The 144179-nt window shown below is 39.4% G+C and overlaps 1 protein-coding gene across 2 annotated transcripts; it reads left to right on the forward strand.

The window, feature by feature from the left end:
• The first annotated feature begins 31741 nt into the window (after positions 1-31741).
• PRRX1 (paired related homeobox 1) lies at positions 31742-104029 on the forward strand. Of its 2 annotated transcripts, XM_068541229.1 has the most exons (5): positions 31742-33021; positions 86327-86502; positions 90925-91106; positions 94899-94970; positions 100693-104029. In XM_068541229.1, exons 1-4 carry the CDS (start codon positions 32781-32783, stop codon positions 94951-94953), a joined length of 654 nt encoding a protein of 217 aa, XP_068397330.1. In that variant the 5' UTR covers positions 31742-32780; the 3' UTR covers positions 94954-94970; positions 100693-104029. The 2 variants fall into 2 exon arrangements, with proteins under 2 accessions (XP_068397330.1, XP_068397329.1); XM_068541228.1 differs by lacking the exon at positions 94899-94970.
• Positions 104030-144179: the final 40150 nt, after the last annotated feature.

Consider the following 144179-nt stretch of genomic DNA (forward strand, 5'->3'; position numbering starts at 1 on the left):
CTGAGATGAGAACTCAAACATGATTTTAAAATTGGAGGGAGAAAGGCCCAAAATCCAAGTTTTGAATTGCAAATCTACTTAATCTTTGATTGGGCTCTGATGGTCCATTCACCATAGTGCTGCTTCTATTAACCTGAGACCTATTCCTAATTACAACCTGCTTTTGGTGTTCCTGGATGACATCAAGATATGTGGGATTAACAGACAATAACAGGCACACTGCAGAACAATTGTAGCAAAACACTGCATTCCCTCAAAAGCATGGAGGGTGATTTCCTGGGTCAAAATATTAATGTCTAGACTTTCAAGGCTGTTGTTATTATTCTGGGGAAAAAAAAAAAAGCATCATTCTACTGAGTCAATAGACCATCCTGGATTTATCATTGAACTCATCTCATTTTACTCTCTAATTTAAAATTTCTTTGTTTCTCTCTGACAGTTTGAAAACATACTACTATTAACCTCAAAGAGTATTGGATCCACTTATACATGATAGAAATATAATGTGTATAATAATATTACACAGGGCTTCCCTGGTGGTGCAGTGGTTAAGAATCCATCTACCAATGCAGGGGACACAGGTTCGAGCCCTGGTCTGGGATGATCCCACATGCCGCGGAGCAACTAAGCCCATGCGCCACAACTACTGAGCCTGAGCTCTAGACCCTGCGAGCCCCAACTACTGAAGCCTGTGTGCCACAACTACTGAAGCCCGCGCGCCTAGAGCCTGTGCTCTGCAACAAGAGAAGCCACCGCAATGAGAAGCCTGCGCACTGCAACAAAGAGTAGCCCCCGCTCTCAGCAACTAGAGAAAACCTGGGTGCAAGCAAAGACACAATGCAGCCAAAAAAAAAAAATTAAATAAAATGAATAAATAAATTAAAATAATAATAATAATAATATTACACATTTATTTATAATCTATCTACTTTCAAAGAAAGGATTTGAGGTGGGCTATTCAGAGTAAATGAAAGAGATTCAATCAGCCCTTTCCATCTGGGAATTTAAGAATCTAAGTGTACCCCCAAAATGCCAAATATGGCAATTTTCTCCAGGACTGTCACATTGCCCTACTTCCAAAGATGACACCCAAAGAGTTCACAGCTGTGCTGTCATCGCAAGTTAAAATTTGACACTGGTGATATCAAAACCATGGAAAATAATTTTTTAAAAGTATCACAGCTGAGTTTATGGATTACTTGTCATTAAGAAATAAGCCCCAGAAAAAAATAAAGAAAAAAAAAAAAAAGAAATAAGCTCCACGGAGTTTGATAGAGACTACTGACATTAAAGGATGCTCAGTGAAGGAAATTTATTAAAGAATCAGCTGTGTCAAATGCTGTGCTAGGCTTTCCACATCCATTATCTCATTTAACTTCATAATAACCCCATTAACTAAGTATTATTATTTTTCTTACTCTGTATATCAGCAACAAATTTCAAAGAGGTTAAATACCTTCCCCAACAGCTGGTAAGTGACAGAATGAGGAAGCTTACTCATGTCTACCTGATTCCAAAGCTTCATGTGCTCTTTCCATTACAACTGGAATGTTTGGAATTCAGATTAAATTCCATTTTTGGCCTGGATTAAAGATCTGCTCTGTGGCATCTCTCAGGAGTCAAATAAAATAGAGGCTAATGAAAACAGCTGATTCACCTCCTAACAAAGTATAACACACCACGGAAGCAAGGGACAGGGTCTTACTCTTGGAACAAAATCATGGCAAGACTGAAAGCCTTCTCAGCCATTCCCTCTCAGAGAAGCCACGATAGCTAAAAGTCTACTATGAGTGTTTCTTCCTTATGCCCTCTTTTTTTTTTAAAAAAAAGAAACGATTTCTCTGGAATACAGGAAAGGTTTATACATGAAATAAATTCACATCCAGGTATTTTGTGACTAATCGGATATGCCTTCTTATGAGAGGAGAGAAAAGGCAGTCAACACATTTTTGGTGTGTGGAAGGCAGCAGGGCTGAAAAAAAGAATGGAAATCTGGAAATGAGAGAATGCTCCCTATTTTATCTCCTGCTTAGGTCAAATGCTAGACATAGTACTTGGGAAAAAAGGAGAAAATAAGATTCTGGTGTATCTTTCTTGCATAATCTAGAAGCTTGCAATGGGCCTGAAATTTGTAGCCATGTTCTTAATGTGAAGGAAGTCTGCCTGAAGCTATTCATAAATTTTTATTCTATTCTAGTGATCACGGATGATTTGTATCATTTTACAGGTCAAGAATTGGCATCAAGGTCTTTTCTGAACTATTTGCTTCTATAATTTTCATAATCCTATACATGAAAGGTACACTTTGAAAAAGTTAGGAAGAGATTTATTTACCTTATCTTTGTGAATTTGACCTTTGATTATCATTAAGTTTGAACCACAAATTATGGATTTGGCTAAGACCGGTCCTAGTTAGCAAATTGTGCAAAACCATAGAGAAAAAAAAAGAAAAACTTAGTGATTTATTCTGTCTCATTAACTTTCCTGCTTGACTGAATATTAGAAAGTATAATGTAACTAAATATAGAATGTACCTCAGAACATAAGGGTTGAAAGACAAGAGCCAAACTCCAAGCACCGCCTATAGTTGGCAACACACAGAGTTCCGTTTTTAAACAACTTTTTTCAAAGCTTCTAAAAAATTATTATGCTCTTTAGAAAACACTGCCTAGCCCTGTCACATTGAGACAAGCCTGTGGAGTTGGCAGCCATCTTGTGCAGTGAAAGACAAAGTGTCTGGCTCTGAGCCAAGGAAAGCCAAAGTGATCAATATTGCATTCTGAAAGCACCAATGGACCCTTTGTCCCAGGACTAACTCTTCTGGGAGATGTGCCAGAAGATTCACGTGTGCACATATGTGCACACATGCAGTAACATGATGATTCAGGAAATCTAGTCATATGGGAAGATCAAAAGCACAGCAGGATATTCCTGTGACTCTGGCATTGGTCAGCAATACTTCAATGTCCACATCCAAATATGAAGGCAGCTTAAAGAGTCCACAGATGGAAGATGAACAGAAACTTGAAAAAATGTACTAAGGCAGCTTATTTTTTTCCCGTTGTCCTTCCACCTACCATGAGCAGCCCTGGTACATTGTCAATCACTCCCTCACACCACTTTGAAGTATGACTCTGTCCCTGAATCCTACAGAGTGGATGCCAGCCTGGCCTCATCTCACCTCTTTAAGCCTCTGTCCTTCAGCACACTCACAAGTGTTTGGAACATATATTGGGGATGGAAGGGAATATGATCCCAGCCCCAAGTCCAGACGGCTACTAGAACACGTCATGTGTCTGGCACTGAAAAAGATCACATTGCCAGTTTAAAACTAGAGAAATGATCTCAGTTTTGAGGGGAAAGAAAAAAGAAAGTCCATGCGGCTGATGAGAGAACAATGAAAAGATACCTCACACACACAAAGATCATTTATCTAAAAATCAAGGTCATATTTGGGATCAGAGAAAAATAGACTTAGTGGATAACATTAATAGAAGGGCCTAATGAGGCACTCTTGCTACTGTTGTCCTTACAAATAAATTTTAAGAACACATTGAGCCAGGGAGGAAATTGGTATTCAATTTAGAACTTTTTCATACGTTTAATATCTGCGTCTCTCATCATGTTTGCAATTTTTACAGTCTTTGTTATGAATAGCTTCTCATCACATTTCTATGAGGGAGATCATCATAATTACAACCTTATGTTACGGGAGAGCAGAAAGAAGTGACTTGGCAAAGGTCATGTGGCAACGCAGTGTCCTAGACAGGAAGGGAACTGATATATCTGGAAACCATTGTGAGTTGTGCATTCCAGTGTGCCTGGCAGAAAACAAGGCTCAGGTTGCCCTAGCCAAAGCCCTGAGCTTATTCAGAAACATGCGTGCTTGATGTGGATGTGATGTCTCTAAGAAGAAGAAATCAAGCTTTACTAGTAATAAATTGAGCAAAATCATGTTGGAAGCAATTTCCAAAATTACTGTTACTGCTAGGAGCGTTGGGAGTAAGATAGGGAAAGAATGAACTGCCTTTTAATACTGGAGCATTTGATTTGGCATTTAAATTGCTACAAAATCTGCTCTTAGCTAACAACCTATCATTTGCAAAAGCATATTAATTCATTTAAGGATGCTATCTCTTTCATGAGATGCTCCAGGAGGCTACGTCCTTGTGTTCTTGGATAGCCTTGTATAGTCCACGTGGCGATGGGACAAACCAACACTTCTATCCTAGGATGCTGCTTTGCAGTAGAAACTAGGTGTTTAAATAATTTTAGAAATAAAATATCATGAAGTTCATAATTTCTGAACAATGAATGAGCCTTCTTTCAGAACTTATCCAAACTGATAACTGTTGTTTTTCCACCAGAGTTAAAAAAAAACCTCCATCTCCCATTACAACATAGAAGAGAGTAAGACTGAAAACCCAAAGGAGAGAAATTACAGAGTGTTGTAATCAGTATTTTTCAGAAACTGCCTGTTACCAGGTAAGTAAATATCCTTCTGTAGTTGTTTTTAAAACACTGCACTTACTATGGGCACTTTGAAATAAAGTGGAGAAATTGAGAATTTTCTGTAATTAATATTGAAATTCTGATGTATAGAAGTAAACATTTAAATCATAAGGTAAAGGACTAAAACTTCATTGGATACAGAAAAAGTCTACTAAATGAGAATATGACCCAAACTGGACAAGGGCAGACACATATCCCACAGCTATATCTGAACAAGTGGCTTTCCCCAATTATTCCACAGAGAAATTAAATGTTAATATGCCATATAGTTTATGCTTCAAATGTTTTAAAGTGATTATTAAATATTTCAAACAGCACATAGGAAATGATATATTATCACCAGCTACATTTTTCAAACCTTACTCTCTTGTCATATTTGTTCCAGATCTAATTTTTTTACAAGGAGGCATAGCAGGTACATTTGAAGCTCACAACGGAACGCCACCCTCCACCCTCACCCCTGCATTTAATTTCCTCTCCTCTGTCTGCACCAGTAATTGGAAACTGGTGTGTATTTGTGGTTGTTGTTGTTGTTTTCATACTGCATTATATGTGGTTATATCAAAACCCATTATGCAGCATAATTTTGCACATTTAAAATTTTTACCCAAATGATATAATGTTCACATTCTTTTCTACTTGTTTTCACCTTCCACATTGTTTTCAACATTTATTCAAGTTGATGTATATATATATATATGTGTGTGTGTGTGTGTGTATATATATATATATATATAGTTTAATCATTATAATCACTAAAATTGGTCTACTTGTGTGTGTAAGTTGGGGGAGAATACTATTTAATAACAGTTCACTTCATTGATTTTCATTTTTATTGTACATTTTATTTTGTTGTTTTATTTTACATTTCATTGGTTATAGTGAGATTGATCTCATTTTCTGTGGTATTCCTATTCATAGCCTTTGCTCATTTTCCCAGTGGGTTCTTTGACTTTTTAAATTAATTTGTAAGAGTTCTTAATATGTTCTAGATACTAATTCTTTGACAATTATATGCCTTGCAAATAACTTATGCCTCTTTCTACAACTATTTATGTATTGCTGTATTTAATGTCATGCCCCATCTCTATTCTTTGACAGCTCCATTCACCATACACAGTTAATGACCCAAAAGAAATTTTACAGTAACTTCACTTTGCTTTCCTATCAACCCCATTCTTGTTCAATTCCAGATACTACTTGCTTCTGACGCTTGACTCCATTTCCTTTCATTGGCCCCAAATCTGATCTTTTGTATGACATTTAAACTTAGAGGTTTTGATATTCTCTGCTCCCTTAAACTCTTGTCAAGCACTCAACCTTGGTCATCTCAGCTCTTTTCCTCCTGATGCAGATTTTCTGGATTTGTATAACTCATGTACCATGTTCTCATGATGGTAGATCCTTTGGTCTAGCATTAAACTTCTTAACAAATGCTACATCTTTATCAACCTGATTTGTTTTCTTCAGGCATATATCACTGTCCTAAATCATCTTGTCCATGTCCAGAATCAAAGCAATACCACTGCTTCTTTATTATCTGTTTCGTGCTCTCTACCCTCCTACCACTATGTAAGCTCCATGAGATCAAGGATTTCATCTTTTCACCATAGTATTCTCAATACTTTTAGAATGAATGAATGAATCCAGGTGTTCTTTGCACAACCTCTGAACTTTGGAAAGCTAATTCTAGCACGAGTCTTTCTAATTAAAGTTCTATACCATTCTCACACCATAATATACAACTGAAGAGATGAATAAATGAATAGAAGAATGAATGAAGTAATTTCAAAACTGCTTTCCTCCCAATATTCCCTATTTTCAGAATGGAGTCGTCATCTCCTTTTATTTTTCTAGTCCAAGAACCTCAGAGTCATCCTAAATCTTTCTCTTCTCCTTGCTCTAGCATACCCAATTTTGTCAGTTCTACTTTCTGAATATTTGCCCTTCCTCCCCATCTCCATGACCATTGCCCTAGTTTATCTCCATCCTCTTCATCTTCTACATGTCTATCAGAGGGATAATTCTAAACACAAGTGCTATTATGTTATACTCCTGCCCAGCTCTGCCACTGAGCTGCACGACCTTGGGCAAGTAACTTAACCATGCTGTACCTTACAGAGGATTGTTGTGGGGCTTAAATGAATTAATATAATGAATAATAATAACATTTAGAACAGAGCCTGGGATATGGTGACAGTCAATATATGTTACTTAGTATTTTTTTATTAGAACTCAGTATTCTTCAATGAACTTGCATTGCTTATAGGAAAACAAAAGTATGTCACAGCACAAAACAACATTTTTTCCAGGCATGTAAGACCTTTACTATTTGACCCTGCCCACTGCTCTATACTCACTTCCCACTCTTCTCACTCTAAATTCTAGTAATACCAAATCACTTTGCATTCTCTATACATAACATGCTTCTTTATAACATTGCACACACTGGTGTCATCCTTTTCAAACTTCTCTTACCATTTAAGTCTCAGCTTTAATGCTGTGTCCTCTGATGAACCTTGCCAGACATATCTTGATAAAGTCAGGTGCTTCCCTGGAAGTACCACTTAACTTTGTGTATATGCCACTTACAGCTGTTATCTTACTGTATTATTAAATTTTAAGTAGTATTTCTCAATCTTCAGTAAACTGTATACTTCTTTGGGGCAGAAATAGTTCATTTTATCTTTTTTTTTCTTTTTCCTAGTACCAGGGTCTGGCATTTAGTACATATCCAACAATTATTTATTGAACAGATATATGAATTACCTGGGATGGCCTATATTATTGATAGGGGAATAGCATTTTGAATAAAGGAAAACCCCGCCATTATTATTCATGACTCTCTGCTGAGAAAAACTCCAATTCTGCATATTTAGTGATTTAAGTATGTAAGCTCATCCTTTGAAGAATCTCATAGTTTCTGATCTATTTTACCTTCATATATTCCTTCTCTAACACTCTTCCTTTCTTTATGTAGATACAAGTTTCTGACCTGCATCATTTTCCTTCTTTCTGAAGAATTTCTTTAATATTTCTTGCAGTGCAGGTGTCCTGACAACAAATTCCCTGAATTTTTGTTTGTCTGAGAAAATCTTTATTTGTCTTTCACTTTTGAAGGATAATTTCACTGAATAAAGAATTCTATTTTGGTGGATTTTTCTTTCAACACATTAAGTATTTCACTCTACTCTTTTGCTTACATGGCTTCTGAAAATAAGTCTGATGCAATTTCTATCCTTGCTGTTCTGTAGGTAAGGTGTTTAAACTCTGGTTTCTTTCAAGATTTTTCTCTTTGTCTTTGATTGTCTGCCATTTCAATATTATGTACCTGTGTGTAGATTTTTAATTTTATCCTGCTTGGTATTTTGTGAGCTTTCTGGATCTGTGTTTGGTGTCTATCACTAATTTTAGACAATTCTCAGTCATTATTGCTTCAAATATTTCATCTGTTCCTTTCTTTTTATTTTCTTTCTGATAGTCTCATTGTATGTGTATTACACCTTTTGTAACTGTCCCAAAGTTCTTTAGTATTCTGTTCGGTATCATTCCATTCTTTTCATTCCTTTTTCTCTTTGCATTTCAGTTTAGAAGTTTCTATTAATGTTTCTTCAAGCTCTCTGATTCTTTCTTCAGTTGTGTCCAGTCTATTGAGGAGCCCATCAGAGGCATCTTTCATTCCTGCTACAGTGTTTTTGATTTCTGGTATGTCCTTTTGAGTCTTTCCTAGAATTTCCACCTCCCTGATTACATCACCCATCTGTTCTTGCAGTCACCCACCTTTTTCTTTAGGGCTCTTAGCACATTAATCATAGATGTTATAAAGTTTCAGCCTAATAATTCCAACATTCATGTCATACATGAGTCTGGTTCTGATGCTTGCTCTGTCTCTTCAAACTGTACTTTTTGTCTTTTAGTATGCCTTATAACTTTTTATTGAAAGCTAGAAATGGTGTACTGGGTAAAAGAAACTGAAGAAAGCAGGCCTTTTTGTGAGGTTTTATGTTTATAATTCTAGGAGTTAGGCTGTGTTTACTGTTTGCTGTAGCTGTAGATGTCAGAGGCTAAAATTTCCTATGGTGGACTTACAGTTGGAGAAAAAGAAAAAAAAGGAATCCAAATTGGAAAAGAAGAAGTAAAACTGTCACTGTTTGCAGATGAAATAATACTATACATAGAAAATCCTAAAGATGGTACCAGAAAACAACTAGACTTCATCAGTGAATTCAGTAAAGTTGCAGGATACAAAATTAATACACAGAAATATGTTGCATTTCTATACACTAACCAAGAAAGATCAGAGAGAGAAATTAAGGAAACAATCCCATTTACCATTGCATCAGGAAGAATACAATACCTAGGAATAAACCTGGGAGGCAAAAGACCTGTACTCCAAAAACTATAAGATGCTGATGAAAGAAATAGAAGATGACACAAACAGAAGGAAGGATATACCATGTTCATGGACTGGAAGAATCAATATTGTCAAAGTGACCCAAGGTAATCTACAGATTCAATGCAATCCCTATCAAATTACTAATGGCATTTTTTGCAGATGTAGAACAAAAAAAATCTTAAAATTTGTATGGAAATACAAAAGACCTTGAATAGCCAAAGCAATCTTGAGGAAAAAAAAAAAAAAAGGAGCTGGGGGAATAAGGCTCCCTGACTTCAGATTATACTATAAAACTATAGTAATCAAAGCAGTATGGTACTGGCACAAAGACAGACTTATAGATCAATGAAACAGGATAGAAAGCCCAGAAATAAACTCATACACGTATGGCCAATTAATCTATGACAAAGGAGGCAAGAATATACAGTGGAGAAAAGACAGTCTCTTCAATAAATGGTGCTGGGAAAAATGGACAGCCACATGTAAAAGAATGAAATTAGAACATTCTCTAACACCATACACAAAAATAAACTCAAAATGGATTAAAGACCTCAATGTAAGACCAGATACTATAAAATTCTTAGAGAAAAACATAGGCAGAACACTCTTTGACATAAATTGCAGCAATACTTTTTTGGATCCACCTCCTAGAGTAACGAAAACAAAGATAAACAAATGGGACCTAATTAAACTTAAAAGCTTTTGCATAGCAAAGGAAACTATAAACAACAAAAAGACAACCCACAGAATGGGGGAAAATATTTGTGAACGATGCGACCAACAAGGGATTAATCTCCAAAATATACAAACAGCTCATGCAGCTCAATATCAAAAAACAAACAACCCAATGAAACAATGGGCAGAAGATCTAAATAGACATTTCTCCAAAGAAGACATACAGATGACCAAGAGGCATATGAAAAGACACTCAACATCACTAATTATTAGAGAAATGCAAATCAAAACTACAATGAGGTATTACCTCACACCACTCAGAATGGCTATCATTAAAAAGTCTACAAACAATAAATGCTGGAGAGGGTGTGGAGAAAAGAGAACCCTCCTACATTGTTGGTAGGAATGTAAATTGGCATAGCTACTATGGAGAACAGTATGGAGTTTCCTTAAAAAAACTAAATATAGAGCTACCATATAATCCAGCAATCCCACTCCTGGGCACATATGTGGAGAAAGCCATAATTCAAAAAGATACGTGCACCCCAATGTTCATTGCAGCGCTATTTACAATAGCCAAGACATGGAAGCAACTTAAATGTTCATCGACAAAGGAATGGATAAAGAAGATGCGGTACATATATACAATGGAATATTACTCAGCCATTAAAAAGAATAAAATAATGCCAGTTGCAGCAAAATGGATGGATCTAGAGATTATCATACTACGTGACGTAAATCAGACAAAGACAAGTATCATATGATATCACTTAGATGTGGAATCTAAAAAATGATACAAATGAACTTATTTACAAAAAAGAAATAGACTCACAGGCTTAGAAAACAAACTTATGGTTACCAAAGCAGAAAGATGGGGGGGAGGGATAAATTAGGAGGTTGGAATTAACATATACATACTACTGTATATAAAATAGATAATCGATAAGGATCTACTGTATAGCACAGGGAACTCTACTCAATACTCTATAATAATCTATATGGGAAAAGAATCTGAAAAAGAATAGATATGTATATGTAAAATTGAATCACTTTGCTGTACACCTGAAACTAACACAACATTGTAAATCAACTATACTCCAATATGAAATAAAAATTAACTTAAAAATTTTTTTTTTAATTTAAAATGGGGAAAACATTTCTTTCCAACCTGAATTTGTAGACGTATTCACATTTTTATTAGATCCCTGTGCTCTTCTTTAAAACAGAGGGTACATACCTACATTCAAATGATTTCAGAAAGTTTCTCCAATTCTCTTTTAATAGGATTCATCTTCCAGAAAATTAATAAATATGGAACACAGAAGACTTAGGCAAACTAGACTTTATTGCTGTAAAAACCACTTTGGATTAAACCCAATCTAAATAACTCAGTATAAAACTACAGGAACTCAAAAGGAGCAAGATAAAACAACAAAATTATAACAAATAAGAAACTCAGAAGGGTCGAAAATGCTAATATTTAGCAGTATTATGAGCTCCTAATTATTAATTGTGTCACAACTTAGCCTTGTGACACCTCATTACTACTGTAGTCCTCTTACTGTCCAGTGTTCCTGCCCCTTCAAATTCTCTTGTCCCAAACATTACAGCTGCTATGGGCATCACATAGAAATTTGCTTCAATCATTGGCACTTCAGCTTAGTAATTATTCTAAGTTTTTTCTATCATCCTGGACTCTTTGAACTCCCTCACAAATTGGTTCTCTTAAATCTCCAGTCTCCCTTGCCTTTGGATCTTGGATTGCTCATCTGTTGATAACCCAACCTCAGACCATCCTGATTGTTATGGGTTAATTGTGTTTCTCTGCTTCCCCTCCCCACCAAAGATATGTTGGAGTCCTATCCCCCAGTACCTCAGACTATGACCTTATTTGGAGATAGAGTCTTCACAGAGGTAATCAAGTCAAAATGACTGGTGTTCAATATGACTGGTGTCCCTATAAAAAAGGGAGATCTGGATGCAGAGACAGAAACATACAGAAAGATGATGTGAAGAGACACAGGGAGAAGATGGCCATCTCTAAGCCAAAGAGAAAGCCCTGGAACAGATCCTTCCTCACAGCCCTTAAAAGGAATCAATCATGATGACACCTTGAGTTCAGACTTCTAAACTCTAGAACCGTGAGATGACAACTTTCTGTTGTTTAAGCCACCCAATTTGTGGTACTTTATTATGGCAGCCCTAGCAAACTAATACACTGGTCCTCATCTGACATCACCTTGGAATGCTGCTTCTGATCATTTTTCTTTGGCTCCAGGCACAGAAACCAAATGCAGGCTGTCCTACCACATAAAACACAGCAGCAAAACAATATTCCTTATGCTCCCTGTCAGGAGAAGTAAACATAGCCACACCTTGGGCTTCAAGAACATTTTTCTTTATGCCTATATATGAGTAATAATTATCAGTCTCTTTCAAAACACATAATTCACTGTTGTATTTACTAGCCAATGTTGTTAAAGATATTGTTCACCACATCACCCATATCCTTACATGGAATCCTGTGTGAGAAACTTGTTTTGAAATTCAGTGTTTCACAATTTGGCAATATCTATGAAAATTAGAAATGTAATGATAATCTATGACTAAGCAATTCCACATGGCCCTTAAGGTGGATACAAGCTTGGATTGTCTAAAGATCAGGAAAAAGGCCGGTCTTAGTCTTTAGGTGCTTCAAGATATGGATCTTTCTGAGACAGTTTGTTCTTCAACTTAGTGAACAATCAAGAGTAGAATAGAGTGAGAAACATCCCTAAAACATCAAATATTTTCTGTTTGACCCTCTTGGATCCTTGGAATTTGGGGCATTTAGAATGAGGGTTTCAGTTCATCATAGATCTCGCCCATACCATGTAGCTGTGACTGTTCACTTTGTGGATCCTCAGACACAGATCCTCAGAATAAGAATAATGATATTGATACGAATCAGGTTACAGGGCCACAATACCCATCAGGTGCGTCTTTTAAAGTAGCTCTATAGCGTAGCTAAGACAGCACTCAAACTGTACATAAAACAGTAATGATAGACTGCTTATAAATTATTAATACAAAAGCTTAGAAACCTTATATGCTCAGAAGAAACAAACACTTTGCACCTGCTCCTGTAATCCTTACATAAGTGAAGGAAGAGCTGTAATTTAGACTGTTTTGTGGTTTCTTTGTCTTCTATCTGCCCCAAAGAAAACAAATACACACACAGCTGTTATAGCACTTGCTTTCTGCTCCAGAAGAGCATAAGTATGGAGTAGAAATCTTGACTGCTTGCAGACATTGCCTAATAACTAAAAAGTCACAAACACAGCAGGTCTCTCGTGGTTCCAGTAAGGAGGCAGTAATTCATAATAAAAGCAACTCTGCACCTGCAGTGATGGCTGTTTTATGCTCATTTGTGCACCAGAGTTGGTCCATGCATAACTGTGTAAGTTTAAAGCTGAGGAAGTAACATCACTACTGTGGGCCTGGAGGTAGAAAGCACTATGATGATCCCAAATCAAAAGAGGAAAGTGACCAGTCCTACTGAGATAAAACCAGTTTCCCAAGCTTGGTCCCATCAAGGCCAAGAGTGACTCCAGTTGAGAGGTAGTGACCTGAGATTAAGTCAGTGCAGTTTTTTAAAATATATATTTTATTTTTTACATTTCACAAACCAAAAATTTGTGAATTCCAGACCATGCCCAATTTAAACCTTTTCAAAGGGCCATGAAGTTGCAGTACAGTAAGGTGCTTGGCTGAGGTTGGTGATGTCAGTGAATTTAACCCTTATTTTTGACTATTATTTCCTGTAGTAGTTATCGGTGGTATTGGTCAAAGATGTTGTTTTTTAAAATCCCATTGATTATAGAGAGATGGAATGTCCTTCAAAGTTCCCTTTGGAAAGCTCTTACTTTTTCTTCCTACTATAAAGTAAATAATCTTGTGATAATTTTTAAGAAGAATCATTTGGCATAATATGAAGATATCAATCACAAGTGCTATGAAGCATTTCAGAAAAGCTCACTCATTCATTCATTCATCCAACCAGCTCTGATTAATTGCTGAGGTGACTTTGAAACTGACACCTGAAGGAAGAGCAAAAGCTAATCTTAAGCACAGTTGGTGTGATGACCATTATAGACAAGGAAATGGCATAGGTCCTGATATGTAAAGAGAGGGGTAGGAGGTAAAGTTAATCCAGTTAATGAAAGGAAGTGTGCTAAACCCTGGGAGAATAGAGATGAATAAGGACAAATCCCAGTGGGAGCTTACATTCCAGTAGAGAGAAATAGATATGTGAACTAATAAAAGTAATAGAATGTGATCAATTTTATGATAAGGTGAACGATGGTTCAGCAGGGTCCAAAGATAAGAGTGGTCAACTCTACCAGGCTTTCTATAATGCTTGAGCTGAGTCATGAAATATGGCGACATACTCCCCAGACTTTTCAGAGAATGACAAATGCTCTAGACAGAGGAAACTGAAAATGTGAAGGCAGAGGTTGAAATAGCTTGATACATTCAGGTTGCTGAAGCTCGCTCCATTTGGAATAAGGGTTCATTCATATACTCATTCGTTGAACAAATTCCTTAGAATAGTGAATGAGATGTGTTCAGTCTATGCCTGCATGAAGACTACTTTATAGTGATGGAGGCAGATTTTTAAAGTACGATGTAAATAAATATATAATCACAAATTTTAAGTGTTTATAAAGAAAAAAAGTGAGAGCTAAGATAGATATAGAGAAAGGGACATGAGGAGGAATAGAAATATTCTTTAAAGTCTAGGAAGTGCTCTTGTGAGAGGTGACTTTTAAAGTGACATCGAAGAATGAACAAAAGCTAATCTTAAGCAAAGTAAGTGTGATGACCATTAGAGACAAGTAAATGGCATAGGTCCTGATATGTGAAGAGAAGGGTGGGAGGTAAGGTTAATCTAGTTAATGGAAGGAAGTGCATGCCATCACTATACTAAGGTGTTTAATCTCGCTCTTGTAGGCAATACAGAACCACTGGATAATGTTGAAAGAGACAAATACGATCATATTTGCATTTTAAGAAATCTACTTTCTTGGCAGGGTAGACAGGTATTGGCCGTAAAGTAACCAGTTAGGAAATTGCTACAGTGGTCCAGTCAATGGAAGAAGGATTGCTGGAAGTGAAGTTAAGGAAGGAAAATAGAAGGTGCATATAAAACAAGCCCACATTTACTCAAATAGTAGTGAAATTCAGGAAATTTAAGGCAAAGGGAAGATCAAAAAACCAGAGGAAAACTCAGTGGATGTTACTTTTCATGAGACTTCTTTAGGGCCTCCTTTCTGACTCCAAGTATTCTTTTTCCTTGGTATCGAGTTTGCCTACTCAGCCTGCCTTGTTTACCAGAAGTCTATATAATTTTCTAAATATTTTGAAGTTATAGTTTTAATTATGCCTAGGTTATATATTTTTACAAATTTAAAATTTTAATTTTCTGTTAGTTGTAGTTTATTTTCATACTTTTCAAAAGGTAATTTCTAACTTTATTATCTTATTGTCATAAAAGACCTGTTTTATTTCTGCTTTTCTGTGGCATTCTTTTTGTCATAAACTACAGTAATAATCGGCACTAGAGTGTGATAACCACAATCAGTTCAACTCTTCTTTGTTTAATCAATCACAGAAGCCAATCTTTGAATGTCTAAGATTTATGTCTTCTGTTAACAGAATCCTGTACACTCATTAACCAGTTAGTTCACTCCTGCCTGAGATACAGAGGCAACTAAATTCAAAAGATATAATATCAGGCAACATTGTGTCTGCCTTCAGTGTCTGTAAGTTTCAGCAAGTATATTTTGGGTACTCAAAGTTTTATCACTAGCATCAAAGAGAATTAAGAATTGTAACCTGCCTCTATTCATTCAACAATGTTATACCGTTAAACTTTATTAGTCAAACTTCTTTCAGCATACTATAGTTGAGTTTCTGCCCACTTGGGAAAAGGGAGAACAGTGTCAGCTGGGCATAGGGTGAAATGTACAGGGTATCAATGACTGAATGGATCACCAAGCACTACCTGAAATATGCTTCTCTAGGCCTGTGTATGTGTGCATGTATTTGTGTGCACTTCCAAATATATTCCAAAGTATTCAATGTTAGTAATACTATTTAATTTGTATTTATTTTAAGGATGATAAAGAAACATTGTCCTACAGCCTCTAAAGGTTCTTCTTTAATTAATAAATTGTATTATAGTTCCCCATCTGGTTTTCCTTCAGTCTGAATGGCTTATTGGAATAGACTCTACATTTTAGACATGTCCTTGGAAAACCTATGTTCTATCAGTGAAAATCCTGAAAAGTAATAATAACAAGAAACTTGATTGTATCTCTTGCTTCAGTTTTCCAAAAGAAAGCCAATTATAGCAATTTAATTAACTATCTTTCTCATTCTTTTACCCTAACATGTCTACAGTTGTGTGTTCCTTCTTGGTGTTTCCATTGTAGCTTATGCATCTAAAATAGGGATAATGTATTTTAAAATATTATGTAATACTATATAATATGTTATAAAACTACAAATATATAATCTATTTTAAATGTCATAAGAAAATAAATACACATAATATATAATAAACATTAAAATATAAACCTTTTCCCCCCTATTTCCATTAACTTTCTATTTATTTGGAAATATCCATCTGCTGGAATTGGCAAATAGAAATGGAAAAAAAAGTGTAGTGGATATTCAACTACTGACTACCAAAATGGGATTTTTGAGTCATTTTTTATGACAGTATTCTTAGAAGCCAAGCATTGTGGAAAGAGAAAATAAATCTCTAATTTTTTTCTACTCTTTTTAAAACATCAAGAAGCAGGACAGGATGACCTGAACATCAAATTCCCAGGGGTAGAGAGAATTCAGAAGACATACATCCTTTCCATACAGGAAAGTGAGCAAATTCTACTTCTTCTAGCCTAAAAGGTTGTGGGAAGAAAATTTTAAAAGACATGGGAGGAGGTTCAGTTCCTCAGTCATTCTCCCCCACAAAGTACCCCCCCTCCATTTCCCACCAACTCCAAGAGATTTTCCCCCTTCTTCCTATTTGCAACTCTTGAAAGAGATGATCTCACAGGGTGCTGTCTTGTACCAAAACAAAAACAAAAATAAAGAACAAACAAACCACACACACAAAAACAAAAAACAATGGAAAGGCTTGGTTTGCTTATAAGACTTGAGCTAGCCCTCCAAATACTCCATCATCTCCTTTAGTGTATGAAAAAGATCCAGAAATTTGCATGCAAGGGGAGGGGAGGTAAGGAAAGAAGTTGAGCCATTGGGCTTATATGGTATTGCTGTGACAAGGAATGAGAGGACTTAACCAAAAGGATCTTAATCCTAGGAAGCTGAATACAGTGAGCTAAAACCGAGAGGGTTGTGCAATGCTAGAGTCAAACTGGAGCTTAATGAGCCAGGGTGGACCACTGGGGCCTAACCAGCTATGAGAAACAAAAGCACACCTTCATCAATAATACCTGTGAAAGGGAGGCCAGGAATAATTTCCAACCAGAAGCTTTGTCATACAGGACCTAGAAATCAACACAGGGCCAGAGATCTTATTTGTGGATCTTAGACTCTCTCTTTCCAGCCTCTTTGAGACTTGAAACCCCTTCCTAACATTCTCAGATGCTAACCTAGAAGAAAGCCAGGGGGATGGAATGCAAGCTGAAAGATTGAGTATTAACATCCTCAAGGATAACGAATTTTCTTTGAGAAACTATTGAATCCCCAAGAGTCTGAGATACCATTACTTATTGAATTTAAGTTTTTCTTTTGGTTCTACTGGATGAAGGACTAGGGGAATAGATCAATTTTAGAAATTACAGAAATTACTTTTTTCAGTTTGAAAAATATAGTGTTCAATCATCAACTCTGCCACACAAAACATTTTCTTAATATCTGTTTATCTCCCCTCTTAGTTAGTGAGCGTATTGTGGGAAGACCTGTTTTGTTGTTTGGTTTTTTTAAATCTTCAGGGTTAGTAGGCACTCAGCACATGTTAAGTGAGTGAATTAGTGAAAGAATGAGTATCTAGTGTAGAAAGCCCTGGGGGATTGTTTTACAGGTACCCATTTTCCTGGTTAGGATTTGAGGTAAATAGGCATGAAAAGTGCAATGAAGACAGACATCTTGTTGAGAAGTGAAGTTCTGGATGAAGAGATGAATCTTCAAATATAGAAAATCAAGGCTTACAAGGGTTACTGTGTTGAATTCTATTTGACCTTTAATCCCAAATGCCATTAAAAGCAACATAAGCAAAAAAAGAATGTTAGAATCTTCACTTCATGTGCTGTCTGACTCACTATTTATACTTTTTATTTGATCTTCAATAAAGCTCCCTTTACCTCATACATGAGTAATGGGTTCAAGGTTTTTATTAGTCTTCTTGCTGCAGCAGGATGCAGTAGCTGAAATTCTTCTTCAACCTGTACAAGTACAGATTCATTTTTCAATTGAAGCTGTTATCTCCAGAAAGAACATATTTCACCAACACAATCCAAGGACAGAGTCATAATAACAAGTCTTCCCTATGGTCTAAGAATAGGAATCTGGCTCCTGGCAGCTGAAGAACATGCTGATGACAATATGCATCCTGATGTGACATGGCAAAGGAATCTTTCATTGCAAACAAAAACATGGCATCTTTCAAAAATGGGGTGGGTGTGAATGTAGAGAAAAAATAATCTAAGTACGAGTGTCCTTTGATTTATAGGATATCTAAGCATACACTTCATAATTCTTTCTTTTCCATTGTTCTACCAAGAAAAATAGTAAGCCTGAATGCTACAATACAACTTCTCTCTTAACTCCATCCCCAGAAAAAAAAAGCAAAGACAGGGCTCCAAACATTCAGTGGTATCTTATTTGGGAATATGGACCCTTTGGTGAGACAGGCAAAGGGACAGTCAAAGACATTCTCTTCTTCCTCATGATATTTCTAGTTTTTCAGTTGCCACTGTAGTGTAGGGTGACTCAAGAGGGTAAATTGAAGGCTAAAGGTAGGGAAACAGAGGGAGTCTTGGAACTAAATTTATACTAAATCTTACATTTACAGTTTCAGACCATTGAACTGGCATTTCTTTATGTCACTGATGCACACCAGCACAACACACCAATTAGCAAGGTAGTTAAGAGCACATGCCTGACTGTCAGAGAGAACCAGATACTAATCATGTCTGGGTGACTCTCCTGAGAAAATTACTTAATTTTGGTTTCCTTATCTGTAAAAGGAGATAGTAAAACCTCCCTTCCAGGGTTATTGTAAAGATTAAATGAGATAATGGGTTCAAAACACTTTGCACAGTGTTTGGCACATAGTAAGTACTCATGAAATAGTAGCAATTATTACTATTATTACAGTTCTGAGGTGATAAAGTTGAGATCATCATGAACACCTGTAGAGCTAGGAGAAAATTGTAATGTCCTTATATACTTCAGACATCTGTTTTCAGTGCTATATACTTGGTATATCATTTAATTGAACACATAAAAGCATAGTTAAGATTTTGCTAAATATCAGAAGGCAATTTGTGAAAATATTTGATGCTTCTTAAACCAAGTGATATTTTAAGCATTTTTTTCTCATGCTGCTACTTATTCTTACAGAAATTCTCTGTGGAAGACAAATGGTAAATGAGTGGCAAGAAATGGGCCTCCAATTCCCTGCTTGAATTATAGTTTCTGTAAGAAACATAATATGATATGTCTTCAGCTTGTGACATGGAAATGGAGGGAACCAACTTTTTAAAAAATGTATGGAACAAACGAAATGTGCTCTTTGTGTCTGGCATTTTTCCATCAACATTATATTTGTGAGAGCCATCCATATTGTTGCATGAAGTATTTAATTCTATAAATATAACAATTCATTTATCCATGATATTATTGTTGAGTATTTGGGTTATTTGCTCTTTCAGTCTGTCATAAATAGTACTGTTATACTTTTTAAAAATATTTCTTTGGGTAGTACCGTTCATATGTTGAACCATCCTTGCATTCCAGGAATAAATCCCACTTGGTCCTCATGTACAATCCTTTTGATATGCGCCTGAATTTGATTTGCTAGTATTTTACTGCGAATTGTTTATTCATGTTCATAAGATATATTTGTCTGTAGTTTTCTCTTCTCATAGTATCTTTGTCTGGCTTTTGGTATGCTGTGTTTTCACTTTCATTCATCTCTATTTTCTAATTTCCCTTGTGGTTTTGTCTTTGATCCACTGTTTGTGATTCAAAGAGTGTGTTGTTTAATTTCCACAAATTTGTGAATTTTCAAGTCTTAATTCTGCTGTTGATTTCATCCTGTAGTAGTGAGAGAATATAATTTAAATAATATTTGTCTTTTTAAATTGATTGAAACTAACCTGGAAAATGCCCCAGGTGCACTTGAGGAGAATGCATATGCTGTTATAGTTAAGTAGAGTGTTCTGTATGTCTGTCAGATCTTGTTGGTTTATTGTGGTAAGTCCTCTATTTCCTTTCTTATCTTCTCTCTGGTTGTTCTATCTATTATTGAGAGTGGAGTATTGAACTCCTCCTATTACTGTAGAACTGTCTGTTTCTCCCTTCAATTCCATCAGTTTTTGCTTCATATATTTTGCACGTCTGTAATTAGGTATGCAAATGTTTATAATATTTACATATTCTTGGTGTACTGAAACTTTCATTAATATATAGTGTTCTTCTTTGTCTCTTTTAACTTATTTTGATTTAAAGTCTATTTTTTCTGATATTAGTACAGCTACCCTTGCTGTCTTTTGGTTACAATTTGCATGGAATATCTTTTTCCTTCCTTTCACTTTCAACCTATTTGTGTCTTTGGAAAGTGAGTCTCTTATAGATGGCATATAGTTGGATCATGTGGTTTTATCCTTTCTGTCAATCTCTGTCTTTTTATTAGAGTGTTTAGTACATTTACATTTAAAGTAGTTGCTGATAAGGAGGGGCTTACTTCTGTCACTTTGCTATTTGTTTTCTATATTCCTTACAGCTTTTTTGTTCCTCATTTCCTGCATTACTGTTTTCTTTTGTGTTTAGTTGATATTTTGTAGTGAAACATTTAAATTTCTTTCTCATTTCCTTTTGTATATATTCTATAGTTATTTTCTCTGTGGTGACCATGGGGATTGTATTTAATATCCTAAAGTTATAACACCTTAATTTGAATTTATACCAGCTTAAATTTGATAACATACAAAAATTCTACTGTTTACAGCTCTGTCACTACCTGTTCCAGTTGCTGATGTCACAAAACTATATCTTTCATATTGTGTGCTCCAAAACCTAAACTAATAATTCTTTCAAATGCATTCATCTCTTAAATTATGGATAAGGCAGCATGTAGATTTACAAACCAAAGTTACAATAATACTAACTATTAGACAATAATTAAAAATATATTAGGGCTTCCCTGGTGGCGCAGTGGTTGAGAATCTGCCTGCCAATGCGGGGGACACGGGTTTGAGCCCTGGTCTGGGAAGATCCCACATGCCGCGGCGCGACTAGGCCCGTGAGCCACAATTGCTGAGCCTGCGCGTCTGGAGCCTGTGCTCCGCAACAAGAGAGGCCGCGATAGTGAGAGGCCTGCGCACCGCGATGAAGAGTGGCCCCCACTTGCCACAACTAGAGAAAGCCCTCGCACAGAAACGAGGACCCAACACAGCCGTAAATAAATAAAATTTAAAAAAATGTATATATATATATTAGTCTCTTAAATCAAGTGGAATAGAGAGTGGAGTTACAAACCATTGTTATAATACTACCTTTTATAATCACCATGTATTTAATTTTATCAAGATATTTATTTCTTCACATGGCTTCAATTTATTGTCTAATTTCCTTTCATTTCACTTTTCCTTTGAGCATTTCTCACAGGGAAGTTCCAGTGGTAAAGACATTTCTCAATTTTTATTTATCTGGGAATGTCTTAATGTATCCCTCACTATGAAGGACAGTTTTGCTGGATATAGGATTCTTGGTCGATAGTTCATTTTTCCTTTGAGTGCTTTGAATATATTGTCTTCTGGCCCCCAAAGTTTCTTATGAGAAAATCTTCTGATCATCTTATTGAGTATCCCTTGTATGTGATGAATCTCTTCTTGTTGTTTTCAATATTCTCTGTTTATCTTTGGCTTTCAAAAGTTTGATTATAATGTGCCTCAGTGTGGATCTCTTTGAGTTCATCTTACTTGGAGTTTGTTGAATTTCTTGGATGTTTATATTCATGTCTTTCATCAGATTTGGGAAGCTCTTTGCCATTATTTCTTCAAATATCCTCTCTGCCCATTTTCTTTCTCTTCTCTTTCTGGAACTCCAACACTGAATAAATGGTCTGCTTGGTAGTGTCACTTAGGCTCTGTTCCGTTTTCCTCAATCTTTTTTCTTTCTGTTCCTCACATTTGGTAATTTCCATTGTCCTATCTTCAAGTTTGCTGATTCTTTCTTCTGCCTGCTCAAATATGCCTTTGAATCCTTCTAGTGAACTTTTCATTTCAGTTATACTTTTCAGCTCCAGGATTTCTTTTTGGTTTCTTTTTATGTTTTCTATCTCTTTATTGGTATTTTCATTTTGTTTATACATCACTTTCTTGAGCATATTTAAGACAGTTATTTAAATTTCTTTACCCAGGTAATCTTCCATCAGGTATTTTAAAGGAACACTTTCTGATTATTTATCTTTTACTTTGAATAGGCCATACTTTCTTGTTTCTTTGTTTGCCTTATGACTTTTTGTTGAAAACTTGATGTTTGAATCTAATAAGGTGAAAACTCTGGAAATCAGATTCTCCCTTTTCCCTAGGGTTTGGTGGTTTTCATTATTGTATGTATGTATGTGTTTGTTTGTTTGTTTGTTTGTTTATTTGGGGCAATCTCTGTTCCAAGGATCAGCCTGAGGTGTAAACCTAAAATCTCCTCAGGTCTTTTCTGAGCCTTCACCTTTCCCATGCATGGTCGCTTTCTAATTTTCCCTGTATGTGTATATTGCTTTTGAATGTCTTAGGCTTTAGTGTCTGTCTTCCAAAAGGGAAAAAAGAAAAAATGAAGTGGGGAGAAAGGGCACTGGCCATTTAATTCCCTTAGAATCACTTTAGCTTGAGGGGAGGAGCTTGAACAATGGGGGAAATGTTACAACAATTACCATCCTCCTTTCTGCACTTCTGAGATCAGAATCAGTGATCAGCAATTAGAGCACTGATTCCTGATATTTGGAGAGTAGGGTCCTTTTTGCCTACCCTGGCTTCCACAAGTTGTGTGTAGCTGCTCCAGCAATGTGTGCACAGCTGCCTGCCATGGGGCTGAGGCTAAGGTATGAGTAGTAGTTGCTACTGTGCTAAGAGCTAAAATTGACTGAAATTAACCTCAATTTACTGTCCAAACCTTCCCCTGAAACTTGCAAGCCTTCAATGTACTCCAGAGTTTTAAATTAATTATATTAGACAGATTCTGCCAGCAAAATTGTTGTCAAGGTGGAGAGACAGTTTCTTGGTACTTTCTACTCCTCCATTTCCCCAGAATTCTCTCTACTTCTCATTATTTTTCTCCTCCATACTTCAGTCTGGATATTTTCTTCTGATCTGTTTTTCAGCTATTTCTCTCTTAAGCTGTGTCAAGTATCCAGTTAAACTCATCTACTGCATTTTTGAGTTCACCTGTTGCATTTTTTAGTTCTATAAATTCCACTTGATTCTTATAGTTTCAGTAGTGGAATATTATATTGATTATTGTTATTTTTAAGTCCATGTCTGCTATGTCCAATATCCGGGACATCTATTTCTGTTGCGCATTGTTTCTCTTGGTCTTGTTTCTTAATATGTCTGGGTTTTGTTTTTTTTTTTTTAACTCAAATGCTGGACATTTTGTATGAAAATTATAGTGACTCTGGGTGTTATATTCCTCCAGAGAGGATTCAACCTATTTTAGAAGGCAAGAGAGAGGCAAATCAGCTCAATTTAATCTAGGACTGAAGTCAGTCTTTGGTAAGGTTCAGTCTTCATCTAAGTTTCTTGCATTCTTAGGGATGTAGCTTTCTATGTTTCCTAACAGAGGGCCTGAAGTGTTCTCGTGGATTCTCCTCCTTAATATGTCATAAACTTCAATTTTGGTCTTCCTGGCCCTTTTGGGTTGCCAAAATTGCTGATCTGCTTTTTATTCACATTATGTTATACTGAACCTTTTGCTTTGTGCAGCTTAATTAGCAAACACCTTGAGGGAAAAATGGTATTACTGTTCTTATTTGTCTCAGCCTCACTTTTCTATGAAATCTCAGCCGCCCCAAACTCTAATTTTTCTTTCTCCATGGCCATACAAATGCATAAAGCTCTGTTGGATTATCTGTTTCTTAGCAGGTACTTTTTTTTCCTTTCCTTTTCTTTTCTTTTCTTTTTTAAGTCTCTGGTTCCAGTCCAAAATGTGGCAGAAAGTGGCAGACCACCCAACAATTAAGGAGGAATAGAGAAAGTTTGATTTACTTCCAAAAACATTCTTCTCTGGAACACGATTTTCAAGTCCTGACTGCCTTGGAAGCTCTTTGATATTTGGGGTGAGGAGGATATAAATATTTCAGATTTTCTAGTTGCTCTTAGAGGGAGCATTGTTGTTCTGCTACAAGCTACTATATAATAAACAAAAGTGGAAATTTTGAATTTTTATTGAGTATTTACTATTTGCCAAGCACTCTGTTAGATCCTTACTATGTTATGCTACATTTTGTTTTCCAGCAGTACCTTAGATGCTGAGACTCAGATATTGAGACTCAAAGGGACTGCATAACTTGCTCAGAGTTTTTAAGAGGCAGAATCAAGAAATATACTTCCAAGGTTTTTAAAGCTTCTACTCTTTCCACCATACTAAACTCAACATGGAACATAATAGACTGTCTGGTAATGGTTACAGGTTAATGGTAGACTCCTGCTTTATGCCATTTGGTCCAAAATAACATAAAATTGGATATCTGAAATCCTGTATCATAATTTTCATAAGGAAAGCAAGACACCCAACAGTAATGAAAATTAGAGAGATCACTAAATCTTACCCTTCAAATTTTGAAGGAAATAATTCAGACTTCTGGCTTAAAGGAGCAGAAGATGCTCAAAAGAAAAATTACAAAAAGAGGAAAAGATAAAAGGTGAGTGGCAAAAGGAAGTTTTGTTTTTTTTTAAATCATGTATGGTGGTGAGAAGTGGTTCTGGTGTTTTAAATGCAGAGCTGGACACCAGGTTTATGAAAAGCAAAGCTGTATTTGTATAAAAGAGGTGAATGGTGACTTAACAAAGTGTTGAAGTATTAGGTTCATGATCTGCAAAGTGTTGAAACACTACATTATTTTAGACTTTTAAAAAATCAGTTTTCTGACTTCCATTATGTAAATACTTCCTTCTTATCTGTAGTGATGAAAAGCAAGAAAAGAATGGTAGGAAAATGTGACAACTGGAGGTAATAATCACTGCAACTGGTACTATACATACACATTATCTCACAGCATCCTTTTGAGGCAGGAAAGAAAAAAATGTCACTGAAATTTGTTACCACTATTTACTGTGGAGCAAAACTTGAAGTAAGGCAGGTCTGGGTGTGTTTAACATGACAGATAAAAAATCTTTATCTAACCAAACAATAATATACCTAACCAAACAAGTGTAAATAGACAATAGAAGGTGCAACCAGCTTGGTTGTTGACCTATGAGCTAGTACTATAGGAAAAGTGGAGAACTGGGGGACAAGAAGTGAGAGACCTCTTTAGAAAATTAGAGATTTATGGAAGGACTCAGGAGAGGAAAACAGGTGGAGAATGGGTTGTGCTTGGCTCCAGATTTATGAGAGCAGCAAGTCCAAAAATGTAATCCTAAGTGTCATGCCCACTGGGTAAGCACTAAAGTCAGCTGAAGAGCCTCATAAGTTTTAAATTGGCCAAATTTACCCAGGCCCGAGGTGTTTTGTATCTATCCTGTAAGATTCCACCCCACTTTTGCTTGGCTTAGAAACAGAGCTCTAGGGGCCCAAAGTTTAGGAACTTGCAGAGGCAATAAGCCAGCCTGGGACCTCAGCTCTGGTGTCTTACATAGGGCCAAGAATCCAATGAACATGCAGGTTCTCTAATTATCAGAGTGTGGTAAAAAAAAAAAAAAAAAAAAATCCACCAGGCTTGAGCATTTCCAGCACAGTATTGAAGGGTCAGCAATGGTTTCCCTGGCAGCGCTGTGTGCTGCTGTTTGCCTAAAACCATTCCCAGCTTTATGCTTCTTAGTCACATGCATTTGCCCAGGATTTTTCTAAAATAGGAAAACAGCAAGAATTTAGCATCCTATTTTTCAATGGAACCCAAAGGAACCTGTAACCAGGGCCATCTGAAGAAGGGAATTAACAGAGCAGAGGAAGGGAATTTACATTTGTTAAATGATGATTATGATAAGGCAATTTTTATGTTTTTGTTTTTTTCTTTCTTAATCCTCCCAACAGCCATTTGTGGTTCATCTGAATCTGCCTGGTGAGTAAGGCTTGAGTTCCTCAGGACAGAGAAGGTATGGCGTCTGCACATTCATATTTCCTCTGAGGTCATTTCGCAAGTCATCCTGACTACTAATTGTTATTATGTTAATATAATGTGAACACACTATAATATTATAGCTACACACTCCCACGTAATGTTGCCTATTCACTTGCTCCAGTGTTACTTAATCTTCAGTTGCAATTCGACAAGCACTTATCGACTTAGTGACAGGATTGATGCTAGTTAGATAACACAGGCAGAATTTAGTGGTTACCTGGATAAGCTGGAGGTCATGTCAGAGAGGGAGGAATTTGGGGTAACTCCTAGGTTTCCTACTGGGGAAAAAGGCGGAGCATGGGAAGATTAGGTTGAGTTCCGTTTTGGACATGCTGAGTTTAAGGTTCCTTAATGACGTGCATGTCCATCAAGAAAATAGCTATTTTTTTTTTTCAGGGTTTACTATACGGTAAGCAGTGTGTTAATGGCTTGCATGCATTCTCATTTAGTTCTCATGAATGTATGTGGTAGGAGCATGGTTTATCTCATTGGAAAGGTGAGTAAACTGAGGCATAGGGAGGTAAGTAACTTGCCCAGTTTGCCCAAGGTGACAGTGAGTAGGTGGTAAAGCTTAAGATTTAGATATTAGACTCATTGATGAACAAGGGGTAGTTGACCCATGAAAGTATATGAGATCTTTTAGTAACAACCTGTTTACTGGAAAGGACAGTGAGGATGAGGGACAGAACTCTGGATAATATCAATATTTAAGGAGTAAGCTGACGAAAAGGGAACACTCTACGAAGGCCAAGAAGAAGTGGTCATTGAAATAGAGAACCAGGAGAAGAAATTTCAAAAAGAGAGTGCTCAATACTGTCAATTAGAGCGAAGGCATTTGGCAAAGGAAAGTCTGAGAGTACGCATTGCATTTGCCAATGTTCAGGTCCCCGGTGTCTTCAGTGGCACGTGCAAAGTCAGTGTCCAGTGGTTTGAGGAGGAGATAGCTCCAGTGAAACTGCACTAGGTCCTACATGAATATGTTGGCCCTCCCAAACTGCAACAAAATGAACCTATTACCAGCTTGCTACCTGGAAGTGTGTTTTTAGTCCTACTTCCTTTGATTATTGCAAAATCCCAAAATAATCCAATAGGGCTATTGGATGGAGGTGGGCGTGGGTAGAGAGCATTCACCCATGCATAGGAGAAATGTTCCTGAGATCCCACTTATGATAAGAAGAACCAGAACGGGGAGGGCAAAGGAGAGTTTTTTTCAAGTCTGGCATAAAATCTTCTCGGAAACACTAAACTGTGGGAACCCTGAAGAATCTATCTTGCATTTTACACTTTTCCCCTTTTTTATTGCTAATGAATATATACTAGAATGTCAACCATGAGCAGGAAAACATTTCCACCCCTATAGCATGTTATTTGCATGAGGGTGGTATTGTCCTGTTTACATGTCATGGAACCTACGACCTGTCACACGTGATTATCATGTCAGCTTATTAACATGTCAGAGAGTACAACTCCTGGCTTCCACCTCAGAGGGGTTGGGGGTGGGGGGGAGGGCATTCTGCTAGCCAGATGAGGCAGAGTTCTGCCAGCTTCCAGTGCCAGGGAAATCCTGGACAATAATCAATACCAAACCTAACTATGAATAGGACCACACAAGGACACATGACTGGGAACCAAACCTCCCTCCTACTTTGGTCTGATCTCTTGGCAAGTTTCCTTACTAGTCCAAGCTTTGCTCCCACTTACTTGGGGAGGAATCTAGAAACAGGAGTTATTTTTAAAAAGGATAGGGCAGAAGGAAGGGTTGGAAAGCCACTCTCAGATCCCGGAGGGATCATGAAGAAGAGGGTTCTGGTTAATTACATGATCCAGGGCTTCACATTTTAACAATCATTGATTGATGGATGGAAGTCAAAGCAAAAGCCAAGGAAAGATCTACACATGTTTAGAGATTTTGAGTTAGAAAGGCTCTCCTTCTAACTTTCCCCAAAAGGAAGTCACATGGTGAAAACAAAGTAGTGATTAGGTAACTAAACAGGCCACAGCATTCTCTGAGGACTTCTAAGTTCCCAGGCCAGGCCTGCCGCTTGCCCGGGAGATGAGCATGTGCTCCCAGCCACAGCTTCTCCTCCCCTGACATCTTTCTGCCAGATGGTCATTCTCTAATTCTAGAGGTGCTTGGCCCTCCTGGTTCCTGCAACCTGAGCCGAGAGAACTTTGATCCACCAATTTCCCCCTCCCTCCACCCCTCTGGCGAGCAAGGCCTGGCGCCTGGACGCAGGGAGAGGCCAGGCGTGGAGACCCTTGGCACTCTGAGAAGGAGCTCCGTGGCCCGCCTCTGTGTGCCCGAGGTACAGCGTCTGCGCTGGCTCTGAGGGTTCCGCGCCAGCCTCCCGCCTGGCCAGCTGGCAGCAGGCACCGACGCCTTTCACCACGTACCGGGTGAATGCGCTTCTTGCTCATGAATCTCCCTGTAGGGTTATCCGGCTGGTTTTTAATTACAGTCCAGAATCGCAACAAATTACAAATGTTTTGTGTAAACATAATAAGGGTGTGGATCCAATCCACTAGCAATTGTTAATAGAAAAAAATAAAAAGCGAAAAGCTCCACAAAGGCCTAAACAAGAAGAAAATATCAATTCTGCAGGGTCTATGCCTCGAGGATTTGCTTTCTTGGGGACCCTCCCAGAGCGTCCTCCCAACTCACCCCGCCGCCCCAGCTCCCTGTGGTGAGAAATCGGGGGCTTGGTCCCTGCAGTTGAGGCGTACGGATACCCTGGGAAGGAATGGCCTTCTGGAGCGGTGAAGAGTCCAGGGAGCCTTTCCCGCAGGATTCCAAAATAAGCACGCCGGGACTGCCAGAAGGGCCCTGCCGCCTGTCTCCAGACCCTGCCTCAAGCTGGCATCTCCCTTCCCTTGGACACCCCGGGAGTCTGCCCCCTGGTTCCAACTTCTTCTGGGCTTGGAGAACACTCTGTCAGCCCTTCTCCCGCCACGTAGTCCTCAAATGCCACCCCAGTTCCTGGAGGGGGACTCCCGGGCCTCAGGACTCTAGCGCAGCGCCGAGAGCTGCGCTGTGGCAGCTGGGCAATCCCCGCACAGTCTGCTGGTATTTGAGCTCTCGCTCCGGAAGACATTTTGGGAAAATATTGTGCATAGAAATTTATAGATGTATATATGTGTATATATACATACATATATATGCATGTATATGTAATTTGGTCGACAAATGCTAAGCAAATGTGCCCAGTGTTTTTGTTGAAACCGTTAGCATCTTAGTTGGTATTGGTATAATTGGTTGATATTATTACGAGTATGACAAGTGGATGATGTAAAGGGAGCGCCTGATCCCCCTGGAAAACACAGCGGAACCCAAGTGGAGACGTCTGATTGTTTCCAACTGCCCGTGTCTCCCCTGTCGCTACCTCTCGGTCACCAACCAGGCTGACGGCACACTCTGGACAAGGCAACTTCCTCCGAAGGGCGATCTCCCCTCATATGACTGAGATCAATGGGTCTTCAGGGGAAGCGGCAAGTCCTGGGGGTGTCAGAAGCCCCTAGTCCCTTATCCAGACCTTTGTCACAAAATGCAGTTCGGTTGGTATCAAGGACGAAAAGAAACATTAAAATACAACTGTGTAATGAGGGTGGAGAAGGAGGGAAAGGCTAGGGCCTGCTCCATTTCTGGGAAGATTCGAAGAGGCTGACTCGTCTGCGGGGACAAACCCAGCCGTGCCTCGCGGGGCGTGGAGAGAAGGGAGAAACGGCCGGCCCCTCAGCCGTTTCACCTAAGCTCATGCAGCGGGACGCCGGGTGAAAACCTCTCTATGTGATTAAGTCACGTCCATTCCAGCCGGTGGCACTGACACATGTGGCGCTCGCCTTAGGCGCGCGCAACCAACGGTTTTGGAAATCTCCGCGCAAGGCACCCGCCTCCAACGCTCCCACTCCGGCGGGCCCACCTGGGAGCTCGGCCGTCTCCCACCGGCATCCCGCGAGCCCTGCCGCGCAGCTCGCCCCAGCCCAGACGCGGACAGATGTTTACTGCTTAGAGCCCCGACCACTGGGGAGACGGAGCGATGGGCTCTGCGCACCGCGCGGCGCTGGCTGGGCTCTGGGGCTCCCGGTCCGGGTGCGAGCGGGCCGCGGGGGAGGGCGAAGGGATGGAAAGAGGAGGGAGGGAGTGGGTGGGCTAATGATGAAAAAGTCTCCTCCATCCCGGCTCCTTAATTAAATGCATGGAAAGAACCGAGGCGAGCACATCTGGTTTCAATCTGCAGCCCTTTGATGGCATCAAATGTTCTTTTCCTAGATCAGGGCTGGAAGTTCTGGGCTAACTGTGGCCGTTTGGAGCCCAGAAACCATTTACACACACTCGGACCCTTCTTTCTCTCCAGTCGAGCCTCTGGGCTACAGGAGAAAAAGGGAAAAAAAGAAAAAAGAAAAAAGAAAAAAAAAAAGTTTAGTAATCAAGGGAGTGAGGGAATATGTGTGTATGTGTGTGTGTGTTTAACGAACATAAAACGCCACAAAAAAACACTTAATATTTTACTTACTAGTCATATAGTAACTCATTTCTAATGAGACTATTAAAGCTGTACCAAATTCCAACAGGTCATGAAAAAATCGCTCAGCACCTCTCTGTCGTCTGTCGAGCTAGGGCTCAGCATTAGAACGACAAAGCATTATCCGTAGACTTAGATGGGGGTTCGTCCACCCCTTTCCGTCCTTCCTCCCTCCTCCACCCCCAGGGCAGCCGGACTGTACCCTGAACCTCCGCTGGAGCCTCCGCCCGCAGCTGGCTCTAGGAGTGCCCCTGCTTCCTCCGCATCTGGGCAGCGCGACCCTCTCGGCTTAGCGTCGTAGCCTGGGGAAGCGACCTTGGCCGCGCCAAAGAGGTTACGAAATTGGCCAGCGTGGGGGGAAGGGGAGCAATTATGACAAACTCCTAGAGTCCTTTCTTCCAGCTAAATAAATATGTAAATTTCCTACTGCCTGGCCCCGGGATTCCTAGCGGCGCGAAAAGACTCGAATCGATTCAGTGCCTTCTAGATCTCCCCCAACCTGCCTTCAGTCCACGGAGGAAGCGTGGGAGAGCCTTCCATTATGATCACTCCTGTCATTTTATTACATTATTTAATAGGCTGCCTCTACAGGGCCAAATGTAGCCTTAATATGCTTGCTGTCTCCCTTGTTCTCAGACGCTCTTCCAGCCCCACCACCCAAAAATTGTTAGAACAGCAGGAAACGTTAAAAAAAAAAAAAAAAAGGCAGAGGGAGAAGAAAATTTGATTGAGATAGTTGTGGATTTTTTCCAACAAGTTTCCCCGCAGCTGTTATCAAAACATGCAAATGAGATTTTCCAACAGGATCTTAAACAAATCTGGAGGAGTTAATGCCGAAGCAAAATAATCAGCCCGTTTGAAGTGACTATGGGTTTCAGTTTGTCTTTTCTCCCCGTGATACTATTGCAGGGGAATGATAATTAGACCTTTACTTAAAAAATCTGAAGGGGCTCTCTCGCTTTCTTTTCCCTCCCTTTTCTCCCCCCTCCTCCCTCTCTCCCTCTCTCGCTCCCTCCCTCTCTCCTTCTTTCTTGCTCAGAAGTTGGCAAAGGGGGTTTTCTTAATCAGACTTTTTCTGGTCCGAGGGAAAGGAGGAAGAAGGAGATTGTGATGGAGAAAAGGGGTCTGTAAAACGTCAGGCACCGCACAAAGGCTTTGCCACGTAATTACAGGCTCCTATTAAGTCGAGATCTGCCCTCCCAGGGGTCTCCAATTTTCTTGTATTCCCTACAAAGCCTCCTCTGCATGCCAGTTTGTGCCTTTTGAAGTGCCAGAGAGCTTCTTGATCCAACTGAGAAGGAAAAAGGAGCTCAGCAAGAAGAGGGGGAGAGGGAGAAGGGAACGGGGAAACCCACCACCCTCCTTCGGACTCTTGGAGCCCTTTTTTTTTTTTTTTTTCCTTACGAAAAGTAAAGTGAGAATCCTGCTCTCCAATACATCTGCAAGACATCACCCTCTCCTCCTGAAACTTTAGTCACTCCTGAGAATCCACAGGAGTGCAGAGAGGGGGAACACGTTTTCTTGAAGATGTTTTAACGCTGGAACAAGCCTTCTTCTGTTGGTGCTTGAACTCTTGCCTGGGAATAACTTTTTTAACCTTAAAAAAAAAAACAAACCACTTTGATTCTTCTCTCCCACCCCTTCTTCTCTGTTCTTCTGTTTGCCTAACTCCCCCGCCCTGCTGGCCTCCCCTTTCCTCTCTCCCCCTTATTATTATTTTTAGTGTGTGCGCGTGGACGCTTTTGGAGAGCTGGAAGGGATTTTTTTCTCCTGACTTGAACATAGGGTGACTTTTAATTTTATTTTTTGGTGTGGATTATCTCTTTGGACCCCGCCGGACTTGGCCTCAGGAAAGCAACCGAGGCTGTCGAAGGCTGCTGGTGCAGAACGCTCTGCTCTACACAAGGGGGTCCCCCGCCCTCTTTCCACTTTTTTTTTTGTTCTTCCCCTCCTTCTCTCTCTCTCTCTCTCTCTCTCGCTCTCTCTCTCTCTCTCCACTCCCCCCCTCTCTTCCCCACTCTTCTCCTCTCCCCCCTCGCGCCCACAGCGTTTGGTGTTGATTCGAGCGGGAAGAGGGGGGTGGGTGGGATCGGAGGGGGAGACCATGACCTCCAGCTACGGGCACGTTCTGGAGCGGCAACCGGCGCTGGGCGGCCGCTTGGACAGCCCGGGCAACCTCGACACCCTGCAGGCGAAAAAGAACTTCTCCGTCAGTCACCTGCTAGACCTGGAGGAAGCCGGGGACATGGTGGCGGCGCAGGCGGACGAGAGCGTGGGCGAGGCCGGCCGGAGCCTACTGGAGTCGCCGGGACTCACCAGCGGCAGCGACACCCCGCAACAGGACAGTGAGTGAGGGGCGCATGCCCGCGGGGGTGTGTGTCCCGGGTCGAGGGCGGGGGTCCGGGCTGGGCGGCTGGAGCCCGCCTGGGGCCAGGGGGAGAAAGTCAGGAACCAGGAGAGGTTGGTGGCAGTGGCCGGAGGAATGGCCGGTCACAGACAGAGGGAAAAGGATGAGAAAAGGAGGGCTCCGCGGAGGACGGAGCCAGGGCGGACGCTGGAGGGAGGCCCTGCGGTTGGGGTCAGGGACTCTGCCCGCCGCAGACTCTCGCCGAAGCCGACTGCGCTGCCTCTCCGTCCCGAACGAGTGCGGCTGCCAGATCTTCCCGCTTGCGGGGCGACGGGGCTGGGCTGGAAAAGGGTCCCAGAGCGGTGCAAATTCGGGGAGCCCGCCCTGTTTCGGAAGGCATTGGGTTAAAGATGCTGAGTCGAGTCCGGAGGGCTTCTCCCGGGCGGCGTAAGCGGGTTGGAGGGCAGACGGGACAGAGGTGGCGGAGGGCACAGCGTAAATCGAGCTAGACCCGCGCTGCTCTGGCTGCGCACCGCGCGCGGGCTCCGAAGGCCGGGTGTGCCGGAGAGGCGGCGCCGGAGCGCCCGGCTAGAAAGCCGGATCCGCTCTCTGTCCCCGGAGCCACTCTCTGTCCCCGGCTGTTGCGGACACCTGCATAAAGGTTTGAGACCTCCGGTAGAATGAAAGGCCTGAATGACACGGGAAGACTCAGGCGAAGCAAAGGTAGTGTCCTTTAGGGGTGAAACCCGAGCTGCCGCCCCGCATGAGCCCGCACGGGAGAGATGCGCTGGGGAAGCGCGGAGCGCTGTGTCGCATTGAAGGAGCTCTCCCTACTGGCCCCAAAATTTCCAGGAAAGTCCATGTATAGTCTCCCTTCCGCAACCTACCTGATTGGTATCGCGCCCCCAAGGAAATCTCACCTCGCGTTATTAGCTGTACCTCAAAAAACGTGACTCGGAGTGTATCCATACGTCCTGGAGTCTATAACAGACCTGTCACCTGCCTCATCCCAGGTGACGTGGGGTTGGATATCTCCTACACAAGGTTGCTAGAGTCAGAACTTGGCTGGAAGTTTTTGAATGAGGCTGATCCCTTTCCATGCCATTATTTGCTGACTGCTATTTCGTCTTGGAACTTGGAGACTGTGGAACCAGGGGGTCCACTGGAATTCTGTGATTTTCAAAAAACAGTGCCAAGGTCAGACTCTCAGAAAACAGATAGCAAAGCAAATGGGACTTAGAAACAGCTGGAAGCAAGGCCTGTGCAAAGTGGTGGGAGGGCCAAGCTGAAACAGGCCGCAGGGAGAGCCCATCTCTACCGCAGGCCGCCTGCTGCTTGCCCTGCATCCTTGGTCCAGGCCTGGGCTCCCCTTAGAGTTTATTAGCCAAAAGCAAACTGGGGCAGATCCACCCTACTGCACGCAGAGGCAGAGGGTGATGGGGAGTCTGACCTGGCCTGACACTAGGGAAAAACTGGGCAACTCTGAGGAGTGAAGAGCCGTGTCCCCAAGTCCCCGATAATGGCTAGGCGCAGAGGCCTCCTTGTTGAGGTTACTGGTGCTTTCTGGGGAGCTGCTGAGGCCCAGCACAGGCAGGCAGCATGAGTCAACCACCAAAGGCGTAGGCACTTGTAGCTCAAGAAAATGCACTGTGAAATCATATTATTTTAAAACACTTTACTAGGGAATATTTAAACATATAAAGAGTAGGCAGAATAGGATTGTGAATTTCCATATGCCTATTACCCAGCTTCACTAATTCTGCAAATTCTGCCGTTTTTTGTTTTGCCATGGCTAATTATTAATCACAACGTTTATCACTATTCGGAGAACTGAAGGCTGGAGCCACAACAGAAAACAACATTGTGAAGAAACTGCTGTATAGAAAATCAGGGTGCGGCAAGGGAGACCAGCCAGGGTTGCTTTGCCCCAAAAGCAAGCGGAGGGCTGTGTAAAGCAGGCCCAGGGTCAGTGGCCACAGCAAGCCCAGGGCCCACGCAGGGCAGGTCTGGAGAGATGCTGACGGTTCCTGTCGTTTGACTTTAAGTGGACACAAAGAGAGGGGAGTTCGGGTTCATGGAGGCCTCCTAGTGGGTACAGAGCAAGACCGGGCTGAGGCGCCCAGCTGGGAAGCACCCCGAAGCTGAGGCGAGGCCGCAGTGGTGGGGAGGCAGCCCAGGGATGGCTCTTTCAAGACCCAGGCCTGGCGCAGCTGAGGCTGCGTTGAGCACCTGACAACCGCGGGGCAGTTGGCGACAGGCAAAGGGCAGCAGGAGGAGTTGGGGACCGTTTGTCCTGAGGGAAAAAGGGATGACACCTGTGGGAACCTGCCTGCTTGATACTTGAGCACATCACAGAGTTTCTAGTAGTAAGGAGGCCTAGTGGGGAGTGACCCCAGAAAGGAAACAGATTCTGGGGGAGAGGGTGTTTGAGGAAGAATGGTAGACAAACAGTTCCAGAAGGAGGTCACAGAATGCAGAGCGAGGTGATGGGGATGAGCTGATGGACACCTGGGGCTGAGAAAGTAGCCGAGAAAAAACACACACCCACCCACCCCCGCCCCCCCCCCCCCACGCCACAGGCCTTGCTTTCTGGAGATGACCAGGGCCTATCCTTCTAACAAATAGTAGTTGCTTTTAGAAGCAAAGTTTCCTCAACCTCCTTCCCCATCTCTGGGATGAGAATAAGAGGATTTGGTAAGTTGAGTGATAGCAAGTGTCCAGGAGGACCCTTGTCCTTAATCTTGGGCCCCAACCAGGAGATGCCAAGGAAGCTGTCATGAGCTACCTGGAAGTCAGGACCAGTGGAGCCCTGCTGGCCTCCAGTCCACTGTGGGCAGTGAGGGTCAGACTGTGAATCAGAGAAGAGAGGAGCCTCCAGGCAGGGGGTTGGAGCTAGGCTGCCAGCCGCGAGGGACAGAGGAGGGCACCAAGAGTCAGGCGCTTTTAGCAGCCTGCTGGGAGTCTACTCCAGAGTGAGAAATCCTAATCTCCTTTGGAGAGATGAGGAACATTTAAAAGACACCTTTTCCTCTTAGAGCTAGCTATATAGCAACAGGTCCTTCCTAAATTTTCTGTTCAGCTGAAATAAGTAAAACAGACTCTACTTACACTTGCAATATTAGATCATTAATACTGCAAATTTTTCTGAATTACAAACTGGACCCGTCTTAGCAAAGAGGGGCCAAGTACTGTTCAAAGTGAAGGCTTCCCGCTGATCTCCTGCACTCCACACCACAATTCTGTTCCCCCCCCCCCTTTTTTCTTATTCACTCCACTTTCCTCTCTGTTGAAGGATTTCTTTCTCCTTTTACTGATACTCCCAGCCTAGTAAATTTCTCAAACTTCTCGGTTCAAATATCTTAAGTGTTTAAAGAAACGGTTCTTTAACACGGTTAGAAATCCAGTGGCTAATGGGGGCGTGTGGAGTGAGAAGGGGGTGGTGGTAGAACAGGGGTAGTCAGGGAGAGGAAAGAGAAACAGGTCATAAAAATAGGCAGACCTACTTCTAGGAGGACGGTGCATCCCGCTGTCATTTCTTAATCTGAACTTCTGCAAACTCTTAAAAAAAAAAAAAAAGCGCCTGCCTTCCACGTTCCCAACCTCTAAATTAGTGAAACCAGATTGTCCTAATAAGACCTTTTGTTGGAAACACATGTAGTCATAAAAAGGTAGACGGAAAGTCAATTAGACACGCGTGCACACTAGCACACATTCACAAGGCTGTTCTAAGTGTGCACCGGGCGCAGCTGGACCGCGGGCCACGGCGGGATGCAAATGCAGAACAGCGGCTCGGGGAAATCGATTTGTCACAAAGGGAGAGGTGTAAACGCGGCGCGAAGGAATCACCCGCCCAATGCGCCTGCCACATTCCCGGGGGCCCATCTCTGCCGACTCCTGTAGGCCAGAGAAACGCCCAGGAGAGCGGGACCGTTCTCCAGGGCGCTCCCTGCTTGGAATTCATATCGGAACATCAATTCCACTGGAGTCTCAATATCTGCAACACCTACAGCGCCAAGAAATTTTCCTATGCGGCACCACCCTGGGGCCCTGGGGCCGGTGCCGCCACTCTGAATTTGGGCCTCGATTCAGGGGAGGGGAGCGAACGAAATATACCGTTTTAAGCGTAGCCTGGAATTTTTTTCTCTTTAAAGGAGGCAGTGAAATCCAGGATCAAGGGAGGTCACTGAGTCCCCAAGGTTGAATGTCAAGTCCAGAAAAGAGGTTGTGAATTCTGTTTACCTTACGTGCAGAAGCAAGGGGCTGAATGGCCTCCTCTTACCATTTCGGAGAAATTGACCGTCTAATGACTCCCTCCCGCTTTGGAGCGAAGGGCGCTTGGAGTTTGAAGCTTCGGGGAGGGGAGCCTCTAAAGTCCGAGGCCTCGGCTGCCAATACTCCCTGGGGCTCCAGATCCCCCAGGTCTAGAAGACACTGAGTCACTGGCTCCACAGTTCACTTCACTGAGGAGGCCCTGCCCAAGTCTCCGGAGCGCCTTTCCCGCACCTTGGGCGTCGCGCAAACCTGCATTTTTGCTCGGCGACCTTAACCTTCCCCGGGCAAGCTCAGGTCAGAGTGTAGGGGCGTCTGGCGGGGAGCAGTAGGTCACACGGGTCCCTGCAGTTCCTTCGTCTTCCCAGGGGCGTCATTTTAGATTTTACAACACGAGTAAATAAATCATCTCCAAACCAACAAGATGTCACCCCCCTCCCGCCCCCTGCGAAAACCCCACAGCAATTTCAGAGCCAAGATCTTCCTACTCCACTGTCTCAGATCAGCTCAGATCCGAATTTTGAACGCCGCTCCGGTCAGCGGCTACCTCCGGGAACCTTTTTCGGTTTTAAATGACATCTATAGATTTTCAACGATGAGGATCCCTAGACCCATTTGATTTTTCTTTTAAAAGATGAGTTTCTTTTACAGTTCCTCTCCCATATCCTGTTTACCTGCTACCTCCTTCAGCAGGGCCGACAGTCAAGGCAGACCTCCAGCTCCTGGAGAACCCCTCTCCTTCGCGGGGGCGCCAGGGACGCTGGTACGAGGAAGTTGCAAATCCGTGCGCGCCTGTGCGTGCGCGGCGAACCCCGCGTGCCTCTCGCTCCTGGCGGTGCGGACTTTCAATGGCTCTGAGAATATGTATTTATTTTTTACCCTTTAGGAGAGATGGAGTCAGCAAAAGCCATAAGAAGTACAATTTTTAGGAATCGGGGGAGTGTATTTGTAGAAAAGGATATAAGGCTTTTTTTTTTTTTTTTGTCCCCCTGAGAGTGGATAAGGGGCCAACTCCCTGTTGCCACTTCGTGTCCAAACATTTACAGAACTACCTGTGATTGCGGGCCATTGTAATCCGATTGGACGCTCTTTGTCGAATTCCGGGTTTTAACTTGATGCGGGGCGAGTGCCACTCTCATAGTTTTGGTACACTTTAACTCCCTTTTCAACAATTCAAAGGAGATGCATATGTCAACAGCGTTATTATTTATCCACAAGAATTTAGATTCTTGTAAAATCAAATAGTTTGGTGAGCAGGCTAACAGCACTCAGTTAAAAACCAACCATCTCAAAAAGTAATAATAATATCAACAAACTGCCACGAACTCCTTTTCTCTAAATGCTGTTTGTTATTAAATCAGTAAATGCGGAGAAGCATTGCCGAGACGTCTGAGGAGGGAGTCATCGGTGTTTTAGGGTCAGTGGGTTTGTTTTCCAAACAAACGTAAGTTTTTGAGTAAGGAGTCTCCACCGTGGTCTGAATATTAGTAGATTCTTGGCATTGTCATTTGTCTAATTTAGTGAGGCAGCCTCAAGGAAGTAGTCGTACAGAGAATTATGGCCTATCAATTTTAGGTTTAAGACAAAAAAAAAAAAAACACTACATTTCACTTGTCCTGGAAGCACTTTTCTTGATGAAAAAATATCTGGGAAGCCGATTACAGGGGCAAGCAACTTCAGGGGAGGGGAGGGGAACAAAGGCACAAATGGTGGTGGGTTGGGGAAATTTTATGAAAGAAAATAAAGAAAACACGTCAGAACAAATCAATCACAAACACAAGTGACTTCTCAGAAGAGTCTGAGTGCAACTAGAATCAAGCATTCTGCTGTTCCCGGAGTTCTCAAATACAGGAATTTATATAGGTCTGAGTTAGGACCAGAATGCAGTTCTCGGGCACTGGATAGCCGTCGCTTTGCTGCACCACGTAATGAGGGAGCTCTAATTCCCAAGAACTTTGGGCCTCATTTTTGCCATTATTGATTTCCCCAGACTCAGCTCCAAATGAGGAATGCATTTGAAAAATGTGTATTAATTTGAATCCCCAAGACCCGAGTTATGAGAAAGAACAAGGACAGGTCCTCTGGTTCCTATTTTGTCTACTTTCAAGGAGTTATTTGCAAGCGATTGGAAATGCTCTTAACTGCCGGATGAGGAGGGACTATACCGAAACTCTCGTGCAGGAATGGCGGTCGCACCCGGCCAGAACTGCAGGCTCTCTTCGACGCTCATCTATTTGGGGGAAGAGGGGCGGGAGACGTGGGGGAGGGAGTAGATTGGGCGAGGGAGAATTAATTCAGTAATTCAGTGAAGAATTTTAACTTGTAAAATAGAGACACAGTATCTTAGATTTTAATGTTCTCCATCTCTGCTGGCCGGGACGAAGATGCGAAAACCGCCACCCCACCTCCGCCCTTTTCCTCCCAGTTCCAGGGGCGCTGGGGCGCAGCTCTCGGCGAGGTGGAACGCACTCGCGAGCCTTGCCAGACGCACCTCTCCTTGCTCTCTCTCGCCGAAAGGGGGCGCATTCCTCCCAGGTCGGGGCTGGAACTTAACCCCGGCCCTCAAAAACCCTTGGACTCCCGCAGGAGAGAGAGACGTGCTGGAAGACCCCTCTACACAAGTAGCAAAAGATGGGAAATATCAATAGCGTGAAGTCACTGCGGGGACTGCGTAAATATACGCTACACATGCGTTTTAACGGAAACATGGAAACAGCTGGTAGGCTTTGTGCCTTCCTCTACTTTGAAATGAGGGTGGTCAGTATTCCAGGGTTAGCAGGCAGGGACGGGAGGAGAGTGGGACTAGATGACCCTGGATAGGTGGGTGCTAGGGCTGATGCCTGGGTTCCAATGGGAAGGAGAAGATTTGTCCTTATGGAGGTGGGTGAGACATTTCTGTAGATGAACTCCAAGTATTTAAAGAAAGAGGGGCAGTTCTGAGAGACGGAGAGCTGGCAGTAGTAGTGAGATGCTGCAAAACTGCCACAGAAACCCTCATAGTACCTGAAGTCCTTGGATAGGGCAGAGCATTGGCCACCTTAGAGTTAGGCCCTAGGGTTAGGGTAAGCCTGTTCCCCTCAAAGGAAGAGCAATAGCTGCCCCCGCCATCTTTTGTGTGCCTGCAACTTGGGCACTCACAACCATTTCCAACCCCTGAATCTGACTCCTGGCCTCCACTGATCCTCCCTTTTTGGGCAAGAGTTTCAAGAGACTTACAGCACAGATGAGGATACACCCTTGTACATCTTGGGATCTTCTACTTCTCTCTTGGTCTGTTTCTCACCCTGACATTGGAGGGTCAACAGGACAAGGCAATGCTGGGAACAACAAACGGACAGAATGAATATTTTGTCTTCTTAGCATCGATGGTAGTTTATACATACCTTCCAAGATAATCTTGAGCTTGGGTGTTCACTAGAAACAGAAGCATGAGGCCAGAACTGGAAGGGAAATTGCTTTCCCACAAACGTTTGTCTGAGAGTAAGAACATTCACCCCATTCACTTAATTTCTCATCATCAGTCATGTCATTATATTTTAAGGGACCTCGCAGTGCTGGAAGGTGGTGTAGTTATAAATAAGCATAAAAACAGATGGGTACTCTTCCAGTACTCTGAATATACATGCGGAGGCCAAATCTCTTCAAAGATGATTGAGATATACAACTTAAAGGCCAAGGGGCTCAACTCAATCAAAATTTGAGCCAGGAAATGCTAAGTTCAATCAGCTTGACTATGGGCAAAGTGAAAGGCCTAGCCAGCACTTCAGATATATACAGAGAACATGTTTTCTCAAGTTGCCGTTGTATTTATCTACACAAATTCATGGTAGTCTGCAAAGGTCTTGGTAGAATTGGCTTGGGTCTGTTGAGTGATAGGGAGTCAGTGTTCCGGCCTTCTGAGCTTGTCCACCATCCTTTTCTTCTTTGCATTCATTTCCTGTGCCCCAACTGGCTGTCCAAGATCTGTGTGCTGTGGAGAAAACTGATGCTAGAGGCCACAGAAGCCTCTTAAATGCTGTTCTAGAATCCTCAGAAAAGGAGAAGGCTTTTGATCAAAATATGTAATGTACTAGGTATTTTCATGTATTTGTCCTCTCTGATGATTCATTTTATAATAGCCAGTTAGAGACTTCTTGGGGATTGAGGTTTGGGAAACTGGTTACTATTCTGCTTCTTTTTCAAGTAACTCATAAATATATGAAGTTGAAAGTTCTAGTGGAAACAGGCATTGAATCTAACTCTTTATACCTGGACACTGACATACATCAACATTAATCCAAACTGGGAGGTGACACTAAATAATTATGTACATTGTGACTTTTCTTTCCATTTTCTACCAGTGCTACTTCCCTAAATACTGGTCTGGATTACAGCAGTCACACACCACTGGGACAGGTGCCAAACTGTTGTCTGTGCTCAGTAAATGCTTATTAAGTGATAGAATGAGCTCCCTAAGTTTAGTGGATACCCTTTCTAACCTAACATAAGTACTAAGCCCCCTCCCCTCCTCTTCCCACTCTAAACCCTTTGCCTTGGAGATCTCCTCTAGGCTCACCATTTTAGTAACCATCTATATACTAATGACTCCCAGGATATAACTTCAAGGCCCCCCCTTGGAGCTGCAGATCTATATATGCATCTACCTATTGGACATTTCCATTTGAACAGCACAAAATGCTTCAACCTCAAAAACAACCTAAACATGGCACTAATGAGCTCCTTTTCCCAGTCTGATCCTCTCATAACTTTTTCTGTTTTCCTGTATCAAAACATGTGGGTGCAACACTCAGAAACTTCAGACTCATCCTTGACTCCTTCCTTTATGCCTCTGTCCAATCCAACTCCAAATCCCAACAATTTTACCTTCTAAAATCACTTGAATTCATGTCCTTTTTAAATCTTTACGATATCTCACCTGCACTGCTAAGCCAGCCTCCTAACTAATTGGGTCTGCCTGCATCCATGCTTGTCCTCCTCTATGTGTACATGATGGCAGAGTGGATATAACAGATCTTCAAAGAATATTGGTTGAATGAATGAGTGAATGCTAGTGCAATTTTACAAATATATTTTTTAAAAAATCGTGGCTCTCCTCTTCTTTAGAATTCACAATTACTTTTCATTCTTTTCTATCTTAAGACCAAATTTTGTCCTGTTTTTTTTTTAAATCACTCTTTACAATCTATATTTTTATCTCTGCCCCAGCAACCTGCTCATTCACACACACATGCTGATTCGAACCATTCCCCTACTTTTCACTAGTATGCCAGTTAGGCTAGTACATGTGCTCTAGTCTCTTTTCTGCGTCTTTGATTCTGATCTGAAATGTACTTGCTCCATGCCTCTTTTTTGCAAACCCACCCATGCTACCTTTCAAGGTTCTGCTTCCATCACCTCCTTGTGACATCTTCTTTGTCTGCTTCTTTTAGACCAAGCAAATCCCTTTTCTCAATGCTTACTGTAGAAATAATCAGTTCCTCTACAGGTATTGCTTAATTCTTTTCTAAATATTTTAAATTGTTAATTTACCTTGAGAGTTTTCTTAAGATTAGAGACTTTTTTGGGCGGGGTTTATTCCACAGGTGTAGTAAGCAAATATATCAAATAGATAATTTTAGGGAGGTATTGTACGATTCTTCTGTTTATGCAATCTCTAATGCAAGTAATTTTTAAAATATGAGTAATACCAAAGTGCAATACATGCTTATTTTAGAAAATGTATTATTTTACATTAAAAAGTTTAAGTGGGAAAGTCAACTAAATTTCACCACCCTGAGGTAGACACAGGTAACAGATGTTAAAGTATTTCTTTTTTATTTTTTACACAATGTTTGTATTAACATTTTTTTAAAAATAAATTTATTTATTTTTATTTTTGGCTGCGTTGAGTCTTCTTTGCTGCGCACGGGCTTTCTCTAGTTGCGGCGAGCGGGGGCTACTCTTCGTTGTGGTGTGCAGGCTTCTCATTGCGGTGGCTTCTCTTGTTGTGGAGCGTGGCCTTCAGTAGTTGTGATGCGTGGGCTCAGTAGTTGTGGCTCACGGGCTCTAGAGCGCAAGCTCAGTAGTTGTGGCACACGGGCTTAATTGCTTCACGGCATTTGGGATCTTCCCAGACCAGGGTTTGTACCTGTGTCCCCTGCATTGGTAGGCGGATTCTTAACCACTGGGCCACCAGGGAAGCCCATGTACAACATTCTTGATGGCTGATTTTTCTTAATTTTTCAAAGACTGTGTTTCCACCAAATTAAGAAAACACACACACGTTGAACCCACTTGCTTTCATCAGAAAAGTTAAACAAACACACAAACAACAAACAAAAGTTCTCCAAGAATGATGAGAGCTGTGACATCACAGTTATTTCCCAGCGTTCTCAAGTTCCAGTGGGTACATTTCCAGCAGTAAAGACCTTCAGAGTAAACAGTTTCTTTTTCTTTTCTGCTTGTTCTAGCTGGGAAGCTTCCCTAGACATGAGCACATGTCTCCTTTTGAAATTGGAAAAGCCTGCCTAATACCTAAAGGACATTCCAAGACCACAGTTGGAGAGCTACTGCTCAAAAAAAATCATTTTTACATGATTTAGTAAGAAAAGTGCCACAAAGCAAGTTGAGAAGAAAATATCTTAAGGGACTGAAATTTTTCTATTATTGTAGATCCCTGGATCTTGAATTTTCTTTTATTAAATGTTTTAAGACTCATACATGCTTTTGTAGAAAAAAGAGGAGGAAAATGATATATATTTCTCTGTACCCTGTAGAATGATGATCGGGTCGGATAGCAACTTATTCCAGGACACGGTAGTGTGTTCTGACAGAAGACGAGGCACTTAGAAAAATCAAAGACAATGCATTTATCCAGATATGAAAGTCTGCAGTCCCCCAGCCCTTATTTAAAGTGATAATTGCAGAGAAAATATAAATTGTTATTATGAAGTCTATGTAAAAATCATTCCCAGGCAAAATGATGTTGAAACATTTGCCTGATGAATGCAAATATTTTCTTTAGGGAAAGTATTAACAAGTGATATAACATCATGCAGAACAAAATTTTAAAATTATGAATTAGATATAGCTAAATAATTAATCCTTCTCTTTCTCATGAAAAAGGGGGAACAGGGAGAGTAATCATCATTTTTGAGGATTAAAAGTCACTCTTCCCCAATAAAAGTTTCTGCAGTTTCCCACATTGCCTAGTTTTAAAGGAGGAAAGAAGGAGAACCACCCAGAGAGCTCTTTGCCTATAACCAGATGTGCTGTTCAGCTGCTCTAATCCTCAAGTTCGAGGGGAGAACACAGGATGAATCCTTAACACATTTAAGAAATAAAACGTAGTTTGGTTCATTAATCACGAAACTGAAATCTGCAGTTTCGCTACATATATTTCAAAGGCTGAATCCCTTTTGACAAGAGAAGAAGAAAATAATATCACTGCATGTTTGACTGTTATTGAGTCTGCTCTAGCTTCCCTCAGGGAAGAAGAGACTTTTCCGCGTGTGATCATTTTTTACTCAGAATATATGAAGTGTTATTTAAATTTATGTATGTTTTCCCTTACCCTAACATTCTTCTTTCTCAGGGTGATGAGAATATCTGTTGTCTGCACTGTTTTGGATTTTTCTTTTGTGTGTGTGTGTGTGTTTGAAGATTCAGGGCTACCTTGAACAGCCAGGAAATTCCAGCTGTGTTTGGGTAGGCCTTAAAAGTACAATTGTTTAAACTGAATTAATATACTCAGGCTGCTGGTTTGCTTAATTCTTTTCCCTTATTACTTGTATAAATTGATGACTTACTTGTCTTAAAGGATTAATAACATTAATAATAGGAATGATAAAGTGAGATAAAATGTGAAACTGCTTCACAAACTCTAAGAACATGTGCCACTGCTATTATGTTTTATAAAGGCAATTCTAAGAAGCAGGTAGGGGTAGCATAATTATTTTTATTTTACAGATAAGAAAACTGTGGCTTGGAGAATTTTAGTGAGCTACTGTTGAGTGACTTGAATCTTGATCAGGAATCTCTTCTGATCCCATTTTAATTTTTTTCATTGTATCCCACCACCTTTGATGTCAACCGGATTCTTTTAGATACATTATTATCTAGAGAAACAACACTGAGTTAGGAAGAGGGACCCCAGCATGCCACTTCATGACACACTGCCCTGCTGCACAAATCTCTTTTAATTCCTCTGGCTCTTATTCTTCGTTATAAACTGGGCATATAACTTCATTATAAACTGTGCCTATCTTCCTCATGGGAATGTAGCAGGCCAAAAAGATATTGCATTTGTGAAAATATTTGAGAAATAAAGGGCTAAATTTATGTACATTAGTATACCATAAGGAATCAAATGGAGGCTTTTCTAAATTAAGTTATCAAATAAAGATCAAAAACAAGAATGTATTTCAATACATTTATATCCAATTCTCAAAAGCAAGAATACTTAATTTAGATTTAGGGGCACTAGGAGGTTCAAAGCATTTTACTTTGTTTTTAGACAAATCCATGTTAAATGATGGGTCTGCAATTTACTTACTTGTTGACTTTAGACAAGTCTCTGGGTCTTGATTTTCTCATCTAAAAAACTGACACATTAATATCTATCACACAGGTTTATTGTTTGGAATGATGAGATGATGTAAACAAAGACCCTGAATGCTTGCCCTTTCCCTGTTCTCCAATTCTACAACCTCTCTGACAAGTTCAGGCTCAGTTATGTATTCAATATGGTTTCCCAATCCATGCTGGAGGTCATTTAATGTCACTGAAATTAGGAATATTCCCATCCTCCAAAAGTCACAGTCTTACAGCATGTCACTTACCAAGTGACCTGGGAGACATCCATTTTTGATCTACAGTTCAGAGCTGATGCCTTAGGATTTTTAATGACACTCCTAAGACCACACCATAAGTTCCTGGCAGAGCCAGGAGTCTGGCTCAGATGTTCCTGACTACGGTCATCTCTTTCAGGCCACCCTCCCCTTCTTTAGCATGAAACAATATTGCACATCTTTTTAAACTTTGAGATGGGACCAACCTTTCATATTTCCACGTGCTTCATCCATCACTGCAGACTTTATTGTGACTGAAGAAGACAAACACCCAACCCCAATTTAGACACTGAATTTAATGGAGAATATATGACATATGCTTAGGCTACCAGCTGTCAAGACTTCTTATCCCAGACCTGACACAGCCAGTAAGTTTCCAGGAGACCAATCACGTTAAATTTTCTCTGTAGTACAATATCTCTAACATAGCACTGTCATACCACCACTCCTCTGAGATTTCTGTGGGTTTTACTTAATTTTTTTTGTACATGAATAATACTAAGTTAAATGTGATTATATATAAAGTTGCCATTCTTTTGCCAACTTAGATTTCCTAACCCGTTGAGTAAGATAAACATTCTGTTCTCAGTTTGATACGTGACCTGCTTTCATATGTATGACTTTGAAATCTGATAAACCTGGAAGACATACAGACTGCATTTCTATATCTTGAAGCATCCAGGACTCTTTATTTTTTCTTTTTGCCAAGCAATTAATGATTAAATCTCCCTGGCATTTTTCTGTAATAGAACAGCATGGCTAATGCTTGTGCATGTGGAGAAAATGGGTCACTGTGGGTGAGGCACTTTGAAGACGGTTTATTGCAGGACGTGTGCTAGCTGTCTAGAGAAGCAGGGTACCATGTACCTTCTGCACATGATAGATGAGAGGCAGATCATCTCTTAAACATGCTCAGTGGGTATTAGTCAGAGATTAGGAGCACAGCTTTGTTGGGAATATCAGTTCCAACATATGGAAAAGTGTTTGTGTGTTTGCTAATAATGCTTTGTGCGCTTTACAGTGTTACGTAGTCTCTAATTGGGGGTGTAGATAACCGGGTTACTGTTTTCCTTTAGGGAACATGGAGTCCTTCCTCATCCAGGAAAATTATCCTTTGGTCCTTATATTCTTCCTTTCTTTCTCCTATATACATCTCTCCCATGTGCAGTTCATTTCTAATGATTTAGAGAAAAAGGATAAAGAGAAATAACAGGTAATCTGATTCTTTCTCTAATGCCCTTGCAATCTAATCCCGTGTATCTTAAAGTGTGGTCCCTAACTCACCCGCATGCATCAGAAAGAAGAGTCTTAAAATGCAGATTCCAAGGCCCCACCCACACCCAGTGAATCAGAATCTACCAGTCATGTGCATTCTAAATATCCTGGATGATTTTTATATACCGCAAAGTTTGAAAACACTGATGTACACCACTTTCTCTCATAGTAATTGGTATTGAATGATGTTTCTTTGTGACATCCACTGTGTTTTATGTGTTCCATTGTTATTTAACTCTCCCTAAGTGTCAATCTTATCTTTTCAACCAGGTGTATAAAGTTTTGAAGACAAGGGCAGAGAGGCAGGTATTTTATAACTTCAGAGTGCTTATCACGGTGCTTTTCATATCGTAGATGGCTTAATAAAAAGCAGTTATTAAATAAATGAATGCATGAACAAAGTGGGAGATAAAAAGAGCACACATAAAGCACTCACTAGGTGCCTGGCACTGTTTTAAATGCTTCACGTAAAACAAAGAAAAACAGTTTGAGGCAATTATTGGGGGTTGTAAAAATCCTATGATAAATTTTCAGTGATTGTTATCTCAGCTCTTCTTCTAGAAGAAAAATGTTAAAGAAGGAGCAATCTATCACACAGATACTAATATTTGCAATTTCACTTTAGTTTTAGGTAAGTTTTAAGATGAAAGCATGCCACATTTAGGAAGTTATAGTTCAGTATTTTGTATAATTTTTGTTTTTTACAAAGTCCTTCCTTTCTGATGGTTGATAAAGTACAGTTTTTCTAATATTTATGCAATTTTGTGTACTTATCTTCTACATGGTCTGAGAAAGCCAAGTTTTAATTTACCCTTTTTTCAGACATTGACTGTGGGAAGGTTGTATTTTGAAATTTCAACATAACTTTTCCAAGTTTACCATGTTTAGAGACAAATTTATTCCATTAGTGGGCACATACATTAGCTTGGCACATACTAAAGTCACATCTCAAATATCTCCTTTTAAGGTGTGTTCCAGGGCTTTTGCCCTAAATGGATTTTTCTGTTAAATATCGGGCTTTGCTTTTTTCTACTGAAGTATATCTAATTCATAGATTGCTGTTCAAAGAGTGTGGAGGAGATGTGGATAGCCTCTTAAATGACAGACCATTCAGTTAAAAAGCAACTGCATTTAGAAAGGCAGGGTTAGTGTGATTTTAGAGAGCTCAGAGGAAGAGAACCAGAAAGGAGGACCTTTGCAGAGATGAGAAGGGGCAAAAACCAAGGGGAAAGGCTTTCCTGGAGTCGTATCTGCAGCAGAGAGCACTGCTGAGTTACAGGCCTCTAAGCTCATCTGGGATCCTTTGGTGACTTAAACTTTGCTCTAGTGGTTTATGACATCACTGGCACCCCCTTAGTGGAATTACAACTTCATAATTTACAGTTAGCTGTTGTTTATTTTATATTTAATCATTTATGGAGCATACTGGCAGTATACTCAGGAGAACTATGTGGTCATGCTCCTGCAAATCTTGTTGTTGCATAATTAAGTACGTAAGAAGTAATTCACCCAGTGTCATAACATCCCATATTTCAGGTCTTGCAGATGCTGGCCTTGGTTGTGATTGTCCTGAAAGTTAGCCCTGCTGACTCACCTTCTCAATGAGTTTTTCTTTGGGCTGAACAGTTACCAAAGACAGCTGGGCTTCCTGGTTTAAATACAGTTTTCTAAGTAACAAGCATAATGCTTCCATAGAAAGATAATCCTCTATGTGATATTAACTTCTGTAATGTAACTGTAAAATGTGTTTCTATTCCTATTAACCCAAAAGAATGTAAAATGTATCCATGATATAACAAAGAGGGTTCTTGAGTTAGCAAAGGGAATTTGGATTAGTCTCTATATTTCTCTGTGTTTGGCCCTGCGGCTCAGAGATGATACCACTTATCTAATGTCTTTGGATCTTTCGATGGAGGAAGGGAGCTAAGGGAAAGAAATTAAGATTTATTGAGCACTCATCATGACCAGGTACTGTGCTGGGTGATTTATACTACTTAATACTGTTTAAATTTTCACAATAATGCTGAGTGGTAGATATTGTCATGCCCATTTTACAAATAGGGTTTTGAGACTCAGAAGGGGCTGAGCAACTTGCCTAAAGCCTCAAAGTTAATCCTGACAAAACCAGAACCTGTCTTGACCCCTCTGGTAACCCGTATTCTGTTATCCTATCACTTATCCTCCAGTGGCTAGAAAAGTGGAAGAAGATGATTGAGTTGAATGGCTTTTCTGTGACGTTTAGTCCGTGGAGCACGGGACTCCTGTAACTGTGGTACAGGACTGTTCACTGGGCTTACAAGTTAAAAAATGCAAATAGTCCTTTAGAAAATTACATTTTTGCAAAGAAAACCCCTCGTGTCACTGGATACTTCAATGACAGTTAAGCAGCAAAGTTGAGGTTAATTACAGGGCTTGGTGAACTTGACTGAAAGGGTGATCTGAAGATAGTACTAGAGAAGAGATTAGGAGAGCCAGAGAGCTTTCCTCAAGATAAGGACTTGATTTTGATCATGGCTCTGACCTTGAACATGCCACCCAGCCCCTCTGAGCTATAATCCTCTCAAATAGAAAGCATACCAGTATAGTTTTTACAAGTCCATTGAAGATTAAATCAGGTATATGTGGATCTTCTTTACCTCATCTCAACGAGTGGTACAAATCTTTTAAATTGTGTCAGGTCTAATACTGGATTAAAATATTGAAACAAAATGACAGGTCCAAAATTTCTGGTTATAGTCTTTCCTGCTATGGAAATGGTTTTTTTTTTTTATAACAAAGAAGAGGGTTTTGTTTGAAAGAGTCAGTCTGATTTGGTTGTTTGGAATTGGAAATTCATTTTTCCAGATGCAATGTTATAAGTGGTGATTAGGGTCCCAGGAAGCCTCCAACAGACTAGTAAAAGTATGGTATAGATGAACAGTAGTGATGATGGAGGCATCCAGAGGGTTGTGTCCTGGAAGGAAGTGTCTCAGGGGCTCAACAGTGAGGAGGAAAGGGATGACTTTCCCTCTTTACTGGTATAAGACCAGTGCTGGGAAAAATTTAGAACTGGATGAATTTTATCTCTGGCAGCCTTCTTTAGCACCTACCCCCTGACCACCAATGTATGAATTCAGCCCTTCTCTCCTGGTGCTCTCATGTCGTTTATGGTGTGGTCTCTTTGTCTGGTTTCTTTAAGAATGCCACTTAGGTTTTGGTGCCTCGATCATCCTTCTCACCCCTCTTCTTTCTTAGTTCCCAGTGATAAAGATAAACACACAGAACAGTAGTTTAATGGGAAATGATATACTGAATTTTCATCATCTGGACCAACACTCAATAAACCCCGGGCAGCCCAAGGCCCCATCTTCTGAGATTTGCTGATGAAACCAAGTTGGGGGCCTAAGTTTAAGTCTGTCATGATTGTGGAACAGACTCCCATTGCACTGTCTTTTCTGTTCCTCTCACTCATTTTCTCATGTTTGACAACTATGTTTTGAGTACCTGCTGTGTGCCAGTCACTATTCTAGGTTTTGGGGATGAAGCAGTGAAAAAGACAAATTGTTTCTTCTCATAAACCTTACATTCTCCTGGGAAAGAAAGGTGATAAACCTGTACATAAACGAACAACTAGATAAATGATTGAATTACACATGATGCTAAGTCCTATAAAGGAAATGAACAGGATTATATGAGCAAGGATATAATGAAAAGAAGGAGCTAACCGTGAGGAGATGGGAGTAAAGAGCCTCTCAGGCAGTGGGAATGAACAGCAAGTGCAAAGGCCCTGTGGCAGGTACAAACTTGATAGGTCCAAGGAACAGAAAGAAGGTCAGTGTGACTGGAAAATAACAAGTGATAGGAGTTTGGCAGATGAGATCATAGACATAGGTAGGGGCCAGGTGATAGTGACCTTGTCAGTCACAGTGAGGAGCTGGGCTTATATTCTACGTGTGATGGCGGTGGGAAGCCAGTGGAGAGATTTAAGCTGGGGAGTTTTGTAATTTGACTGATGAATTTAAAAGAACAGTATGACTGCTATATGGAAAATAGATATTAGAGGGGAAAGGAGAAGCAATTAGGAGGTTATTGCAACAGGCCAGGTCGGGGACGATGGTGTTTTGAACCAGCTGTATGGATGAAAAGCTGAGCATCGGTGGCAGGCACCCAGACTGTGCTTACTATAGGGGCCTAGGAGGCTGATGGGAGCCAGCTGGCTTACTTAGTAGATAAAAGAGGCCTTGCCTGGAGGACTGACCCCAGGTGCTTACTTTTCTTAGCCTCATCTTTTCTGTATTTCCTTACCCAGGTTTTCTCTCAAACTTGCAAGCCTTTTCTCAGGGAGCTCCCTGGAATCAGTTGACAAAGAAGAGGGAGTGGTTGGGTGCAGTGCAGTGTGAAATGTGGGCAATTTTTTTCTCGAGTTTGTGATTTGAAAAGTTTGAGCCTGTAATTCAGGTACTGCCTGTAATTTTCCCAGAAAGGAAGGATTCTGTTTTAAGTTCAAAAGCAGCCTCTTTGTAATTTAACAAAACATCAGAAGGTAGTATTACTAACGACCGCAATTCAGATACATGATAACTGAAATGCATTGAGACGTTATTTGTTATTTCCTAGGTTGGAGCTCCTCCCCTTTAGTGTGTGTGCATTAATGCAGTCAAAGGTCAGAAGTCAGTGAGGTCTTTTCTCCAAACAATGAAATAGTACGCAGAGTTCAGATGAGCTCAGATCAGAACATTTTACCTATCACTGGTCATCCAGCTAACAAGTATTTATTGTGTTCGGCACCATGTCAAGCACTTTGGAGGATACTGAAGATGCATATGACATGGGCTTTTGCCAAAAAAAAGCCAATCACCTGATTGGCGAGATGAATCTAATACTGTCCCTCACATAGCTCACCTTCAGTGTAATTTTAACACGTCCAATCCTGAGATCACCCGTCCTCCATACCTTTTCCTCCTCTTTTCCCCATCACTCAAGGGTACCTCAGGCTACCAGGTGGACCCAGCTCAAACTTTCAACAGCAACTGCAACTCCTTCCTGTCTTCTGTTCTACATGCCTGTTTCTCCGGGCAGACATTTTGTCTCACAGGGGCTTGATCAGATCTTCCCTTATAGTTCTTTACAGATGGAATTTTCTATGACCTGGAAGTGATTCTAAACTGGAGGAAGAATTTCAAACATGTAAGAAACCACTAGTTGGAAAGAAGAAACTTTGAATAGATACATCTTGCTTTTATTTATTTTTTATTTTTTAACATTTTTATTGGAGTATAGTTGATTTACAATGTTGTGTTAGTTTCAGATGTACAGCAAAGTGAATCAGTTATACGTATATCTACTCTTTTGTAGATTCTTTTCCCATATAGGCCATTACAGAGTGTTGAGCCAGAGTTCCCTGTGCTATACAGTAGGTCCTTATTAGTTATCTATTTTATATATAGTAAGGTGTATATGTCAATCCTAATCTTCCAATTTATCCTCTCCCCCCCTTACCCCCTGGTAACCACAAATAAGTTTTCAACATCTCCTCTTGCTTTTAAAGAATATTTTGAACCTCTAGTACTTTAAGCATCGTGCAGCTTATAGTACCACGAGAGTTAAGAAATGCCTCATTATCTCATTTTCCTCAGCATTCTAAACCTTCTAACACTTCTCATGATTTTCAAGTTATTTGGCAAATGATGTTATAGTCAGCATAAATGTACAAGTATGCAATCAATTAGACCACACAGAAAAGTTCAGTAGTTGGAAAGAAAAACTGGACTTCATATAAACTGAACCTTGGAACAAGCTGACAGTCCCCTAACTTTGAGACTAGAATTCAGAGACGGTTTATTAATTTCTTAACACAGGGAATCTAGACAATATTTTTCCTGAGGCTGGAATATCGGCTTTGCAACAGGGCTTATTTGAGGTTTTATTAGGCTTCTCACTTCTTCTGAGCTTCCACTAATGTCTTTATTAATGATCTGAAAAAAGGAGCAGAGGAAATTGGGTCAGGATAAATCATTTTACACCAGTGGTGGCTGGAACCAGCCCTGCACATCTCCTGATGCAGGGGGGACACAGAGGACAGTGTGAGGTGGGGAAGCCCTGCAGCCTGACAAGGCCGGTCATAGTCAGCTCAGACCTGGGAAGGCTGGTCAAAGGGTAATTCAAGTCCTGACTAGTGGCTGACTAGGGAACAACTCAGCAGTTCTCAGAAGGCTGATTCCAAGCCAGAGGATTTATGGAGGCAATCTGCAAGACACAGTTAGAGGGAAGATGATTTGGGAATTACAGTGCTTTCATCCAGACTAGGAAGTTTAAAAAATATTTGTTTTGGTAGGTGAAGCATAGAAGAATTTGGAATTTGAAATCAGAACATCTAGATTTCAGTCCTGCCTATGTGTGCCACTCTTGGCCTCTATTACCCATCTGTAAAATGGAATGATAATGCATGCTTGATTTGTCTTTTTTTGTTTTGTTTTTTTCTAATGGAGTCTTGAAGGGGGCACAACATGGAAGAAAAGATGTATATGAGAAGAAACTAACACAACATTGTAAATGAACTATACCCTAATAAAAATTAAAAGAAAAAAGATGTATGTGGTTTGAGGTCTGATCAACACTACTATAAAACTCTAGTATAACAGAAGGGTAGCAAACTGCTAGGGAATCAGACGGTGGGTTTTTCAAACTAGCAGCGTTACATGAGGAAAGGCTTCCTGGAAAAGGCAGCATTTGAACGGGACTTGGGTGTAGCAGAATTTTTTTACAAGTTGGAACACTGTGAGTTAAGAACAATATAAACACTAAGCAAACAAATTTCAAATGGACATGTACCTGTTCAATCCCACAAAGACGCTTGCAAGCAGAAGGGTGAGGCCTGTGAATTTCCTTGGCAGTAGCTGTCATTGCTTCACTCTGTTATAGTTAAAAGTATAGACCCTCCGCCTCCAGGCTGTCAATCTAGGCACCTTTCACCAGCATTAAACTCACTTAAAAATGATTTGAAACAACATTACATTTAAAAAAAAAAGCCTGGTAGATTTTTAGTCAAGGGTACAAAAAACAAGTTGCTGTTTGTGTTCCAGATATTTTTTAAAAAATATGGTCTGGTGAGTGGAGAATGGCAGCTTGGAAAAAATGCTGGCTTTTAGAGGGCCAGAAAACCTAAGAGGGCAAAAGCGGGCAGCTCTGCATTTTATAACCCAGCTTTTCTTTAAAAGGAGCTATTGGAGACCGTGGAAAGGGGGGAAGGAGAGAAGTGGGGAAGAGAACTCACTCAAATAATCCCATGGTTTTCAGCAAGGTCAAAAGTCTGAGAGTTCTGTGGTGCCTTGGGGAGTGGGACTAAGGAAAATGTGACTTGGCAAGGTCAGCAATTTCTGACACTCATTCAAATTCTAGCCTTAGGAGGGTAGCTATTTGATGAGAACAGAGGAAGAGGTGGCATGAATAGATGACATTTAACATCGGTAGGAGACAGGCGGCTGCAGCAGCTTGTGCGCTCAATTCCAGGAGAGACATTTCCAGAGCAAACAGCGTCACCTCTTAATTGCCTGCATATGGATTTCCCACTTGGTGGATTCTTTTAATGTCGATGGTCGCTGTCTCTAACTTGCACACTCCAGAGGTACTTCATTTCATTATCCCAGAGACTGCACGTTGAGAACCCAAAATCATCTGGAAACTAAACTTGGCAAAACCTGTTAGAAATGTATACCTCCTAGGTAAACGAAAACAAAGAAACTATATAATATTTTTCAAGCGTAAATACAGGAGGCTTCTGGACTACCTTTTGTTTTGGGGAGTGGAACTAACATTCATTGAGTACCTTGTAAATGGCCATGGCTCGCTTCTCTCCATTAGTTAGAACAATCAATAATTGATTGGACACTTCCTCATCTCCACCCCAAATACAAGTCATTTAAGCGTTTTTTAATTAATACTAGGCTCTTTCCAGAGTAACACAAAGTTAAACAGAAAGCATAGTTTCTATGATATTAAGAGCTTCTTTTAAAAAGGTCACCTTGACCACTTAGGATTCTTTTTTTTACAGGTCAGAATATTGTGAGTGAAGAACAATATAAACACTAAACAGGCAAATTTCAAACTCCATACGTGAAAGCTGGTTTTTATTTTTATTTTTTTATAAATTTATTTATTTTATTATTTTATCTTATTTATTTATTGTTTCTGGCTGCGTTGGGTCTTCGTTGCTGCGCGTGGGCTTTTCTCTTGTTGCGGCGAGCGGGGGAGGGGCGACTCTTCATTGCGGTGCGCGGGCTTCTCATTGTGGTGGCTTCTCTTGTTGCGGAACACGGGCTCTAGGTGCACGGGCTTCAGTAGTTGTGGCTCACGGGCTTAGCTGCTTCGCGCCATGTGGGATCTTCCCGGACCAGGGCTCGAACCCGTGTCCCCTGCACTGGCAGGCGGATTCTCAACCACTGCGCAACCAGGGAAGCCCTGGTTTTTAAATAGTGAGAAATTGTTGGCGTCATACATTTACAGTCTGTTGCTATATTTGGTGAACAAGTCTGTGGGAAGTACTCATGGATATTAAACAAGGAGGACTCTTGGTCTACAAACCTTCTTCTCTCACCTCTTAAAGGAAATTTATTTGGATGTTCAGGGATGTGCCACAGCTTCTGTGAATTCTTTCCTCTGTGTCCTGCGCTAAGCCAACAGGAGAAGAGCTTTGCTCTGAGAGAGAGGCAGGGCCCACCGGCTAAGAATGTGGACTTAGTATAGCAGCCCATTCCCTCACTTCATGTTCTGTGGTTACTCTCTGAGCCCCACCTCCCTTTTCTCCAAAACGAGGAGTACAAAACCTCCCATATAGGGCTATTGTGAGCATCCAGTGAGATAATGTATTAGCGCTGTGCCTGGCATGTAGCAAATACTTGCAGAATGGAAGTTATTTTATAATAAGCACTTGATCCTTATTTTACAATTGAGCAGACACTGTGGAGTCCTTTATCACTCAGCCATAAAATCTGTGTGAATATTTCCTTGAAATATTTGTAAACATCTGGAAACAATTTAGTCCGAGGACACTTTAGGTAACTAAAGGGACTCATTCTTAAAATGAATATATAGTCTCAGGAGACTCTGGGGTCAGAGAGCAAGTGACCAAATACTTCTACTCAATCCAGAAAGCTTTGTGGTGAGAGAGAGGGAAAAAGAAGGAGGGAGAAAGAGAACGGGTGGGAGAGAAATAGATTTTGCTTAAAGCTAAGGATCAAGCGTATTTTGTTTGAGAAGCAACATGTTGCTTACTCTATGATTTAAAAGTCAAAGCATCTAGGCTATATATCTATTTATTTGCTGAGTGACCTCTAAATCCAGTGCAGTACCTCTCTAAAAATTATTATTGTTATTATTATTATTAAATCTATTAACCTAGAGATCTTGGGAGATAAAGCCTAGAACTGCCTGCTGAATTTGGACCTCGAAGCGGTGTAAAATCACTGAAGGGAAACATTAGTACTCAGAGTACAACGTGGATTAGAAAAATGTAATGTTACGTAGTGTAAAGAGATATCTGTGGAATTGGGCTATACTTGCAAAAATGGAGGTATTTGGGGTTTTTTTCTACTTCTCTTAGACATTGCCTTTTTTTTTTTTTTAACCAATCCATTTGAAAAAGCAATTGGAGTTTTAAATTTTGCTCTTAAAGATAACACAAAGCCAGGTGTGTTTTGAGGGTTTCCAACTTTTAGCCTTTCAAAATTAATTTCAGATTCATGCTCGGGATAATCTAGACTTTAGAAATTTATTTAGTTGTAAAATTTTATTCAAAAAATTCTGGGCATTCTTACTTATTTAGCCAAATAAGGACATTTATATAAACTTCCTACTCTTTTCTGACTATATTGTTTCATAAAGAAAAGGATACTATAGCACCAAAATAATAAAATGACTATAATCTCAGAATAAAACATATGGGTGCATTTAACTTATGAAGAAACTCACTGCTTTGTACTTATTTCCTCCCCATTTTATATCGGAACCTTGAAAGCTTTGTCTTTGTTCTGAGGACTGTTGACTAGGAATCTCTGATCTAGGTATTTTTTGCCTCCTATATCTTCACTATATAATTGCTGATTTTGTTATTGAAACTCATTTGATGATTTCATGGTGACCCTAGTTCAAGTAAAATTCATATTATTCTTTAGCTATGCATTTTCAGTTCTTAGTTCTGTGACAATAAAATTATCATTAATATGCCTTAACAACCAATTACATATTTAAAACCAGATGAAAGATAATCTGAGTAAAAAGTAGACATTTGAGACTTTTTTTTCCAGGAATTATTGATTTGAAGCTGTACGCAATCCATCAGGATCTACTTTTTCCTTATCCACTGGTACCCAAGTTCAGATTCCCCAGCTTCTTAGGGGCAGTGATAGGAAAACTTTACTAATTTTCAGTTATTTCAAAACACCTAATGAAAATATATGTTTACTCTCTACCGACAAAGAAAAAACTTTAAGGTTTCTTGATTGAATTGATATTAATCTACTGTAACTTTGTGGAGCATTGTATAGCTCTTAGAATACAGTAGGGACTCATTAAAGAGCTGATTGAATGCATAATGAATGATGATATTCCTGGCTATCACAAGCTAAACGACACTATAGACTGACAATTTTGAGTTTACTTAATGCGAATAACAAATTATAGTTTATTTTCCGGTAAAGTTTTTAAAACATGGAATCTATGGTGGGAGGGAAGGTAGTCCACGGAACTGAAAAGATTGACAGCATTCTTTTCTTGCGTGAAGATGTGAGTGGAAACAGGCTGTGCTTTGAGGGAGTTTTGTGCACTTAATCTTTATGTTTGTGACCAGAAGTCTATGCCAAGAAGCGTGTGATTTTTTTAAACGTTCTGTATATGATTCTAAGGTCCTGATATTTATCAGCTTAAAAACAATCCTTTTCATTTCTTAGATATTTTTCTTGCTTTTGGACACCAGGTGGCGATATGAGGTGAGATGTGGGGAGCTTGGGGCCCTGAGGCTGGATTATGTCACAAGACAGATAAATTAAAAAAGGGAAGGTGTTTTAACGATTTGGCTGTATTTTGGCTGAGAAAGGCTAGGTTGGCATTCATCATCTGTATGAAACACTTTTCTCACCAGATTTCAGGCAATATTTCACTTGGATAATTCAGGAGCTGCCAGAAGGTCTGTAGCTCCTGCTAGCCATTTTTGATTAGTCTTTCATAATATACAAGACCTGCCCTCCTCCCATCTCTCACATTCATTCAACATTTACAGAGTACCTACACTGTTGCACGCACTGTTATATGCACTAGAAATATTGTGTTGTATAAGGTCTGGGCCCTGCCCCGTAGGACCGCATAGTTTAGAAGAGGCAGACATATGAATCCTAAATCAGCAACATGTCATGGATTCTAGGATGGAGTCAGGATCAAGGCAGGATAAAGAAGAGTCACAAAGGATGAAGTTGTCAGCCAAATGGCTAAGGAAGAACTACATGGAAGATACGAACTTTGGGCTGAATAATGAAAGATGAATAGATGTTAATCACTTAGAACGGATTGGGGGAAGGGAATTCCCTTTATACATAACAGTCCATTTTGCCACCACAGACAGTTCAAGTATGTGTGGTATGTACAAGAAAAGTTGGTTGGGTCTTAGCAGTTAGTCATAGTCATACCCAAAAGCAAACTTGGTAGTTAACATTAGTAACCTAGTTTTTGGATTTGAAAATGTGAGAGAATACACTGTTGGCAAAACCCGCCACCTCCTCCTATATATGAGAATTTTTGTGATAAGAGTAATTGTAATATAAATTGGGTTTAAACATTCAAATGTTTTTACGGGGTCAGGATGGTTTAAATATGGGCCACCTGGATTTTGTGTCAGAAAGGTCTGGACGTGTGATTCTTGAAAGAGTTTGAATTAAAAAAATTTAGAAACTATTCAGAGAGACAGAAATTTCAGAAGATGTAAGAGCCTGGAGAGAGAATAGTAAGTTGGCTTGATGCAAGCACTGCCATTGGGGTCAGAACCAGGGACTGCAGGGATTGATCAGAGATACGCCATTAGAAAAGGTTTGATCGCAGGGAGAAGGTACTAATGGTTTTGTCTGGGCAGACAAAAAGAATTTAGAGAGGATAATGTGATGAAAAAGATGCTTGCTTGACAAAATTTGGGGATGGATAATAGCACTAGTTTGGGTTTCAGATGGCTGTGGAGAGAGCCGGGTAATCCTTTCAAGTGAGAGACATGTTTTGTTCGCCACTATTTTTCCAATGCCAGTCACAGACCTGGGAAATTGTTCCTCAAAAAGCATTTGTTGAATAAATGAAATAAAGTAGATGGGTTGGGTGCCAGCAAGCAAACTCAGATTGGGTTAAAAAATGTTTATTAGCCAACCTAGGCATGAAATATAAAGTAATGTCTTAGACACTGCCAATGGATTTAATCAGGTCAAATTTAACCCAAATAATGAGAACCAACTTGTTTTTATAGAGTTGCCACTCAAATGAATTCTGACTTAGAGAAGAAATTACATTCATTTCTTCCTTCTTTCTTCTTCCCTTCCTCCCTCTTTCCTTCTCTCCTTCCCTCCCTCCCTCCCTTCTTTCCTTTTTTTTTTCTTTCTCATGTTTTTGCTATTATTTCAGGTACATTGAATTATGTAGTTTTCCCCAGTTCCCATCTTTTCTTCCTCTCTCCTTCTTTTTCTCTCCCTTTTCTTCTTTTTCTCCCCCCATTCTTCTGCATTCCCTCCCCCACCCTTCTGTTTCTCCTCCTCTCCTTCCTCCTTCCCCCTTCTCCTTCCTCTCCCTCTTTTTCCTCCCCTATTCTTGTGTGAGTGACAAATATAGAATTGAAAATAAATAAACTAAAGGAGCACAGTCCCAAGGGTTTAATGTAAAATGGAAATATTTTAACCCTTGTGCTCTGGTGGCTGACAGAGTTCTAGCTGCAGGTTTCAGGGGACCACTCGACCTTCTGTTGGGGCGGGGGAAGCAATGCCTTATTACAACACTTAAACCTACCTTATTGCAACATTAATTCAAGAAATATTTAATGCACCAACATATGTACATGGTACTGTGTTAAGCACTCTGAGAACACAAAGTTCTTTGTCCCTCAAGAAACTTGAGTTGATGGATGGGTCTAGAATCTAGGCTCTAGATTAGATAAACCCAAAATAAATATAATATTAAATGGAAAGTGATGTTACAAGAGACGAACAAATTATTTGATACAGGAGTTATTTTTATCTTGGAAGTCCAAAATTGGAGTAGGATTTATATTTCTGGGAAAGAATATGCATCTATATTAATGATTGTCCAGGATCAGGAAGTTCTTCCTAATAACTGACAATCTTTATGGGTTAAAAATCTAGTTAGTTTTCCATACTTTCAATATTTTTGATTAAATTCTTAATTTGAAGGGTTTAACTCAAGAGAAAAGCCTTAAAAATCCCAATAAATGAGGTTAGTAAGACTGTTGGAATATTCTTCCTTGATTCACTGTTGAATTATGTATTAGAATGTAGCCAACTTTCTAGAATGTAGTTAAAAGATAACCTTACATTATTATTATAACCCTACATTATAATGAGCATTATAACCTTATTATTATTATTAAGTTATGCATTACATGTATCTGATGAAAAATCAAAGCTGTTTTTATTTCAGGTCACTAGTATTCTCTTATTATTTAAGAATTAGATTTGTCCTAGTTGTGGAATCATTTTTTTTTCAAGATAAAAAATGATAGTCTGTGACAAGTATTGAGGATTTAAATGGGTTCAGTAGAGAACTTTCATGGAAATAAGTTAAAGAAGTCTTTAACTAATTAATTCCCCACCACCACACAACACACACTCACCCCTACCTCTCTTACATTTTTCTGCATTTGGGGCTTTTGGAATTTGTATATCATCAAAAAGCCTTACCTTCTGCAGAAAGCCCTTGACCTTGAGGTACCTTGGGAAACTTTAGGAGCTTGCTTAATCCTATATATATTCCAGGCAAATTTTGACAGCCTTATTGCTTTTCATCATTAAGTGATCCTGGAACTTTTCCTAAATAGTTGGGCATATTAACACCAGCATCTTGATTCATTTCCAACCCAACCTTCAATTTATTCCACTTAGGCTAGTCATAGCATTCTTCCCTGCTCGTTCTGTGACCTAAGCCATTTGGGAGAACACTGTGTGTGCTGTTAATATGTGTAGAGTTCTCAGGAGACAGAAGCTATAGAAAAGCCAAATAGCATGGTTTTGTTATTATTACTAATCACAGGGCTCTACCTCAAAGGAATGAGGGTGAGAAAAGATGAAATAGCATTGATAAATGACTTGCACAATAAAATATGCCGTAGAAAAGTTCTAAATGTTACTATAAAGAGTGGAGACAGCATGCAGATGTGATTAAGGAGGTGGGGCCAGAGGGCAAAAGCTGGAATATGGGTGCATTTAGGGTCAACGAGACTGAATCCTGCTATGATGTAACTTCCCGCACATACCAATCTCAGAGTCATGTTTTCAGGAAACAGGATATTTGATATGACAGCAGTGCCTTGCTTATGAAGGGGACCAGGAAAGAACAACAGTTAACTTTCTTGCTGGGCTATGATCCCCCTCTTCCCCTACCCCTAACCCCCACTAAATTCAACAGTTACCATTGTAAATAATTTGAAAATTGGTGTTGCTAGGTAGAACTTGCTCAGCCAGACTCTTAAAAGGAGAACTTTTAGGAATGAGACGTTTGCTAGTACAGTTGGTATGATGGAGGATGGGTAATGGGGTTGATGGGGCCATTTGTTACTTGGAATTTCTTGGAAATTGAATTAAAAAGACGAGAAGATCAGACCTCGAATTGGACTACATTTTGAGATGAGACAATCAGAAATCTGATCTGATTGGAGGACAGTGAGATGTATCAGTAGTAGCAAAGAAACAAGTCTAGATAGTATAAATTGCAGGTGAGTTTTTGTCTGCAAAATAAAATGGTTGGGAGTAATAATTCCATTTTATTTCAAACACTTGATTCCTAATTTCCATGTTTTCTGCCTGTGAGAAGAGGGAACAGTATTGTTCACCACAGATAGATACCATAGAGATTTAGTTTTGTATAGCACTTTGCAGCTTTTTTGGAAGAAGGTTGCTGTCACAAAGGACTTTATTACCACATACTTTGGTTTCCAGGTGCAAATGTGTCCAAAATCCCAGGTGCAAATGTATCCAGATTTCAGCACCACAAGGTTTCAGTTTCTCACTTGTGTTTGTTATAGCCCCTGCCAACAAATAAAACACAGTAAAAAGGTTGGGTCAATTTCTAAAATGAATTAAGGAGAAAATGGTAACTTACAGAACCTCTGAACTCACAGTTGAAAGAGCGTTTATAAGTGATTGAATCAAATCTATTCTGGGATCTGGAATTCCTCCTCTGGTATTCCTGGATTAAACAAAATCCAGGGCTTGTTTAAAGGTTTTCCCAGCTAAGGAGTGCACTATCTCACAGAACAGCTGTTTTCTTTGTAGGGTGGAAATTATCTTTATAAAATTTATATGAAAATTTTGTACATGTACATGCTTGTGTGCATGTATTATACATATGCCCATTTAGAAGAGGCATATTCCCTATATGACTTCATTTTCTTATTCAAAAGCTAGTCACATGGGCTAAAAAGTGTGAGCATATTTATGGGGAAAATAAGAGAATTGGAATAGTGCTTAAAATCTGGGAAATGTGCCCGCAGTATTTACCACTCTTTTAAGAAAGCATATTTAGGCTTTTAGTACCAAGCACATCTTTTTATTAACTCAGGAACTTCTACTATTTCACAATGAAAGCAGACTGTAAATAAAACGTTACTGATTTTCTTTTTTCCTTTTCCTGTAGTAACCGAATGCTTTCAGCCACTGGAGTCTAATGAATAACAGCTGTGCTTGAAGTGTTTCTATAGATAAAAAATTTTAAGTACGATAACATCTAAGGATTTTTTTGTTGTTGTTAGAATAACAATAGATGCGGGAAACTAAGTGGTGGCAAAAGGCATCAGTTCTTCTAATTTGTCATTCAGCCTCTTCATGAAGTAAATTAGGAACTGGCAGAGTCTAACAATCCAGTGCATTGGGAGAGAGGCCGGGGCTCTCTGAACCTGCATGTAGTTGCAAGAACTTGCAAATGGAAGAGTCTAGTTCACCCACTGGGATGTCTTTGGGGGCCTGATTTACAAGATATCTGATATTAGAATGGCTAAATGCAATAACTCTACCCCCATGGACGATTAGAGCTACAAGGGGCTGGAGAGGGTGTCCTTCCAAACCTCTTATTTGCAAAATGAGGACTCTGAGGTGATTTACACAAGATCAGGTCGCTGGTGGCAGAACTGTGTCTGCAAATGGAGCGCCTCTTTAATGCCCATTATGTTCCACCAGTGGCTTTTCCAAAGCTGCCTTCTGGTTGTAACCGCCCAAAATAAGATGCTATATAAATACTACATACCTAAATATTCAATCAATTGTCCTCCCCCCTCCCCCGCAACCTTTTAGCAAAACCTTTCTGGAATATATTTGACGCTAGTGTCATGTGTCTGTTCACATACACTTGGTGAAGGAATATTTGTCTTTGGGTGGAAAGGTCATTCTTTCATGCTGGGAATATGTACATGCATGAGACTCTCAGCTACAGTTAGATAGAGGAGAATATTTTCTTCTTCAGAGTCAGGATCAGAAGCCTTTATACTGCCAGCTGTACTTGAGTTCTTTTCACTTGGACATATCAACTCCCAGTCAGTTATATTTTCTATTAGTTCAAATCATTTCCTATCATAATATTGTAATACTTATATTCAATACTACATAATATTGTAATACTTCGATTAAAAAATAAAAACTCAAAAAAGAAAGTAGAGACTATTGCCACCAACATTTTTGGATTTGTATGCTGGCAAGAGTCAAACATCAAAGAAATTTTGCTGCAAAGTTTTTAGATTTGGATTGTGTTAAAGAAAAGAGAGCAACTGAAGTAGTGCTGGTTCATTATTTTAAAATATTAAATCTGCAACACATAAGCAGTGGTTTGATTAATAGTGGCTAATAATTATGGATGTGCTTTTTTGCTCTATTCAGTGAAGAATCATTTTTAAAGTCTTTATGTGTGAACTTATAGCCTCATATTGGCATTAGATATTATAAGAATAATAGTTACTGATAAATAATAAAAAGAAAACATAAAACTAGATGTATTTAAGGTCCTGAAACTATTTTATTTATTTGTTTATTTGATCTTTTATTTTTTTTAAATAAAATGCATATATATTCAAGGTAAAAAGAAAAATCACTTCCTGTTAGTTCCTGTTAGAAAGTCACACCTCCAGTCAACAAGAAATCTATAAGAGGTATGAAATCACACCTTTCCCTCCAACTATCCTAACTGCGTCTTCTCTTTTCACTTCTTTTCCTGGATGTACTCTTTTTTGCTCTATTCTCTGGGCCCTTATCTGGCACCCCAGTTGATGTAATGTAACATAGGCTTAGAGTGATTTAGGATGATTTTTCTGGGACCTTCCAGATGTTCAGGGTGGAGACATAAAATATAGATGTGCTTCCCTCTAGACTTCAACATAAAAGGCTTGGGCTTTTAGCTTCCTCTCCCTGTAGTGGTACGCGTCCAAAATCCAGCACAAAAGAGAGACAGCATCCACACCTCACATCTGCACGGGTCACTCATGCAAGGTGCCAGCTAGGCAGGAGCAAAGGAAAGAGTGACACATGAAAAGTCCCAGGGCCACATGACAGTAAGACCAGCCTGGCATGCTTTTCTAGAGCGATTTGGAAACTCAGTGGGTGTTATCCCCCCCAATGCAGGAAGGGTGCTAAATGCATTATTAGTCACGGCCAGCGGTGACGTGTCTGTATTAGAGAAAAAGAGGCAACCTTGGATCTCAATATCATATTTTTTGTCTTACTTTGCCTCTTCCCTAGTGTGCAGTTCTCAGAGAGGAATGTGCCATAGTATTCCAATGGTTATGAAAAGATAACATAAGTACAGCTGGCAGTCCAGAAAGGATGTGGTTAAGATTTAAGCCACTTGAAGTTCTTTATAAGTAAAAATACCTCACTCAATGGCTCTTATGATTCAATTTTCCAGTTAAAAAAGGGCAAAGAACACATTTTGCCACTTGTGCTAGAGATTAGTATCTCTTTATTTACATGCAAATTACTTTAAAAGCTAGGAAAACCTATAAAATCTTAAATATTCCACACCGGGGACTCAAACTAAGAGTCTTTGTCAAATAAAATGAATTCTCTGAGATCTGCTTTGAGCTACTTTCTTTGCATCTAAGCACAGCCTCTCTTAGAGGAAGGAAATAGTAAAGTTCTCACAGGGAGAGAAAACGTTTACCACTCAGTAAAAATCCTGGGGCCTCGCTGTATGAAAGCTTTAATTTAGCTCGGCTCACTCCTCCATGAGTTAATTTAGAGCACTAATAAAAGGAGATTATTTTTGGACTGAGAATCTGCCTGGTACATTCTTTGAACCTAATAGAGCTAAATAAAGCCATCCAAACTCCTGTGATTTTTGGAGGCGGTCACCCACAAGTGATAGCCCTGTGATAGTTTTTATGAACATAGCAGACCAAATGTGAAGGAACATGCTCTAATCTGGAGAGATTAGGAGCCTCATATATGAATAGACCCGCTTCTCAAACCCACATTAACTGGGAAAGATATGGAATGTGAATGTGCAAGTGTGCCTGAGTGTGCACACGCACACACACACACACACACACACACACACATCAGTGCAGGAGGCAACAAGGAGAAAGGGAAAGCACATAGGCCTAGAAGTAGAATAAGCCGTGTCTCAGCTTTGGCTGTGGTACCTACCTGGTTTCCACTGGGCAAATCACTTAATCTCTTTAAGTCTCAGTTACTTTATTGTAAAAATGGGAACAGTCGAAGGGTTATCATATTGGCTGTGAAAAGTATATACATTCACAATCACCTTGCAAGCCTAATATTTCAGCTTTGATTTTTTTCCTTGCCTGTACCTTTTCTGTTTTTTTCTCATAATAAATGTAAGAGAAGCTCATCATAGAAAATTAAAGAAGAGTATAGAAAAGGCAATATGAGAAAAATATCTGTTATTGCATCACTCAGAGGTAAATACTCTTAACATTTTGATTTATCTCCTTCCAGTCTTTTTTTGCTGAATGTTGTTTCACACAGTTAAGAATATACCACGTGTATAACTTGCATTCGTATATATATGGATATATATGTTCACAAGTGTTCTTTCATAACATTAAAAAGGCTTTATAAACACAAATCTTAATACTGCATATTCCCCTCCTCTTCATCTTTATCAGCATTATTGCCAACAACATCATTAGCATCATTTATTGATCACTATATACTAAACAAAAAATAAGTGGTTTACATATATTCTGTTATTTTACTTCATTCTGATAAAATACTGATGTTTGTATACTGAGACAAATATAGTCAATAAAAGCAAAATATTGAAGGGAATAATAATATTAATCTGCAAGTCTCTGAGAGAAACTCCAGGACCATTTAAATTAAATTAACTGGCAACAAGGTGATAGTAATACTGACAATGACCTCATACTTCTCTGGAAAGTTAAATCTAAATAAAGATACACACACGTTTCTTGAAAAAGATGTCGAACCACATATATGCACTTGAGACTAAATTTTTTTTTTATTTTAAAGTCTGGAAAACAAAGCATCTCTTTGTTTTTCTGTTCCTAAGGGATGAAATCATTTAAAGATGGTTTAATGCCTCAGTGAAATGCAAAAAGGCTTCTTCCAAGAATACATAGGCACCATTCAGGGTTTGGGAGGGTGTTTTAGAATCACAGTAGAGGCCTTTTGCTTATTAAAATTCACTATTTTTCTGACCAGTTAGCCTCTAAATGAAGCAGCTGAGAGGAATAAGACCATATTATTTCTTTAGTTTTCAGAAACCAATCTTGTCATTTCCATTTTTATCAACAGAGCTCATTCAGAGCAGAATTGGAGCAAAGTTGCTGCTGACTTGATTTGGCCAAAGATTCTTAAGTAAGGCCTTTCGCAACCATTGCATCTCTTTGCTGAAAGCTTGCTGGTGAAGGGAGAGAGTGCAAGAGATGGGAGAGTCAGCCTTTAAAGGGGAAGAGGGTGGGCGAGGAAGGGTCGAGGGGGGTCTCTGGGGAAGGGGCTCTTGGTGTTTAATGTTCTAATCCTCCCTTCAGAGTGGCCCACTGGCCGCCAAGGCTGGTGTTATCCTGTGTGCAGTGTTGATGGTCTGTAATCCTTTGTCAGAGTAATTGATGGTGAAGTCTGCACTTTTGCAGCTAATGATAAATAGGGCTTTTAAAGGTTATAATTTCTTGTTTAACCGATGCCAGTTGCAAATACTTTGTGCTGAGGAATAATTCCTCTCTGCCAAATAAAATACAGTGGAAGTCTGGGGCGTGTTTTTCAGCTTATTGTTAATCACAGCTTGCCTGACAGAGCACTTTCTGTGCAGGAGATAAATGCTCAGGCCGTCTGGCTGCCAATTTCAGTACAGAAAGGACTTTTCTTGTGGAAAAAGCTTTTCTGTTTCTCCAGCAAACATTAATAAGCCTTGTTTATTTTTATTTTTTTTACTTTTGATTTTTATTCTTGTATAAAACACTTTCAGAGGGGTAAATGTTTAGTTCCTTGAAAAGAGAGGGATTCTTTGAGTTTCTGAATGTGTCTCACTTCTTTCTCTGTTCCATTCTGGAGCTGCGGTGTGCACATAGCTCCTCCAGATAAATGGCAAGAAGGCAACTTTCTCAATTCACAGAAAACTGAATTATGAGCAATGGGGTTGGGGATGAGGATCTTGAGGGGTCTGCCCATTTCAAGACTGAAGGAAAAGTTATAGTAAAAAGGGCTGGAGAATGGCAAAGAGAAGAGAAATAAGGGTTCCTGTGGGCTCAGAAGGAGACAGGCTCGCTTGGATTTGAATTGGACAAAGCAACACAAAAATACGATGAGAAATGCCAGTTTGCCTCAAAGTACAAACGCATGCATTTCTGGGGTTTTCATATATATATAATTATACTTAAAATATACAAATAGAGTTAACAATTTTAAAATATCCTGTGGTCAATATTTTGTCATATCTGATATTATATTTTTGGAAATTTTCTTTCTTTTTTTAATAAATCAAGTTGCTTAAAGTGAGACTCCTCAGGAGTCTGGGAAGTTCAGTAGGTCTCAGGTGGAACGTTGGAGGGTGGAGGCAATACCAGGTAGTATAGAGCCTTTGATGGGTTGTGTTACTGCAGGCTCCTAGTGGAGGGGTGCATGGACTTTTTGGATATACATTTGGACCATTTGGAAAGTCCTTCAAAGCTCTGCCATACGGTAAAAAATTGCACTTCTTCATGTCCTGAATTTGTACTTTGCATCTTTTGTAACTCAGATACACATATACTTAATAGATTGAAAGAAAGATGAGCAGGGAGGTTAAAAACAGGTACATACCAGAGAGATAGTGAGAGATGATGGACAGAGATATTATGGTGGAAGTTTAAGAATCAGAGATGCCTGGGGCTTCCCTGGTGGCGCAGTGGTTGAGAATCTGCCTGCCGATGCAGGGGACACGGGTTCGAGCCCTGGTCTGGGAAGATCCCACATGCCGCGGAGCAACTAGGCCCGTGAGCCACAACTACTGAGCCTGCGCGTCTGGAGCCTGTGCTCCGCAACAAGAGAGGCCGCGATAGTGAGAGGCCCGCGCACCGCGATGAAGAGTGGCCCCCGCTTGCCGCAACTAGAGAAAGCCCTCGCACAGAAACGAAGACCCAACACAGCCAAAAATAAATAATAAATAAATAATAAGTAAATTAAAAAAAAAAAAAAGAATCAGAGATGCCTAAAGCATCATGAGCATTAGAAGTAGCAGGATGGGCCACATTATTAGTACTGACTTTTTGAATATATAAAGTGTCGATGTTTGCCTCATGCCCAGCCAAAACCACACTCTATGCAATTAGCAGGATGCTATCTGAAAGGCAAAACTGCTCCTGTCACCCACTCCCCTGCTGAAAAATTCATTACTGACTCCCCTGCACTAAAGGATGAAGTCCAAATGCATGTTTTAGGAGGCCCTCCACCATCTGGCCCTGCTTTCCCTACAGCTCCATCTTTCTCCTCTTCTCAAAGCTCCCAATGCTCAGCTTCAGCAACACAGGAAAGTCAAGATCATATCACTTACCAGCCCTGCGTTCTTGAGATGTCTACTTTTCTGAAACTCTGAAATTAGGACAATGACATGCTCCTTCATGGGGCTGGAATGAGGAATAAATGAAGTGAAAATCCTCTATTAGGAATGAGTAATACTGCCTTCTATCACTTTGCTCCATCCATTACAAGCAGTCATTCCCCCACCCCCCACCCCCGGTCAAAGTGTAATTTTTTTCCTTGAAAATTCAGTGCAATTTGTTTCTCCTTTTCTGTGACTCTTTTTTTCATCTGTTAAGATACAGTTGATCCCTCCTTTGTTCCACAGCTGTGCAGTGTATGCCTCCGTTATTTTACGTAGCTCATTTTGTTTGAAGTTACCTGTTTATAGATCTGTTTTTCTCACTAAACTGTGAGCTCCTTGTGGGGGTGAAGGCCATTGACCTTTCATACCCACCAGCCACTAGGTGTTCAATAAACATATGTCATATTGAATAGAAAGAAAACACAAGATAGGAAACCTGAACTGATTCATCATTGCAACTTTATTTTAATTCCATGGTTTAAAGGTTCGTATACACCGCGGGCATGAACTCAGTTTAATTTGTGGGCTACTGATCGTTCCATCTCTACTCAGACCAAATGCTTTGCTTGCTTTGTTCAAGAATTGCTCATTTGTCAGACTCCCCCTGTGGAGTTGGCCTGTGTGTGAGGTGCGTGTGAGGGAAAAGCAGAGGCACATTTCTGCTAACAAATGTAGTCTCCATCACAAAAGAACTAAAAAGAGAACTACCCAACTTAATTTCTTAGTGGGGCTCACCGGATCCTTAAATTGAGGTGCTTATCTACGTTCACATCAGATGATATTGAATTTTGATGTTTTTTTCTCATGTTTTCCGTTGTTCTATCACATGAGCACCCTCTGAAGGATAAACACTTAAATTTTTAATTTTAGTTTGATAGCACTTAAGACAAAGACAGTATAATATGGTTCTTCCATAAATGGCAATAGTAGAGTCTTTCAAACAACGTGGGGATTCCTGAAAGCTGAGGTCGTGGCAGTTCAGTGATTGATGATGCTGAGTGTAACGGATGGGTACTAGATCTATGCAATTATCTTGTTCCCACTGGCCTTGTGCACAATCGGATTTATGCTCCCATGATTCTGGGAAGAATTTGTCACCAGTTGATCAGGAGAAGAATAGAAACATCTCGTGGGCTGTAACTTCAATGTTTAACATTTTGCCAAATCAAATGCTCAGAAGTGTTTCTCTGAAAGAAACACTTCTTATACACATCATACGATTGCAACCCAATCATATATATCAAGAAGTTGGTGTATTTATTTATTTCAAATTCTGAGTTAAAATTCTATCCAACACACGCTCACAAATTCCTATGCACTTCTTAAAAGTTCTTTCATTTTTTGATAGTTTTAGGAAGGACATTTTATAACCTCTGCATACTTTCAGGAAAGAATGCTGGTTCTGTGAAAGACAAGCAGAGTAAAGAGTTTCAGAACTTGGGCTCTGTAGCCAAACTACTAAGAGTCAAGTGTCAGCTATGTGCCCCTGGTCAGGCTGCTCAATCCCTCTCAGCCTTGGTTTCTTCATTTGCAACATGAGCATAATAATAACATGACCTATTAAGGTAATGAAATATAAAATATTCCATGTAAAGTACTTAACAGTGATTCTTGGAAAATAGTAAGTACTCAGTAATTGTTCGTTATTAAGAAATATTAATTAAGTACTTACTTGGGAAATCATATTAACACAACATCACATTAGATCCTGGAAAGTAGGTAAGACAGTTACAAAATATTGTCTCTGCCTTCACAGAGTTTACAATAATAATGTCTTATTTGTATGCATAGTAGTTTTTAGAAAAAAAATCTTATCTGAACCTCACAACAATCCTTTAAGATTTTTTTTCATTTGTTAGTAAAGAAACTGGAGCATAGTAAGGCTGCGAGTTTGTTGAATGACAGTGAGGGGCAGACACAGGTCGGGCACTCAAGGCTCTGTCTTGAGTTAGTGTCATTTCCAATACACACCAGTCTCTCCCTTAGAGTAGCTATTGAGACTAAAATACATAGAAAACAAAGAAGACAATGTAACAGTGTATAACAATGTGCTAAATTGTGTGAATCAAGCACTTAGTGCGATTAGAGTTAAGAAAAGAGAATAACTCATATGATCCTGAGAAGTTGGGAAAAGTAAAATAAAATTTTTAATTAGAAATAAAAACAATGAACTCACCCACTAACCATTTTTAATTATGAATGTTACTGAACATTGGTTTCTCTTGTACATTAAATTAAGTAAATGTTACTTTACTTAGTTTTGCTAAACTGTATTAAATTATTAATATATTTTTCCTTAAAATTGTATTAAGTGCTCTTTTCTTATACTGTGAACACATTTGGAATATAAATGAAATAGCATATGTGAGGTGTTTTATGATCTTTGGAAGAAAGGCATCATATAAATGCAACCTCTCAACCCTCAGAAGTTATGAATACAATTACATTGTCTCTCTCTAATGGAATTCTGTCCTCTCCAACTGCACTGAGAATAAAGTGGGGAACATAGATTTCTAGTTCTATTCCTGAGGTTTAAAAATCTCTAGGCTGTGGTTAACTTTTGGCTTGAGACCACAAAAAACACACTCCAAATATTTGTCATATCCAAAGGTTAAGCAGGGTACAAAGATGTAATTGATTTATTGGCCATTGGTCACTGGAGTCATCGTATAGGACTGTATGCAAACTTGTCTTCTTAGCTGTACTATATTCTTAAAGGCACCTTGAGAAGCAAGCTAGACTTGGGAAAGCCAGTGACATACATCTTCCTGTCTCCTGTCCTGAGCTCCCACAAGGGATGATCTTGGAGAAACTCGTCATCATGATAGTCTTTGTTGAAACAAATAAAATGGTAGACAGATTTGCCCCAACAGATCTGCACCCTGTGTATAATAGACTATACACCAAACTTTTCTTAATCCTAAATGTCAGAGTTTTTCTCTCAGCCTGGAAAATAAATTGTTTTTCTGAAAGCTCTCCTTTTGGAAGAGGCATCAACTTAGAATCTAACTAACAGGCCTAAATTCTGTTGTTACTGGATCCTTTGTAACATTACTTTTCCAGCCCTGACAAGAAACTGCTTTTCTAGAGGGACCCATAAAATCTACCTAGTGGCTTTGGTCTGGATTTTGAAACATATACTGCAAATGGTTCCAAAGGCTCGCATATTACTTGGGTCCTAGTGGGACGGTGTTAATGTATAAATACTCACAGTTTAATGGAAGAGCATCCTTAGTGATTCATCTTTAATGCACTCCTACTCCTTTTGTGCCACTTCCCCTCCTCTATGTCTGCATTATGCAGCAATTTAAGACCCCATTGATATAGCGCTTGGTTGTACCAACCAGCACAACTTGGCAATCGACTCACTTGGAACCTTACACACTCTGCCTTGGTTTATTTAAATTTTAAACATCTGAAATATCTATTTAAGATTCTTTTTTGTTTACAGCTGAGTCCAGCTGGCACTGATATCACATGAGCCATTGTCGGGGAGCTCCTACCTAGAAACTATGTCAAAGTGAGTTACCAGATATAGCTGACATGAGACTAGGTAATGATGATAGGTCTTAACGGTTTTAGTGGGCTACACGGAAAGCCCAAACAAGTAAAATCTTTCACCGTGCCAAAGGTTGGTCCTTTCCAGTGTGGGCAATTGGATCTGCTTTTGGTTCTCATGTTTATAGCACTGTTGCAGTTCAACCCAGGATTCTCTGAGCTGAGTCACACACACACTCATGCAGACACACACCCCCACGCACATGCACATGCACACAGACTTTTTATAAAAAATATGTCCCCCACCTCTAAATGTCAGATTATTTTAAAATTCCAGAACTTTATAAAATGGTTTTTCATCTTTGCTCTCTTCTCAACTGTTTGAATACTTGCTAAATCTGAACATTTTCTTTAAAGTTTACCTAAAAGAAAATAAGCATCTATGTAATGCTGAAATAACCCTGATATCCACAAAGATCATCAGTAATGTTATTTAAAACATCAAGAACACTGCAAATTTGACTACAAAAATGTGTATCCTTGGAGTTATATAATATCTACTTAATCATAGATTCCAAAATTGGAGATAATTAGTAAGTAAATATATTATTCTTTACTATATACCTCTTTGAGGGCACAGATTTATTCATTGGACAAGTATTTGAAGAAGAATTTATAATTTAAAATCAGGAAAAGATATTAAAAAATCTAATAACATGCCACATTTGATAACAATAGAAATGGAAACCCAGCTTGGCAAAGTTACATGCTTAAGATCACATGACTGGGAAAAAAATCACATGATTTTTAGTACCAGACAGGTCAAGAACCCAGGATGTCTGACTTTTAATCCACTGGAGTACCTCCCCCACCCCTGCCCCCACCAATTATATAAAATTGTCTTTATAATACAATTCTATGAAAAGACATAAATATTGGATTGCTGGGGAAAGGTATAGAATCACTATCGTGAAAATCTGATCTGGGGCTATGACTAATTAGAGATAAAGTCTGATATAAAACTAGACTCTCTCAAGTCAAGACGTTAATTATACTGATGTCACTCGGTGACCACCTAGGCTTAGTGGCAAACAAAGTTAGTGCCCTTTTGGCTTTTGGGAAGATCTGAGACTGGTGCTAAAACTAGAAGTCTCCAGGAAAGAAAATCATGATAATCCTCTAGCCAAGGAGTTTTACTTCCAAACTGACAGACCTGTAGTAAAGAAAGAAGTTTAATTATGCTCTCAAGGGAGGTATGACCACTACTGGAAAACCCTAGTTTGAAAGCAACCAAACAGAGCAAAGTGAAGGAGCCCAGCAGGGGTCTGCAAAACACAACTGAATAGCAAGAAGGAAGTTGACTTCCTTGTAGGTAACTCCCTCTTTGGCTACATAAAAAAGTGTAAAACTGCAGCTTAGGATGGTCTCACTTTCCCAGATCAGTTACCGTATGCACACTTCCTTCAATAAATTTATGGCAAACATTATGTTTATAAAATCTTATTTTCTAAAATCTCTTTTCCCACCTACACACCTAATCCATATTATGTTTTTCTGTGAGTCACCTGAGTTCATAAAATCTTCCAGTTTATTCCTAAGATGCTTTATTTTAAAGGTGCTGCCTTCCCAGTAAGCTAACCACATCGTCAAACCCTGTGCCATTTTATCAAAGTTGCAGAGGAATAGAGAAGAAATAAGAAGAAAGCCAGCAAATGAAAGTTGAAGAATGGTTTTGTAGTGGAATTAAACACGAGTTTTGTAGTGGAATTAAACACTAGTTTGTTCTGGTTTGTCCTTCATCTTGGTTCAACATATTGCTATCAAAGTCCTTTCTTGAAAATAACTTAAAGGTTGGAAAAAAATCTAAAGGTAGGGAAAATCTGTAAAAAGACACAAGGATGTGGAAGGAAGAATGGCTGTATTGGCAATGGATGCACATTGGGAACAGGTGTCAAAGAAGAGAATGATTTAGGTGGTGACTAAAAAGCCATTGTTCTTACTCTTATCCTCCTTTTCTAGTTATCTTCTTTTTAATCAATAAAACTTCTTATTAGGTCTTTCCTCCATCCTGGCTTCTTCCTGTTATGAGTTGAGCAGTATAAAGTCTTCTTGCCAACTTTCAGGTGATGCGGAGTTGGAAGTGGTGGCCATGACATGAGTCACAGTGACACATAGATTACTCATAGGTTTCCACTCTAGACAGACAGAATCACCTACTAACAAGGAGTTCTTTAGGGCTGTTCAACAGCAGGGGACATGATTCAGTGGAATAAGATTATTCCACATGGATTTTTGAGTGCTTTGCCCAAAACCTTTTTTCTCTCATATGACCTTAGTGCATCAGCTTTCTTACCGGTTAAAAGTCACATATCCCTGGAGAGGAAATCACCATATAATTAAGGTTTAGGTGTGGTTGACAGACAGTAATGTTCTTATATGTTGGCGAATGAATTAGTCATGCCTTTGCCCAAGCTCCTTTACCAGTGAAAAGGAACAGAAAACACAGAAATAACTAACTAGAAGAGAACACAACCTAAAGCTAAAAATATATATTTTTGGAAATATACAGAAATATACAGAAATAACTGTATCAGGTCACAACTAAAATGTTCAATAATTTCATAATGTGTCATCATTACCAAAGTCAAACATTTAATGAGTGTTACTGAGATGTATAGGGCTCTGTTCTACACACTTATTCACCTGCCTCAAGGCTCTCTTCTAACTGGGGTGATAATTACTGATGCGAAGTCGTGTACAAAGAAAGTGCATGAAAGACCTGGATAACGCATGCTCCTGGAATTTATGTGCCTTGCAGAGATTGCAGTAACCCTTCATAACAGGAAAGTTTCTGTGCCAAGACTTTATAGAAACTCATCCCTGAAAGGGCTGTCAGGTTTGGTGGCTGAGTGTGAATCAACCAGGTGTACAGAATAGGCATTTTCACCAAGCACAGTTAACGTATTCATTAGTCATTCAAAGAAAAGAGCCTAAAGTATGCCAGGCACTAATGCTAGAGGCTGGGATACTACAGCTACAAGTCAGAAAAGGTTCCTGCCCCCCCATGAAACTCATATTCTAGTGTGTGAGCCAATCAACAGCAATAATTACAGATTGTCATAAGTTACAAAGCAGATGGTTCATTCCGATTCTGGAAGGGGAATAGTTATAGGAAGGCTACTTCTCCTTGGTGATCAAAGAGGGTCCCTATGGAGAGCTGACAGGAGGAGGTTAACTATGGAGGTTAACTGAGACTTGGAGGAGGAGAAGGTGCCATCAATATAAAGAGTCAGTGGATAGGGGAAAGGCCTAGTGTGTGTGGTTAGGCAAAGACAGACAAGGTCAAAGAAGAATATGAATGACAAATGAGGAAGGCGTGATTTGTCACCATCATCAGCTGAACAACCAGAATGGGGTGAATGGAATGACAAGTCATAATGCAGCTGAAAAAAGGATGCTGAACTTCACACGTGACAGAGGGAGGCTCAGGCTGACTGTGTCTTCTTACTTGCCACCCGCTTTGGTGTCTCTGTACTCCTCCCTCGCCCATTACTGGCTCTGATGGCCACCACATCTACTGGAATCTCTTTTCTCTGTTTTTACTTTACTTTTCAAGTGCTCATGGCTTCATTTCCCAAATCAACTATAAAGTTCCTTGAAGGTAGACTACATGTAATATTTGTCTATTTCTCAGAACACCTACTTGCCTCGTGTGTAGTAGATGCACACTTAATATTTGTTCAAATGAATGAATAAGGTGATAGAGACAGGATGTGAAGGTCAAGGATAAGTGTGACCATTGTTAGTGGCACCAGTTTTGGGATTAGTCTAAAGCGGTTGACACAGACAGTGTCTTCAGCAAGTGTACTGTCACCCAACCCACAGTTAGGTGGTCAAAGCTAGTAGAAGTAATAATAGAAATAACAGTTATTCTCATTTCTGTTAAGTAAATTTAAATGTTAGAATAACTGTTTCTTAGAAACCTCTCAGGTTTCCTCTTTTTCTTGACTGTGATTATAGGTGAACTAATTTCTTTTAAAATAAAGATTCACATTAATTTCAGTTTGGAGACATATCTGCAGAGTACTCTGGGCATACAGGAATGGGTCAGTCACTTCAGCTTCCTCCAGGCATGAGTAATTACAGAATAGTCTTCATCCAATATGTCATCTAGCCAAAGGTTTTCCAAAACAAAGACAAGAAAAAACAAAGCAAAACCAAAAACATAACAACAAAAACCAAAGGACATGGTTCATTCATTGCCTTAAACAAACAATTATTAAAAGTTTTCTATTGGGCTAGATACTGAAAATATAAAAACAATCCTAAAAACCCACAGTGCTGGATTTGAAAGAGATCTTAGTTGCCTAGTCCAACCTATAATTTTTCCAGTAAGAACACTAAGGCCAAACATCACATATTTGGTCAGCAATCCTGCTGAATTAGGATCTGAACCTCCTGATTGCCAATCTAACGCCCTAATTGCCAATTTCCACAATTGCTCCATAACAGAATTTAAAGCAAAATAGAAGGAAATGTGTATATGCCTAGTTGTTATAATTTTTAAAAAACATGTATTGTTTATGTCATAAAGCAACCCCATTTTACAGATAATAAAGTTGAAATCCAGAGACGTTACGGTGTGATACATTTCTCAGAATATGTCAAGCTTTAAACCACTGTTTACACTTTGGCTTTTCTAATTCTTGAAAGAGAATTTTAATTTCCTTTCACTTAAACATTGTTTAAAGATACCAGGCTTCTTATGTTGACCATTTTGGCATATTTTAGTCTTTATATTAGTTTGATGTCAGAGGCCAGAGTAACACCTGAGAGGGGCTTTAATCTCCTCTTTAGCCCTCTTCCTTTACTCTATACAGTGTTACAGTTATCCTTGGCTCCATCTTTATTGTGATGAAAAGCTAATTCTCTGTTCTCTGTGGCTTTCTCTGCTATAGGCATCTGTCCTTTTAACTTGAGATGAAAAAGCATAAGGAAATACAAGTCATGCTTCTATTCTTAAGTGTTCAAGCCTCATAATTGTCTTTTTATCCAAGTAAAAGAGTCTTGTTCCACCACTACTGTCCTTTCAAGAGCTGAGCTGACTCATTAATCATGTACATCTCCTTCATTACTATCTGCTGCCAGCTATGTTTGTTTGTTTGTTTTTTTAAAAAAACGTGTTTTTTTTTACCATATTTTTCTTGAGGACATTAAAATTTATTACCTGAAAAATTAATCATTAAAAAAAAATGACTTATAGTGGTTGCCTCCCATGAAGACACCAATTTCCACTGCTAATGTTAAGACAGATGTTGTGTCTTTTACAAAATAACAACAAGTCTTACTACAAAGGGAAAATGCTACCTAAAGAAGACAGGAGCTTATAACTCCTCTAGAGCTTTGTTTGTAATCCTACTGAAGTACCCGGCGCTTCCAAGGGGACCACACACCCGGAATACTGCAAGTTTAGAAAGCTTTTAAAATCTCCATCAGAACTCACTCTTCTCCCAGAATTTGCTTTCCTTGGTTTCTTTTTATCCCTTTGGAATTCACCAAAATGCTCAGACATTTAGAAAAAAAAAAAAAGTCACTGAATAAATATTGAGTAGTATGACCCAACTTTTGTGTTTTTAGACATGTGGCAACCGAATTAGTCAACCCGAGGCAAACAGGCTGCGAAATCATTGAATTTTCATAGCCTGGGTTTTAGCCCTTGGTTGTCTTCTTCCTTTTTCCTGTATTTTTTTTAAAAACTTGTTTCTAGTGAGATTACTTGTTAAAGGAACAGGTTGCTTAACTGTCTTTGAGTCTTAGAATCTGCCTGCTTTCTGAAAGTTTCTTTTCAAAATTTTAGTTGAGAAAGGAAAATTGATTGCCTTGTTAGAAAGCCAGGAATTGACTAGCAGTAGAAAAGTGACCCAAACTGCACTGATTTCCATGTGCAATTTTGGGTCTATTGTCATGTTTCAGTTCTTTTTAATTTATAAAGTTTTTACTCATTTTTCATGCTCCCTAGATCTCAACTATGCTCTCCATCAAACCTAACTAAGCCAGATCAACATATTTGAATGTTTTTCTCACTATCTCCCCAATTATGCTGTGATAGAGATCTTAGTGAATAGTTAGATACCAACAAACAGTAAGCAGAAGAAAAAAGGAAGACCAGCGGTGGTTTTGACAATCCACCTCCAAGAAGAAATTGCAGCAGCAGTGGTAGCTGTAAAATCCACCACTTACAAAACAACGGCTATGTGCCAGACTATCTGCCTGCTCTGTGTTCATTATATTTTCAAGTGACCCTAGGAAGTAGGTAGTCTTACTTCCATTTTATTGTTTTGAAAATTGAGGCTCAGAGAAGTGAAGTGTCTTACTCAAGGCCACACAGCTATTAAAGTAGCAGGGCCTATAGGAGAACACAGGTCATTCTGATCGCCAAGCCAGTGAACTTTCCTCTCTACTCCACTGCACTCCCTCCTGACTATAGTGTAGTTGGCTCTGAGTAAAACATTCTCATTTTCCACTATTTTAGACATCCAGAAATGAATTGAAAAATGAGTAAATAAGTGATTCATCCGTAGAGAATTGGGAGTAGGTTACATATCTGAAGCTGGAATTTTATGTCTTTATCGAAGAGAAGGTATTTCGTGCAGTAACTGAACTCCTATGATAATAATTCCAATATATGAATATTTTATGTCTGATTATTAATTTGTATTCACTGAGCATTGATAAGAGCTTCAATTAAATACACATGTAAACTTTGTACTCTGAAGTTATAGTCTAAAATAGACCCAGAGTCACATGGAAAAATGATAGCATGGGGAAAATTGTCAATATAGTCCCAGAAGAAAGCTAGGGTTCCAATATAGGGCTGCATTGGAAGGCTTGCTTTGTATCGGATATCCTCAAGGTTCTGGTCAGGAATCCTTTCAGAAAAATGTCTTAAGAGAGTTAAAGTAGATAAGATGATATGGACTGTGTTGATATTTTTGACTGTATGGAAATGTATTGGTCCTACAGAGGTGAAAGCAAATATGTGAGATGAAGAAGTGAAAAGCAGTACAAACTGTATTATGATACCTCATATTCTCCAGTATTTTCTATTTCAAATGAGAGTTGGTTATATTCAGAGAGCTCAACTTTGAGCTGTATCTGCTTGAAACCACTATAGCTTTACACAGAGCCACTGATCCATCTTTTGGGTGAAAACCATTCAAAATAACGTTATTTCACACTTTTTAGAGCATTTTATTCTCCAAAGAACATATATTCCCCCAAATGTTTAAGGCGTTTTCATGCTATTTTCTAAGGTTTAGGACTCATACTTGACCAAAAATAAACCATGTCTATGCCAAGTTGACAGTAAAGGAAAAAATATACTCATCAAAGACCATGATGCAAAGTTCAGGTTCTGGCAGCCATGACCCTAAGGCGAGTAATAGCTGTACAGTTGGGCATTTGTATTGGCTGAAACCTGGTCACTCTTGACAGTTGCTGGGATTCAGCAGTGGAGGATACGAGGTATGCTGCCGAGAAGATGCAGATGTGCTGCTGAACTCGGCTTTGGTCAGTGGGATGTGCTAAACTCAGTCTACACTCATCCCGGTGAGGACCTATGTGCCATTTATCGGAGGACTTATTAAAAGGATGCTGTCCTAATTACAATTGGAGCTTAGTGTAACCAAAGAAGCTCAAATGAATGCCATAGCTGTATCTCACTGCTTTTCATAAGTCTTGCAATAAAAGCTAAACAGTTTTTAGTGGCTTTTACAATTATACTTCCCTTCAATTTTCCAAAGGTTACAGGGCCTGAACCACACAAATCCCATTAAAGTAAGTAGTTGTTGTGCAATATAAGTTCCTTTGAAAACATTCTTCAATGCCCATAAAATGATCAGCAGCCTGCTTTTTAGATCCGCTCGCCTGCCATGTTTTCAGCCAAAAGGCAGATGACAAGCTTTGATGTGGTGGTTGGTTTCTGCTACTGAAGCTGGCGTTTTATCTTCTTGCATCAGATTTCTTCTCAAATTGATGTGACTCAGGCATACGAAACACATTTTTTTTCTTCAGATTTTATTCCTAAAATATGTTTTTGCTGTACCTTTAAATTACATTTGGCTGACTGATTTTGGAATCTCAAGGGTCCCACAAGGTACAGAGCAGGAGAGGGTCAGGGCCTTTGGGAGTACACTGGAGCCTGCACAGTGAGTGCAAACCTTAGTGTGGGGGGACCGCGGTGTGCTGCGGGCTCCTCAGGCTTGAGGATGGCACCCCTCCCTGTCTTCTCCACCCTCCCTTCAGTGAACCTTCAGCAGCCACGAGTGAAGTTCAGAGTGAATTTCAAGCTAGAGCCAAGGACAGAGCTATTGTTCTCTTTAACTTCTACTTGAAAGCGTGAGGGGTCTCCTCCCTAGAATTTACGACTTTCTTTCCTAAAGAAGTGCTTGATAAGTATTCTAACATCCTGTTCCATCGGAAACACCATTCTCTTTAGCAGCTCTCCCCCCTGCGTGTTCCTGTTTGTTGAAATCATTCATTTATCTTAGATCTGCTTTTCTTGTAGGGAATAAAAAAGAAGGACCAGCTCCTTCATTTACGGAAGAGTCAGACCCACCCAGCTTTCTCCCATCTCTCTAAATCTGGTGGTGAACCTGTTTGAAAAAGAAACATGGTAAAAAGATTTTTTTCCTCCACAGGTAAAATTATCCAGGGACAAAAGATAATGTTAACCTAATTATTTACTATGCACTGTTAAAAATAATCATTGGAATTCAGAAGTTATTCAGCCCTTATGTAAAACCTTATGTAAATCACCAAGGTTCTAATTTTCTGGGACTACTTCTATACCACAATACTATTATAACTCTTTCAAATTTTATTGTCATTTAATCTATCAAAACATCTTATGTCTTTTATATAGGAATACTTGAGCACAGCGAGGTGACAAAACATTTACATAAAAAAGAAATGAACCATAATTTTTAAAAAGTATTTGATTATGTACTAAAATATGTTTAGGAATTTAGATATGGAGAAATCAATATAGATTGGCATTATCAGCAAAGTTTTATAGAGAAAGTAGGATTAAGATGTGTCATAGGAGAGTTTTGAACTGTGTCCTAAAATGAAAGAAAGGGAAGCACTAATATGAATGTGAGGAGAATACGGAAGATGAGGGTTTACTACTCTGCTAAAGTAACCCTGCACACACTTAATTGATGAAGCAAGGACTTACAGAGGCCTTTGAAAAGTGAAATCCAAGAACATCTGGATCAAAGTTGCTGTCCTAGATGAGAATGGTTGCATTTTTTTAATGGCTCTTCTGGCAGGAATAACAATGTGTAATACATGTGGACCCTGTTCCTGAGACCCTCTTTATACAGCTAGTTTGGATAAACCTATCTTTCCCATAAAATTTTTTCCTGGGGTAGTGGTTTTCTATTTATATCTCTGGTGAGTCATTGCCCCTCTCCTGCACAGGGTGTATGTTGTCATTGGCACTTAAAAGTAGAGTGGAATTAGAAGTCCTGGCTTCCACACTACTGTATATAAAATAGGTAACCAACAAGGACCTACTGTATAGCACAGGGAACTATACTCAATATTTTGTAATAACCTATAAGGCAAAAGAATCTGAAAAAGAATAAATATACATTCTTTTATATATATATATATATATATATATATATATATATATCTCTGAATCACTTAGCTGTACACCTGAAACTAACACAACATTGTAAATCAACTATACCTTAAATTAAAAAAAAAAGAAGTCCTGGCTTCTAGCTCTGGCTCAGTCACAGCTTGTATTGTGATTTGAGGCAAATCACTTCATTCTTCTAAGCCTCATTTACCTCATCTGTAAAATGAAAGGGTTGAATTAGATAATTTCTCTGGTTTCATGTGGTGCCAATATTTTACGGCTCATGAATCCAAGTGAAAATTAACCTGCTAATAAGATCATTTTTCTTATTTTTATTAGAAAGCATGGCAGTAACTGCATACTTACAATTTACTCAATCATTTATAACATACATAATCATCCGTAGAATCTGTAAACACCTTGGATTTGAAACATGATTTTGATAAAAATGTATCCATGTACCCTGTGGTTATCCTGCAGTTTGGTGAACCCTACCCATTTCAGAATACCAAAGAATTAGCTATTTCCTGATGGCCAGTTGGCTGTCAGCATCCTTGGGCAGCATCTTTCAAAATCAACCTTTACAGTAGCTGTTTTTACCAGAAAGGTGATATTCCAGCAATGACAAAAATACACTACTTTCTCTACCCTGTATTCAGCCAGAGTTCAGAATCTGATAACAGTTCTTATCCCAGGTGTTTCAAATACCCCACGTTTGTAAACCTGTACGATGTTCACATTTTCTCTTCTGCTGCTGATGAGAATGTACTGATCCTGTTCTGTGTTCTTGGGGGGAAACAGGGAGCTCATAGTTGGTGATTAGTGAGCAAAGACAGACGAGCCGAAGGGCTGCCGCTCAAGCTGTCTCTGTTGCCCCCTCACTGTCTCTTTCTATTATACTTGTGCTCTGAAGGACATTTGCCAGATACACTCCTTGGACCCCTGTTATTTGTGTGTCTTTTCTCACCTTCAGCATGATCTGGACTGGTGTTTTCATTTGTTAAAAACAACAAGAACATTCACTGGGAAACTTTTGCTGGAATCATTTCAGGTCATCATAGCTATTTATTCTCTGTCATAAACTATAATTCTCCATTTCCCTTGCTCCCATGTCAGGGGAGTTGGTGGTTTATGGGGGACAGGCAGTGGAATTTGAGTGAAGAGTGGAAGATTTCAAAGAACTGCTGAGAGACTATGCAGCAGGTTGTAGTACTAACAACAAAACATAAAAAATTCTTGTTCTCCATCATAGTTTGGCAGTACAAGAAGAAATGGGCTTACCAAACAGCATAAAGGATTTATAATTTGTGGTTATACCTGAGAAAGCATTTTCTCTGAGGAAAGAAAACAAATCATGGGATTGGCTTAACAAGGGATTTCCTTTATATGATTAAAATAGCCTAGGGTCTAATTGGTCTCAGTCTAGGGTTGGCATGGAAGCTAAAGATTTTTTGCAGACTTCTGTTTAATAGGAGCATGAAATACAGGTGTGGTGCTGTCAAAAGGCCTGAATGACTGAGAGAGACCTGAAGTGCAAGACATAGAACTGTAAAAAGATTTAGAAAGAGAATGGGAGCAACAGGAATGCCTTCAAATATTCAAATAGGAAGGAACATACAAATGCAAGGCAACAGCTGAAAGATGTATGATCCTAGGTGTTTGAACTCTAGTGTTGACATTATTGTAAACTAATTTTGCTAATAGCTAAATAGTGGTAAAATCAGGGTTGTTGGATGGAATATTCCAGGCGTTGATAGATCCCAGAAATCATGATAATTAAATTGGCTCCATTCTCAAGATGCCACTGATCTGACCTTCTTATTGAGAGTGTCACAAAAGTGCCTTCAAAGCAGGGCTCCTAGTTGAGGTACCACAGTGGAAGAAACTAGAGAGGTGGTCAACTCTGAACACAACCATAAAGCTGAGAGAATGGGTGTCAGCAGCTTCTTAGCTGGAGGAATGTGGTTGAGATCATACGGTTTTTTCTTTTTTTTTTTTTCCTACAGAAACAATTTTCTAAAGACAGGAAAAGTTTCACATTTTCCCTGGACACAAATTCAACAAGCACTTACTATATCTAGGTACTTTAACTATCAGGAAGGAATGAGCAGTCTCTCTTCTGAGCTCCAAGGGCATCACTGATGAAGCAGCACTCATGAAGGGGTCTCTCATGAAAAAGTCTTGGAGGCCTCAGTTAGGCACTGAGAGATCTGAGCTAGGAACTCCTAGATTTAAGCTGCACTTTGAATCCCCACCCAAATCTGGAACATGCCCTCAATTTGTAATAATACTACTATAGCTCAGGGGTGGGTCACTCTCCTTGGGGCATTAGAATTCATGCTAGTAATTTTCTTGAGTGTTTTGTGTGTTTATAGTCAGAGAGGATCAGGAGACTTTACATGTTGGAAAAAATGGCTGAGAGCTACTTTCTGTTGAATGTGGAGCGAGTGGCCATGCTCTTCTTTCTCTCCATCTTCACTCTCACTCATATTTTTCTTTGAGCTGAGTGGGGAAAGTGATTAGAAGTGTGAGTTCAGTTCATCAGGCTGAGCATGTGACTTGGGCCTGAGCAGCTCGAGCTGTAAATCTCTGAGTGCTACACGGGCTCTGCAGTGGCTTGGGTGTCAGGGTGAGGGCTTGATGGTGGTGTTAGCACAACTGGTATTCCGCTCAGCTTCACACATCCATCATTCCTGTCTGGGCTGAAGGAGGGTGGCAGGACAGGAGCACACTACTCTCTGACTGCCATGGGCAACCTGGATGATCAGCTAGCCAGGGTTCCTTTGGGGGCATTCAGAGAAAACCAAGGAGGAATCTTGACAGGTGAAAACATGGGGAAATGATTCTCCAAAGGTTCCCAAGAGCTCAAAGCCTTAGAACTCAAATTTGGAGTGAAACTGTTTCAGAGATGTTTCAGGACTGTTCTTGAGTTCTTAGAGGGTGAGTCTCAGGTCAGTGTCAGCTTTTGATGGTGTTATAGCACGAGCTCTGATCTAGGCTGAGGCCCCTGAAGCCTGCCTCAGCAACAGCATGGAGCCTTGAGCAAATACATTTGGGAGTTACTTGCTGTTTCCAAGAAAATGATTGGTAAAACAGAGATCCTTCTAATACTGTCTAAGACAAATGAGGTACAAAGCAATCCACTCTCCTTCCCCCATCTCCAGAGAATATGGAGAGGAGTTTAATTTTCCTTTAGCCCTCTTTGACAAAACAGGCTTCAAAAAAAAATTTTTTTTTTCAGCATACAAAAAATATCCCTCTGACAGTTCAGGTCTGGTCCCAGATTTAGAAGCAACGACCTAGCATCAGAACTGCTGCGGGTTCTTGGCATATGAAACTGATAGCACCAATGCCTGCATTTGCACACTGAAAGTGGCATTTGGCTATAGCACTTTGATAAGCATGTGAGCCAAGGAAACAATCTCACTGTAGGTACACAGTAAAGAAGTGTAAACCGGGACCTCCAACGTGACTTTTTAGCTCCTTATCATCAATTTCTTCTATTCCAGATGATCAACTGAACTCAGAGGAAAAGAAAAAGAGAAAGCAGCGGAGGAACAGGACAACCTTCAACAGCAGCCAGCTGCAGGCTTTGGAGCGTGTCTTTGAGCGGACACACTACCCAGATGCTTTTGTGCGAGAAGACCTCGCCCGCCGGGTGAACCTCACCGAGGCCAGAGTGCAGGTAACCGGAGTATTCCCCTCCTTAGAGGCACATCTCTGAAGACTGTTGAAAAACACAACTTGTAGGTTTCAGACCAGAGCTGATACTAAAAAGAATTATAAATGGACAGCATGAGAACAGAATCAGTTTCTAATTGTGTTTCTTTTGGCAGCAGAGTATTTTTAAAAATTGCAGTGAATGCCTTTCAGTAGGGCAGAAAATGCCTTGCTAGAGGTCTCATTGCTCCCAATGTTTCTCACTCTTCCAGATCCATGTTATAAACATTGTCTATGGGAGCATTTGACTCTGCACCCTCCCTCCTCCACGTCCCAGCTTTCGACTTGAGCTGTAGGGTGGCGGGAGAGATGAACTCTCTGTCCTCGATCTCAGTTTTCTTCCCCAGACTTTGGGAATATCCAAATCTTCAGGAAATGTATTATAAATACACACAATTATGGACATGGATGGGAGTGGGAAATGAACACACCAGAGACCTTGCCCTTAGGAACTGCATTAAGAGCACATTCAAATAGGTGATTTTGTGTTTCTATGAAGTAAAGAAGGGTAAGGGCATGTAAGACAGGGGAAAGAGAATAGCATGTGTTTCTCATATGAATGCCATGAGACATCAACTACAAGCCAGACATCTAGAAATAATACAACCTGTGATTAGGAATAATAATGATGATAATAATAACTAACACTAGTTGAGCCCTTATATGCCAACTAGTGTTTGTAGTTACATAAACTAACCTGTCTAATCCTCACAACAATTCACTGAGGTGGATAACATTATTCATCTTGCAGATGAGGAAACTGAGACTCAGAGGTTAAAGTAGTTTCCCCAATGTCACACAGCTAGGAAATGGCTGAACTAGGATTTGAAGACAGATATGCAGATTCAGAGTTCATGATTTTAAGCACTACAGTAAATTTTAAATAAATAAGAGTCTTCTGGCTAAATGCTTTTTCAAGCAGTGCTTTGCTATCTTTGCTGAGAGCCAAGATTTTATTATTTTCCATATTGCCAGTGGTAGGCTGCTCTTTTGATAAAGAGGGGTTGTGGGCCAAATCTGTCTTGTCTTCCCGAATGAATTATTGTTTGCATATCTGTGTTCAGTCTGGGCTTAAAGGGTTTCTTTCTGCAAATAATAACCCTCTTGATGGGGACTTGAGCTAGACTCGAAGGGCATGGAGGGTAGGAACTGTATCTAGTACCCTATGCTACGAGAGACATTCGTTGAGTTGAGGGAGAGGGTCCTAGAGGTCCCTTCAGCCTGAAGAGAGCATTCAAGAGTTTTCCCCATGGGAAACAGGGGTTTCACCTAGAAGTGTTCCCCAGGAGAAAAAAAAAAATGTCATCGACAAAAGGGGAAAGTTGCCTGGGCACTGTGGTGCCCCCGAGGGTAGGTGAGGAGAAGGCATACGTGAGGATGCGTATGTTACTGCGTGGTGGTCTCTCAGGGCTCAGACGAGAGTGGTCCTCAGGCACAAACTCAGTTCTGCTCTCTCCATCCTGCAGCCCAAAGCAGAACTCGGAGGTCTGCCTTCCCACATCCTCTTCCCCCATGCTGCTCACCACAGCTCTCCAAACACGTTCTCTGTTTCTACTCTTAAATCCCTCCCTCTCCTTCAAAACCCCATAAGTTTTATACCCCAGGCTTGGCCTGCAGTGGCCTAATAAATAATTTTAGGCCAATAACCCACAATTCCTGAAAGTACCATTTTTGCCATGGCGATCTGAATTTTAAATAAGGAAACCTGGACAGGGCAATGCTGGAAATTTTTTTTAAATGTGAAAGAACAATTTTGGGTTGAGAGCTATTTTGGCCCCATCACAACAATGAGCAAATGACTTTCTTATATGCTGAAACTATTTTATCTTCCACCTTTTCCATCCTACTACATTCTAATGTCTTTTAGAGTTGTGAACATTTCCCACGTGAGCAGGACAGAAGTCTCCCTCCGTGACTTTATTCTTCCTCCATGAAGTCTTACCCTTTGCCAGTGTGAACCACTCCCTCTGACTCTGGCCTTCTTTATATTTATGGCTTTTATCACAACATGACATGTATTATATTGAGTTGTATGTGGGCCAACTTCCCCAACTAGATGGTGAAGTCCTCTTGGATGGAAGCCATATCTTATCATCTTTGCAAAATTCACTTTTTTCCCTCAAATATTTATCGAGCATCTGTTATTCGCTTGGAACTGGTTTTGGTTTGCTGGGCATAAATAATACACTGACCTCTCTCCTTAAAGATGTTACAGACTGGGGGCAGAGAAGACAGATGTGCATATCATACTGTTATCATAGAGTAAGATGATTGCTACACTAAAGGAATGTTCAAGAATTAGTGATAGACCAGAGGAGGGAATGATTAAATCTGCCTGGGGAAAAAGAGAATACATGAACATTAAGCAGCCATTCTGAGCCAAGTCTCACAACAACCTGTGAATAGGTATAATTATCTTCATTTGATTGGGAGACAAAGGATCAGAGAAATTAAATAACTATCCAAGGACAAACCTTTAAAGTCATGGAGCCAGTGTTTTTATCCAACTCTGTTAGACTTTAAAGTTATGTTCTTTCCACTACAACATTTCACAAAGAAGGTGATATTAAAGTTAAATCTTAAAGAAACATGTCTTTGGCATGTGGACAAAAGGGAAGACTATCACAGGCAGAGAGAACATTCAGTGTGAATACACGTAGGTGGAAGAATAACCAAATATATTTGGGAGTCTTAAGCCCAGGTAGGATTGGAAATGATGAAGGGCCAGTGCATGAGATTCAAGTGATACAGGATGTGGCTGACTTGGTGGACGATGAGCTAATTCTTGAACAGTCTTTGTTCTATGGTAAGACATTTTGATTTTAATCTGTGGGTGATATAGAGTCAGAGGATGATATAAAGCTAAAGCGAAGCCCTAATACAATTATATTTGCATTTAAAATGATAACTCTAATAGCAATATGAAGGACACATTAGAAACAAAAGAAGTGAAGCCAGAAAAGATTCTGCCTCTACTGATTTGCACCCTGGTCTTCCATGGGGCACCAATCACGTGGTATTTTATGTGAATGTTACCAACTAGAACTGTGAAATTGTCCCACCCCGCACCATAGGATTTCTTTCTCCCACACCTTGTCATGCTTTTCCATAATTGCACTTAAAATTCTTGTAATTTTTCAAATTTACATGTCTATCTTCTTTTAATAGATTGTGAGCTGCTTATGAGCAGAGAATAAGTCTCACCTCTCCATTCCCGGTATTTAGGCCAGGGTCTAGAACGCAATCGCCAGAGACTTCTTGAATGAGTAAATGAATGAATAAAATACCACGACAGTCTGGAAGAGTTGTAGTATCATGAGTCAGATGTTCTTAAGCTCAAAAACTCAGCCATTTATTACTTGTGAGAACTTCAACAGATTACTTAATTTCATTGAAATGGTTTCCTCAACTCTGAAATAGAAATAATAATACCTAATTGTGGAATTGTCATGATAGGTCATGTAGGTAACGTGCTTATATAAGTTCCTAGCCCTAATAACACTTAATAAGTGGTAGGTTTATTATTAGCTGTAGTCGATGATATCATTGCTGCCCATTTCCTTGGAACCCTACAATTAAATATACTCCAGCCAACTTCCAATTTTCAGTATCTGCATTTCTGTTTCACAAGTTTCTTTCTAGAACTTCGGGAGCCATGCCAGAAATGTTGGAACATTTATAATCAATGACTGACAGGAGCAAGTGTACAAATCCACAATTCTCTCACCCCTCCGGTGGGAGGTGTGTGCCCTGCATTCGTCCTTAGAGTCCCTTAAGGACTGAGCTCCCACAGAGGAAGCTGGTTCAGTAGCACAGTTAGAGGTTGCTTTTCTTTTCTTACTACCTCCCTCTCTTACTGATATTCCTTGCACCTCCCAGATAAACTATTTGCTCCTTAAATCCTTGTCGCAGGGTCTACTTTTGGGAAGATGGAGAATTTTCTTTACATATCCAATAAGTATTATGAAAGCAGTTAAAGTTTTTGCCTTTTGAAGAATTTTGAAAAAAACTTTTAAAATGCCATTGTATCTGTGCAGAAGTCTAACGAGATTTTTCTTTTTTTTTATTACAATTACAACAGGGATTATAATCCATATTTTGCTGTCACATGGGTTAGTCATGGATCCCATCTCTGGTGGCTTGATTATTGGAAGTACCTCATGGTCCTGTTCTAATAGTCTTTGTCCTTAATAGCCCTGGAACATGGCCCACCAGGGAAGGATTATGGCATGTTTTCTGTTGTTCTGGGAAGAATTCCATACTTAGCCTGTATCTTCCTTGGGAAGGTATTGCATGGTAAAAATCAACCAGGACTTGATTCATGGAACCTCTTCTTTGTTTCTTCTCTCCCTCCTCATGCTCTTCTCTCCTCCCGACAATCTTCCAGGTGTGGTTTCAGAACCGAAGAGCCAAATTCCGCAGGAATGAGAGAGCCATGCTGGCCAATAAAAACGCTTCCCTCCTCAAATCCTACTCAGGAGATGTGACTGCTGTGGAGCAGCCCATCGTACCTCGTCCTGCTCCGAGACCCACTGATTATCTCTCCTGGGGGACGGCCTCTCCGTACAGGTGAATGACTGGCCCACTCTCCCTTGCTCCACTTCCACACGTTTCTCAGCGGTTGGTCACGTTTAAAGCTGCTTGTGCAGCTGGCTGACATTTCTTACTGGGTTAACCTCTTCAGAGACATTCAACTTGCTGACATCCCCAGATTTTCACAGGAGATTACTAGTTGCCCCAGGAGCAGGGTTTGGGGCAGAAGAGAGAGGGGCAGGCCATCAGCAATCTCCTCTTGGACTCAGGAACTCTTGCAGAGGTTTCAAAGATGGGGAAGAATCTAAAAGAAAAGATCATTAAGCTATGCCCAGAGTCCCTCTTGTAATCATTCTGGAACAAAACGTCACTCCGTTTCCAAATCTGATAGATTGGTTTGATTATGCGCAAGTAGGAATTTAACATGTAAGGCTCTAAGTGTAGGACCAAAGGCAAACTTCACAATAAAACTGATTTTGAATGAAAAGAAAAGAAGTAAGGAAGGAAAAAAAGAAGGAGAGAGACAGAGAGAGAGAGAGAGAGAAGGGGAAAAAACCCAAGATCATTCAGATAACTTTCATGGCCATAGTTCTTTGTTAGTAGGTGGGGATGCCTTATGATCCAAGATGCCTTCCTAATCTATTGCTAATTCTTGTCTACTTATCTGAAGTTCTTTGAGAGGTTAGTTTGTGTGTTTTTTAAAAAAAAAATATATAAAAAACAATGTATAATTTACACTAAATTTTTATATTTAAAAGGTGAAAAATATTGAGGAAGCAAATAACAGAGTATTATTTCAATGGCTTGGAAAGGCTTTTAACCTGCATTTATTATGCTGTCCAGAAAATACAGATTAATGCCAGAGGGAAGCTGAGAAACATGTGCCTAATGCATTGTCATCAGTCTAAAGTGTCTTTATTTGAACCTAAACCTGAGTATTCTTAGAAACCAGATCAAGGCTATGTGTTCTCTGGCTGATTGCAGTGGAGGAAGAAGTATTTACAAATTCATTTATTATGCTTCTGTTTACCTTTTTATTGCTAAGGTTAATTAAAAGTTTAAAGAGAGGTTTTAAACTAATTATAAGATTATTTCCCAGTTGATGCTGAGCTACTGATGTGAAATGCAACATTAGTGAAATGCAAATACTTTCAAAAGTTGATCACTCTAATCAAAGCAAAAAACCTCACCTAAATATTCTCTCTGTTCCAAATCAGTTCCTTGAAAGAAACACCATAAATGCATTTGGAAATTTCTTTTAAATTCCCCATTGTGAAATTAGCCTGAATTGCTTTGGTCTTAGTACATGGAGACTCTATGCATAGGAAACTGGAAATTTCTGTTGCTCTCAGACATAGTATGCTTTGCTGATTTCAAAAGATTAGTCATATCTGTGTGTCCTATTTAAAATTTAGACTCCTCTCCCATAGGATTTACTAAAAACATATTTTGAAGACTATCGTGAAATCATATATTCTTTAATATTTTAAATAAGTGGAAGACTGCTTTGTTTTTCAGATAAATATTGATAGTTCATAGGCTCATTAAATGGCTTGGGAAATGGATGTGGATCAGAGCTTGATGTTTCAAGGTCTCTGGTTTGAATTTGGTCACAACCAGGAAGTTCAGCTCCTTTTTCTTCCTGGATCCTAGTGAGGAAGTTTTCATACCAGCTGTAATAACCCAGATGGCTGTCACGTGGTCCTTACCAGTGAGAGGCGGAGGGCAGTACACTGCATGAGTGGGGATGAAATCTTCCCTGAATTAATGGCTAGATTACCTGGGCCTCAGCAGAAGTTCAAATCCTGTGCCTTCATTATACATACTATGTATATGGGCATCTAACTGAAATTATTATGCAATTTATGTGTGCTATTTGGGGAAGTGTTCTATTTTAATTTGAATGATTATGTAGAAATACTAGATACACTTTAAAAAAAAAACACTCATAATTCCACCATCTTGAGATAATTAGTGTTTATTTTTGCAATTAGGGTTCAGTATTTTATATAGTATAGACTTAGTATAAATACTATTTTGTATTCTGCTCCTTTCACTTAAAAATCATATAACCTAGTACTTCTTACTCAATTCATGGTATACTTTTATATCATTTCTCTCTTAGACACAGAGTCTGTAAAAAATAATTAATTAAAAATTTCATAGAATCTGATTGTTCATATTCTGTATGAAGAATAAATTAATCTCCAGATTTAAGTAGAAAAATGATGGTTTAAGCAGTAATTTAATCAATAGTAATGTTTTTTGACCCAATGTTGACTGAAGTGTTTATATTTTGATTAATTTCTAAAAGTGGCACAAAGCTATTTTGTTTCTTGGCGATTTTTCTGCTATGTTTAGAACCAAAATACGTTATGATTTCACATTTTGAAGCTTGGTAGGAAATATAAGTCTTGTTAAGGAAATATAAAAGAAAACCAAGTGACGAAAAGCAAAGGAAATGATAGACCTTTTGTGTTATGGAAAATTAACTTGCTATTTCTGTTGGTGCTATTATGTCAAATTAGTTATCTCACATGTGACATTCATTAAAAGGCATTTCTCTTGGTTAATCCTTGGATGCTCCTGTGTGGCAGCTCTGTCCTTGATCTGGCTCCAAAGAACAGACCGAACACTTGCCCAAGTTTAAGCCTTCAGCAAGCAGAATTAGAGCCAGGGCTCATGATCCCTGTTTCTGTCCAAAGTATTAGGCCACATAACCATATTTGCATTCAAATTAAATCTTACACGATATTAAAAATAGTAAATAGTAAAAGACTAGGAAACTACGTAAACACGCCTGTTTGATTCAGGGTTTGTCTCAGATCTGTGAAGCATGCCTGTGACTGAGGTCCACATTCTGGGGTGTGCGGGCAACCCCTGGGATGAGAGAGGCAGCTTGGTCATGCAACCCAGGGACAGTGGAGCAGACAGTTTTGCCGGAGGGGACAGTTTGCTCACTTCCACAGCAAACTGTGGAAGAAGAGAGGAGGAAACCAAGACTCAAAGCAGATAGCGTGCATATGGTCAGAATTATGGGATGGGAAACAGCCAACATATTTTTTTCTGGGTGTCTTTTATATCTAGATTGGTGGCTGTGTAATTTATCATCCAAACTGGGACACTTTTGAAGTAAAAGGGGAGTGCTATTAATAATGACACTAGGACAACAGGCGTAAACTGGGATTGTCCCTGGCAAACTGAGACTTATGGTTCACTCTATTTATAGCATGTCCTGACCTCCTTCATTCCCTCGAGGGTGTTAGAGGTGATGATATCAGGTAGGCAACTGAGTCACCAGAAGGAACAAAGCATTCCTTAACAGGACACTACTGTCCTGGCAGGTGTCTTCTTTATCTACCCCTAGACAGTTGAAAGAAGCTTGTCTTTGGCACACATGCTCACTGCTTAGCTCAGAACTGTTTCCTTATGCAAATGAAAGCACACACAAGCACTAGAGTTATTAAGACTCATTATCTTGTACTGCTTTGCCTCTCGGGTAGCAGTGATTTACCAAGTCCTGGACTTTTGACTGTTGTTTTAGATGAAGTAGTCAAGAAACCTTTCTGCAGAGACATCCCTTCCTATGAAAGATAGATAAAGAATGGCCTGGCTCTGCAGTGTTGGTCTGGAGTGCCATTTCCAGAGGGAGGGCTGGGCTTCAAAGAAAACTAATGACAAGTGAAAGAGAGGCCAGCGATCCTTATCCACAATTTCCCTCCCCCCACCTTCTCCTCCTCCTCCCCTCATTTGATCGTGGTCACGGTGCTGCCTGACATCTGCTGAACGCATTTGGCTCATTTCTCCCTTTCACACTTTCAAAAATAGATCCTCGTCCCTCCCAAGATGTTGTTTACACGAGGGGCTTCATAACGGATTCTAACGGAAGACACTGAAAAGGTAACTTGTCAGAGGGGGAAGAGGGCGGCTGCTGGGGGTAGGGTTTAAATGGGAATTAAGTATATTCAAGAAAGTGGGGCTTAACAGTCCTAGAAATGAAAGCAGTGAGGTCCTCAAGTGGTGAACACCATTGGAAACCAAAGCTGCAAGAAAAGACATCCATAGAGTTAAGGGTAGTCTGATAGCCTAGAGCAGGGCTCTGCAAAGATTACTGGGCGTATGAATCACCTGGAATCATGGTACGATGCAGAATGAGATTCAGTAAGTCTGGGGCAGGACCTGGGAAATGTACCTCTAACATGCTCCCATGTGATGCCCATGCTGTTGACACTTGGTACATACTTTGAATAGTGAGGTTTTAGAGGAGATGGGACAGAGGTCAGAAGAACTATGTTCTTGTCCTGGCTCTTGTTGTTCTTCAGGCCAGTTGGGTCATGAATCTCTTATGTAACCTTGTATCTAAGCTTGAGCTAGTGATAGTTTCCCTATTATATATCACACAGGGACGTTTGGAACCTACGGTTAAGCAATGTGCATTTCAAAAAGAGAAACAAAAATCATTGAGACAACAGAAAGATGCAAGTCTTCATATATAAAACATTTCTAGAAAGAAAAGTTTAGAATGGTGGAAGCATCACTGAACATGCAGTGCAAACTGAAGGCTTAGTAATGAAATATGGCCCAAATGTGTCCACTTTAAGAGCTAAATGTACGTTTAAAAAAATCAACTTCTGAGTTTTAAAAACAGAAGTTGGAAATGATTATTTAAATCACAAAAGATCACTTCCAAAAGAATTTATCCGGTCTCTCTTTAAAAGTAAATTTTCCCTAGGAAAACTCATATTGAATTTTCTTAGATGAAGCAAGTATACCTCTGCTGTTCTTGCATTGACAAAAGAACAAACCAAACAGATGATCTCCAACCTCTACACGTCACAGACAGAGTCATGAAAACCTCAAGCTCTACAGCCTTTCGAAAAATCCCAAGCTGGGAAGCCTTAGGATCTCAGGAAGACACATAGACTTCTTGGGCTGACAGATCTGTCTTTGGGGTGAAATTTTCCATAGCTTGTCATCATTTGTCCAAAAGGGCCAAATAGAAAACAAAGTTAGAGTTGAAAACTGAGTCAGGTAGTATTTTTCCCCCAGCTCTCCTCAATTGTTTCGTGATTTGTGGGATTTGCACTCTGGGTAATTAGAAAGCAGAGGGGGAGACATTCATAAGTTTCCTGGCTTTAAAACCATACCATGTATAGTATTTTCCATACTTCCTTGGTGTTTGGCAGTCATTTTAACACATTATCCCTCACGACAACCTCTCAAGGTAGTTTGAAATTATCAAAAATGATTTGTCCCCAGTGAAAACAGAACTCTAACACTGCTGGTGGTTAGCATTCTGCTGTCTGTGGCTGGGCTCCATCTGTTAGGAATCTCCAAATAAGGAGAGAGAAAAATTTCAAGCTTACTTAAATGTGTCAGCTCTGTGCAAGTCCCAGAGCAGATTTGCTGAATCAACAGATGGGATACAAGTATTTCTTTTTCATCTCTAATTCCTCAATGCCCTGTACACAGCAATGCCGTTTCTTGGTCACAGACACAGAGAACTTTACATTCTTCAAAACTAAATAGAAATATTGCTTTGGCCAAACCCTATAAGCCCAGTCTTAGTACTCATGTCATGTCTGCATCCTGTTAGAGGAATAGGCAGAAGGCAAGACCAATGGACAGGATCTCTACGTGTTGGAAAGCAGGCTCTTGGTGTTATCATGTGCTTAATAAACGACCTAGTTTCAACCTCATCTTTTTAGCCCAGGAAGCTTAATCCTGTTTAGGAAGGAGAGGTCATTTTACATGGTGCGAATGGCCCCATTAATTTGGTTGAAAACAGCTTATTAACCTCATTGGTTTCTGTCTTGTGAGAAAACATTTCAGGGTTCTCGTTCTTTTCCTAACACAGAGCTTTAGAAGTTTTGGCGACATGGAAAACAGGTGGTCATGAACAATCTTTCAGACTGACAGCCACTCAAGGCTCTCTTGCATCTGTTGTCACTTTTGGAAGTGGGTCCTCTCCATCATACTTCTAATGCCTTTTTAAAGCATGACTAAGCTGCTCTTGGATTAATTTTGTCTTTTCTGACCTGTAACACGTCTTGCTTATTACTGGTATGTCAAAGGACTGGTCCCTACTTGCCTAAATGGCAGTTTTAGTTTAAGTTGAGAAACTAGATTCATGTCAAACTACTGGAGGGAAAACATACTCGTTTTCTTTAGTGTGTGCACACAATATCACTTCAGTCTCCGCCTATAAAGTTGCGTACTCTAAATGTTTGTTTAGAGGCTGTGAATTAAGATGGTCTCTGTTCTTTTATCCTATTTCTTATGGCTATGCGATGCTGAAATAAGTTAGACCGATTTTTGAAAGTTTATAGCTTTCCTAAACGTTTATAGAGTGAAAACCTTATCACTTATCAAGCGTATAGGATATTGCAAAACTCATTCATTAATATCAACTGCTTTTTTATTCTCGCATCCCTCTAACTTGAGAGCTACATATAAGTCATTGTCATGGTCTCACTAACACAGTGATGTCCTTAGAACAGCACCACAGTACAATTAGACAAGGGTGCTGTTCTCAACTCTGCAAACACAGGTTGCTATTTAAGGAAAAATGTCTCAGTGAAAATCCAATCTCCTGTGTAAAATATAACTCTAATTTCATTAATTTGGTTTTGAGATGGGAAGTGGATCAACATTCATCTCGTCTGGGATACTAACATCTGGCCTGCGTTAGAGAATCTCAGTATTTCCAAGATATATGTTACCATACTAAGTCTTTAGACTAGAAAACCAGATGATACTAGCAAATTATGAAGTAACTGCAGCAAAATGGTTATATAATAGATAAAATTGAAATCGCAAATACAGTAGACATTTCTAGAAAACAGGAACATCATCTTCAGTAAACTAATTCTCCATGGTTCTAATTCCCTTTGTCTGCTAAGGAAAGTGACCACACCTTTGATCATCACAAAAAGAGAGAATCTCTATTAAATAGGACTTTGCTTGTCCAGAATCTCAAAGGACGGAAAACATATCCCCCAAGAAATTGGGCCAAATACGTAAAAGCACAATACTCCATGACAATCTACAGTTTGCCATCAGAGATTTTTTTTTCTTTCTGCTCTCTCATGAAGTTTTAGCCTCCTGTTTTCAGAAGCCATTTAATTTTATTCTCAGTACTTAAATAATACAGATAACTCAAAATCTCAGCTTCTCTCCTATGCATTTAAAATTATACTATGTACCATCTTTAGGACTGAATTCTCTCACAGAAATCTGGCTGAGAAAGGCTGATATGGTTGATGTCATAATCTATAACTTAGGTACATTCCCCAAATCCAATTATCTTTTTTCTTAGCTACTTAGATCTTTTATTTCTTTGAAATCTTAGATTTCAGTATACCCTAGAAATTTCTTGAGTATGGGATTTATGGATTTGCATATATTTCTGGTAGGGTCTTGAATGGAAGCATGTAATTCATACAGAACTTAAATGATAATATGTATATGGGTTTTGAAAATAAATGAGACTTCTTGGTATATTGTAACAAAGAAAAAAACTTGTCCCATTTTAACAGATTGTTCTGATTATTTATCTCACTCCTAGTTGAAACCTACATGAATTGGGACTCTTTCTGTCTTTGTCTTTTGGTAGACAGTAGTAGAAGTAATAGTCTATTCTATAAGTCTAACCTGCACCAATATTTGTTCATTTTTTACTGTTAAAAGCTATTTATGGTGGATTAAGAGTATGCAATCATCGGTCTGGCTTTTGTCATGTCCCTTTTGATTTTGCACATTCGATTAAGATAGCAAAATTAACGGGAAGCACTGGTTCCTTAAAATAAAAGCATGTTGGTAAAATATTTTTAGAAATCATTACTCACAGCAGGATGACAGAGATCACTGATATTGAGCAGGAATCAGTTTAATCATACAATATCTAGATATTTGTCAGTTACTTATCTATTCATTAAATACTTTCTTGAATGCCAAATATGTGCTAGATATGGTGTTAGTTCTACCTGGGGACACAGTGGTGAACAAGGCAGATGTGGTATCTCATCTATGGGGTTTATAGTATGAGGAATTAAAATAAGTCCTAAAAGGAAAAGTACAGGGTGCTATAGATAAATCTAATTTTGTGTAGACAGTTAAGATCATGTACCCAGAAATGAGTAAGAGTGAAACACACAACAATGAAATAGAAGAGTGTAGGGTTATTTTGGAACCCGTCTGAGTCTTCCCCCTGCCATAGGACACAACCATAGACACTCACACTCACACACATACCAGTGTTATAAGGGTCTTAAATTAAGGATTATATTTCTGGAAAGACCTAATTATACTTTTTAACCCAATTTTCCTGGGTTAATTGCTAGTAACTGAGCTGAAATAGGCTCTTGTGAGTCTTGACTCTAAGTCTTGACTGTAAATCTTGACTATGTGGTGTCCCAAATAAGTATTAATGATACAGTCTCTCTATTTGTAGAGTAGCTTTAGTTTTTTCTTTCTGGTCTGTCACTTGATCCCCAGAACCACAAACTCCTGTGTGGCTGACAAAATTGCATAGGAATGCAGGCACCAGAAGAGCACATGTCATTCCATTTATAAGTCTATCTCATTCCAGCCCTCAGTTGAAAGGTATTTTGCTAATCTTAGAAACAACTAGGAACATTTTCATTTAATTAAAATGAGTTCCCTTATAGCTGTTTAGTATCAAGTAATGGATAATTTGCATCCAAGTCTAAGAAACCTTTACTTTTCCTTTAAAAGAAATTCATGGATACAATTAATGGAAAACCACCAATTACAAATTTCTGCCCAGTGGTATTCCTAGGTCTTAAATACAGTCTCTGACAGTGAAAAACAACTTTGGGTTTTTCTCAGCAATAAGAACAGTCAGAAACAGTTACCTCTGAGGTCAGGAATACTGAAACTGGAGCATTTGCTAGTTTATCTAAGAGATTTAAACATTTCCAAAATAAGACTGACCCAAAAGACAGTGTAAGCTGCTCAAGTACTTTTGAGTAAGTTATAAAATCAAGGCCAATTGGAATGGAAACCTCTTGATTTGGCAGTGCTTGGTACTATCAACCAGTGGATCAACAAAGGCAGAGAAGTCATCTTAGATTATTTAACTGGTTCTCCAAGTACACTATTTAATATGGTATTCAGTGATTATCTAAAATATGTTAGGATTAATGTCAGCTACCTAGAATGAGGAATGAAAAATGCCCCTTATTCAAATGCCTCCTTCTCTTCCTCCTCACTCCCACAAGCTGGTGATGTAGTCCGGACAAGATTAAACACTGTTTTAACTGGTCAACTGATTAAACACCTGTTATCCACCATAAGCAGCTTTCTTCTCTCATCCCAGAAATAAATCATTACTCACTGTATCCAACACAGAAAATACTTTCCCCCTCGTCTTGTTCCACGCTCCACTGTTTTTCCCTGCCCTTCAAAACACTGCCACCCTTTTCCAAGGGCCTTAGACTAATGGAATCTGGGGCTGTAAGGGACCTCAGAGGTCATGTAGTCCAACCCACCTGCCCCTGCCTGCCCCCATCCTGAGACTTGTACCCATCTGGGGCACAGACTTGTAGCTTTATGAAACTAATGCCTGTTATTCTCCCTGCTCTCTCCTTTGTCCCTACAGCGCCATGGCTACTTATTCTGCCACATGTGCCAACAATAGCCCTGCACAGGGCATCAACATGGCCAACAGCATTGCCAACCTGAGACTGAAGGCCAAGGAATATAGTTTACAGAGGAACCAGGTGCCAACAGTCAACTGAGGAAAAAAATAATTAAACAGGCCTAAGAAGAAATCAAAAACCATAAGACACCTATCCTGCTCTGTCATTTCTACATCTGCTGGAAAAAAATAAAAACAAACAAACAAACACAGAACTAAACTATTGGGACCATGGCAGAGAAAAGCAGGAGAGGAGCAAAATGAAAATTAGTTAACAAATGTTCCTCCTCCCTCTGGGATACCACCACCACTTGTTTCTGTGTGTGTTAATTTTGTTTTTCCTTCTATTCATATGCTTTGCTTGATATATTCTGAGCTTCTTCAGTTAAGTTCAGCCCACCCACCCCCATGATTGTATGGGTTTTAAAAGAACCTACAGCAGCCAAAGAAACCATATATGTATATATATTCAGAATAATTGCCTATAGTCTCCTCATTGACCTGTTTGAACCTCAGTGTCTTACACTATCCTTCTTCCTAGTTCTCTGTACAGAAGCTCTAGGAACTTCTGAAAAGCCAAAGTCTTTCTGAAGAATCTGTGCCAGACATAATTCCCTTTCTCATTGTCTCCATCTCTGTTGGTCATGGTAAGCTTGTACCATCAGCTACTGGAAAGAAAAAGCAATTGTATACAACATCTGGTCACTGGCCTGTCTGATCCAGTGTGATTGGCTATGTCTGGCTAATTCTAAGCTCTAAGTTCTAGATCTAAGCTCTAGATTTAAGCTCTAAACTATAGAGGATAATATTACCATCACTACCACCCTTCACCCCTATCCAATCAATCAGCCATCCTAAGTTAAAGATATTTGTTGTTTCTTGAATGATTTGCTGTCATAACGCTATTTGATAGAAGACATATTTTTCACTTGAGAGAGGGAGAGACATTTCTCTAGGAAAACAAAGACTAAGTTGTGAAAGGCATGGCCTATATCTCTTTGGTGCCTTAAGGGTAGTCAGATGCACACTTATATATATACTGTATATATTTATATATTATATATATATAAAATATTCTTGCAAGCTTGAGTTTGCAGTTTCTCAAACACTACAAAGAACAAATTTCACACCATCACCAGTGTCTTTATTTCTACAGTGATAAGACTTTTTATTAGGGATCTCATTTCCTTTCTTTCTCTACACAAAATTCTCATTACGGCCACAGAGCAATTGATAGGGCAGCTGTTTGAAAACAGGTCTAATTTTCACATTAGGGTTTTAAATAAATTAGAAACTATTTGAGGCTATGAAAATGTCCTTGAGTTTGGCACCTGAGCTCTGGTGGAATGCTGATACATTCTGATCTATCACGGGAATTACACTTAGAAGAGGGAAAGCCGTTTAGTCATCTGTCCTTTTTCCACTCAAAAGAAATCTGAAAGATACATCTTTAAGTGGAATACTTAAAGGTTTATCTAAATTCTAAAAATTTAAAAGGCAATTGTGGGCTATTTTTATCTTCTAATATATTGAAATAAAGTTTCGTGTCTAGGGCTGGGAGCCAGGACTGACCTTTTCTTTGTTTCTTTCTCTTTGTTTCCACCCGTGCTTTTGTAACTTGTCAGGTAAACTTGACCAAACCATGTTACCATGCTGTGCCTTGGTTTACCTTTTATGTAAAATGGGTTTAACAATACTTACCTACCTCACAGGGGTGTTGTGAGGCTCTAATCATTTGCTTCTTCATTCTTTCCTGTATTCTCTCTATGTCCAGCGCTTTGTAGCCATGGGAGGAAAGGAAATATAAAAGTATACCATGTTAATAGAAGGCTGCTGTACCCAGAAGCCTTGTTTTCTAGCAAGGAAATGTTACCTTGCTGTAAATACTTATAACCTTGTATTTGGAAATGAGAAATAGGTTTATATTTGCAGACCTCTCAAAAAACCACATCATTTGACCAAAGAATAATTTAAGACACACAGAATAGACATATCTTTGACTTATGTTTTCATCCTGACCAACTTGGATTTCTAATAATTTTTATCAGTAATTTGAAAAGGTTTAGATTGATTTTGGCCAAATATGCCAACTCTGAGTGACAGGCAAGGATTTGGGATTTAATATGCACTTTCAGTACAGATTTGTTATTTTCCCTGGCGTATCAGATTAAGCTAATGGTGGTATTTTTTCAGTCAAACAGCCACCAATCTGAAAATGTATTTCCTATATTGATTCTGAACTTCTTTTATTAAGAAGGAAGCCCATCTTATGCATTTTGCTTTCATCAGCTGATTCCCTCTTCTTTTAACATACTATTAAAACATTTCTTACTGAATGGTTTATGTAGGCTGGCTGAACAACACACATTACTTGCTTCCTAAAGTATTCTTCAACTAATTCTTTTGTCCCACTAGCTGCTGTAGATTATCAAGTTTCAAAGGAACAGTGTATCCTAACAGATTAAAACATTCTTTGTGAAATGAGTGCAGTCCAAGTAATTGGTGAACTTTTGGAGTTTGGGGAGAACAACTAAAAGAGGATTTGGGTTATATAGTACAGGGAAGAGACATCATACGTGAAAAGGTTTTGCTAAAAAGGGGGAAATCTTAGAAGAGGGAGTAAAGAGATAGAGGATCATGTAAAACAAGGTCATTTGAAACTTGCATCCTGACATTCATTTCCAGTGATGAAGAGAAAAGCCTGAACCCATAACCCCAGTGCTGGATGAAATTAGGCAATTTTACCCAACACCTGGGCAAGTGCTGTCCAGGAATATCATAGAGTAACCAATGCTGTCCGCCACAGGAGCTTTTATTGCTAGTGAATCAATACCACAGACATCTATTATGTAAGCATCTGATGGAGAAATGTACACAGGGTACAAGCACTCAATTTTGTTCATTCATTATTGATTAAAAAAATAGAAGTTTGATATGTGATTTGGAGGAGTAGCCTTCTGGCTCCTAAACCAGGTGTCAACAGAGGGCCTCAGGGACACAAAATTCAAAGGCATATCCCTGTTCCTTATCATCTATACCCAGATAACAGATGAATACATACAAACTATCTGTCTGTGTCCCCAGTCCCCCCCCAAACAAGGCGCTGATTTGTAGGGTACTTGGCAGGTTAAATCAAGCAGGAAGAAGTGACCGGATAAAAAAGGGAATGACATTTAGGGTATAAAGATCTCATAAGAAATGTAATATGTAAATTATATCTTGCTTTATGATGTAAAATATACATTGCGCTAGAATAGAAATGATTCCTTTTCAATAAAAAGAAAGAAGGATACTACTATGTTTGCTGAGTCTGCTGGTTCTTTTCTCTTTGACCTTCAAAAACACATCTGCTAAGATCTAAGATTGCACTCAGAAAAGAGTGAAGGTAAGAGGGATTTATGAACAAGAGAACTTTTATCAGAGTGTAATAATATTTTCTAAAAAAGGGAAATAATCTATTGTTCTCACAAACAAAGACAAATGGTGGGAGAAAGAGGGGACTTTTTTAGTATAATGGGTAAGTGTAAAGTGGATCTTTTAGGAGAGTTTTGCTATTTTTCATCCACATCTTTAGTATCCACAATAACAGATATCATTAGACAAAACAGATTTTATATAAAGCACAGCCTTTTCTTTTAGAAAAAAGAAGTAACAAAGTAAAATTTCTTAAGCACCTATTGTTATAGCATTGTGTGTGGTAACTGGTGGAGGCGTGATAGAAAAACTAAATAGGAATTGAGTTTTTTCATACAAATTAAAATCTGATTTAAAAGGCAACTACAGCATGAACAAATTTATGCAGTAGTTCAGGACAATAAATTAATGTGTCAAAGAAACAGAGCAGATGGGAGTTCAGAAGAGGAAGCAAGAAAACACTGTGAACTGGAATGGGAGAGGGTTTCACAGAGGAACTGGGACTTGAGTTTCATCAGCAAGGATTTGGGCAGGAGAAGGGAAAGTGATGACTTTCAGGTAGGGGGAATGGTATGCAGAAGAAAGGAAGAAGGCAGGGATACGGGAATAAGGAATTTGTTCCAGGAGCACGGCAAGATGGGCCTAGATGGGATGGAGAATTTATTTTCAAGCGGAGTAGAAGAAAACACTGAAGATTGAAGCTGAGTCTTCATCTTGCAAGGTATTATGTGTCAGACAAAGGAGTGTGGACTTTTCCTCAGGCCATAGAGATTCATTGAAAGTTATAAAGCAGGAAAAAAAACTGCCATGCAAAAAATACTTCTTTAGCAGGATTGTTGTGGTAAAAGAATAAAGGTAGACTAGCGCAGAACAGAAACTGGAAGCAGAACAGAGAGAAGGGGAACAAAAAACAAAGGATGAATAGGAAATATCTTGCAAGGAAAGAATCAATAGGACTTTATGATGGGAGAAAGAGAATGGAGTCAAAGACAACCCTGATTTGAAACCTGGGGACTAGGGGGATGAATCACTGACAAAACTGACAAAAATCAACAAAAATGGGAGAGACCCAATTACGGGAGAAGATAATTGCAATTTTAGATGTATTATATTGTACCATTTGAAAACTGAAATGTAGGGACTTCCCTGGCAGTCCAGCGGTTAAGACTCCATGCTTTCACTGCAGGGGGCATGGGTTTGGTCCCTACTCAGGGAACTAAGATCCCACATGCTGAGTGGCATGGCCAAAAATACAAAACAAAAAACTGAAATATAAGTGTCCAGTAAGTGAAGAAGTAGGGCTTGGAACCAAGGTCAAGGATGATAGAAGTTTGGGATTCATCTTTAAGGAGGTGACACCTTGAGGTACAAGTGTGAATAAGTTCTTCGAGAAGAGAAAGTGTCATTGTGACTCAAATAAATATTTTAATAAGTGGCTGTTGGAAGTAGTTTAGCCCAGGGAGAAAGACAGGACTTTGAAGAACATCTCCAGAGTTAAGGAAAGAGAAGTTTTCAAAAAGAAGGGAATGGTTAATATACTCAAATGCTGTAGAGCAGACCAGCTAACTAGGGGTGGGGAAAAGGCCATTGGATTAGTGATTTTCTAGAGTACAGTGTACCAGAGTGCTGAAAGAAGAAGGTACATTTTGGCAAGTTATGGTAAGAAGAAGTGCTTTAAAAAAATGGAAGCATCGGCTATAGACCACTTGCTTGAGACTTTTGGCATTGAAAGTGTATTAATAAGGATCCAGGGGCTTCCCTGGTGGTGCAGTGGTTGAGAATCTGCCCGCCAATGCGGGGGACACGGGTTCGAGCCCTGGTCTGGGAAGATACCACATGCCGTGGAGCAAATGGGTCCGTGAACCACAATTACTGAGCCTGCGCGTCTGGAGCCTGTGCTCCGCAACAAGAGAGGCCGCGATAGTGAGAGGCCCGCGCACCGCGATGAGGAGTGGCCCCCGCTTGCCGCAACTAGAGAAAGCCCTCGCACAGAAACGAAGACCCAACACAGCCATAAACAAATAAATAAATAAATAAATTAAATAAATAAATAAATAAATAAATAAATAAATAAAAATTAAAGATCCTTTCGGTGACAGAAACTATCGCACTGGTTCAAATTACAAAGAGCTTTACTTAAAGGACACTAGGGTTGCCCACTGAACCCAGAGAAATACTGCTGGAGCCAGAGTAGCCCTTGGGATCCCAGACACTGGAATGAGGCCCATACCCTTAGACCTGGCAAAGTCCACACACCCTGCTTTGGGTCTCATTAGCAGTCCTCTGTGCAAATAGTCTATGGGGCCAGATGGATGTGCCCACCTGGAATCTGCACCACTCATTGTAGACCATCCTTCAGGCACTTGTGATTTGGAATTTCCTGTCAGAATGATCTGGAACCTGCTTTCAGGGTTTCCATAGGCCTCTTTTCCTGGGACCACTGTTTTTGGGGGATGGGGTATGTAGATTGTCCTAGGGTATGTGTGCTGCAGTTGCCACCTGTGTGCGCATGTCTACTTTTGATGTGGGATGGGGCTGAGGTGAGAAGGGACATGGGTAGGCCACAGGCTGGGGGCTAGGTCCTGGCCCTTCCCTACACTGCCATGTTGTGAAAGAAATTACAAAGCAAACAGTCTGAGAATTCTGGATGTGAACCTGGTTTTTCAGGTCATTATGGAGGGATTCATTAATGGAGGAGAGTGGAACATAATTGTTTAGCGGTTTGTTACCCTGATTTATAATATAAGTGTGTGGATGTAAATATGCGGACCTTCATTTGTACTCTTCCCTGGGTATGGCTCTAGCATCCCCATGGATGAGAGACCTGGCTTGGCTGCCTTTTGATTTAATTTCTGGAGACTCCATTAACTAGAAATCAGTGCCAGAAAGCTTTTTGAGTCATAAATTTTGAATCTGAACCCATCCTGACCCCACTTTTTTTTTCTCTTAGAAATAGGACTCAGAGTTCTGTGCATCTGCAGGACTTCAGCTTGAAGGCTTCTTTCAAATCTTCCTTGGGACAGGGTGACAGGAGAGTTTTGAACAGAGCTGATCTGCCCCCTATCAACCAACATCCCAATTTATTGTGATTTACATGGGTTGGGGTTTGACACCTTACATCAGGTCTATGGGGAGAGAGAACAGCAGAGAGCTTTGAGAAGGGGCTGAGAAGGGAGATTTCAGTTATTGCTTTAGCTCCTCTTAAGCCCATGTACTTTCCACTGTGTTTCAAACTTTCTGACTTTGCTTAAAAAGGGGAAATTTCCGTTTACAGTTCACAGAGTTTGCTATGGTCTGAGCCTCGGGAGTCTTGGAGATCTGGCAATGGGTTGCGATCCTCCTGGTTGCACAGAATACTTCAGGTCATGGAGTTCTAGATGTGAGGGCCTATAATAAATGACACTCCTCTTTTACTTACCCATTTCTATACTGTTAGGTACATTTCTGTTGCAAGTGGCAGAAACCCAACCGAAATTAGGTTGAGGCAGTATAATTAGGGTGTTTATTAGATGGATGGGAGGTAGGCCAGAGGAAGAAAAGAGGAGCCATGGGAATCAGGGTAGCTCTGAGAAGCTCAGCTACTGGAAGAGACCTGACATCACCAGAACCCTCTGTCTCTCATCTCTGCAGGCAAATTTTCTCCATGGAGAAGGAAAGTGGCTGCTGGCAGAGGCAGACTTACATCCCTTCAGCTTTAGCAGAAAGGTCTGAGAAACCAGCTCTTGTTATAAATATCCTGGGAGAGGACTTTAATGTCCTGGCTTGGTTTATGCACACTCATGACCCAATCATTGTGCCCTGGGGGTGGAGGTGTACTGAGCCTCCAGACCAGGGGTGTCTGCCTTTTTCAGGCACCACTTGAGCACCAGTGAACTCCTCTTGTCCTCACTTCTACCTCTAGTCACTACTGAAACACTCAGTCCCCAAAATATTTCCAAAGTCTTGTAGACAGAACATCAACTAAACCAATGTATAAATGCTCCCCACTTTCATTTTCAGGCATACAATTATTGGACATCAGTCCCCATAGCAGTGGTGGCCACCTTGATAATGGATCCTTGTGTTGGTTTCCCTTTTTTCCTTTTTATTCCTTAAGCCCCTCAATCCTGCTCCCTGGGATCATTCTCCAAATAAACTACCTGCATGTCAGCCATTACCTCCATCTGTGCTTTTTTTTGGGGGGGAGGGGTGGGGCTCTGACTAATACGAAGCTCTATTCTCTTTTGCTAGGGGCATCCTCGCCAAAACTATGTGGATTGAGTATTGGGGACCTGTTGTTACCAGATGAAAGAGAAGGAAATGAAATGTAGGCAGATAAAAATAACACAAGCAGGTTGTCCCGAGCAAGGAAAGAGAGAGAAACATTTTTGACTATAAATTGCTTTCCATCTCAATTGGTATTAACTCTTTCTTCTCACTAATGTTGGCAAATGTTTGCTGCAAATACTTCAGTTAAAATCATACCAATTCCTTTCCTCATTCTTGTAGCAGAGACAGCTAGCATTTCAAGAAAGTCCATTTACTCTTCTTTCTGTGCACATGGGTAAGTCTCATTCCCCAGCATCCCTTGCAGTAAGGTGTGGTCTTGTGACTAATTTTCAGACAATGGAATGAGAGAAGCGGTATTTGACAACTTCAGTCCTGGCTCATAGCTCCCATCTATGCTTTCCCTTGCTCTTCTTCCCTCTGGCTGCCTGATATGACAGCCTCTGATCAACATTGGGAACCACATTTTAAGGATGGTAAAGCAACAGTCAACCTGGGACTTGGAAAAGTGACTTCAGGAAGCAACGCTGCAACTCTCGCTGAACTGGAAACATTCTGGAGTGTTATATGGTGGGGAAATAAAGTTTTATTCTGTCAGTCCATTACATGACAAGGTCTATTTGTTAACTGCAACTCAGCCCAACCTAATACCTCCTCCCCCTTTCTCCTCCCTTTCCATTCTTCCTTCCTTCCATATCACATGCATTTCAAGATCCTTGCAAGTCATTGACTTACTGTTTTCCATGAGCATACATTCTTATTCTCCCATACTGGACATTTGAATATTATAATATATAGTTTTATAGCATCTTGTGCCCTTTGGATAATACCTAATTAATTGAATATTGTAGTAAATGAGTACACTAAATATCACTTTCAATAAATTAGTGCCAGACACTCTGGAGTTCCTGGAAAATATCTCAAAATGTTATTCTAGTTATAAAAAGGCAGCATTCTTGAAAGTAAGATAGCCAGGTCATCTACAAATTGAAGACATCTGAAAACTATTTCTTAGAGCCACATATTTATTTGCTTAGTGTCACTCAGTTACTCAGAGGTAAAATAAGGCTAGCAATCCTGGACAGCTAGAGAAACTCACACATGTGCACAGAAAGATGTGAACAGAAATGTTCATTATAGCACGGTTTGCAATAATAAAATATTGGAAACAAATAAAATGTCCATCAAAGAGAGAATAAACAAACTGTGATATATTCATACAATGGAATATTATTCAGAAATAAAAAATGAATAAATGAGAAATGGCTACACATATCTACTTGGGGACCTCTCAGAAACATAACTTTGAGAAGAAAAAATAAAAGTTGCAGAAGGATATATGACACTATTTATATAAAGTTTAAAAATGCACACTAAAATCACATATTGTTTATAAACACAGATGCATGTGGTAAAAATATACATACACATAAATAAATAAAAAGATGAAATGAAAAACAATTTCAGAATACTATTTCAGAAAAGGCAATTTCTGAGTAAGGAGGTAAGGCATAGGATTGGAAGGGGCACACTGGGTGATTCAAGTAAATCAGAACTACTTGATTTCTTAAAAAATATGAAGGTGCCTGCTCTTCTGGTGAGATGGGGCTGGGAGACGCTCTCCTCACCTCCTTGCCTGGGTGGGCAGTCAGGCTCTAGGGCCGACAGAAAATCTTGTTTGAGGGTCCCACTGTGTTCCCCGGTCAGAGTGCTGCAGCTGAGGAGAGTGGCTGCTTGGGAATACTGCTCAGGCACTGCAGAAAGCCTTCTTGGAATCTGACATGTTATCACTTTGGGACCGTTGGCCTGCTGTTCCTGACTTGGCCACATGAAGGCTCAGACTGTTCTAGTCTCTGAACTGAAGGGAACCAACACTATTAGCATATCTCTCACCACCATGAATGCAAGGTATTTCAATGAAGAGTATCAGGAGGACATCTACAAATCCTAGACTGGCATGTACAAGTTCTGAGGAATGGTAGAATAACCCAATGTATCTGGGTGACATTTGGAGACAGCTGGGACAGAGCTACAACAGGGCAATGGCTGACACCCAACTCATAGCCCACCTTCTCCAGCCATGTGGCTGACAGGGTCTTGGTGCTCTGGCTGGCTGTCAGGCCTGAGCCTCCGAGGTGGGAGAGCTGAATTCAGGACATTATCCACCAGAGACCTCCCAGCCCCACATAATATCAATGGGAGAGAGCTCTCCCAGAGATCTCTGTCTCAATGCTAAGACCCAGCTCCACTCAATGACCAGCAAGCTCCAGTGCTGGACACCCTATGCCAAACAACTAGCAAGACAGGAACACAAACCCACCCATTAGCAGAGAGGCTGCCTAAAATCATACTAAGTTCACAGACACCCCAAACCACATCACCAGATGCAGTCCTGCCCACCAGAAAGACAAGATCCAGTCTCATCCACCAGAACACAGGCACCAGTCCCCTCCAACAGGAAACCTACACAACCCACTGAACCAAACTTACCCACTGGGGGCAAACACCAAAAACGACAGGAACTACGAACCAGCAGCCTGCGAAAAGGAGACGCCAAACACAGTAAGTTAAGCAAAATGAGAAGACAGAGAAATACACAGCAGATGAAGGAACAAGGAAAAACCCACCAGACCAAACAAATGAAGAGGAAATAGGTAGTCTACCTGAAAAAGAATTCAGAGTAATCACAGCAAAGATAATCCCAAATATTGGAAATAGAATGGAGAAAATACAAGAAACGTTTAACAAGGACCTAGAAGAACTAAAGTGCAAACAAACAATGATGAATAACACAATAAACTAAATTAAAAATTCTCTAGAAGGAATCAATAGCAGAATATCTGAGGCAGAAGAATGGATAAGTGACCTAAAAGATAAAATAATGGAAATAACTACCACAGAGCAGAATAAAGAAAAAAGAATGAAAAGAATTGAGGACAGCCTCAGAAAACTCTGGGACAACATTAAACACACCAACATTCAAATTATAGGGGTCCCAGAAGAAGAAGAGAAAAAGAAAGGGACTGAGAAAATATTTGAAAAGATTATACTTGAAAACTTCTTTAATATGGGAAAAGATATAGTCATTCAAGTCCAGGAAGCACAGAGAGTCCCATACAGGATATATCCGAGGAGAAACAAACCAAGACACATATTAATCAAACTATCAAAAATTAAGTAAAAAGAAAAAACATTAAAAGCAGCAAGGGAAAAACAACAAATAACATACAAGGGAATCCCCATAAGGTTAACAACTGATCTTTCAGCAGAAACTCTGCAAGCCAGAAGGGAGTGGTAGGACATGTTTAAAGTGATGGAGGTCTGGGCAAGATGGCGGAAGAGTAAGAAGTGGAGATCACCTTCCTTCCCACAGATACAGTAGAAATACATCTACACGTGGAACTGCTCCTACAGAACACCTACTGAACGCTGGCAGAAGACGTCAGACCTCCCAAAAGGCAAGAAACTCCCCGCGTACTTGGGTAGGGCAAAAGAAAAAAGAAATAACAGAGACAAAAGAATAGGGATGGGACCTGCACCAGTGGGAGGGAGCCGTGAAGGAGGAAAGGTTTCCACACATTAGGAAGCCCCGTCGCGGGCAGAGACTGCGGGTGGCGGAGGGGGGAAGCTTCAGAGCCACGGAGGAGAGCGCAGCCACAGGGGTGTGGAGGGCAAAGCGGAGAGATTCCCGCACGGAGGATCGGCGCCGAGCAGCACTCACCAGCCCGAGAGGCTTGTCTGCTCAATCGCCGGGGCGAGCGGGGGCTGGGAGCTGAGGCTCGGGCTTCGGTTGGATCGCAGGGAGAGGACTGGTGTTGGCGGCGTGAACACAGCCTGAAGGGGTTAGTGCACCACAGCTGGCCGGGAGGGAGTCCGGGAAAAAGTCTGCAGCTGCCGAAGAGGCAAGAGACTTTTTCTTGCCTCTTTGTTTCACGGCGCGCAAGGAGAGGGGATTCAGAGCGCCGCCTAAACGAACTCCAGAGACGGGCGCGAGCCGCGGTTATCAGCGCGGACCCCAGAGGCGGGCGTGAGACGCTAAGGCTGCTGCTGCTGCCACCAAAAAGCCTGTGTGCGAGCACAGGTCACTCTCCACACTGCACCTCCTGGGAGCTGGTGCAGCCCGCCACTGCCAGGCTCCCATGATCTGGGAACGACTTCCCCGGGAGAACGCACGGCGCACCTCAGGCTGCTGCAACGTCACGCCAGCCTCTGCCGCCGCAGGCTCGCCCAGCATCCGTACCCTTCCCTCCCCCCGGCCTGAGTGAGCCAGAGCCCCCGAAGCAGCTGCTCCTTTAACCCCATCCTGTCTGGGCGGGGAACAGACGCCCTCAGGCGACCTACATGCAGAGGCGGGTCCAAATCCAAAGCTGAACCTTGGGAGCTGTATGAACAAAGAAGAGAAAGGGAAATCTCTCCCAGCAGCCTCAGAAGCAGCAGATTAAAGCTCCACAAACAACTTGATGTGCCTGCATCTGTTGAATACCTGAATAGACAACGAATCATCCCAAATTCAGGAGGTGGACTTTGGGAGCAGGATATATTAATTTTTCCCCTTTTCCTTTTTTTGTGAGTGTATATGTGTATGCTTCTGGGTGAGATTTTGTCTGTATAGCTTTGCTTTCACCATTAGTCCTAGGGTTAGGTCCGTCATTTTTTTTTTTTTTTTTTTTTACTTTCATTTAAAACATTTTTTTTCCTAATAAATGTTTTCTTAATAATTTTTTCCTTATTTTCTATTTTTAGAAATTTAAAAAAAATTTAATAAGTTTTTTCATATTTTTTATTTTAAAAAATTAATAAATCTATCTTTAAAAATTAAAAAAAAATTTTCTTAATAAATTTATTCTTAATTTTTTTCTTATTTTTTATTATAATAGCTTTATTTTATTTTATCCTCTTTCTTTCTTTCTTTCTTTCTATTTTTTTCTCCCTTTTATTCTGAGCCATGTGGATGAAAGGCTCTTGGTGCTCCACCAAGGCATCAGGGCTGTGCCTCTGAGGTGGGAGAGCCAACTTCAGGACACTGGTCCACAAGAGACCTCCCAGCTCCACGTAATACCAAATGGCAAAAATCTCTCAGAGATCTCCATCTCAACATCAAGACCCAGCTTCACTCAACGACCAGCAAGCTACAGTGCTGGACACCCTATGCCAAACAACTAGGAAGACAGGAACACAGCCCCATCCATTAGCAGAGAGGCTGCCTAAAATCATAATAAGGCCACAAACACCCCAAAACACACCACCAGACATGGACGTGCCCACCAGAAAGACAAGATCCAACCTTATCCACCAGAACACAGGCACTAGTCTCCTCCACCAGGAAGCCTACACAACCCACTGAACGAACCTTAGCCACTGGGGACAGATACCAAAAACAACAGGAACTACGAACCTGCAGCCTGTGAAAAGGAGACCCCAAACACAGTAAGATAAGCAAAATGAGAAGACAAAAAAACACACAGCAGGTGAAGGAGCAGGGTCAAAACACACCAGACCTAACAAATGGAGAGGAAATAGGCAGTCTACCTGAAAAAGAATTCAGAATAATGATAGTAAAGATGATCCAAAATCTTGGAAATAGAATAGACAAAATGCAAGAAACATTTAACAAGGACCTAGAAGAACTAAAGAGGAACCAAGCAACGATGAAAAACACAATAAATGAAATTAAAAATACTCTAGACGGGATCAATAGCAGAATAACTGCGGCAGAAGAACGGATAAGTGACCTGGAAGATAAAATAGTGGAAATAACTACTGCAGAGCAGAATAAAGAAAAAAGAATGAAAAGAACTGAGGACAGTCTCAGAGACCTCTGGGACAACATTAAACGCACCAACATTCGAATTATAGGGGTCCCAGAAGAAGAAGAGAAAAAGAAAGGGACTGAGAAAATATTTGAAGAGATTATAGTTGAAAACTTCCCTAATATGGGAAAGGAAATAGTTAATCAAGTTTTGGAAGCACAGAGAGTCCCATACAGGATAAACCCAAGGAGAAACACGCCAAGACACATATTAATCAAACTATCCAAAACTAAATATAAAGAAAACATATTAAAAGCAGCAAGGGAAAAACAACAAATAACACACAAGGGAATCCCCATAAGGTTAACAGCTGATCTTTCAGGAGAAACTCTGCAAGCCAGAAGGAAGTGGCAGGATATACTTAAAGTCATGAAGGAGAAAAACCTACAACCAAAGTTACTCTACCCAGCAAGGATCTCATTCAGATTTGATGGAGAAATTAAAACCTTTACAGACAAGCAAAAGCTGAGAGAGTTCAGCACCACCAAACCAGCTTTACAACAAATGCTAAAGGAACTTCTCTAGGCAAGAAACACAAGAGAAGGAAAACACCTACAATAACAAACCCAAAATATTTAACAAAATGGGAATAGGAACATACATATCGATAATTACCTTAAATGTAAATGGATTAAATGCTCCCACCAAAAGACACAGACTGGCTGAATGGATACAAAAACAGGACCCATATATATGCTGTCTACAAGAGACCCACTTCAGACCTAGAGACACATACAGACTGAAGGTGAGGGGATGGAAAAAGATATTCCATGCAAATGGAAATCAAAAGAAAGCTGGAGTAGCAATTGTCATATCAGACAAAATCGACTTTAAAATAAAGACTATTACAAGAGACAAAGAAGGACACTATATAATGATCAAGGGATCGATCCAAGCGGAAGCTATAACAATTGTAAATATTTATGCACCCAACATAGGAGCACCTCAATCCATAAGGCAAATACTAACATCCATAAAAGGGTAAATCGACAGTAGCACAATCATAGTAGGGGACTTTAACACCCCACTTTCACCAATGGACAGATCATCCAAAATGAAAATAAATAAGGAAACACAAGTTTTAAATGATACATTAAACAAGATGGACTTAATTGATATTTATAGGACATTCCACCCAAAAACAACAGAATACACATTTTTCTCAAGTGCTCATGGAACATTCTCCAGGATAGATCATATCTTGGGTCACAAATCAAACCTTGGTAAATTTAAGAAAATTGAAATCGTATCAAGTATCTTTTCCGACCACAACGCTATGAGACTAGATATTAATTACAGGAAAAGATCTGTAAAAAATACAAATACATGGAGCCTACACAATACACTACTTAATAACGAAGTGATCACTGAAGAAATCAAAGGGGAAATCAAAAAATACCTAGAAACAAATGACAATGGAGACACGACGACCCAAAACCTATGGGATGCAGCAAAAGCAGTTCTAAGAGGGAAGTTTATAGCAATACAAGCCTACATCAAGAAACAGGAAACATCTCGAATAAACAACCTAACCTTGCACCTAAAGCAATTAGAGAAAGAAGAGCAAAAAAACCCCAAAGCTAGCAGAAGGAAAGAAATCAAAAAGATCAGATCAGAAATAAATGAAAAAGAAATGAAGGAAACAAGAGCAAAAATCAATGAAACTAAAAGCTGGTTTTTCAAGAAGATAAACAAAATTGATAAACAATTAGCCAGACTCATCAAGAGAAAAAGGGAGAAGACTCAAATCAATAGAATTAGAAATGAAAAAGGAGAAGTAACCACTGACACTGCAGAAAAACAAACGATCATGAGAGATTACTACAAGGAACTCTATGCCAATAAAATGGACAACCTGGAAGAAATGGACAGATTCTTAGAAATGCACAACCTGCCGAGACTGAACCAGGAAGAAATAGAAAATATGAACAGACCAATCACAAGCACTGAAATTGAAACTGTGATTAAAAACCTTCCAACAAACAAAAGCCCAGGACCAGATGGCTTCACAGGAGAATTCTAGCAAACATTTAGAGAAGAGCTAACACCTATCCTTCTCAAACTCTTCCAAAATATTACAGAGGGAGGAACACTCCCCAACTCATTCTACGAGGCCACCATCACCCTGATACCAAAACCAGACAAAGATGTCACAAAGAAAGAAAACTACAGGCCAATATCACTGATGAACATAGATGCAAAAATCCTCAACAAAATACTAGCAAACAGAATCCAACAGCACATTAAAAGGATTATACACCATGATCAAGTGGGGTTTATTCCAGGAATGCATGGATTCTTCAATATACGCAAATCAATCAACATGATACATCATATTAACAAATTGAAAGAGAAAAACCATATGATCATCTCCATAGATGCAGAGAAAGCTTTTGACAAAATTCAACACCCATTTATGATAAAAGCCCTGCAGAAAGTAGGCATAAAGGGAACTTTCCTCAACATAATAAAGGCCATGTATGACAAACCCACAGCCAACATTGTCTTCAATGGTGAAAAACTGAAACCATTTCCACTAAGATCAGGAACAAGACAAGGTTGCCCACTCTCACCACTATTATTCAACATAGTTTTGGAAGTGTTAGCCACAGCAATCAGAGAAGAAAAAGAAATAAAAGTAATCCAAATCGGAAAAGAAGAAGTTAAGCTGTCACTGTTTGCAGATGACATGATACTATACATAGAGAATCCTAAAGATGCTACCAGAAAACTACTAGAGCTAATCAATGAATTTGGTAAAGTAGCAGGATACAAAATTAATGCACAGAAATCTCTTGCATTCCTATATACTAATGATGAAAAATCTGAAAGTGAAATTAAGAAAACACTCCCGTATACCATTGCAACAAAAAGAATAAAATATCTAGGAATAAACCTACTTAAGGAGACAAAAGACCTGTATGCAGAAAATTATAGGACACAGATGAAAGAAATTAAAGATGATACAAATAGAAGGAGAGATATACCATGTTTTTGGATTGGAAGAATCAATATTGTGAAAATGACTATACTACCCAAAGCAATCTACAGATTCAATGCAATCCCTATCAAACTACCACTGGCATTTTTCACAGAACTAGAACAAAAAATTTCACAATTTGTATAGAGATACAAAAGACCCCGAATAGCCAAAGCAATCTTGAGAACGAAAAATGGAGCTGGAGGAATCAGGCTCCCTGACTTCAGACTATATTACAAAGCTACAGTAATCAAGACAGTTTGGTACTGGCACAAAAACAGAACTATAGATCAATGGAACAGGATAGAAAGCCCAGAGATAAACCCACGCACATATGGTCACCTTATCGTTGATAAAGGAGGCAAGCATATACAGTAGAGAAAAGACAGCCTCTTCAATAAGTGGTGCTGGGAAAATTGGACAGGTATATGTAAAAGTATGAAATTAGAACACTCCCTGACACCATACACAAAAATAAACTCAAAATGGATTAAAGACCTAAGTGTAAGGCCAGACACTATCAAACTCTTAGAGGAAAACATAGGCAAAACACTCTATGACATAAATCACAGCAAGATCATTTTTAACCCAGCCCATAGAGAAATGGAAATAAAAACACAAATAAACAAATTGGACCTAATGAAACTTAAAAGCTTTTGCACAGCAAAGGAAACCATAAACAAGACCAAAAGACAACCCTCAGAATGGGAGAAAATATTTGCAAATGAAGCAACTGACAAAGGATTAATCTCCAAGATTTACAAGCAGCTCATGCAGCTCAATAACAAAAAAACAAACAACCCAATCCAAAAATGGGCAGAAAACCTCAATAGACATTTCTCCAAAGAAGATATACAGATGGCCAACAGACACATGAAAGAATGCTCAACATCATTAATCATTAGAGAAATGCAAATCAAAACTACAATGAGGTATCATCTCACACTGGTCAGAATGGCCATCATCAAAAAATCTACAAACAATAAATGCTGGAGAGGGTGTGGAGAAAAGGGAACACTCTTGCACTGTTGGTGGGAATGTAAATTGATACAGCCACTATGGAGAACAGTATGGAGGTTCCTTAAAAAACTAAATATAGAACTACCATATGACCCAGCAATCCCACTACTGGGCATATACCCTGAGAAAACCATAATTCAAAAAGTGTCATGTACCAAAATGTTCATTGCAGCTCTAGTTACAATAGCCAGGACATGGAAGCAACCTAAGTGTCCATCAACGGAGGAATGGATAAAGAATATGTGGCACATATATAGAATGGAATATTACTCAGCCATAAAAAGAAATGAAATGGAGGTATTTGTAATGAGGTGGATGGAGTTAGAGTCTGTCATATGAGTGAAGTAAGTCAGAAAGAGAAAAACAAATACAGTACGCTAACACATATATATGGAATCTAAGGGAAAAAAAAAAAAAGGTTATGAAGAACCTAGTGGCAAGACGGGAATAAAGACACAGATCTACTAGAGAATGGACTTGAGGATATGGGGAGGGGGAAGGGTGAGATGTGACAGGGTGAGAGAGTGTCATGGACATATATACACTACCAAATGTAAAAGAGATAGCTAGTGGGAAGCAGCCGCATAGCATAGGGAGATCAGCTCGGTGATTTGTGACCACCTAGAGGGGTGGGATAGGGAGGGTGTGAGGGAGGGAGATGCAAGAGGGAAGAGATATGGGAACATATGTATATGTATAACTGATTCACTTTGTTATAAAGCAGAAACTAACACACCATTGTAAAGCAATTATACTTCAATAAAGATGTTTAAAACAATAAATAAATAAAAAAAATAAAGTGATGAAAGGGAAAAATCTACAACCAAGTTTACACTACCCAGCAATGATCTCATTCAGATTCGACAGAGAAATTACAATTTTTACAGACAAGTGAAAGCTAAGAGAATTCAGCACCACCAAACCAGGTTTACAACAAATGCTAAAGGAACTTCTCTAGGCAGGAAACACAAGACAAGGAAAAGACCTACAATAACAAACCCAACAATTAAGAAAATGGTAATAAGAACATACATATCGATAATTACATTAAATGTAAATAGATTAAATGCTCCAACCAAGACACATAGACTGGCTGAATGTATACAAAAACAAGACCGTATATATGCTGTCTACAAGAGACCAACTTCAGACCTAGGGACATATACAGACTGAAAGTGAGGGGATGAAAACAGATATTCCATGCAAAAGGAAATCAAAAGAAAGCTGGAGCAGCAATTCTCATATCAGACAAAATAGACTTTAACACAAAGACTATTACAAGAAACAAAGAAGGACACTACATAATGATCAAGTGATCAATCCAAGAAGATATAAAAATTGTAAATATATATGCACCCAAAATAGGAGCACCTCAATACATAAGGCAAATGTTAACAACCACAAAAGAGGAAATCGACAGTAACACAATCATAGCAGGGGACTTTCTTCTTTCAGCAATGGACAGATCATCTAGAATGAAAATACATAAGGAAACATAAGCTTTAATTGACACATTAAACAAGATGGACTTAACTGATATTTATAGAATACTCCATCCAACACAACAGAATACACTTTCTTCTCAAGTGTTCATGGAACATTCTCCAGGATAGATCATATCTTGGGTCACAAATCAAGCCTTGGTAAATTTAAGAAAGTTGAAATAGTATCAAGTATCTTTTCTGACCACAATGCTATAAGACTAGATATCAATTACAGGAAAAAAATCTGTAAAAAATACAAACACATGGAGACTAAACAATACACTACTAAATAACCAAGAGATTACTGAAGAAATCAAAGAGGCAATCAAAAAATACCTAGAAACAAATGACAATGAAAACATGATGACCCAAAAACCTATGGGATGCAGCAAAAGCCATTTTAAGACGGAAGTTTATAGCAATAAAATCTTACCTCAGGAAACAAGAAAAATCTCAAATGAACCACCTAAACTTACACCTAAGCAATTAGGGAAGGAAGAACAAAAACAAACCCAAAGTTAATAGAAGGGAAGAAATCATTAAGATCAGATCAGAAATCAATGAAAAAGAAATGAAGGAAACGATAGCAAAGATCAATAAAATTAAAAGCTGGTTCTTTGGGAAGATAAACAAAATTGATAAACCATTAGCCAGACTCATCAAGAAAAAAAGGGAGAAGACTCAAATCAATAGAATTAGAAATGTAAAAGGAGAAGTAACAACTGACACTGCAGAAATACAAAGGATCATGAGAGATTACTACAAGCAACTATATGCCAATAAAATGGACAACCTGGAGGAAATGGACAAATTCTTTGAAAAGCACAACCTACCGAGACTGAACCAGGAAGAAATAGAAAATATAAACAGAAAAATCACAAGCACTGAAATGGAAACTGTGATTAAAAGTCTTCCAACATGGGGAGGGTGGGAGGGAGGGAGATTTGGGAGGGAGGAGATGTGGGGATATATGTATATGTATAGCTGATTCACTTTGTTATAAAGCAGAAACTAACACACCATTGTGAAGCAATTATACTTCAATAAAGATGTTAAAAAAAAAAAAAGTCTTCCAACATACGAAAGCCCAGGACCAGATGCCTTTGCAGGCGAATTCTATCAAACATTTAGAGAAGAGTTAACACCTATCCTTCTCAAACTCTTCCAAAATATAGCAGAGGGAGGAACACTCCCAATTTCATTCTACGAGGACACCAGCACCCTGATACTAAAACCAGACAAAGATGTCACAAAGAAAGAAAACTAGAGGTCAATATCACCGATGAACATTGACGCAAAAATCCTCAACAAAATACTAGCAAACAGGATACAACAGGACATTAAAATGATCATACACCCTGATCAAGTGGGGTTTATCCCAGGAATACAAGGATTCTTGAATATATGCAAATCAATCAATGTGATACATCAAATTAACAAATTGAAGGATAAAAACCATATGATCATCTCAATAGATGCAGAAAAAGCTTCTGACAAAATTCAACACCCATTTATGATAAAAACCCTAGAGAAAGTAGGCATAGAGGGAACTTACCTCAACATGATAAAGACCATATATGACAAACCGACAGCCAACATCATTCTCAATGGTGAAAAACTAAAACCATTTCCACTAAGATCAGGAACAAGACAAGGTTGCCCACTCTCACCACTATTATTCAACATAGTTTTGGAAGTTTTAGCCACAGCAATCAGAGAAGAAAAAGAAATAAAAGTAATCCAAATCGGAAAGAAGAAGTTAAGCTGTCACTGTTTGCAGATGACATGATACTATACATAGAGAATCCTAAAGACACTACCAGAAAACTACTAGACTTTAACAATGAATTTGGTAAAGTAGCAGGATACAAAATTAATGCACAGAAATCTCTTGCATTCCTATACACTAATGATGAAAAATCTGAAAGAGAAATTCAGGACAGACTCATATGTATCGTTGCAACAAAAAGAATAAAATACCAAGGAATAAACCTACCTAAGGAGACAAAAGACCTGTATGCAGAAAACTGTAAGACACTGATGAAAGAAATTAAAGATGATACAAACAGATGGAGAGATATACCATGTCCTTGTTTTAGAAGAATCAACATTGTGAAAATGACTCTACTGCCCAAAGCAATCTACAGATTCAATGCAATCCCTATCAAACTACCAATGGCATTTTTCACAGAACTAGAACCAAAACTTTCACAATTTTTATAGAAACACAAAAGATCTCGAAAGGCCAAAGCAATCTTGACAAAGAAAAATGGAGCTGGAGGAATCAGGCTCCCTGACTTCAGACTATACTACAAAGCTACAGTAATCAAGACAGTATGGTACAGGCACAAAAACAGAAATGTAGATCAATGGAACAAGGAAGAAAGCACAGGGATAAACCCACGCTCATATGGTCACCTTATTTTTGAAAAAGGAGGCAAGAATATACAATGGAGGACAGACAGCCTCTCCAGTAAGTGGAGCTGGGAAAACTGGACAGCTACATGTAAAAGAATGAAATTAGAACACTCCCTAACACTATACACAAAAATACATGCAAAATGGATGAAACACCTAAATGTAAGGCCAGACATTATAAAACTCTTAGAGGAAAACATAGGCAGAACACTCTATGACATAAATCACAGCAAGATCCTGTTTGACCCACCTCCTAGAGAAAGGGAAATAAAAACAAAAATAAACCAGTGGTACCTAATGAAACTTAAAAGCTTTTTCACAGCAAAGGAAACCATAAAGAAGACTAAAAGACAACCCTCAGAATGGGAGAAAATATTTGCAAATGAAACAAAAGACAAAGGATTAATCTCCAAAATATACAAACAACTCATGGAGCTCAATATAAAAAAAATAAATAATCCAATCCAAAAATGGGCAGAATACCAAAATAGACATTTCTCCAAAGGAGATATACAGATTGCCAAGAAACACATGAAAGGATGCTCCACATAACTAATCATTAGAGAAATGCAAATCAAAACTAAAATGAGGTATCACCTCACACCAGTCAGAATGGCCATCATCAAAAAATCTACAAACAATAAATGCTGGAGAGGGTGTGGAGAAAAGGGAACCCTCTTGCATTGTTGGGGGGAATGTAAATTGATACAGCCACTATGGAGAACAGTATGGAGGTTACTTAAAAACTAAAAATAGAACTACCATATGACCCAGCAATCCCACTACTGGGCATATACCATGAGAAAACCATAATTCAAAAAGAGTCATGTGCCACAATGTTCATTGCAGCTCTATTTACAATAGCCAGGACATGGAAGCAACCTAAGTGTCCATCGACAGGTGAATGAATAAAGAAGATGGGGCACATATATACAATGGAATATTACTCAGCCATAAAAAGGCATGAAATTGAGTTATTTGTAGTGAGGTGGATGGACCTAGAGTCTGTCATACAGAGTGAAGTAAGTCAGAAAGAGGAAAACAAATACCGTATGCTAACACATATATATGGAATCTATTAAAAAAAAAAGTTCTGAAGAACCTAGGGACAGGATAGGAATAAAAACGCCTATGTAGAGAATGGACTTGAGGATATGGGGAGGGGTAAGGCTAAGCTGGGACGAAGTGAGAGAGTGGCCTGGACTTATATATGCTAACAAATGTAAAATAGATTGCTATTGGGAAGCAGCCACATAGCACAGGGAGATCAGCTCAGTGCTTTGTGACCACCTAGAGGGGTGGGATAGGGAGGTGGGAAGTAGACGCAAGAGGGAGGAGATATGGGGATATACGTATATGTAGAGCTGATTCACTTTGTTATAAAGCAGAAACTAACACCATTGTAAAGTGACTATACTCCAATAAAAATATTTTAAAAAAATCTCTTAGAGGAAAACATTGGCTGAACACTCTATGACATAAATCACAGCAACATCTTTTTTGACCCACCTACTAGAGCAAGGGAAATAAAAACAAAAATAAACAAATGGGACCTAATGAAGCTTAAAAGCTTTTGCACAGCACGGAAACTATAACCAAGACTAAAAGACAACCTTCAGAATGGGAGAAAATATTTGCAAACGAATCATTGGACAAGTCATTAATCTCCAAAATATACAAGGAGCTCATGCTGCTCAATATCAAAAAACAAACAACCCAATCCAAAAATGGGCAGAAAACCTCAATAGACATTTCTCCAAAGAAGATATACAGATGGCCAACAGACACATGAAAGAATGCTCAACATCATTAATCATTAGAGAAATGCAAATCAAAACGACAATGAGGTATCACCTCACACCAGTCACAATGGCCATCATCAAAAAATCTACAAACAATAAATGCTGGAGGGGGTGTGGAGAAAAGGCAACCCTCTTGAATTGTTGGTGGGAATGTAAATTGATACAGCCACTATGGAGAACAGTATGGAGGTTACTTAAAAACTAAAAATAGAACTACCATATGACCCAGCAATCCCACTACTGGGCATATACCCTGAGAAAACCATAATTCAAAAAGAGACATGTACCACAATGCTCATTGCAGCACTACTTACAATAGCCAGGACATGGAAGCAACCTAAGTGTCCATCGACAGATGAATGGATAAAGAAGATGTGGCACATATATACAATGGAATATTACTCAAACATAGAAAGAAACGAAATTGAGTTATTTGTAGTGAGGTGGATGGACCTAGAGTGTGTCATACAGAATGAAGTGAGAAAAAGAAAAACAAATATTGTGTGCTAACCCATGTATATGGTATCTAAAAAAAAAAAAAAAAAAAATGTCCTGAAGAACCTAGGGGCAGGAGAGGAATAAAGACGCAGAGGTGGAGAGTGGACTTGAGGACATGGGGAGGGAGAGGGTTGGGCTGGGATGAGGTGAGAGAGTGGCATGGACATATATACACTACCAAATATAGAATGGATCGCAGGTGGGAAGCAGCTGCAGAGCACAGTGAGATCAGCTGGCTGCTTTTTTTTTTTTTAACATCTTTATTGAAGTATAATTACTTTACAATGGTGTGTTAGTTGCTGCTTTATAACAAAGTGAATCAGCTATGCATAAAGATGTATCCCCATGTCTCCTTCCTCTTGTGTCTCCCTCCTACCCTCCCTATCCCGCCTCTCTAGGTGGTCACAAAACACCGAGCTGATCTCCCCGTGCTATGCGGCTGCTTCCCACTAGCCATATATTTTACATTTGGTAGAATATATAAGTCCAGGCCACTCTCTCACTTCGTCCCAGCTTACCCTTGCCCCTCACCCTGTCCTCAAGTCCATTCTCTACATCTCCAACATTATTCCTGTCCTGACCTTAGGTTCTTTGTAAGCATTTTTTTTTTTTTTTAGATTCCTTATGTATATGTTAGCATGTAGTATTTGTTTTTCTCTTTCTGACTTCACTCTGTATGACAGACTCTATGTCCATCCAACTCACTACAGATAATTCAATTTCTTTTCTTTTTATGGCTGAGTAATTTGTGTATAATTGTATATATGTGCCACATCTTCTTTGTCCATTCATCTGTCGATGGACACTTAGGTTGCTTCCATGTCCTGGCTATTGTAAATAGAGCTGCAATGAACATTGTGGCACATGACTCTTTTTGAATTATGGTTTTCTCAGGGTATATGCCCAGTAGTGGGATTGCTGGGTCGTATGGTAGTTCTATTTTTAGTTTTTAAGTAACCTCCATACTGTTCTCCATAGTGGCTGTATCAATTTACATTCCCACCAACAATGCAAGAGGGTTTCCTTTTCTCCACACCCTCTCCAGCATTTATTGTTTGTAGATTTTTTGATGATGGCCATTGTGACTGGTGTGAGGTGATACCTCATTTTAGTTTTGATTTGCATTTCTCTAATGATTAGTGATGTTGAGCATTCTTTCATGTGTTTGTTGGCTATCTGTATATCTTTGGAGAAATGTCTATTTAGGTCTTCTGCCCATTTTTGGATTGGGTTGTTTGTTTTTTTGATATTGAGCTGCATGAGCTGCTTGTATTTTTTGGAGATTAATCCTTTGTCAGTTGCTTCATAGCAAATATTTTCTCCCATTCTGAGGGCTGTCTTTTAGTCTTGTTTATGTCTTCCTTTGCTGTGCAAAAGCTTTTAAGTTTCATTAGGTCCCATTTGTTTATCTTTGTCTTTATTTCCCTTTCTCTAGGAGGTGGGTCAAAAAGGATGTTGCTGTGATTTATGTCATAGAGTGTTCTGCCTATGTTTTCCTCTAAGAGTTTTATAGTGTCTGGCCTTACATTTAGGTCTTTAATCCATTTTGAGTTTATTTTTGTTTATGGTGTTAGGGAGTGTTCTAATTTCATTCTTTTACATGTAGCTGTGCAGTTTTCCCAGTACCAATTATTGAAGAGGCTGTCTTTTCTCCATTGTATATTCTTGCTTCCTTTGTCAAAAATAAGGTGACCATATGTGTGTGGGTTTATCCCTGGGTTTTCTATTCTGTTCCATTGATCTATATTTCTGTTTTTGTGCCTGTACCATACTGTCTTGATTACTGTAGCTTTGTAGTATTGTATGAAGTCATGGATCCTGATTCCTCCAGCTCCGTTTTTCTTTCTCAAGATTGCTTTGGCTATTCGGGGTCTTTTGTGTTTCTATACAAATTGTGAAATTTTTTGTTCTACTTCTCTGAAAATGCCATTGGTAGTTTGATAGGGATTTCATTGAATCTGTAGATTGCTTTGGGTAGTATAGTCATTTTCACAATGTTGATTCTTCTAAAACAAGGACATGGTATATCTCTCCATCTGTTTGTATCATCTTTAATTTCTTTCATCAGTGTCTTACAGTTTTCTGCATACAGGTCTTTTGTCTCCTTAGGTAGTATTATTCCTAGGTATTTTATTCTTTTTGTTGCATTGGTAAATGGGAGTGTTTCCTGAATTTCTCTTTCAGATTTTTCATCATTAGTGTATAGGAATGCAAGAGATTTCTGTTAGTTAATTTGGTATCCAGCTACTTTACTAAATTCACTGATTAACTCTAGTAGTTTTCTGGTAGTGTCTTTAGGATTCTCTATGTATAGTATCATGTCATCTGCAAACAGTGACAGCTTAACTTCTTCTTTTCTGATTTGGATTACTTTTATTTCTTTTTCTTCTCCAATTCCTGTGCCTAAAACTTCCAAAACTATGTTGAATAATAGTGGTGAGAGTAGGCAACCTTGTCTTGCTCCTGATCTTAGTGGAAATGGTTTCAGTTTTTCGCCATTGAGAACAATGTTGGCTGTGGGTTTGTAATATATGGCCTTTATTATGTTGAGGTAAGTTGCCTCTATGCCTACTTTCTCTAGGGTTTTTATCATAAATGGGTGTTGAATTTTGTCGAAAGCTTTTTCTGCATCTTTTTTAGATGATCATATGGTTTTTATTCTTCAATTTGCTAATATGGTGTATCACATTGATTTATTGAATAATATATTGAAGAATCCTTGCATTCCTGGGATAAATCCCATTTGATCACGGTGTATGATCCTTTTAATGTACTGTTGGATTCTGTTTGCTAGTATTTTGTTGAGGATTTTTGCATCTATGTTCATCAGTTATATTGACCTCTAGTCTTCTTTCTTTGTGACATCTTTGTCTGGTTTTGGTATTGGGTGATGGTGTCCTCGTAGAATGAGATTGGGAGTGTTCCTCCCTCTGCTATATTTTGGAACAGTTTGAGAAGGATAGGTGTTAGCTCTTCTCTTAATGTTTGATACAATTCGCCTGTGAAGCCAGCTGGTCCTGGGCTTTTGTTTGTTGGAAGATTTTTAAACACAGATTCAATTTCAGTGCTTGTTTTTGGTCTGTTTATTATTTTCTATTTCTTCCTGATTCAGTCTCGGAAGGTTGTGCTTTTCTAAGAATTTGTCCATTTCTTCCAGGTTTTCCATATTATTGGCATATGGTTGCTTGTAGTAGTCTCTCTGATCCTTTGTATTTCTGCAGGATCAGTTGTTATTTGTCCTTTTTCACTTCTAATTCTATTGATTTCAGTCTTCTCCCTTTTTTTCTTCATGAGTCTGGCTGATGTTTTATCAATTTTGTTTATCTTCTCAAAGAACCAGCTTTTAGTTTTATTGATCTTTGCTCTTGTTTCCTTCATTTCTTTTTCATTCATTTCTGCTCTGATCTTTATGATTTTTTCCCTTCTGCTTACTTTGGGGTTTTTTTGTTCTTCTTTCTGTAATTGCTTTAGGTGTAACATTATGTTATTTATTTGAGGTGTTTCTTGTTTCTTGAGGTAGGATTGTATTGCTATAAACTTCCCTCTTAGAACTGCTTTTGCTGCATCCCATAGGTTTTGGTTCATCGTGTTTTCATTGTCATTTGTTTCTAAGTATTTTTTGATTTCCTCTTTGATTTCCTCAGTGATGTCTTGGTTGTTAAATAATGTGTTGTTTAGCCTCCATGTGTTTGTATTTTTACAGATTATTTTCCTGCAATTGATATCTAGTCTAGCGTTGTGGTCAGAAAATATACTTGATACGATTTCAATTTTCTTAAATTTACCAAGGCTTGGTTTTTTACCCATGATATGATCTATCCTGGAGAATGTTCCATGAGCACTTGAGAAGAAAGTGTATTCTGTTGTTTTTGGATGGAATGTCCTATAAATATCAATTAAGTCATCTTGTTTAATGTGTCATTTAACTTTGTGTTTCCTTATTAATGTTCTGTTTGGATGATCTGTCCATTGGTGAAAGTGGGGTTTTAAAGTCCCCTACTATGATTTTGTTATTGTCAATTTCCCCTTTTATAGCTGTTAGCATTTACCTTATTTACTGAGGTGCTCATGTGTTGGGTGCATAAATATTTAGAATTGTTATATCTTCTTTTGGGATTGATCCCTTGATCATTATGCAGTGTACTTGTTTGTCTCTTGTAATATTCTGTTTTTTTTTTTTATTTTTACAAGAGATAAATAGACTGACACCAAGCATTGTACATGGATGACCACAACAAAAGCAACAATGATTGCAATTACCAAATATGAAACACACTCATACTATGTCATAATATTGACATTCAGTCCAGTAATCCTCCACTGTAACAGCTCCTTTACTTTGCAGTGAAAATTGATTTGCATATTCTTTGCCTCTGAGTCCTTGTAGGATTTTTCTTTTTTAATTCAGACAGAAAGTCACAAAAATTATACTCATCCTCATCAGTTCACTCAGTCCCATGTAATTAATTTTTTTTCATCTTGATCTTTTGTTAGCACTTTTATGAGTTCATCAGTTTTTCATTAGAGTTCTGAAAATGCTTATTCATTCAGTTCAGCAGTACAGTCAGTTACCAGAAACCTGTACTTGTCAGAGTCTTTTCCATGAATTTCTTGAAGATGAAACCCTTTTATAGGAACATATTTGCAAAATCATCAGAGTACACCCAGAACTGTCTGTAAATGACAAAAGACTTAAAAATGACCACGGTTAAAGATTTGATGAAAGTTCATAATAATGCAGTTGACAAGAAAATTAGTTATTTATGAGATATACATTTTAAAGTAATAACTAGGATTATTACATATAACATTATACCAGAACATATAAGATTTTTAGAAATTTCATGTACTGTCTGAAACATTTATATTAACGTATTTCCATACATATTTCCATACACATACAAATATAAGATTTTTAGAAATTTCATGTAATGTCTGAAACATTTATATGAACATATTTCCATACAAATAACCCAATGAAAGTTTAGTATTAGTTGTTTTGTTTGTTTTTTTATACTGCAGGTTCTTATTAGGCATCAATTTTATACACATCAGTGTATACATGTCAATCCCAATCGCCCAATTGAGCACACCACCATCCCCACCCCACCGCAGTTTTCCCCCCTTGGTGTCCATATGTCCATTCTCTACATCTGTGTCTCAACTTCTGCCCTGCAAACTTGTAATATTCTTTATTTTAAAGTCTATTTTGTCTGATATAAGAAGTGCTACTCCAGCTTTCTTTTGATTTCCATTTGCATGGAATATCTTTTTCTATCCCCTCACTTTCAGTCAGTATGTGTCCCTAGGTCTGAAGTGGGGTCTTGTAGACAACATATACATGGGCCTTGTTTTTGTATCCATTCAGCCAGTCTACGTCTTGTGGTTGGAGCATTTAATCCATTTACATTTAAGGTAATTATCAATATGTATGTTCCTATTACCGTTTTCTTAATTGTTTTGGGTTTGTTTTGTGAGTCTTTTTCTTCTCGTGTTTCCCACCTAGAGAAGTTTCTTTAGCATTTTTTCTAAAGCTGGCTTTGTGGTGCCGAATTCTCTTAGCTTTCGCTTGTCTGTAAAGATAGTAATTTCTCTGTCTAATCTGAATGGGATTCTTGCTGGGTAGAGTAATCTTGGTTTTAGGTTTTTCCCTTTCATCACTTTAAATATGTGCTGCCACTCCCTTCTGGCTGGCAGAGTTTCTGCTGAAAGATCAGCTGTTAACTTTATGGGGATTCCCTTGTATGTTATTTGTTGCTTTTCCCTTGCTGCTTTTAATATTTTTCTTTGTATTTAATTTTTTTAAAAGAAATCTACATTTTAATTTTTATTTATTTATTTATTTATTTATTTATTTATTTATTTATTTATTTATTTATTTATTTATGGCTGTGTTGGGTCTTCGTTTCTGGGTGAGGGCTTTCTCTAGTTGTGGCAAGTGGGGGCCACTCTTCATCACGGTGTGTGGGCCTCTCACTATCACGGCCTCTCTTGTTGCGGAGCACAGGCTCCAGATGCGCAGGCTCAGTAGTTTTGGCTTATGTGCCCAGCTGCTCCGCGGCATGTGGTATCTTCCCAGACCAGGGCTCGAACCCGTGTCCCCTGCATTGGCAGGTGGATTCTCAACCACTGCACCACCCGGGAAGCCCTGTATTTAATTTTTGATAGTTTGATTAATATGTGTCTTGGCGTGTTTCTCCTTGGATTTATCCTGTATGGGAATCTCTGTGCTTCCTGGACTTGATTATTTCCTTTTCCATAATAGGTAAGTTTTCTAGTATAATCTCTTCAAATATTTTCTCAGTCCCTTTCTTTTTCTATTCTTCTTTTGGGACCCCTCTAATTCGAATGTTGGTGCCCTTAATTTTGTCCCAGAGGTCTCTGAGACTGTCCTCAGTTCTTTTCATTCTTTTTTCTTTATTCTGCTCTGCAGTAGTTATTTCCACTATTTTATCTTCCAGGTCACTTATCCGTTCTTCTGCCTCAGTTATTGTGCTATTGATCCCTTCTAGAGTATTTTTAATTTCATTTATTGTGTTGTTCATCATTGTTTAGTTGCTCTTTAGTTCTTCTTGGTCCTTGTTAAACGTTTCTTGTGTTTTCTCCATTCTATTTCCAAGATTTTGGATCATCTTTACTGTCATTACTCTGAATTCTTTTCCAGGTAGACTGCCTATTTCCTCTTCATTTGTTAGGTCTGGTGGGTTTTGACCCTGTTCCTTCACCTGCTGTGTGTTTTTTTGTCTTCTCATTTTGCTTAACTTACTGTGTTTGGGGTCTCCTTTTTGCAGGCTGCAGGTTCTTAGTTCCTGTTGTTTTTTGTGTCTGCCCCCAGTGGCTAAGGGTGCTTCAGTGGGTTGTGTAGGCTTCCGGGTGGAGGGGACTGGTGCCTGTGTTCTGGTGGATGAGGCTGGATCTTGTCTTTCTGGTGGGCAGGACAGTGTCTGGTGGTGTGTTTTGGGGTGTCTGTGACCTTAATAGGATTTTAGGCAGCCTCTCTGCTAATGGGTGTGGTCATGTTCCTGTCTTGCTAGTTGTTTGGCATAGGGTGTCCATCACTGTTTCTTGCTGGTCATTGAGTGGAGCTGGGTCTTGGCGTTTAGATGGAGATCTCTAGGAGTGCTTTTGCCATTTGACACTACGTGGAGCCCTGAGGTCTCTGGTAAACCAATATCCTGAACTCAGCTCTCCCACCCCAGAGACACAGGCCTGACACCTGGCCAGAGCACCAAGACCCTGTCCGCCACATGGTTCAGAAGAAAAGGAGAAAAAAAGAAAGAAACTAAGAAATAAAATAAAGTTATTAAAATAAAATAGTAAAATGTAATTATTGAAAAGAAAAAAAATTAAAAAGTAATAAAAAAAAAAGAAAAAATAACAGAGCAACCAAACCAAAAAACCAATCCACGAATGATAACAAGTGCTAAAAACTATACTAAAACAAACAAACAAGCAAAAAACAACAAAAGAAACGGACGGACGGAACCCTAGGACAAATGGTTAAAACAAAGCTATAGAGACAAAATCACACAAAGAAGCATACAGATACCCACTCACAAAAAAGAAAAAAGAAAAAAATATATTTATTTTATTGCTCTCAACGTCCACTCCCTCAATTTTGGGATGATTTGTTGTCTATTCATGTATTCCACTGATGCAGGGTACATCAAGTTTATTGTGGAGATTCAATCCGCTGCTCCTGAGGCTGCTGGGAGAAATTTCCCTTTCTGTTCCTTGTTCGCACAGCTCCTGGGGTTCAGCTTTGTATTTGGCCCTGCCTCTGTGTGTAGGTCGCCTGAGGCCTTCTGTTCTTCACTCAGACTTGACTTGGTTAAAGGAGCAGCTGATTTGGGGGCTCTGGCTCACACAGGCCAGGGTGAGGGTGGGGGGGTGGGCGGGGTACCGAATGCGAAGTGAGCCTGAGGCAGCAGAAGCCGGTGTGACGTTGCAACAGCCTGAGGCACTCTGTGTGTTTTCCCAGCTCTGTGTTTTGTGACCAGGTAGAGGGGTGGGTTAGGGAGGGTGAGAGGGAGACACAAGAGGGAGGGGATTTGGGGATGTGTATACGTTTGGCTGATTCACTTTGTTATACAGCAGAAGCTAATGAACCATTGTAGAGCAATTATACTCCAATAAAGATGTTGAAAAAAATATGAGATGCAAATATGACAAATATTAAAGTTTGACAAAAGCTGGGTGGCAAGCACAGTATGTTCAAGATACTGATCTCTGTACTTTTCTGTGCTTATTATATTTCAAAATTTGTTAAATGTGGGAAAAAATAATGGGCATGTATATCTTACAACCTCAGTAGGGGGACATGCAAGATTGTGGTGGGTGTGTTTGTGTAATCCTAGACTTTGCTCTAGCCAAGAAGGGAGGAAAGATGCTATAATACATTTTTAAGAAGAGTTTTTAAAAAATCCTACATAGAAGTTATCTCACCCAATCAAGCTTCTAGGCATGGAAGAGGCAATGCCCCTTAAAGGTTTATATCAAAAATATTTTCCTTGGTTTTTTACTGTAAACCTAAATTTCTGCCTTTACTGTTTGGGTTTCCAGGAGTCTCCCATTATCTGGGCTGTATGAAGTAACCCATACCTTGAAGTTATTATTAGCCATTATAACTCCTGCATGGTGTTGAAAGCATAGGGCATAGTTTTGATGTATGTGATGGGGGCAGTGGAGAAGTATGTGTGTGTGGTATGGGAATCCTGTTGCAGAATAGCAAACACTGATGGGAACTCTACAGAGGGGAATTTTAGGGGATAACATGATGTAATGGGAAAAGCATGGACCTTGTTTCCAGTCTCTACTAATTTATTTTCAGTGTAATCTTGGAAAGTTATTTATCCCCTATGAGCCTTTTCTCTTTGTTTGTAAAATGATACCTACACCATTGGTTGGTGGAGGGATTAAACAAGGCAACACACATGAAGGATTAACATACTACTTGAATCACATTGTAGATTTCCTTTTTCTTCCATACTTCCAAGGGACAGCTCAGATTCAACGGAGAGAGTCATGATTTGTAGGTTAGGAGGCCCAGACTCTCTGTGTGGCAACATAGCAGAAGGAATTCAAAGATGAGAGAAGTGTGGTAACCAATGAGAGAAGGAAAAACATGGAAAGGAAAGGAGGGAGTGTATAGAATGTGTGTGACTGCCCTACTTTTCCCAGAAGTATATGCAAGACGTTTCTCCTGTTGTCTAGCTACTCTTAAAATTAAAGTTGGCTTCCCCGACCTCCTTTGGGTACAAAAATGAAACTCAAAGTTTAGAAGCCTCTTTTCCCCACCCCTTTGGAAATTCTACAGAACAGTGAGTGAGTTCCGATGAATTTCTTTTTTCTCTTTTGTAACACAAAATAGCCCAGCCCCAAAGTAGCAGTGCACAGAGCTAATTTTTGAGTGAAGACAAAGTTCCCAAAGTATTTTGCTTCCATCCCCATTTCCTACTGCTTCTTGTCTGTGCAATGCCCCTTTTTGTCAGGAATGTAGTGTTTGATGCTGGTTAGCTGTGAACAACTTGTCTCATCCTGGACAGCACTCCCTATTCCTCCTGAGCTCCAAACTTTCCATTCTTGTCTCCAGGTGAGTTTTCAAAGAGTTTTCTTGAAGTTAACTATTTTTGTGTCAGTGAGGAAAACAGCAGTCACCGTGGATGCCTAAGAATGATTACAAAATTGTCCTTCTTCAAGCTTCAAAAAAATGAAGTCTGGGGCTTTCTCCCAAGTGCCCCTGCTGTCTCTATCACTAGGTACCTAACTCAGCCCCTGCCCTCCCAGGGAAAAAATGAACCTCCTTCCCCATATCAGCCCAATACCATATAAATTGCTGATTGTCAGGTGGGATTAAAAATATACTGCAAATATGCTGTTGAGAAGAGATGCACAAAACACTAGGATGGAATTTTGAAGAAAATATAAATCAGTTGAGTACTAGGCCAAAAAACCTGGTGTATACGTATTAATGACAGATAATACAGACTTTGAGGCCAAGAGCACTATTAGGGATAGGGAGAATCATCACATCATGGTCAAAGAACAACATGAAAACTTAACAATGTAAAATAACACTTAACAACATTTAATGACACAGCCTTAAAATTTATAATCCATACATTGACAGAATTACAAAGAGTAATTTAGAAATTCACAATAGCAATTGGAAATTTTAACATACTTCTCTCAGTAAATGATAAAGACTGAAAATTAGAAAGCTTATAGAAGAGTTGAACAAGACAATTTACAAGCTTCATCTTTATACATATTGATAATATAAGATAGATTTTAAATATCAAAGAACTCATATAAACTACCTTTTTATTGTAAATTAATTAAATGCTATATCATTAGCAAAAGAAATATAATGGGGAAAACATTATAGGCCATTTTTGAAATTCATAGACAGCAGGCAGTATTCCAGAAGAGTAGGTTCAGGAAGATATTTCAACATTTTAAGGAAGGGAGATAACAGGCATTATACCTATATGGGTATAGGGGATAAGCCCTACAACCAGTCAAAGGTCCTGTTAGTTGGGCTCCTGGAGACATCAGAGCAATTGAACCTTGTACTGATCCCACTGTACTGAGTTCAGGAACATACCTGGACTAAACTCATGTTGGCCTACAGGGGTTGACGGAGATGCTTGAATGTACTATATTGAACTGCTGTCAGTAATAATATTATATAACGATACGTTTGATGATCTCAGGCATATATTCCGACTAGCCTACGCTCAGACTTCCTCTGGCCTGTATAAGACTGAGAATGCTGGGTTTCCTGAACAGTGATATTGTCCTTATTCACTTAGACATTATAATCCATAACTGCAGGATTTTAGGGTGTGGAAATTTGCCCTTCCATCTGTCCTGGAAAATGTGCTGTGTATCCTGACATCGCTAACTTCCTTAAGGATCCTTTAGAAAAATGAATCCAGCTTGATTTCCTAGAGCAATGTCTGTGTTTGATATTTTGTCAGTTTAAGCCCCCTAATAAGACTTATTAAGTCCTGTTTGACTTTGCTTCCCAGAAAACTACTGAGTGAATGCTTTTTGAGAAAAAGAAAAAAAGAGAGAGTATGGCCACAAGAGGATAGGATGCAATCATATACTTTATGCTTCTTTAAATAGGCAGGATTTGTAGACTGGTAGTTTGGGATATTCCAAAGTACTTGTTCATCTTCATTTCTGGAAGCCTTTTAAAAATTAGGAAACTTATTATGGCAGGACTTCTATACCTTTCACCTGATGACTTTATCCTCAGACTGGTAGCTAGAAAGTTGAAAATGTCCCAGAGAATTTTTGAGTAAGTTTCTCATTTTTCAACAGGAAAATATAAAGAAATAAGAGATAGATAATGATATAGTACAGTTGGATATAATTTTTGACTGGCTGAATAATTGTATCCAAAGATTGTGTTTTTTTCATTAGCACACTTCAGAAATTTGTTGTGGGTCCACCTTTGCTCAATATATTAAACAATTACTAGTATAAAGGCAAGAAAATTGTTATGCTGATCAAAATTTCAAATAACCTAAGCCTTGAAAGAATAGCTAATACCCTTGAGTCACAGGATTAATTTCAAGATGGATTCATTTCAATATTAGATAATGGATTAGTAGGCTCCTAATTTCAAGAAAAAAACCCCTACCTAAAGCAACATTTTTCTTTAGTCTGATTTCCACTACACACCCCTTAGAATGGCTAAAATTAGAGATTGTCAATATCAACTGTTGGTGAGGATGTGGAGCAATTGGAAATCTTACACATTGCTAGTGGAAGTGAAAAATGATATAATCACTTTAGAGAACAGTTTGTCAGTTTCTTATCAAGATGAATATATAATTACCATAAGACCAAAAAATTCCACTACTAGATATTTATCCAGGAGAAAAGAAATATATGTAAAGACCTATACACAAATGTTTATAACTGTTTTGTTCATAGTAACCCCAAATCGAACTAACTTAAATGCTCACAATAAATGGATAAACAAACATATGTGTGGTATATTTATACAATTAAGTACTATTCAGTGACGAGAAGAAACAAACTATTGATTCATGCAACAACATGGATGAATACCAAAAACATTACGTTGAGTGCAAGAAGATGGAGACAAAGTATATATGTATGATTCCATTAAATGACACTCTAGAAAAGACAAATCTAATCTACAGGAATAGAAATTCAGTGGGTTGCCTAGGGCTGGGTTTGGGAGGACTGATTGCAAAGGTTACAAGGGATCTTCCTGAGGGATGGAACAGTCCTCTACCCTGACTGCGGTGATGGCTCCATGACGGCACACATTTGTTAAAACTCATCAAACCATAGTCATAAACTATGTATTTGTATGTAAATTATGCTTCAAAAAAGATTAAAAAATAGTATGATTGTAGAACTCTAAGAAAATGTTGGAGATATCAATAAATCATGCAGCAGAAAAAGCTCCTTGAATGACTGTGTGATGAAAAGTTTAAGTTGCAGGAAGGGGGATCTAAGAACAGTTGTTAATCAATGGCTTGAGCTGCAGAGCAATGAACAAACTTTTGGTATGTGTTAGTTAATTCAATTAATTGGGCATCCATACCAAAAAAAAATTCCCATTGTGACTTCAGAGAATATTATGTATTCAGAATTGCTCTGAAGGCATAAAGGACTAGGGTCTGCAGACAAGCAATGACAACTATTATCATGATCATAATTATTATTTTTGATTATATTTGTACTTCCCTTGGTGAATAATATATCTATACATTCACATGAAAGTTTCCTGAAACTTAAACACAATCTACTGTTGGAAGATAATAATGTTGGTACCAAATACAAACTGAACATGATTTTCCAATATGAGATAGTGTGCTTCCATTTCACGTGAATGTAAATCATTTTGTAATTCACAGAAGGAGGATAAGGAAAACCTAAGGTGTTACTTTAAACAATCAAAATTCAAAGATGAACATCAAGCTATGAATATGAAAGCCCTGACGGTAACTTAGGTAAAACCACAGACTGATCCTTAATGCTAAAATTTTCTCTGCTGAGACACAGTCGGGTTGGTTCTAGGAGCAAAAGCCTAAATCAAGAAGAATTACATATTGTACTCTCTCCAGATGGAGGCTTACCAATTTGGGTAATGGAAAAGTGACTTCTACATTTCATTCCAATTTTGAATTAGGTATCTATATGATGATAATATTAAAATACACTTTTTAATAGTATTATGACGTATTTTCAATGCCTGAGTGGCATGGCACAAATATGAGTAAGATGCCAGCAAGATGCCAGCTTCTGGTTAGCTAGCTGTTCTTTGGGTACACTGTGGAGTATGCCAGCTTTCAAGTTTGTTTGAGTTTCCAAACCTTTTGTGGCAAAGTTAGACTCAAAAAGGAGAAAAAACAACCCTCACATATTTTGCTTGCTGGGCAGTCCTATCACATAGATTCAGAATAAAATCGTTAGTGTTGATGAATTTTCCTAGTTATGCTTGAGAACTTAACACACAGTTTTGAGAGTTGCTTCATGTTGCACTGTCTAGCTTGAACTCTAAAAATTGTTCAGTTGCTAAACCAAACTTGCACCAGGTTTGCCAAGGAAAATAATCTATTTTCCTATTTCCCGTGCTCCATCAGGGTACAAAACACAGAATAAGCCAAAATTTCTCCACAGTGGGCTTGCAGTCTTAAGGAGACCATTATTTTCAATGCAGAAAGTCAAATATTTTTTCCAGAACCAATTTTCTTGCTGACCACACTGAGCATTGAGAAATCAGTGAGCGCCTTCTTGGGAAAAATTGAATTGAAGAAGGAATTTGGCTTTAGAAAACAGGAAGTGGGTTTCTATTACTGTATAAGGCCAAGATAGAAGGACTTCTAGACCACATTGTCAAAGGTGTGTGAATAATCTCTAGAGGCAGTGACTATTCCTTTTGATACTTACCTAAACCAAAGCAAGGTTTATCCATTACTCCTCATTTAATGACAAAGTTAGGATAATACTGATGGACTTTTCTTTCTTTTCAAGGAGGAGGAGATCAAGTTGGGAAAGTCCAACTCAACACTTTTAAGAAGTCTTTAGTACAAACATATTTCATCCATTAGGTTAATGTTTTTCTCAGGCTTGTCCAGGAATAAATCCCAATTTTCTCCCCTTAACATCCCAAAGACACAGCTGATTTGTTTTTAGTTGGCGCAATGAAATGTTTAAATGGGAAACATATGTCCATTTGGTCTGGAGAGGACAAGCTAGGAGCTTCTTGTTTACGAGTCCCCCACTCAGCAATAATCTGACAGCCACAGAAAGACTAAACAAGCAACTAGCAATTAACTCCTAAATAATAGTTCTTCCTGGGAATGATAGTGGATTTTAAATCCATGTAGAACACTCAGTACCTAATTCAAGGTTTAAAAGGCTCTTTATTTCAAAAAGGAGGAAATTCTGTTATAAATCTTACTTCATTGTTGCCCTTCTCTTTCTTGGAACACAAATAATTTGACCTAACTCTTCCACCCTAATGCTCATGATCCCAATCCCTGCGTCCTAGGTAGTGTTTCCACGTGGATATTTCTTTCCAGCCTTTCTTTTACCTTTATAGTCTTTTCTAAATTTTGAATCCCAAGCACAATCTGGGAAATGGGAAGAAAAATACTATCTCCTGAGAGAATTACACTGAATAAACAACATAGAGAAGTTGCTGAATCAAAGGAATCTCAGGAGATTGTGACATGCGGAGTGAAAGTTTAAGGTCAGCATTTTTGGTACCAGGACAGGAACACGTAGGTGAGATCACAGTCTAATCAGTCTTCCAAGTAGCTGTTACCATGGCCCTGTGTGCTGTTAAGAGTGAGTCCTTCTTGCAAATAAAATAAATATAGTAAGTTTAATCACATGGAATATTTTATACAACTGCTATGAGTAGTGTTTCTGGAAATAACAGGTTTTAGAAACAAAATAAGTCCTTAAATTGATAACGTTGACATGTGATTTTGTATACTGCCATTAACCTTGTTAGAAGATGTAAATGTTACATTATTTAAATCCCACCCGATAATGTTTTCTGGTGTTTTCCAGTGTTTGTATATTTGCTATAGACTGTAGTTTATTTTAGTACTGTTAAACTTAATATCTATGATTTATTAATAATGACCATTAATAAAGTCATAATTAATAATTAATGTATTTATAAACAAACGTGTTTTAGATATCCATAATAAGAAGTAAAGAGCGTACAGAGTATTGAAAGTATTTTAAGAATAACTTATGACTTTGCCAATTCTCAAGAATTCCCAGGAATTCTGATTTCTTGTTCCCAAATCCTAAGATTAATACTTGTCGGGAATTTGAAGCACTAGTCCTTGGTGAACCTAGGAGGAAACATCATTCGTGAATAGAATACCGAATTCCAGTATTCAGTGCCTTAACAAAGAGTGGTGAAAATGTTTTGAACTTGGGAATTAGAAGAACTAGATTAAGAACCTTCTTTCAGAGACTTGTCCTCTAGACAGCCTTGGGCAAGCCACTGGCAATATGGAAATACTAATGCTTTACTGGGTTGTTGATGAGCTCAAATAAGGTTAAGAATTTCACTTTGCACCCTTTTACGCACTTCAGATAAATTCAGGCAATTATCTCAAATAATCTTGCCAAAATTTGCGTGCCCACTATAAAATGGGGAAGACCCAAAACTGGGCTGGAAGACTGACTGGGAAATTGGTAGAAAGAGCTTTGTGGCTAGTTCCAAGTATTCTGCTCCTAATAGTCTTCTCCATCTGCAAAATAGGATCAGGAATGGGTGTGGTGAACGGCTGATGGATTTTGAGATCCTGGAGATTTCTGCTGACTGCCTCCAGCAAGGCTCCAGATTCAGTGTCCTTCCTTTTTCAATACTAGAAAAAGTCTAATGGGAAAAACACAAAAAAGGAATCAGCCTGAGCAAAAATATCAAAGATCAAATGTGACCCAAGAGACTGAAATGTACTCACTGCTATATTTAAAATAGATAACCAACAGGGACCTACTGTATAGCACAGGGAACTCTGCTCAGTATTCTGTCATAACGTTTAAAAATAAAGAAAAAAAATGTGACCCAAGAATGCTACCCAAATATTTAAGGTCATTAGGACACCTTAATCAACCAGTTTTTCCACTGTTTCCAACTTCAATCATTTAAGTACTATATTATACTTTCTACAACATCTGCATACCATCCGTACTCATTTCTTTAATATTTTTCTTTAATTTGGTCCATTTTTAACTTAGTCTTGTCCCAAACAATAATAAACATGAAATTATTGATTGATGTGCAAATTTTATTTCCCTAAAACACATTTGCATAACTATTACATATATCATAACACATTGGTACATAACTATTATGGTAAACAAATGTCCATCTGTGTACCATTTCAAATCATATTGCCTACCACTGGACCACAATTTGAGAAAGAGTTCTACAGACCATTTTCACTAAGTTTACTAACAAAGCCTGAGGAAAGGCATTTTGTCTTAAGTGAGTAAATGGAAACAGACCTGTGAAGTCACACAGGACCCCACGCTCAGAAGGGCCTCATGCTTGGTTTAATACTCTGCTGTCACCCTCCTGAAATTCTTAATAATTTTTATTTATTTTTAATATTTATTTATTTATTTATTTATTTTTAGCTGTTTGGGGTCTTCGTTGCTGCATGTGGGCTTTCTCTAGTTGTGGCTAGCGGGGGCTACTCTTCGTTGCAGCGTGCGAGCTTCTCACTGCGGTGGCTTCTCTTGTTGCGCAGCACGGGTCCTAGGCACAGGCTCAGTAGTTGCAGCACGTGGGCTCAGTAGTTGTGGCTCGTGGGCTGTAGAGCACAGGCTCAGTAGTTGTGGTGCACGGGCTTAGTTGTTCCGCGGCATGGGGGATCTTCCCAGACCAGGGCTCGAACCCGTGTCCCCCTGCATTAGCAGGCGGATTCTTAACTACTGTGCCACCAGAGAAGTCTCCTCGAATAATTTTTAAACAAGAAGCCCCACATTTTCATTTTGCACCACGTGCTGCAATTTATATAGTCAGTCCCAAAGGGATAGAGGAATAAAAAAGGATTGGCATCAGAACATAGCTCAAATGTGACATTGAAATTTCATTAATTTCATTCATAACGTTTTTCATTAACAACTTTTTGCAATCAATCATTAAGTAATTATTCACCCTAAAATTATGCAAGACATTTATGGAAGATTTTAAAAAGAAGTAAGATATTTGTTACCTTATAGTAGAGCTTGTAGTCAGGTTGGGGAGTTAAGATGATATTCATTAATCAATTAGCTACTCCATAATGAAGAGCTAAGTTGAATATTGTGGATAATTGTAATAGTAGTTTAGAAAAGAAAGACATCTCAAAGTAGGAACAGTTGGAGAAGATGTGAAAGGGAAAGATTTGAGCCACTTATCATCTCAAATATCTAGGTTTAGAAATGTCTATGCTAAACTGTCATGTAAAATCCTCTACAGTCTAGTCCCAATCTTTCTTTCCAGCTTCTTCTCTAACCTGTTTCCCCAAATACAGATCTGTCCCTAAAACTTAAAAAAACCCAGGTCAAAAGTATCAATGGAGGCTCACATCCCATGTATTCAGATGTTTAAATTTTATAAGGAAAAGTAGTAAACTGTTAAATAATACCTGTCATAGTATCCTGCACTGATTATCCTATCTTTATGGCAATCTGGAAGGCTAGGTTCTAATTTAGATTTCCTGGACTCCTGGGAGTTTCACTCTTGAGCTTGGTGGGGTGGGAATAGCTGGCTCCCAGCCTCAGGCTTGCAGCCTACTCCCCTTCTGTTACTGTATCCCACTCCAGCCCGCAATGTGAGGGGCCTCATACATACCATGTGGACTCCAGCTCATACACCTAGGCTCGTCCACACCTCGCCCCAGATACCTGCCTCTTGTCCTCACTTCAGTGTAGGTGAGTTCACATCAGCAGCATGATCTGCCTTGGGAAGATGAATTTGGGAAAAAGTCTGTGCAGGCCCTCAGGCAGGTTTGGGGCCATCTGGGCAAGGAATTCTGGATTCCAGGAAACCAGAGTGGGGTGTACAAAGGGCAGGGGTGGGAAGGAGGGTTATAGGGGGTGGGCATGGGCTCTGGGTGGGCATATCTTCTTGCTCATGGTCTTCTTGTTTCATGGAAGGTTTGTAGTTGAGGAGGGCTGAAGCCTGGTCCTGCAATACACAGAACCTCAGGAAGGTACAGCCAATATACCCTATGTGCTACCCACTTCCTAATTTCTCCTTTTCCCTAAAAAGTGTTTTTAAGTATCTGTTTGTCTTTATACATACCACTCTACCTTTCTTTTTCACCTAGAATACCCACACCCACTCTGTTGAGTATAAGAACTTGTTCATATGCCACTTCATCTTTGAAGCTCTGCAAACTCTGTTAGGCACAGATAGTCCATTTCTGCTTTGTGGTCCCTTGACATTTTATTTGTGCCTCTATGATGGTCTTCATTATCTTGCATTGTAATCACTATCTTCCTCCACTGCACTGTGAGTGCTTTGTGCGTGCTTGGTCTCTGTACCAAAAGAGGAACTGGTGACACACAGTACTCTCTCTTACAAACATATTTACTGAGAGAATAAATGAATGAAATATACTCTTGTGGCCCCCAAATGTGCCATGTTATGTAAAAGTTTGTTTATCTTGGAGCATTACCAGTCTCTAAGAGTAGACTTGAGCATCTACATGGCACCATCCTGGTGAAAACTGGAAACATTCAGTCATCCAGATGTTAGGTGTCATATGGATAAATCCCCAGACGATTGACTGAATTTTTCCATTTTCATTGGCGTGATTGGCATTGTGTATATAGGGCCTTGTGTTATCAGCCCTTGTACTCCCACCACAGTGGGTTCAAAAAGTTACTATTACAGACACAAATGCTCAGCAAGCTATTAATGGGATGCAGCATTCTTCATCATGTGCTACTCACGTGAAAGCTGACAAGTTCGGTGCCAAAGTGATTTCAGTTCATCAGTCCTCATTGTCATTACCAGCTAGCATTTATTAGGCAGTTGCATGTGCAGAGCACATTTTCAAATAAAAGACATCATGACAAACATTAGCTGATGAGAGGTTTTTTTAAGCCACAGAATCAGCTTTCCTGCTGCCTACCAAGCTATTTTATAAAAATTCTGCCTAAAGGATTCAGAGCATGTACTACGTTTTGATTTTTAAAATCGCACTCATGTCATGGAAGTCCTCTGTTTCCCCAATTCCCTGCCCTTTGTTATGCCCTTGTCCTTGTCTTTTATCCCAAACTCTAATAATTGAGCATGCATTTGTTTGTTATATTCTGCCTCTTAGTGTGGGTAGATGAGGTACAGTGGAAACACAATGTATTAAGAATCAGAAGCCCGACTTTCATCTTGCCTCTGTCATTTGGGGATTTGAGGAAAATCACTAAACCTCTCAGAAGTTCAGTTTCCTGATTTGTAGTTAGTAATACCTGCCTTAGAGAGCTGCTGTGAGGGTGAATAAAATAATGTATGAGAAAGCACTTTGAAAATTCCTAAGTAATATAAAAGTATTCAGGGTTATTATTCGTTGCCTTAAGTGCACCTTTGTATTTAATTTGAGGTTTTGTCTCTTCAAAAACAAGCTTAGATGGTGTCTGAGCATTGGTCCTTGAGGGTGTCTAGATAAAACAGCAAAAAAAAAAAAAAAAAGTCAAATGAAGTGTAATAAACAGTAATGATAGTGATTGTGATGGGTAGGAA

The sequence above is a fragment of the Eschrichtius robustus genome, chromosome 3 (assembly GCF_028021215.1).
Source record: "Eschrichtius robustus isolate mEscRob2 chromosome 3, mEscRob2.pri, whole genome shotgun sequence".
Taxonomy (NCBI): domain Eukaryota; kingdom Metazoa; phylum Chordata; class Mammalia; order Artiodactyla; family Eschrichtiidae; genus Eschrichtius; species Eschrichtius robustus.

Coding starts and splice junctions, on each gene's coding strand:
- PRRX1 (XM_068541228.1), top strand. CDS start 32,781: ATGACCTCCAGCTACGGGCACGTTCTGGAGCGGCAACCGGCGCTGGGC. Junction 33,022..86,326: donor CGACACCCCGCAACAGGACA/GTGAGTGAGGGG, acceptor CTTCTATTCCAG/ATGATCAACTGAACTCAGAG. Junction 91,107..100,692: donor GGGACGGCCTCTCCGTACAG/GTGAATGACTGG, acceptor TTGTCCCTACAG/CGCCATGGCTACTTATTCTG.